Below are 144,179 nucleotides of genomic sequence, written 5' to 3' on the forward strand. Positions count from 1 at the left end.
GGATATCTATTCTCTATTGGAGAAGGATTAATCAGCTGGACAAGCAAGAAGCAGTCTACCGTAGCACTATCTTCTACAGAAGCTGAATATATTGCAGCAGCTCACGCCAGTCAAGAAGTGGTATGGTTAATGCAACTACTATCAGACCTAGGAATGCCTCAAGAAGAACCTATCAAGATATATGAGGATAATCAAGGATGCATTGCATTAGCGCAAACAGAAAGAGTGAACCCAAGAACCAAGCACATTGATGTCAAGCATCACTTCCTGAGGGATCTACAGGAACAAGGTCTTATAGAGTTGAACTATTGCCCAACAGAAGATATGACAGCTGATATCATGACTAAGCCTCTTACCAGAGAGAGACATTGGAGACTTACGTCAAAGATGGGTCTAACTGAAGAAACCCAGTCTGTTGAGAAGGGGTGTTGAAATATGGACAACAGACTATGGTTTCGTTTATATGCATGTAGTTACCGTACAGGGGCAGCAGATGGCGCTGTATAGTTACAGAGATGTAGTGTTTGTCTGTTGCATATGTTATGTACTTGTTTGTTTTACCTCACATGTGTCTTTCTAGAAGAGTCTCTGAGGGAGAAGGAGATAAGCTGATGATACTGAAACCTGTTGTATTGATCCTGCTATTTCAGTACTATATAAAGGAGATATACATCTCAAGTCTCGTTCTGTCTGTATACAAGGTAACTCCTGAGGTAATACTTTATCTAAGGCTCCCCACTGCACACCTATGGTATCGATCCATCGCACTATACCAACATATTTCTCGTAGTCCGTAGTGGATGCTGGGAACTCCGTAAGGACCATGGGGAATAGACGGGCTCCGCAGGAGACTGGGCACTCTAAAAGAAAGATTAGGTACTATCTGGTGTGCACTGGCTCCTCCCTCTATGCCCCTCCTCCAGACCTCAGTTAGGGAAACTGTGCCCGGAAGAGCTGACACAATAAGGAAAGGATTTGGAATCCCGGGTAAGACTCATACCAGCCACACCAATCACACCGTACAACTCGTGATACTATACCCAGTTAACAGTATGAATAACAACTGAGCCTCACGAACAGATGGCTCATAACAATAACCCTTTAGTTAGGCAATAACTATATACAAGTATTGCAGACAATCCGCACTTGGGATGGGCGCCCAGCATCCACTACGGACTACGAGAAATAGAATTACTGGTGAGTAAATTCTTATTTTCTCTGACGTCCTAGTGGATGCTGGGAACTCCGTAAGGACCATGGGGATTATACCAAAGCTCCCAAACGGGCGGGAGAGTGCGGATGACTCTGCAGCACCGAATGAGCAAACTCAAGGTCCTCCTCAGCCAGGGTATCAAACTTGTAGAATTTTGCAAACGTGTTTGATCCCGACCAAGTAGCAGCTCGGCAAAGTTGTAAAGCCGAGACCCCTCGGGCAGCCGCCCAAGAAGAGCCCCCTTCCTCGTGGAATGGGCCTTTACTGATTTAGGATGCGGCAGTCCAGCCGCAGAATGTGCAAGTTGAATCGCGGAGCAGATCCAGCGAGCAATAGTCTGCTTAGAAGCAGGAGCACCCAGCTTGTTGGGTGCATGCAGGATAAACAGCGAGTCAGTTTTTCTGACTCTAGCCGTCCTGGAAACATAGATTTTCAGGGCCCGGACTACGTCCAGCAACTTGGAGGCCTCCAAGTCCCGAGTAGCCGCAGGCACCACAATAGGTTGGTTCAAATGAAACGCTGATACCACCTTAGGGAGGAATTGGGGACGCGTCCTCAATTCTGCTCTGTCCATATGGAAGATCAGATAGGGGCTTTTACAGGACAAAGCCGCCAATTCTGACACCCGCCTAGCCGAAGCCAAGGCCAAAAGCATGACCACTTTCCACATGAGATATTTTAATTCCACTGTCTGAAGTGGCTCAAACCAATGTGATTTTAGGAAATCCAACACAACGTTGAGATCCCTAGGTGCCACTGGGGGCACAAAAGGGGGCTGAATATGCAGCACTCCCTTAACAAACGTCTGAACTTCAGGCAGTGAAGCCAGTTCTTTTTGAAAGAAAATAGACAGGGCCGAAATCTGGACTTTAATGGAACACAATTTTAGGCCCATAGTCACTCCTGACTGTAGGAAGTGCAGAAAACGACCCAGCTGAAATTCTTCTGTGGGGGCCTTCATAGCCTCACACCAAGCAACATATTTTCGCCATATGCGGTGATAATGCTTTGCTGTCACATCTTTCCTAGCTTTTATCAGCGTAGGAATGACTTCAACCGGAATGCCCTTTTCCATCAGGATCCGGCGTTCAACTGCCATGCCGTCAAACGCAGCCGCAGTAAGTCTTGGAACAGACAGGGCCCCTGCTGTAGCAGGTCCTGTCTGAGAGGCAGAGGCCAAGGGTCCTCTGAGATCATTTCTTGCAGTTCCGGGTACCAAGTCCTTCTTGGCCAATCCGGAACGATGAGTATAGTTCTCACTCCTCTCTTTCTTATTATCCTCAGCACCTTTGGTATGAGAGGAAGAGGAGGGAACACATAAACCGACTGGAACACCCACGGTGTCACTAGAGCGTCCACAGCTATCGCCTGAGGGTCCCTTGACCTGGCGCAATATCTTTTTAGCTTTTTGTTTAGGCGGGACGCCATCATGTCCACCTGTGGCCTTTCCCAGCGGTTTACAATCAGTTGGAAGACTTCTGGATGAAGTCCCCACTCTCCCGAGGTCGTGCCTGCTGAAGAAAGGTGCTTCCCAGTTGTCCACTCCCGGAATGAACACTGCTGACAGTGCTATCACGTGATTTTCCGCCCATCTGAGAATCCTTGTGGCTTCTGCCATCGCCATCCTGCTTCTTGTGCCGCCCTGTCGATTTACATGGGCGACCGCCGTGATGTTGTCTGACTGAATCAGCACCGGCTGGTTTTGAAGCAGGGGTCTTGTGTAGGGAAGCCTCCTGACTCGACCATTGTCCCTGGAAGTTTCTTCCCTGAGTGACTGCCCCCCAACCTCGGAGGCTTGCATCCGTGGTCACCAGGACCCAGTCCTGTATGCCGAATCTGCAGCCCTCTAGAAGATGAGCACTCTGCAGCCACCACAGAAGGGACACCCTGGCCCTCGGGGACAGGGTGATCAGCCGATGCATCTGAAGATGCGATCCGGACCACTTGTCTAACAGATCCCACTGAAAGATCCTTGCATGGAACGTGCCGAATGGAATTGCCTCGTAAGAAGCTACCATCTTTCCCAGGACTCGCGTGCAGTGATGCACCGACACCTGTTTTGGTTTCAGGAGGTCTCTGACCAGAGATGACAACTCCTTGGCCTTCTCCTCCGGGAGAAACACCTTCTTCTGTTCTGTGTCCAGAACCATACCCAGGAACAGCAGACGCGTCATAGGAACCAGCTGCGACTTTGGAATATTCAGAATCCAGCCGTGCTGTTGAAGCACTTCCTGAGATAGTGCTACTCCGACCAACAACTGCTCCCTGGACCTCGCCTTTATAAGGAGATCGTCCAAGCATGGATAATTATATCTCCCTTCTTTCGAAGGAGTTTCATCATTTCGGCCATTACCTTGGTAAATACCCTCGGTGCCGTGGACTGACCAAACGGCAACGTCTGGAATTGGTAATGGCAGTCTTGTACCACAAAACGGAGGTACACCTGGTGAGGAGGGTAAATGGGGACATGCAGGTACGCATCCTTGATGTCCAGTGATACCATGTAATCCCCTTCTTCCAGGCTTGCAATAACCGCCCTGAGCGATTCCATTTTGAACTTGAACCTTCTTATATAAGTGTTCAAGGATTTTAAATTTAGAATGGGTCTCACCGAACCGTCTTGTTTCGGTACCACAAACATTGTGGAATAGTAACCCCGTCCCTGTTGAAGGAGGGGAACTTTTATTATCACCTGCTGGAGGAACAGCTTGTGAATTGCCGCCAGCACTACCTCCCTGTCCGGGGGAGTAGCTGGCAAGGCTGATTTGAGGTAACGGCGAGGGGGAGATGTCTCGAATTCCAGCTTGTATCCCTGAGATACCACTTGTAGAACCCAGGGATCCACCCGTGAGCGAACCCACCGGTCGCTGAAGTTCCGGAGACGGGCCCCCACCGCACCTGGCTCCACCAGTGGAGCCCCAGCGTCATGCGGTGGATTTAGTGGGAGCAGGGGAGGATTTCTGTTCATGGGAACTGGCTGTATGGTGCAGCTTTTTCCCTCTACCCCTGCCTCTGGGCGGAAAGGACGCGCCTTTAACCCGCTTGCCTTTCTGGGGCCGAAAGGACTGTACCTGATAATGCGGTGCTTTCTTTGGCTGTGATGGAACCTGGGGTAAAAATGTCGACTTCCCAGCTGTCGCTGTGGAAACGAGGTCTGAGAGACCATCCCCAAACAATTCCTCACCCTTGTAAGGCAAAACCTCCATGTGCCTTTTAGAATCCGCATCACCTGTCCACTGCCGAGTCCATAATACTCTCCTGGCAGAAATGGACATTGCATTTATTCTAGATGCCAGCCGGCAAATATCCCTCTGTGCATCTCTCATGTATAACACTACGTCTTTAATGTGCTCTATGGTTAGCAATATAGTGTCCCTGTCAAGGGAATCAATATTATCAGACAGGGAATCAGACCACGCTGCTGCAGCACTGCACATCCATGCTGAAGCAATAGCAGGTCTTAGTATAGTACCTGAGTGTGTATACACAGACTTCAGGATAGCCTCCTGCATTCTATCCGCAGGCTCCTTTAAGGCGACCGTATCCTGAGACGGTAGTGCCACCTTTTTTGACAAGCGTGTGAGCGCTTTATCCACCCTCGGGGATGTCTCCCAACGTACCCTGTCCTCTGGCGGGAAAGGGTACGCCATTAGTAACTTTTTAGAAATCGCTAATTTTTTATCAGGGGATGCCCACGCTTCTTCACACACTTCATTTAACTCATCTGAAGGGGGAAAAACCACTGGTTGCTTTTTCTCCCCAAACATAATACCCTTTTTAGTGGTACCTGGGTTAATGTCAGAAATGTGCAACACATTTTTCATTGCCGTAATCATGCAACGGATAGCCTTAGTGGAATGTACATTTGTCTCGTCGTCGTCGACACTGGAGTCAGACTCCGTGTCGACATCTGTGTCTGCCATCTGAGGTTGCGGGCGTTTTTGAGCCCCTGATGGCCTTTGAGACGCCTGGGCAGGCACAGGCTGAGAAGCCGGCTGTCCCACAGCTGTTATGTCATCAAACCTTTTATGTAAGGAGTTGACACTGTCGGTTAATACCTTCCACATATCCATCCACACTGGTGTCGACCCCGCAGGGGGTGACATCACATTTATCGGCACCTGCTCCGCCTCCACATAAGCCTCCTCATCAAACATGTCGACACAGCCGTACCGACACACCGCACACACACAGGGAATGCTCTGACTGAGGACAGGACCCCACAAAGTCCTTTGGGGAGACAGAGAGAGAGTATGCCAGCACACACCACAGCGCTATATAATTAGGGATTTACACTATTACAGAAAGTGATTTTTCCCTATAGCTGCTTAACATGTATAGTTTGCACCTAAATTTAGTGCCCCCCCTCTCTTTTTAACCCTTCGAGCCTGGAAACTGCAGGGGAGAGCCTGGGGAGCTGTCTTCCAGCGGAACTGTGAAGAGAAAATGGCGCCAGTGTGCTGAGGGAGATAGCCCTGCCCCCTTCTCGGCGGGCTTATCCCGCTCTTTTATTAATATTATGGCAGGGGATTTTTACACATATATAGTTTATTAGACTATATTATGTGTTTTTTTGCCATGTTAAGGTACACTAATTGCAGCCCAGCACCCCCCCCCCCCCCCAGCGCCCTGCACCCATCAGTGACCGGAGTATGTGGTGTGCATGGGGAGCAATGGCGCACAGCTGCAGTGCTGTGCGCTACCTTAATGAAGACCGGAGTCTTCAGCCGCCAATTTTCTCCTCGGAATCTTCCGTCTTCTGGCTCTGCAAGGGGGACGGCGGCGCGGCTCCGGGACCGGACGACCGAGGCTGGGCCTGTGTTCGATCCCTCTGGAGCTAATGGTGTCCAGTAGCCTAGAAGCCCAAGCTAGCTGCAAGCAGGTAGGTTTGCTTCTATCCCCTAAGTCCCTCGTAGCAGTGAGTCTGTTGCCAGCAGATCTCACTGAAAATAAAAAACCTAATAAATACTTTCTTTACTAGGAGCTCAGGAGAGCCCACTAGGTGCATCCAGCTCGGCCGGGCACAAAATTCTAACTGAGGTCTGGAGGAGGGGCATAGAGGGAGGAGCCAGTGCACACCAGATAGTACCTAATCTTTCTTTTAGAGTGCCCAGTCTCCTGCGGAGCCCGTCTATTCCCCATGGTCCTTACGGAGTTCCCAGCATCCACTAGGACGTCAGAGAAATTAGCTCCAGACAATCAGCTCCCAACTGTCATGTTTTTGAAAAAATGACAGTTGGGAAGTGATTGGCTGGCGCACCATTTATCATACGCAATGAGTTTTATCATCCACTATGAGATTTATCACTCGATAATTGGGCCCCTAAGTGCCCAGAGTACCATAGCTTGTTGTGGAAATATCTCCCATTGTTGCTTTACTCACTGAGATTATGGTACTCTTATTTGCTCTAGTGTCTGGACGTATTGAATTTACTTACACAGGATCCACCTATACTAATACACTGGGGCAGATGTACTAAGCCTTGAAGCGAGATAAAGTACTGACCAATCAGCTCCTAACTGCCATGTTACAGGCTGTGTTTGAAAAATGACAGGAGCTGATTGGCTGGTACTTTATCTCCCTCCATTTTATCTCTCTCCAAGGCTCAGTACATATGCCCATAGTGAGAGTATAGTGAGCGTCATCTTATTCCATAAAAAGGATCAGGTTGGATCACACGATCATAATCTAAGTCCCGACGGGGAACAGTGACGGGTTAGCGTTGCGGCATTGGTGGGGCATGGTAAGGACAACGGAGACGTGTCCGGACCGTTTGTGGGGCAGGCCTTGGTGGCTGTGTGACATCACACTCAGCTGCTGCAACCCAAAACATGGCAGCCCGTCGACTGCTTTTCCATCAAAATCCCGGGGCTGACCCGGTATTTGGAACACGGCAGCTCTGCAAATGCATTCATTAGCAATGCAAATGCAGGAGGAGGTGCATAGCACCTCTTCCTGCATTTGTGATTGCAATAGACTGCAATCGATGTGACCACAGTTTGAGAAGAACATGGCAACCATCAGTCGCGAGGTTCATCTGTGACGGCAGGCTGGGTAAGCCTGAGCTTCCTCAGGCTTGCAGTTGCAGAGCGGCTTGCAAGGTCAAGGAAACTGCATCTTGCGACGCAGTCCTTGGCCCTGCCACTCCCCGAAAATGGGAGTGGCACGTCCCCATTTCTGGCAACGCCAGCCGCTCCCGACCATCAATGCGATCACAGGACCCATTCTGCACATGCGCAGTTTCCCAAACATCGGGAAACTGCAGGTTTGATCGCATAAGCGATCCATCCTGAATAAGACCCAATGTCGACATAATGACTGCATTACAGTATATATTGCCTATTTTTGTTTGTAGCCCACAAAGGGTGGGATGTCTTAAACCTGAAAATGCAAAAACGCAGTTTTCTAAATTTTGGTCGCATTCCCCATGTGTACCCTCTCAGTGTGTCATTCTGCGCTTGCACAGAAGGACTCCCGGGTCATAAACCATAGTACATCCCACCCAAATACTGGATGGGATCCGGACTGAAAGTCGCCAGTAACTAGGTCGACAATGTCTAGGTCGACCACTATTGGTCGACAGTAACTAGGTCGACAGGGTGTCTAGGTCGACAGGGTCTTTAGGTCGACATGTTCTAGGTCGACAGGTCAAAAGGTCGACATGAGTTTTTCACAAATGTTTTCTTTTTTTGAACCTTTCCATACTTAACGATCCACGTGGACTACGATTGGAACGGTAATCTGTGCCGAGCGAAGCGGTAGCGGAGCGAAGGCACCATGCCCGAAGCATGGCGAGCGAAGCGAGCCATGCGAGGGGACGCGGTGCACTAAATGGGGTTCCCGGTCACTCTACGAAGAAAACGACACCAAAATAACATTAAAAACTCATGTCGACCTTTTGACCTGTCGACCTAGAACATGTCGACCTAAAGACCCTGTCGACCTAGACACCCTGTCGACCTAGTTACTGTCGACCAATAGTGGTTGACCTAGACATTGTCGACCTAGTTACTGTCGACTTTCAATGCCACACCCATACTGGCTATGTCCCTCCCAACTTAAAATTCCCTGCACATTTTGAATCTATCCCTGTACAACTGCTACATTTATAATTAACATTATCAGGCGCTATGTGATCAGGTCGTGCACTCATTGGCCAGCCATGCCTCGGCGCTGCGAAGACACTTAGCCATTTTTGCTTAATATTATGTTTTGGGTGAGAAAATCCATCATCTTTAAAAAAAAAAAAAAGTATTAAAATCCTAAGGCATAAACAATCCAGGATTTTTATTTTGTCTTTTCTGGGAATGCATAATAAGCAATTCTTCAGTATAACTTCCTTTATCACCCACACATGCCCCCAGCGGTGTGTTTATACATTATTGTGCTTACAGTTTGTCTCCCCATGAAACGTACGTTTGGCATAATGCTGATTCATTCAATGATGTATCTTTTTAATACAGCCAATGTTCTGTTTTAAAATACATATTAGCCCTCAGGTTGTGATATGACTTAGATGTTAGAGCAGACGTACGTTTCGGTATCGCTGCTGACGAACAGGCAAACACTTCCTTTTGTATCTCTTATCTGGCAACATGACTCATCTAAATTTCTATGGGAAGGAAGAGGCATCCGCTGGGCTTTGTAAATGCTCACCATATCATATCACATATTGTAAACATTTTTTTCCATTGAATTCTTTTAAAAAAGAGTAACGACAGCAAATATATTTTAATCAACGTTGCATCAAAATAAGACAAGTTAAAGCAGAATTCCAGTTAATATTTTGATTGCACTAAGTAACCCCCTCTACTGTCCAAATGTCAGAGCCACAAGGTTCCTATGATTCTGACCTGCACGCGGCGCCCATTTTCTGAGTGATCTGTGCCCGCACAGCAGGGTCTCCATCACGGGACTCCGGAGGGGTAAGTATATTCTATGGGTGCAGGGTGTGCAGTGGGGGCCCCCTTTGGACCAAGGGGCTCGTGTGCACCACACACACACTGCACCCATTATAGAAACACCTATGATATACACAGTGCTATGCGATTAAGTTTATTGGCTAAAGTAAACAAAAAGAAAAAGCAGAGATGATGCAGAGTGAGGATTACACCAGTAGCATAATATGCATAAACTCGCATTGCGCATCCCTAGAAAACAGGTTGCCCATTTACGCGACTATCTACTTTGCTTGAAGGCAGTTACACCCGCTTGCTTCTGAAGAGACGCTAAAAAGCCACACAGCGCAGACGCCCCATGTTGGGTACGCACAGAAGCGATCGAAGAGCACAGCCTCAGAAATAGAAACATGGAATGTGACGGCAGATAAGAACCACTTGGTCCATACAGTCTGCCCACGTACATGCACACACTTACACGCTAGGGTTAATTCTTGTTGGGAGCCAATTAACCTACCAGTATATTTTTGGAGTGTGGGAGGAAACCCACGCAAGCACAGGGAGAATATACAAACTCCACACAGTTAGGCCATGGTGGGAATCGAACCCATGACCTCAGTGCTGTGAGGCAGTAACGCTAACCATTACACCATCCGTACTGCTCTCATGTATTGGAAATGTGCTGGGTGTTCCTGGGCAGTGACTGGGAGGTGGCTATACATACACACGGAAATGAACCACCTTATGGGTGTGTTATGGGAGTGTCGTATGCCATAACTGGCTTCCAACTTAAGGCCGGATTTATAGGTGGAGGCAGTTGCAGCCGCTATTGTGGTTTTTCCAGGATTCGCAGCTGTGGTAATATGCAAACGCAAATGTTACCCTCCCCCCTATCTACTTGTGTGTGACAGAATGTGCAAGCCCTGAGACGCCCATTTTCAGTGGCTATGGGGGTAATTCAGACCTGATCGTAGCAAGAAATTTGTTAGCAGTTGGGCAAACCCATGTGCACTGCAGGTGGGGCAGATATAACATGTGCAGAGAGAGTTAGATTTGGGTGGGTTATTTTGTTTCTGTGCAGGGTAAATACTGGCTGCTTTATTTTAACACTGCAATTTAGATTTCAGTTTGAACACACCCCACCCAAATCTAACTCTCTCTGCACATGTTACATCTGCCACACCTGCAGTGCACATGGGGGGTAATTCCAAGTTGATCGCAGCAGGAATTTTGTTAGCAGTGGGCAAAACCATGTGCACTGCAGGGGAGGCAGATATAACATGTGCAGAAAGAGTTAGATTGGGTGGTTTATTTTGTTTCTGTGCAGGGTAAATACTGGCTGCTTTATTTTTACACTGCAAATTAGATTGCAGATTGAACACACCCCACCCAATCTAACTCTCTCTGCACATGTTAAATCTGCCTCCCCTGCAACTGCTAACAAAATTCCTGCTGCGATCAACTTGGAATTATCCCCATGGTTTTGCCCAACTGCTGACAAATTTGCTGCTGCGATCAACTCTGAATTAGGCCCAATGGTGGTCATTCCGAGTTGTTCGCTCGGTAATTTTCTTTGCATCGCAGCGATTTTCCGCTAATTGCGCATGTGCAATGTTCGCACTGCGCCAAGTAAATTTGCTATGCAGTTAGGAATTTTACTCACGGCATTACAAGGTTTTTTCTTCGTTCTGGTGATCGTAATGTGATTGACAGGAAGTGGGTGTTTCTGGGCGGAAACTGTCCGTTTTATGGGAGTGTGTGAAAAAACGCTACCGTTTCTGGGAAAAACGCGGGAGTGTCTGAAGAAACGGGGGAGTGTCTGGGCGCACGCTGGGTGTGTTTGTGACGTCAAACCAGGAACGAAACTGATTGAACTGATCGCAGATGCCGAGTAAGTGTGGAGCTACTCAGAAACTGCTAAGAAGTGTCTATTCGCAATTCTGCTAATCTTTCGTTCGCAATTTTACTATGCTAAGATTCACTCCAAGTAGGCGGCGGCTTAGCGTGTGCAAAGCTGCTAAAAGCAGCTAGCGAGCGAACAACTCGGAATGAGGGCCAATGTACGGTGTAAATCGAATGGTGGTTGTATGGGCTCCAATGTATAGATAGTGTCTGGGTAGAGAGTCAATAGGTCAATGCCGTACGGTCATCATGGTCGAAAAGTCAACAGGTAAAAGGGAGTCATTGCTTAAGGTCATCAGGTTCAAAATGTCAACATGACAATGGGCGTCACACATAAGGTTGACAGGAGTTTTTGGGGGGTTTTTCCTGTAATTTTCAACTTTTGCTTGACTTACCATCCACGTGGTTTGCGACTGGGAATAGTAGCCAGTAGCGGAGCGAGCCATCTTGCCCGAAGCGTGGCGAGCAAAGCGTAGCAGGTGAAGTGAGCTCACAAGGGTACACGTTTACACTGATTGTGGTTGCAGATGATGAAACATACAAAATGACACTTAAAAAACGTTGTAGCCTATTTCCATGTCAACCTGTGACCCTGTCGACCTTTTGTACTTGTAAATTTTTCCTATTGTCTACCTTTTCCATGTCTCTCTTTTGACCCTGTTGACCTAATGCATGATGACCGTATGGGGCTGACCTAATGACTGTCTATGTAATTAATGTAAACCTTCTGTACCACACCCTGGTTGTATGTGCACCACCATCAGCGCATCCTCACTCTCGCCATCGATATTTGTACCAGCCTACGGCAGGCGTTTAGCCCTAGACATGGCCTCTGTGGCAGCGGGACTGCGCCTGAGAATTCCTGTGCGTTGCCTTCAGGCCACCTCCCAGCCACCACCCAGGAACGCCAATGGCTTTTCCTCTCCGTTCCTAATACCTGCAATTCGTACAGTCAGAGAAATGCACGCGCCATAGGGATTTATATGACTTTTTTGCACTTGCGCAGTAGCAAAAGCAAATGATTGCTCTACGGCACAACCATCGGCGCCGTGTCCAGCCCTGTATCAGGCCCTTAATCGCGTGCTCTAGAGGTGAATATGCACCTAGAATATGGTGCAAGTTTTGATGGTGCATCTGATAGTAGCTCTTACAGACGCACCATGTGGGCTTGTTGCACTAAAGATGCACATAGTTGGGCGCCCCAGTCCTTGCACACTCAGACGCAGGCTTTGTACACCAGGCATCTGGTGTATTGGAGACGTTTTTAAAGGTTGATTGAAACCCAATACACATCCAACTTGTCACTAGTACCCCTTTCACATCGCACAAATAACCCGGTATCGACACGGCATATTGCCGTGTCGACACGGGTCAGTGTGCGATGTGAAAGCTCTTTCCAAGAATTAGCGGGTCGTCTGACCTGGTAATTCAACCCGGTATAAAAGAAGAATTATACCCGGGTTGAATACCGGGTCAGGTGCAGTGTGAATGGGAGCCGTGTCGGTGCGACACGGCTCCCATTCACAGCATAGGGAGAGGCGGCGCAGGAGATGAGCTCATCTCCCAGCGCCGCCTCCACCCCCGCCCCTGCTGCTATGGCAACCAACCCGGTATATTGCCGGGTCGAAAAGCCAGCAAAGGAGCGCAAATGCCGGATCCCACCCGGTAAGGATACATTTATTTTACCGGGTGGGATCCGGCATTTGCGATCTGAATGCGGTATCAGAGTGCTCAGCACAATTGTCAGGTCACACACCTGTCGCCTCTTCCTCACAGTGACTGAGCTACAGACAAATCCATTAGTTAATTAGTAATTATGCATCTATCTACCCCTAGCAGGACGGTCCAAAGTGTCAGAAGATCAGAGATAACAGCTACTGCTTTATTATGTGCTGGCATGATGTATCCCGATAAACCATGAATGTGGTCTTCTGTGCAACATGTTCTTGAAAGAAAACAGGTAACAGTTATATCCTAATTATATGATAAACGACACAGCCCCTCAGAGCCGGCCATAGCAGTGGCGTCATGAGGGGGATGCGTGGGGTGCGGCCCGCACCCGGGTGTAACCCTTCAATGGGGTGACACCAAATAGAGCCGCACACTCGCATCTCACCCCCCTCCATTAATCTGAGAGGCGAGACACATGTCCGCCGCACTGTTTACACCCACTTCTACCCGCTGTCACTGTCAGATAGACCCAGCCGCGGCGGGGATGTGTGACTTTGAATCAGCAGAGGTGCGATCGTAACTGCAGTGCTTGGTTCAGGTCCCTGGCACTGCAGTTATGATCGCACCCCTGCTGATTCAAAGTCACACATCCCCGCCTGCAACACTCCGCCGCGGCTGGGTCCGTCCGTACTGCTTACCAGGCCCGGCGCAAAGCAGGGAAGCGGCGAGCTGGAGAGGTGCTCTCCGGCCCCGCTTTGCTAGGTCCCCCTGACTTCAGTTGATCTGGCGCTGCGGCGCCGCGCAGTAGACGGCAAAGCACAAGTGAGCTTCTGTTCTGGGGGAGGGATAGTGTGTGGGCGGAGCGGGAAGTTTGGGAGCCAATAGCATCAGGGCAGGAGTTAGCACTGGGAGGGGAGCTGTTTGCTAAACATAAAGAGGCAGGCTGACCCAGACATTGCAGAGGGGGATGGGCGGGATACCTGTACCCATGCCTATCAGCATCGATGACGGGAGACCACAGAAGGCCAACTCACCACAGACACTGAAGGGGCACAGCTGCACCTGGTTCATGGGTCAGGTAAGCAGGTCAGATTTGTTGGGACACAACAGGCAGTCATGAATTGGAAGGAGAGGGTTGGATGACACAGCGTTTGGGGTTGATGGGGGGGCATGGGGTGACACATTGGTTTAAAGTGTGCAAGGGTGGGGGAGTGACACAGTGCCCTAGAAATAAGCACAGCGATTGTGGGGTGAAAATGTGCTGCCAGCTAAGTGTGGATAGTTTGATAATAAGTTAGTATTTACAGATCTAAAATATTATACACTGTCAGTTAATTAAATATGTGCTTGAAGTGGGCCAGTATACACTGGTATGGCATACCAGCACTTCGAGCGCTGAAGACCCCCGCCACTGCAGCCGCCATTCCAATTCCACGCTGTTCAAGCGCCTATTGGAGCTCTGGAACCGGCAGTCAATCAGAAGTGGCCGCTTCCTATTGGCTGCCGGTCCGCGGCAGATTTCAAATGGTGGACCTCTGCAGAGCTGCACCAAAGCCCTCCTTGTGATTTATAAGTAAAACTAGTACAAAAACATTACTAAGGGTTCCGTGTGGTGTGATATGGAAGGAGGTCTATGGGGTGACACCATGAGTTACCATACCGGGTGACACCCACCCTAGTGACGCCTCTGGGCCATAGGCATAGGGAAACTAGGCAATTGCCTAGGGCATTTGATATGCCTAGGGGCATCGGCAGCTTCTACTGATTAAAATGATATGCGGCATGCCTAAATTCTGTGTGTAGCATTTCATATGCAGATACAGCCACAGTCTCACACAGTATATAGGGATGCTGCATATCAGTTTAATCAGCAGAAGCTGCTTGTGCATCCTAGCCACATAGCAATGCAAATAAGATGCATTTTCATTAAAAAAAAGGTGTCCGACGTTAGCATTGATGCAAGATTTATGAGAACACATCTGTATCCAAGCAGAGACAGAGGTCACAGTGTTAGTGGCAGTGTGAGTGCTGTGTGCATGTGAGTGGGTTGGTTGTGCAGTAGTGTTCGGAATATGTGTAAGGAGCATTATGTGTGTCATGTAAAAATGCATTAATAATGTGCAACATATGTGTAAAGGGCCACTATGTGTGACATTATGTGTATAAGGGCATTAATAATGTGCGGCATATGTGTAACAGGGTACTACTGTATGTGTGTCATTATGTGTATAGGGGCACTAATAATGTGCAGGAAATGTGTAGGGGGAACTATGTGTGTCATTATATGTATAATAATGGCCCTCATTCCGAGTTGTTCGCTCGGTAAAAATCTTCGCATCGCAGCGATTTTCCGCTTAATGCGCATGCGCAATGTCCGCACTGCGAATGCGCCAAGTAAATTTGCTATGTAGTTAGGAATTTTACTCACGGCTTTTTCATCGTTCTGGCGATCGTAATGTGATTGACAGGAAATGGGTGTTACTGGGCGGAAACAGGCCGTTTTATGGGCGTGTGGGAAAAAACGCTACCGTTTCCGGAAAAAACGCAGGAGTGGCCGGAGAAACGGAGGAGTGTCTGGGCGAACGCTGGGTGTGTTTGTGACGTCAAACCAGGAACGACAAGCGCTGAACTGATCGCATATGCCGAGTAAGTCTGGAACTACTCAGAAACTGCTACGAGGTGTGTAATCGCAATATTGCGAATACATCGTTCGCAATTTTAAGATGCTAAGATTCACTCCCAGTAGGCGGCGGCTTAGCATGAGCAAATCTGCTAAAATCCGCTTGCGAGCGAACAACTCGGAATGAGGGCCAATGTGCGCCATATGTGTAAGGTACATTATGTGTAAAAGGGCATTAATAAAGGCTGTCAAAATGTGTAAGGCGCATTATGTTTATAATGAAATTAATGTGTCTCATATGTGTAAGGGGCATTACTGTGTGGAATTGTGTATAAATGCATTACTAATGTGTGGCATTATGTGTATAAGGTGCTCTACTATGTGGCATTGCATATAGAAAGTGCACTACTGTGTCGTCTAATGTGAATAAAGAGCAATAGGGTGAGGTGTAATGGGAATAAGGAGCAATTCAGTGTGATGTAATGTGAATAAGGGGCTCTACAGTGAGGAGTAACGTTTATAAGGTAAAGTGATATTACTGTGGGATGTAATATGAATTCTGGACACTATCACATGATCAAGTGTGAATAAAGTTGCAGTACTGTGTGGCGTAATTGGAATTGGGGTTACTATTGTGTGGCCATGCCCCTTCCCAGCAAGAAGATGCCCCTTTTTGGGCTGTGCGTCAAATGTGCGAACTGTTCCTATTTAAAATATAGGGGGTACAAGGACTGCTGTGGGTGAGGGGTGATGGTGCTGGGAAAGAGGTGCAAGGTCAGAGGCAGAACCAGCGGTGGTGCTAGGGGGCACCAGCCAAAATCTTGCCTAGGGCATCATATTGGTTAGGGCCGGCTCTGCAGCCCCTGTACCTGAATAGTGGGAGCCCCTCCATTGTGGTTCCTTTCCTATTCTCCATGACCACTAATGTGATCCCAACTTTACAAAGAACCCGGGAAACTGGTAAGACTTCCTAGAGTAAATAGAACAATGTTGGGCTACCCCCCTTACCCCCCCCCCCCCCTACCCCTCCCCCCTTACCCCCACCATGCCAAGCTCCTGCTTCAGTCCACCAACTCAAGCCTACTCTGTGTCTGTACTCTGTGTATGCTGGAACTTCTAGAACCACCACAGCAGACGCCTGTAGCCCATATCCTACAATGGCTGACACCATCAAATGGCTCAGCTTTTCGGAGCTTGGTGGTACATATCATTCCTTAACAGCCCATCCCCTTTTCTCCAATATCTACTGCAGTTACTCCTTCATAGAGGCTTGGACGGGCCCACAGGGGTACAGGGGAAACCACCGGTGGGCCCTACTGCCTGGGGGCCCACCTCCTGCTCTAAGGATCAGGTTCCAGACTGTGCACTTGAATTATACATCATACATATGTTACCTTATACTGGACTGTGGTGTATTTTCTACAGTGCATTGCTGTAATTACTCTGGTACATTATCATGCATGCAGCAGCTGAATTCACTGTATATATTTATGAAGGGGCCCAGACATTGCACTCTCTAATGGTTAGTCAAACCAATGAGGTGAATGAGGGCTTTCGCATTTATCTCCTATATATTAGCCCAGATCTGTGACTTTGTGACTCATTTGCTAACGCTGACTGGAGTCACAACGTTGGGCGGAGTCAAGTCACTGCCCTAATATATAGGAGATATTGGAGAGCAGGATAATACATAGGAGACTAGGATATATCGATAATAGCAGAATCCTAGGATATATAGATAGAATTAGTGAGTGAGTGCAGGAGATTGTGCGGAGACAGCAGCAGCGGCAGTTGAGCAGGTGGAAGCTCCGTCCAAACCCCGTCCCCCAGCCAGCCATTGGACAGTTGGTGGAAGGCCGAGCTGTGATTGGCCACCCGTGCAGCTAGCAGCGAAATGATTGACACCTGCTGGGTCCCCGCTCACACAGCAAGACGCTGCCGGACACTACGATGCCAAGCACCTGGCACAGAACCACTCCCGGTACCCGGCCTCACCCCCCGTCCCCGCTATATGGAGGGAGCTGGGGATGCTCTGTAGCACGCACACCTGCACGGATCCTGTGATGCGGTTAGGAGGGCGGCTGAGCACAGAATGAGGCCGCCTCCCGCCGCCGCGCCCACCGCACCTCCCCAAATCCCCTCTCACTGTCAGCCACCGGAGGCGCGCCAAGTGTCACTGAGCAGCGAGCTCCCTCCCGTCACCTGCTGCAGACTAGCCACAACCCCATCTCTGAGCCCCTTCCGCCATTACCCGGACAGCAGGAGCAGCACCAGCAGCAAGTGTGAGGGAGCACACATCCAGTTCCCTACAGAGCTGCTACTGCTGCTCCAGGAGATTGTGTGTGTGCTGTCTGGGGTATAGTGTGTGCATGGGGTATGTGGACAGTGTATCATGTGAGAATGGTTGGCTGCATATACAGTGCCCCTCCCCCACCCACAGCACCACCAAATGCTTGGCTGCATATACAGTGCCCCTCCCCCACCCACAGCACCACCAAATGCTTGGCTGCATATACAGTGCCCCTCCCCCACCCACAGCACCACCAAATGCTTGGCTGCATATACAGTGCCCCTCCCCCACCCACAGCACCACCAAATGCTTGGCTGCATATACAGTGCCCCTCCCCCACCCACAGCACCACCAAATGCTTGGCTGCATATACAGTGCCCCTCCCCCACCCACAGCACCACCAAATGGTTGGCTGCATATACAGTGCCCCTCCCCCACCCACAGCACCACCAAATGCTTGGCTGCATATACAGTGCCCCTCCCCCACCCACAGCACCACCAAATGCTTGGCTGCATATACAGTGCCCCTCCCCCACCCACAGCACCACCAAATGGTTGGCTGCATATACAGTGCCCCTCCCCCACCCACAGCACCACCAAATGGTTGGCTGCATATACAGTGCCCCTCCCCCACCCACAGCACCACCAAATGGTTGGCTGTATATACAGTGCCCCTCCCCCACCCACAGCACCACCAAATGGTTGGCTGCATATACAGTGCCCCTCCCCCACCCACAGCACCACCGCACCCGCCCCTCCACCTCCCACAGGAACCTCGCACCCGCCCCTCCACCACCCACAGAGCCCCCGGACCCCATCCGCGACCCGCATCGTAGATGGAAAAGGGGTATTACAGTATATTTTGAATGACTCAATAATTGAGTTAAAGGGCTCATGGATCTATTTACTAAGCCTTGGAGAGAGATAAAGTGGATAGAGAAGATATAGAAGACTCCACCTGTCTAGCATTGCACCATATTACTGTACTACAAAACAGACATGACGGTGTCTATTCAGGAAGCAGTGATAAGTGTGGAGAAGTGAGCCAGTGGAGAAGTTGCCCATGGCAACATATCAGCATTGAAGTAACATTTAAAATTTGCATACTATACAATTGTACGGAGCAGCTGATTGGTTGCCATGGGCAACTTCTCCACTCTTCACTGCTTCATGAATAGACCCCGAGGTGTGCTACTTTACACACTAGGGGGGAAATTTACTAAGCTCCCGATTTTGACCGAGATGCCGTTTTTTCATCAAAGTGTCATCTCGGTAATTTACTAAACACTAATCACGGCAGAGATGAGGGCATTCGTAATTTTTTGCAAGTCCAAGTAAAAAATTACGAATGAATACACCATCGGTCAAAAAGCGGCTGTTTAAGTATGAATCTCGGTCATTTACTAAGAAGTGCAAAGCAAAAAAAAAACAAACACTGCCGTGAAAAATTACAACTCGTAAAAAAGTGCTAAAAAAAAACAGACCTTTTTTTTTTATTCGTGATTGGATAGGCATGCACGGATCCATGAGATCCGTGCATGTATATCAGTGGGAAGGGGTGGGAAAGTGCTTATTTTTAAAAAAAAAATTGCGTGGGGTCCCCCCTCCTAAGCATAACCAGCCTCGGGCTCTTTTAGCCGATCCTGGTTGCAGAAATATGGGGAAAAAAATGACAGGGGTTCCCCCATATTTAAGCAACCAGCATCGGGCTCTGCGCCTGGTCCTGGTCCCAAAAATACGGGGGACAAAAAGAGTAGGGGTCCCCCGTATTTTTAAAACCAGCACCGGGCTCCACTAGCTGGACAGATAATGCCACAGCCGGGGGTCACTTTTATATAGTGCCCTGCGGCCGTGGCATCAAAAATCCAACTAGTCACTCCTGGCCGGGGTACCCTGGGGGAGTGGGGACCCCTTCAATCAAGGGGTGTCCCCCCCCAGCCACCCAAGGGCCAGGGGTGAAGCCCGAGGCTGTCCCCCCCCATCCAATGGGCTGCGGATGGGGAGGCTGATAGCCTTTGTTGTAAAAGAAAAGATATTGTTTTTAGTAGCAGTACTACAAGGCCCAGCAAGCCTCCCCCGCATGCTGGTACTTGGAGAACCACAAGTACCAGCATGCGACGGAAAAACGGGCCCGCTGGTACCTGTAGTACTACTACTAAAAAAATACCCAAAAAAAGACAAGACACACACACCGTGAAAGTATAATTTTATTACATACATACACACATACATACATACTTACCTTAAGTTCCCACGCAGGTCGGTCCTCTTCTCCAGTAGAATCCAAGGGGTACCTGTTGAAGAAATTATACTCACGAGATCCAGGGGTCCAGGCTCCTCGGGAAATCCAGGGGTAATCCACGTACTTGAAAAAAATAACAAAACGGTGTCCCGACCACGAACTGAAAGGGGACCCATGTTTGCACATGGGTCACCTTTCCACGAATGCCAGAAACCCACTTTGACTTCTGTCTAAGTGGGTTTCTTCAGCCAATCAGGGAGCGCCACGTTGTAGCACTCTCCTGATCAGCTGTGTGCTCCTGTCCTCACTGACAGGCAACACACGGCAGTGTTACAATGTAGCGCCTATGCGCTACATTGTAACCAATGCTGGGAACTTTCTGCTCAGCGGTGACGTCACTTTAGGTCAACCGCAGGGCAGAAAGTTCCCATCATTGGTTACAATGTAGCGCATAGGCGCTACATTGTAACACTGCCGTGTGCTGCCTGTCAGTGAGGACAGGAGCACACAGCTGATCAGGAGAGTGCTACAACGTGGCGCTCCCTGATTGGCTGAAGAAACCCACTTAGACAGAAGTCAAAGTGGGTTTCTGGCATTCGTGGAAAGGTGACCCATGTGCAAACATGGGTCCCCTTTCAGTTCGTGGTCGGGACACCGTTTTGTTATTTTTTTCAAGTACGTGGATTACCCCTGGATTTCCCGAGGAGCCTGGACCCCTGGATCTCGTGAGTATAATTTCTTCAACAGGTACCCCTTGGATTCTACTGGAGAAGAGGACCGACCTGCGTGGGAACTTAAGGTAAGTATGTATGTATGTGTGTATGTATGTAATAAAATTATACTTTCACGGTGTGTGTGTCTTGTCTTTTTTTGGGTATTTTTTTAGTAGTAGTACTACAGGTACCAGCGGGCCCGTTTTTCCGTCGCATGCTGGTACTTGTGGTTCTCCAAGTACCAGCATGCGGGGGAGGCTTGCTGGGCCTTGTAGTACTGCTACTAAAAACAATATCTTTTCTTTTACAAAAAGGCTATCAGCCTCCCCATCCGCAGCCCATTGGATGGGGGGGGACAGCCTCGGGCTTCACCCCTGGCCCTTGGGTGGCTGGGGGGGGGACCCCTTGATTGAAGGGGTCCCCACTCCCCCAGGGTACCCCGGCCAGGGGTGACTAGATGGATTTTTGATGCCACGGCCGCAGGGCACTATATAAAAGTGACCCCCGGCTGTGGCATTATCTGTCCAGCTAGTGGAGCCCGGTGCTGGTTTTAAAAATACGGGGGACCCCTACTCTTTTTGTCCCCCGTATTTTTGGAACCAGGACCAGGCGCAGAGCCCGATGCTGGTTGCTTAAATATGGGGGAACCCCTGTCATTTTTTTTCCCATATCTCGGCAACCAGGATCGGCTCAAAGAGCCCGAGGCTGGTTATGCTTAGGAGGGGGGACCCCACGCATTTTTTTAAAAATTTTTTACAGTGTTTAATTAAAAAAAAAAAAAAAATAGAACCCCAGCACGGATCACACAGATCCGGCCGAGATTAATTGTAAAAAAGTCGGCAGTGTTTTGCTAATCACTGCCGTAAAAAACACAAAAAAAACACGAATGACATCGACATCGGAAGAAAAGAAAAACCCGAATACGACAGCTTAGTAAATCCATCGTAACAAATTCAAAAAGTTGCAGTTTTACACTTTCGATGTCATTCGTGATTGAACTTTGACCTGAAACGGGAAAATACGAATCTTAGTAAATTTACCCCTAGGCCTAATTCATATTTGTAAGCAATTGCAATTGTGATTTTCTAGGCTATGGAGCTGCTCATGTTAGCAAGTGAAGCTGCTGCCCAGAATTGAAAACAGACACCCACCGAACTCACCGCAAGCTGAATCGCAATTGCGTACACTTTAGCAGACTATACGCAATTACAGGGACATCCCATGCATTTGCACATATGATCACACAGCCATCAGAAGATACATGACCCCAAAACAGCCATGACACCCCTGCATTTTCCCAACCACTCCCCGTAAACTCCCCGTTACCACCTCCAAATGGTCACTTCCTGTCAGTCACTCTGCGGCAAAGTTCTCAGTGCATTGCAAATCGCAACACATGCGCAGTCTGCTGATAATCAGTCCGTTTGCGTACAAACATAAATTATTATTATTATTATTATTATTATTATTATTTTTAGGCCCAGTGTATCTTTCTTCTATTTTGTCATTAGATCAGTACAGGTTATTCAGTTAAATAATAGGATTTTAATACCTACCGGTAAATCCATTTCTCCTAGTCCGTAGAGAATGCTGGGGACTCCAAAAGGACCATGGGGTATAGACGGGATCCGCAGGAGACATGGGCACACTAAAAAGACTTTGACTGGGTGTGAACTGGCTCCTCCCTCTATGCCCCTCCTCTAGACCTCAGTTATAGGAACTGTGCCCAGGAGAGACGGACATTTCGAGGAAAGGATTTTTGTTAAACTATGGGCGAGAGACATACCAGCTCACACCACAAACATACCGTACAACTGGATCAGCAGGAAACCAGATAACAGTATGAACTAACAACAGCAACAAGCTGAACATAACTGATACACAAACTAGTGATGTGCACCGGACATTTTTCGGGTTTTGTGTTTTGGTTTTGGATTCGGTTCCGTGGCCGTGTTTTGGATTCGGACGCGTTTTGGCAAAACCTACCTGAAAATTTTTTGACGGATTCGGGTGTGTTTTGGATTCGTTTTTTTTTTTACAAAAAACCCTCAAAAACAGCTTAAATCATAGAATTTGGGGGTCATTTTGATCCCATAGTATTATTAAGCTCAATAACCATAATTTCCACTAATTTTCAGTCTATTCTGAACACCTCACACCTCACAATATTATTTTTAGACCTAAAATTTGCACCGAGGTCGCTGGATGGCTAAGCTAAGCGACACAAGTGGCCGACACAAACACCTGGCCCATCTAGGAGTGGCACTGCAGTGTCAGGCAGGATGGCACTTCAAAAAAATTGTCCCCAAACAGCACATGATGCAAAGAAAAAAAGAGGCGCACCAAGGTCGCTGGGTGGCTAAGCTAAGCGACCCAAGTGGCCGACACAAACACCTGGCCCATCTAGGAGTGGCACTGCAGTGTCAGGCAGGATGGCACTTCAAAAAAATTGTCCCCAAACAGCACATGATGCAAAGAAAAAAAGAGGCGCACCAAGGTCGCTGTGTGACTAAGCTAAGCGACACAAGTGGCCGACACAAACACCTGGCCCATCTAGGAGTGGCACTGCAAAAAAATTGTCCCCAAACAGCACATGACGCAAAGAAAAATGAAAGAAAAAAGAGGTGCAAGATGGAATTGTCCTTGGGCCCTCCCACCCACCCTTATGTTGTATAAACAGGACATGCACACTTTAACGAACCCATCATTTCAGCGACAGGGTCTGCCACACGACTGTGACTGAAATGACTGGTTGGTTTGGGCCCCCACCAAAAAAAGAAGCAATCAATCTCTCCTTGCACAAACTGGCTCCACAGAGGCAAGATGTCCACCTCATCATCATCCTCCGATTCCTCACCCCTTTCACTGTGTACATCCCCCTCCTCACAGATTATTAATTCGTCCCCACTGGAATCCACCATCTCAGGTCCCTGTGTACTTTCTGGAGGCAATTGCTGCTGGTGAATGTCTCCACGGAGGAATTGATTATAATTAATTTTGATGAACATCATCTTCTCCACATTTTCTGGAAGTAACCTCGTACGCCGATTGCTGACAAGGTGAGCGGCTGCACTAAACACTCTTTCGGAGTACACACTGGAGGGAGGGCAACTTAGGTAGAATAAAGCCAGTTTGTGCAAGGGCCTCCAAATTGCCTCTTTTTCCTGCCAGTATACGTACGGACTGCCTGACGTGCCTACTTGGATGCGTTCACTCATATAATCCTCCACCATTCTTTCAATGGTGAGAGAATCATTTGCAGTGACAGTAGACGACATGTCAGTAATCGATGGCAGGTCCTTCAGTCCGGACAAGATGTCAGCACTCGCTCCAGACTGCCCTGCATCACCGCCAGCGGGTGGGCTCGGAATTCTTAGCCTTTTCCTCGCAACCCCTGTTGCGGGAGAATGTGAAGGAGGAGATGTTGACGGGTCACGTTCCGCTTGACTTGACAATTTTCTCACCAGCAGGTCTTTGAACCTCTGCAGACTTGTGTCTGCCGGAAAGAGAAATACAATGTAGGCTTTAAATCTAGGATCGAGCACGGTGGCCAAAATGTAGTGCTCTGATTTCAACAGACTGACCACCCGTGAATCCTGGTTAAGCGAATTAAGGGCTCCATCCACAAGTCCCACATGCCTAGCGGAATCGCTCTGTTTTAGCTCCTCCTTCAATGTCTCCAGCTTCTTCTGCAAAAGCCTGATGAGGGGAATGACCTGACTCAGGCTGGCAGTGTCTGAACTGACTTCACGTGTGGCAAGTTCAAAGGGTTGCAGAACCTTGCACAACGTTGAAATCATTCTCCACTGCGCTTGAGTCAGGTGCATTCCCCCTCCTTTGCCTATATCGTGGGCAGATGTATAGGCTTGAATGGCCTTTTGCTGCTCCTCCATCCTCTGAAGCATATAGAGGGTTGAATTCCACCTCGTTACCACCTCTTGCTTCAGATGATGGCAGGGCAGGTTCAGGAATGTTTGGTGGTGCTCCAGTCTTCGGCACGCGGTGGCTGAATGCCGAAAGTGGCCCGCAATTCTTCGGGCCACCGACAGCATCTCTTGCACGCCCCTGTCGTTTTTTAAATAATTCTGCACCACCAAATTCAATGTATGTGCAAAACATGGGACGTGCTGGAATTTGCCCAGATGTAATGCACGCACAATATTGCTGGCGTTGTCCGATGTCACAAATCCCCAGGAGAGTCCAATTGGGGTAAGCCATTCTGCGATGATTTTTCTCAGTTTCCGTAAGAGGTTGTCCGCTGTGTGCCTCTTCTGGAAAGCGGTGATACAAAGCGTAGCCTGCCTAGGAAAGAGTTGGCGTTTGCGAGATGCTGCTACTGGTGCCGCCGCTGCTGTTCTGGCTGCGGGAGGCAATACATCTACCCAGTGGGCTGTCACAGTCATATAGTCCTGAGCCTGCCCTGCTCCACTTGTCCACATGTCCGTGGTTAAGTGGACATTGGGTACAACTGCATTTTTTAGGACACTGGTGACTCTTTTTCTGAGGTCTGTGTACATTTTCGGTATCTCCTGCCTAGAGAAATGGAACCTAGATGGTATTTGGTACCGGGGACACAGTACCTCAATCAAGTCTCTAGTTGCCTCTGAATTAACGGTGGATACCGGAACCATGTTTCTCACCGCCCAGGCTGCCAAGGCCTGAGTTATCTGCTTTGCAGCAGGATGACTGCTGTGATATTTCATCTTCCTCGCAAAGAACTGTTGGACAGTCAATTGCTTACTGGAAGTAGTACAAGTGGTCTTCCGACTTCCCCTCTAGGATGACGATCGACTCCCAGCAGCAACAACAGCACCAGCAGCAGTAGGCGTTACACTCAAGGATGCATCGGAGGAATCCCAGGCAGGAGAGGACTCGTCAGACTTGACAGTGACATGGCCTGCAGGACTATTGGCTTTCCTGGGTAAGGAGGAAATTGACACTGAGGGAGTTTGTGGTGTGGTTTGCAGGAGCTTGGTTACAAGAGGAAGGTATTTAGTTGTCAGTGGACTCCTTCCGCTGTCACCCAAACTTTTTGAACTTGTCACTGACTTCTGATGAATGCGGTCCAGGTGACGTATAAGGGAGGATGTTCCTAGGTGGTTAACGTCCTTACCCCTACTTATTACAGCTTGACAAAGGCAACACACGGCTTGACACCTGTTGTCCGCATTTGTGTTGAAATAATTCCACACCGAAGAGCTGATTTTTTTTTGTATTTTGACCAGGCATGTCAATGGCCATATTCGTCCCACGGACAACAGGTGTCTCCCCGGGTGCCTGACTTAAACAAACCACCTCACCATCAGAATCCTCCTTGTCAATTTCCTCCCTAGCGCCAGCAACACCCATATCCTCATCCTGGTGTACTTCAACAGTGACATCTTCAATTTGACTATCAGGAACTGGACTGCGGGTGCTCCTTCCAGCACTTGCAGGGGGCGTGCAAATGGTGGAAGGCGCAAGCTATTCCCGTCCAGTGTTGGGAAGGTCAGGCATCGCAACCGACACAATTGGACTCTCCTTGGGGATTTGTGATTTAGAAGAACGCACAGTTCTTTGCTGTGCTTTTGCCAGCTTAAGTCTTTTCATTTTTAGCGAGAGGATGAGTGCTTCCATCCTCATGTGAATCTGAACCACTAGCCATGAACATAGGCCAGGGCCTCAGCCGTTCCTTGCCACTCCGTGTTGTAAATGGCATATTGGCAAGTTTACGCTTCTCATCAGACGCTTTCAATTTTGATTTTTGGGTCATTTTACTGAACTTTTGTTTTTTGGATTTTACATGCTCTCTACTATGACATTGGGCATCGGCCTTGGCAGACGACGTTGATGGCATTTAATCGTCTCGGCCATGACTAGTGGCAGCAGCTTCAGCACGAGGTGGAAGTGGATCTTGATCTTTCCCTATTTTAACCTCCACATTTTTGTTCTCCATTTTTTAATGTGTGGAATTATATGCCAGTATCAATAGCAATGGCCTACTACTATATATACTGCGCACAACTGAAATGCACCACAGGTATGGATGGATAGTATACTTGACGACACAGAGGTAGGTACAGCAGTGGCCTACTGTACCGTACTGCTATATATTATATACTGGTGGTCAGCAAACTGTGCAAAACTGAAATGCACCACAGGTATGGATGGATAGTATACTTGACGACACAGAGGTAGGTACAGCAGTGGCCTACTGTACCGTACTGCTATATATTATATACTGGTGGTCAGCAAACTGTGAAAAAATTAAATGCACCACAGGTATGGATGGATAGTATACTTGACGACACAGAGGTAGGTACAGCAGTGGCCTACTGTACCGTAATGCTATATATTATATACTGGTGGTCAGCAAACTGTGCAAAACTGAAATGCACCACAGGTATGGATGGATAGTATACTTGACGACACAGAGGTAGGTACAGCAGTGGCCTTCTGTACCGTACTCCTATATATTATATACTGGTGGTCAGCAAAATTATGCACTGTACTCCTACTATATACTGTCTACAATGCAGCACAGATATGGAGTGTTTTTCAGGCAGACAACGTATACTGGTGGTCACTGGTCAGCAAAACTCTGCACTGTACTACTCCTCCTATATAATATTATACTGGTGGTCCCCAGTCCCCACAATAAAGCAGCACACTGAGCACAGATATGGAGTGTCTTTTAAGCAGACAACGTATACTGGTGGTCACTGTCAGCAAAACTCTGCACTGTACTCCTGCTATATATACAGCTGCTCCCCAGTCCCCACAATTAAGCAGTGTGAGCACAGATATATGCAGCACACTGAGCACAGATAAGGAGCGTTTTTTTTCAGGCAGAGAACGGATAAAACTGGTGGTCACTGATCAGCAAAACTCTGCACTGTACTCCTCCTATATTATACAGCTGCTCCCCAGTCCTCCCCACAATTAAGCAATAAAGCACAATCAATCAAGTTCAACAATAAATGGAGAGGACGCCAGCCACGTCCTCTCCCTAACATTTCCAATGCACGAGTGAAAATGGCGGCGACGCGCGGCTGCTTATATAGAATCCGAATCTCGCGAGAATCCGACAGCGGGATGATGACGTTCGGGCGCGCTCGGGTTAACCGAGCCATACGGGAGAATCCGAGTATGCCTCGGACCCGTGTAAAATGGGTGAAGTTCGGGGGGGTTCGGTTTCCGAGGAACCGAACCCGCTCATCACTAACACCAACCTCGTGTAACCAAAAATAACCAGTATCAATACAACTGCAAGGAACAGTCCGCACTGGAATGGGCGCCCAGCATCCTCTACGGACTAGGAGAAAAGGATTTAGCGGTAGGTATTAAAATCCTATTTTCTCTTAAGTCCTAGAGGATGCTGGGGACTCCGAAAGGACCATAGGGTCTATACTAAAGCTCCAGACCGGGCAGGAGAGTGCGGACGACTCTGCAGCACCGATTGAGCAAACATGAGGTCCTCCTCAGCCAGGGTATCAAACTTATAGAACTTAGCAAAAGTGTTTGAACCTGACCAAGTAGCTGCTCGGCAAAGTTGAAGTGCCGAGACCCCTCGGGCAGCCGCCCAAGAAGAGCCCACCTTCCTGGTAGAATGGGCCTTTACTGACTTCGGCAACGGTAGCCCAGCCGAAGAGTGAGCGTGCTGAATCGTATTACAAATCCAGCGTGCAATAGTCTGCTTGGAAGGAGGATTTCCAATCTTGTTGGAAGCATACAGGACAAACAGAGCATCTGTTTTCCTAGTAAGAGCCGTTCTGGCGACATACATTTTTAAAGCTCTTACGACATCAAGAGATTTTGGGACCGCCACAGCCTCCGTAGCCACAGGCACCACAATAGGTTGATTTATGTGAAACGAAGAAACCACCTTCGGCAGAAATTGTTGACGAGTCCTCAATTCCGCTCTATCCACATGAAAAATCAAATATGGGCTTTTGTGAGACAAAGCCGCCAATTCAGACACTCGTCTGGCAGACGCCAAAGCCAAAAGCATGACCACTTTCCAAGTGAGAAACTTCAACTCAACCTTACGCAAAGGTTCAAACCAGTGAGACATAAGAAACTGCAATAGCACTTTGATGGAACCCAATTTCAGGCCTGCATCCACGCCCGCCTGCAAAAAGTGGAGGAAACGACCCAAGTGAAACTCCTCCGCAGGAGCTGCTTTGGTTTACACCACGACACATACTTTCTCCAAATACGGTGATAATGTTTTGCCGTGACCTCCTTCCTAGCCTTAAGGAGAGTGGGGATGACCTCCCTGGGAATACCCTTCCGAGCTAGGATTTGGCGTTCAACTTCCACGCCGTCAAACGCAGCCGCTGTAAGTCCAGAAACACGCAGGGCCCCTGCAGTAACAGGTCCTCTCTCAAAAGAAGCGGCCAAGGATCTTCTACTAGTAATTCCTGAAGATCTGGATACCAGGCCCTCTTGGCCAATCTGGAACGACGAGTATTGCTTGAACCCTTGTTCGTCTTATGATCCTCAACACCTTTGGAATGGGAGGAAGCGGAGGGAACACATACACCGACTGAAACACCCACGGAGTTACCAGGGCGTCCACTGCACAGGCTTGGGGGTCCCTCGACCTGGAACAATACTTCGGAAGCTTCTTGTTGAGGCGAGACGCCATCATGTCTATCTGAGGAATTCCCCAACGCCTTGTCACTTCTGCAAATACCTCTTGATGAAGAGCCCACTTTCCTGGATGGAGATCGTGTCTGCTGAGGAAGTCTGCTTCCCAGTTGTCCACGCCCGGGAGGAAGACTGCTGACAGAGCGCTCACATGCTGTTACGCCCAGCGGAGAATTCTTGTGGCCTCCGCCATTGCCGCCCTGCTCCTTGTTCCGCCTTGGCGGTTTACGTACGCCACCACTGTTATGTTGTCCGACTGGATCAGGACAGGGAGACCCTGAAGAAGGTTCTTCGCTTGCAGGAGGCCGTTGTAAATGGCTCTTAACTCGAGAACATTTATGTGGAGACAAGATTCCTGGCTTGACCATTTTCCCTGGAAATTTCTTCCTTGCGTGACTGCGCCCCAGCCTCGGAGACTTGCATCTGTGGCCAGCAGGACCCAGTGCTGGATTCCAATTCGGCGTCCCTCTAGAAGGTGAGAACCTTGCAGCCACCACAGGAGAGAAATCCTGGCCCTGGAATATAGACTTATTTTCCGGTGCATGTGCAGGTGAGACCCGGACCATTTGTTCAGCAGATTCCACTGAAACACCCGGGCATGAAACCTGCCAAACGGAATGGCTTTGTACGCCGCAACCATCTTCCCTAGCACTCGAGTGCATTGATGAATCGACACTCTTGTCGGCCTCAGAAGCTCCTTGACCATGGTCTGTATTTCCAGAGCTTTGTCCGCCGGAAGAAACACTCTCTGAAGCTCCGTGTCTAAGATCATGCCCAGCAAGGGCAGCCGAGTTGTCGGAATCAACTGAGACTTTGGCAAATTTAGAATCCGACCGTGATATCGCAGAACCGACAGGGAGAGTTCCACATTTTTTAACAACTGTTCCTTTGATCTCGCCTTTATCAGGAGATCGTCCAAGTACGGGATAATTGTGAACCCTTGCTTGCGAAGGAGTACCATCATTTTCACCATTACCTTGGTGAAAACCCTCGGGGCCGTGGAAAGCCCAAACGGCAACGTCTGAAATTGGTAATGACAATCCTGCACCGCGAATCTCAGGAAGGCCTGATGAGGAGGATATATCGGGACGTGTAAGTAAGCATCCTTTATGTCGACTGACGCCATAAAATCCCCCCCTTCTAGGCTGGAGATCACAGCTCGAAGAGATTCCATCTTGAACTTGAAAGTTTTCAAGTATGGATTGATGGATTTTAGGTTCAGAATCGGTCTGACCGAGCCGTCCGGCTTCGGCACGACAAAAAGGCTCCAATAGAACAATTCCCCACGTTGGGACGGGGGAACCGGTACAATGACCCTCTGTTGACACAGCTTTTGTATTGCAGCATTTACTACTACTCTTTCTGAAAGAGAAACTGGTAGGGCCGACTTGAAAAAGCGGCGGGGGGGGGGTAACTCCTGAAACTCCAGTTTGTACCCTTGGGACACTATGTCTAAGACCCAAAGATCCAGGGCCGATTGAAACCAGACCTGACTGAAGAATCGGCCCCCCACCGGCACGGACTCCCGCAGGGTAGCCCCAGCGTCATGCGGCGGACTTGGTAGAGGCGGGGGAGAACTTTTGGTCCTGGGTGCCTGACACGGCAGGCGACCTCTTTCCCCTTCCTCTACCCTTTGAAGCGAGGAAGGACGAGCCCTTACCTCTTTTGTATTTATTAGGCCGAAAGGACTGCATCTGCTGATGGGGCACCTTTTTCTGTTGTGTGGGAACATAAGGAAGAAAAGATGACTTACCCGCAGTAGCGGTAGACACCAGGTCAGCAAGGCCGTCACCAAACAAGACACTACCTTTAAAAGGGAGAGCTTCCATATTCTTCTTGGAGTCGGCATCAGCATTCCATTGATGAATCCACAGCGCCCTCCTGGCCGAGACCGCCATGGCATTGGCTCTTTATCCCAAGAGGCCAACATACCTCGCCGTATCCTTTAGGTAATCTGCAGCATCCTTGATATAAGCAAGAGTCAAAAGAATGTTATCCTTATCAAGGGTATCCATATCAGAAGCCAAATTATCAGCCCACTTAGCAATAGCACTACTTACCCACGCCGACGCCACAGCAGGTCTGAGCAATGCACCAGTATTAACGAAAATGGCCTTCAATGTCGTCTCCAGCTTGCGATCCACCGGATCCTTGAGAGCAGACGTGTCAGGAGACGGAAGCGCCACCTTCTTGGACAATCGGGATAGAGCCTTGTCCACATTGGGAGACGACTCCCATTTCTCCCTGTCGTCAGAGGGGAAAGGATATGCCATAAAAATTCTCTTGGGAATCTGCCACCTTTTGTCAGGCGACTCCCAAGCCTTTCACAAAGAGCGTTCAGTTCATGAGAGGGGGGAAACTTCACCTCAGGCTTTTTCCCTTTAAATAAGCAAATCCTTGTGTCTGGAACAGCAGGTTCCTCAGAGATATGTAAAACATCTTTAATAGCCACAATCATGTACTGAATACTCCTAACTACCCTTGGATGTAAACAGTAGCGGATCTTGCCACGGGCAAGCAGGACTTTTGCCCGGGGCGCCGCCTTCTGGAGGGCGCCGGCGCCATCCGGAGGGCGCCGGCGCTACAGCAAGATCCGCTGCTGATGTGCCCCCCGCTGCCGCTGCCCACTCTGAAGGGAAACTGGAGAGGACCTTTTCTGTAATGATGTGTGGTGCGCGTTGACATAATCGCGCACCGCACAGCAACGGTTCTCTCCACGAAGGGAACTAGACGCGTAGCGTCTAGTTTTCCTTTGTGGAGAGGACATTTGCTGTGCGGTGCGCGATGACGTCATCGCGCACCGCACATCATTTCAGCGGCGCTACTACTGTACAGGGGGCGTAACTGACCACACCCCCTTATGAAGCCACGCCCCTATGGCCACAAAAAGCCCCTGAGCCGGCCCTTAATGTAAAGTAGCCTCATTGAAATCGACATCGGAATCAGAGTCTGTGTCGGTATCTGTATCTGCCATCTGGGTAAATGAACGTTTTTGTGACCCTGAGGGGGTCTGTACCTGAGACAAAGCGTCCTCCACGGATTGTCTCCATGTTTGTGTCTGAGAATCAGATTTATCCAGCCTCTTAGACAATAAAGCCTCATTTGCATTCAGTGTACTCAACATATTCACCCAATCAGCAGTCGGCTGTGCCGACAGAGTCATTCCCAAATCCTTTTCTACGTCCCTGGTAACTTCCTCCGGGGAGGAACACTCAGCCTCAGACGTGTCGACACGAAGTACCGACACACCCACACTCACACCGGCCAAATCAAGGGACAGACCCACAGGGAAGACTGCAGAGAGAAACACAGAGGGAGTATGCCAGCTCACACCTCAGCGCCCATATACTACAAATAAATAATATATGTGATTTGCGCTGTAATATAAAGATAAAAAACACCAAATTGCATGTGCCCCCCCCCCCCCCCCCCCCCCCGTTTTGCTCCCTTGTTACTTGTAAGGAGCTTGGAGGTCCGGGCCAGCGTCTCTGCAGCGGCTGTGGAGAGAGAAAATGGCGCTGGTGAGCTGTGCGGCTAAGCCCCGCCCCTTCCCGGCGCGCTGTAGTCCCGCTCAAATTTGAATTTATTATACTGGCGGGGGTATTGTATACGGTGCCCGGGCACCGAATATGCCTTCTGCCAGTTAAACTGACCCTCAGTAACTGCTGCCCGGCACTCCCCCCCAGCGCCCTGCACCCTGTGAGTGCCGTTGGTGGGAGCATGGAGCGCAGCGCTACCACTGCGCTGTACCGTTACTGAAGTCTTCTGCCGTCTGATGTCTTCTGTTCTTCTAATACTCACCCGGCTTATTTCTTCTGGCTTCTGTGAGGGGGGGTGACGGCGCGGCTCCGGGAACAAGCAGCTAGGCGCACCAAGTGATCAAACCCTCTGGAGCTAATGGTGTCCAGTAGCCTAAGAAGCAGAGCCCTTAACTAAGAAGAAGTAGGTCTGACTACTCTCCCCTCAGTCCCACGATGCAGGGAGCCTGTAGCCAGCAGGTCTCCCTGAAAATAAAAAAGCCTAACATAAGTTTTTTTCCAGAGAAACCCAGTAGAGCTCCCCTAGTGTGTGTCCAGTCACTCCTGGGCACAGAATCTAACTGAGGTCTGGAGGAGGGGCCAGTTCACACCCAGTCAAAGTCTTTTTAGTGTGCCCATGTCTCCTGCGGATACCGTCTATACCCCATGGTCCTTTTGGAGTCCCCAGCATCCTCTAGGACATAAGAGAAATTCATATTGTGATACTTTGTTACAATCATTTTTGCCAGTCGCTGTTGCTATTGCTGTGTATAAGGCCTGGATAGCAGCAGCATGAAACAACCCCTGACGACGAGCAGGTCCAGGTACAGCGCCAATTTTAAAGGTCATTGTGATTATTGCTTAACTAGGTGCTTCATCGTGCCGTACGGGCGCTCTTCACGCCGACGCAAGGGGCTACGCCCCCTTAACCCTTGCATGCCCTTCTGGGGTTCAATATTTGTATTATATGGAGTATTACCTGCATTCCTTTGTTAGTGGTTAAATATTGCACAATGAAAGGGCGTGCGATGGTGAAGGAGGCGCAGCCCCTTGCGACGGCGTGAACAGCACCTGCAGGGCACGATGTACAGAATGTAGCGGGTACGGGGGGGACTGCGGATGGGGGAGGGTGTCTGTAGATGCTGCGGGTGGAGGGGGGGCGGAAGCGGGGGGGCGGGGGGCGGATGGGGAAGGGTCGGAAGGTGCTGCGGGTGGGGGAGGGGCAGAGGAGTGGGGGCTGCAGATGTGGGAGGGGTCCGGAGGCACTGTAGGTGGGGGAGTGGCAGGAATGCCACTGGTGGGAGAGGGGCAGGTGCGGATGGGTGAAGGGTTCCGTAGGTGCTGTGGGACGGGAAGTGGTGGGGGTGCCAGGGGTGGGGTAGGTGGTACGGAGGCACCGTGGGTAGGGGAGGAGCAGGTACGGGTGGTGCGGCGGATGGGGAAGGGGGTCCGGAGGCGCGGCAGGTGCGGGGGTGCCATGGGTGGGGAGGGGTGGGTGTGGGGGGGACTGCAGATGCTGCGGGTGGAGGGGGGCAGGTGTGGGGGGAGACATATATGGGGGGTGGATGGTGGAGGGGGTCTGCAGGTGCTGTGGGTGGTGGAGGGGCGTAGGAGTGGGAGCCACGGGTGGTGTAGGGGGTCTGGAGGCACAGCGTGTGGGGGAGGGGTGGAGTGCCGCATGTGGTGGAGGGGAAGGTGCGGAGGTCTGGTGTATTGAGGAGGGGTCTGGAGGCGCTGCGGGTACTGTACCTGCCAAAAAGGTAGTTGGAGGGCATGCAGTAACAGGGCCAGGACAGGAGTGACAGGGTCAGAACAGGAGTGACGGGGCCAGGACAGGGGTGACAGTGTCAGAACAGGGGTGACGGGGCCAGGACATGGGTGGCGGGGCAAGGACAGGGGTGACGGGGCCAGGACAGGGGCGACGGGGCTAGGACAGAAATGACAGGGACAGGATAGGGGTGACAGGGCCAGGGTAGGGGCGGCAGGACCAGGACAGGGGTGACAGGGCCAGCATAAGGGTGAAAGGGCCAGGATAAGGGTGACAGGGCAAGGCCAGGGGTGACAGACAGATGTGTCTTACCGGAGTCACTGCTGCTGGCTGCTGCTGTTCCACTCCAACCTGTTGGGATCTGCTGCTGATGGAGACTTGGCATGGCTGACTCTCTCAGGCTGGAGTACTGCTTCCTCTGCCCGTCAGCATCCTCAGTGACACACCGCAGACCTCGCGCAGCTGCCGGGCACTGTGGTAAGGGGAGACTGGGAGTGACTGGTTAGCCCCCAGGAGACGCTACGACTGGAGGGAGGAGGGGGTCATAGCATGCACGCGGCGCGGACCTCGGGGCTGCTGGGCACTGTGGTAAGGGGAGACTGGGAGTGACTGGTTAGCTCCCAGGAGACGCTGCGGCTGGAGGGAGGAGGGGGTCGGAGCCTGCAAGCAGCTCGGACTTCTGCAGCGCTACCCGCTGGCTAAAGTGTGTGAAGGAGCTGGGCGCACCTCACTGCGGGCGGCAGCGCTGCAGCTAGCGGTGGGGTTTCCGGGGCTGGAGATTACAGAGGCAGTACGGACACTGCACAGCGGCAGGTGCCCCACAAAACTGCAGCTAAGAAGCGTGGAGTGTGCTAGAAAGTGACGCTCCTCCGCGCCAGAGAGACCCTGCTGAGTATGCTGATGTGGGGGGTCAAGCACACAGTGAGCCGGTGCCCGTCTGTCTGTACGGCATACCCCCTCACACCCCCCCATACCTCCCAACTGCCCCCCCCCCTTAATCCGGCTGTGCTGCCGGAGGGGGTAAAGCACACAGTGAGCCGGTGCCCGTCTGTCTGTACGGCATACCCCCTCACACCCCCCCATACCTCCCAACTGTCTTGGGTTCCGGCAGCAGAGCCGGATTAAGGGGGGGGGGGGGGGGCAGGGGGTATGTACCATGGGCCCCACAGTTTTAGGGGGCCCCCCGGCTGGAGTAGCTCTGTCCCAGCTCAGAAGCTCCCCCGTCCTGCCAGCAACAGCGGCAGCATTGAGCTACAGTCAGCACACGCTGCTGCGTGTTGGCAGGTCTGTGGTGTTGCAGGGAGGCAGCAGTCTCCCTGCTTTCTTCTGCCTCTGCGGGTGTGTAGGGGGCAGCGACCACCCCCTCTGGATTTACCCCTAGCTGAGGGGCCAAAATACCATTAAAAAAAAAATCCCGGAATTTGCCTAAGGGGGCGTGGCCAAGCGGCACGATTAGGCCACACCCCACAGCAGGCACAGCAATGAGATAGGGCTCCCCTGTCTCAAGTGCCCTGGGCCCCCCGGACTCATTATCCGCCCCTGGGGGCATGCCAGCAGCTCACAGAGCACTGGGCATGCCCCCTCACTGACGAAAACGGGGCCCTCCCGTGAAGCCACGCCCCCTTTTCACCACGCGTGTGTCCCTCCTTCTGCCTGAAGAAAGCTGGGAGGTATGCACCCCTGTCTGCCTGAAGAAAGCTGAGAAATATGCACCCCTGTCTGCCTGAAGAAAGCTGAGAAATATGCACCCCTGTCTGCCTGAAGAAAGCTGAGAGATATGCACCCCTGTCTGCCTGAAGAAAAATGGGAGGTATGCACCCCTGTCTGCCTGAAGAAAGCTGGGAGATATGCACCCCTGTCTGCCTGAAGAAAGCTGGGAGGTAAGCACCCCTGTCTGCCTGAAGAAAGCTGGGAGGTATGCACCCCTGTCTGCCTGAAGAAAGCTGGGAGATATGCACCCCTGTCTGCCTGAAGAAAGCTGGGAGATATGCACCCCTGTCTGCCTGAAGAAAGCTGGGAGATATGCACCCCTGTCTGCCTGAAGAAAGCTGGGAGGTAAGCACCCCTGTCTGCCTGAAGAAAGCTGGGAGGTATGCACCCCTGTCTGCCTGAAGAAAGCTGGGAGATATGCACCCCTGCCTGTGCCATGGCCATACTATCTGCTTCTGCTCCTAGTCTCCTATAGATTTGCCCAGATCTGTGACTCATTTGACTATCTCCGCCCAGTGTTGTGACTCCGCCCAGCATTAGCAAATGAGTCACAAAGTCACAGATCTGGGCTATTATATAGGAGATGAGGCATAGTGCAAGGGACATTACTGTGTGGGGCATAACAAGGGGCATTACTGTGTGGGGCATAATATCATACTCTGCAACAATTTACACATAAAAATCGGTACAAATTCGAAAGGGGGGCGTGGCCACAGGTAAAAGGGCTGTGACCACGCCCCTTTTCCTATACTTTCAATGGAGGTTTGGAGAGCCAAAAAATGGTACAAACCATAAAAAAAGGTACAGCTGGAGGGTATGTAATATGGTGCTAGGGGCATTACTGATCGGGTTGGTTCTAAATCGGAGTGGGAGAAGGGATCTTCTGACGTCACTAGGGGAGGAGACACGTCACCGGGGGGGAGGAGCTACACCCGAACAGGGTACCCGAAAAGTACCTTCGAGGGCTCGCTTCGCTCACCACGCTTCGGGCTCGGTGGCTCACCACCTGATTACTAAAGGTAATAGTTGGTGGCGTGGATAGTAGAGGAACTATCCCGCTGGCCTCGCTCCTCCCCCTTTTGCCTTGGCTCCTCCCCCTGACGTAAAAGGTCCCTTAGTCCACTTGAATCTAGCATCTACCTTACTGATTGGGGGCATAATGTGGTTAAGGTAGTATTTTCCTGCAAGACCACACCCATTTAAGCAAGACCACGACTGCTTCAGCAAGGTCACACCCCTTTTTCTGGGGCATGGGGGGAGCTGCGCTATTTATTTATTTTTTTAGTTCGCATTGGGAGCCAAACTGACTAGAAAACAACCCTGCCTACAAAATCCTGTGATCAGGCCTTCTTCATTCCATATAGTTATCCACCGTCTTGGCAAAATAACAAACTACTGGGCCATGACGAACAGCGACGGGGTCACTCGCAGTCACTGTCCGTTGAAATAGCTGAGAGTGGTGCGGCAATGCTCTCAGCCAATCAGCATGCTCCTTTGATTTCAATGGACAGTGACCTTGAGTAAGAGGGTACACACAGCACAATACCAGTTCAATGTGTATAAAATAACATTGACAAGGTGGAGGGGTAAAGGATGCTGTGTAAACTTTTGGGTCTCAAAATTGGGGTGATGGGTGACAGACTGGGAGCACCCCAACATCTCAGGGGACTACAAGTAGAACATTTCCCCATTGCTCTTACTGTGTGGACGACCTAGAGGCACCATTTACAGTTAGCGATGCAGCAAGGGGGGGTTTCCAGTGCCTCTGCCATTAGCCATAATATTGGGGTATTCCTCTCATGGGTAGGCCTAGGTACAGTATATCACTGACACTGGGGTAACATAAAGATTACTGTCCAACAGGGGTCTATGTATTAAGAATTGGAGAGAGATAAAGTGGAGATAAAGTACCAGCTAATCAGCTCCTGTCATTATTCCCACACAGCCTGTAACATTGCAGTTAGGAGCTGATTGGCTGGTACTTTATCTTTCTCCATGGATTGATACATCTCCCCCAGACCCCCATATCACAGATCAGCCAGCCAGGGTCCCACACTCTCCCCGAGTGACCCGTATGTGTGTGCACGCCTTGCCCCTGCCCCGCCCCTCGGCTTGTGACAGTGAGTGAGAGCGGCGATAGCCCCGCCCTCTCTTTTGTCACCTCACGTGAATAACGAGAGCCACCCTCCCACAGTGCCCCGCCCACACTGCCCTGCACCAAAGCCCCGCCCCCTCGTCACCAGCGGCGTAATCGCCGCCACTAGTGCAGTGACCGGATTGGCTTCCGGCGTTGGAGGGGGTGTGGCCTGAGCTGGCCCCTCCTCTCATTCCTCTTACCGGCCGGTGGTGTCGGCGGCGGCGGTGACTGGCAGCGGAGTGATGGCGCCGGCGCTGGACAGGCCCGGGTACTGGGGACCCCCGACCTCCACCCTGGAGTGGTGCGAGGAGAACTACGCAGTGTCCTTCTACATCGCCGAGTTCTGTGAGTACCGGGCGCCGCCTGTCACTGCCCCCTCCCAGCATGAGTTCTGCCCCCGGACTGGCCTCTGACTGTATGGCTGCCCTCACCTGTGCTGAGTCCCCTATCCATTAACTAGTTCCCCGTAGGTGAGGGAGGTCCAGGAGCAGCAGAGCATGGTGTCCACCCAGGGATGGGTCATGTTGAGAGGTATCCGTTACATACCAGGCTGCCAGAGTGCCTCATGCCTCCCACTATACACCATGCCTCCTGCTGCCAGTGTTCCTCATGCCTCCCACTATACACCATGCCTCCTGCTGCCAGTGTACCTCATGCCTCCCACTATACACCATGCCTCCTGCTGCCAGTGTGCCCTATGCCTCACACTATATAGCATGCCTCCTGCTGCCAGTGTGCCCTGTGCCTCACACTATACAGCATGCCTCCTGCTGCCAGTGGAACACCTGTGCCTCACACTATACACGATGCCTCATGTTGCTGCCAGTGCCTCACACTATGCCTCTTGCTGCTAGTGTGCCCTGTCTCTCATTGTACACCATGCCTCCTGCTGCCGCTGCCAGTGGCACACCTGTGCCTCACACTATACCTCCTTCTGTCAGTGTGCCCTGTGCCTCACACTATACACCATGCTTGCTGCTGCCAGTGGCATACCTGTGCCTCACACTATGCCTCCTGCTGCCAGTGTGCCCTGTGCCTCACACTATACACCATGCCTGCTGCCGCCAGTGGCATACCTGTGCCTCACACTATGCCTCCTGCTGCCAGTGTGCCCTGTGCCTCACACTATACACCATGCTGCTGCCAGTGCCCCCCCCCCCCCCCCGTGCCTCCTGCCCTGTGCCTGCTAGTGAAACCATGCCTCCTGCTTACCAGTATGCCCAGTGCCTCCTGCTGCTAGTGTTTCCATAGTGTATTACTATTCTGCACATTGCATAGTGACCTGTGTGGTTCTGTAGCTGGGTGCCAGGCGGTACCCTTGGACTTTTAGCAGGGTGCAGTGCTGCTGCCTGGGCACAGGGTTTCTCCTATTGCTGCACCTCTCCTGCCTGCCTGTACGAGTGCTCAGACCCAGCGCTGCTCCGTCTGGTGCCTCCTGTCCTGCCTGGTGGCCGGAGAGGTCACTTATAGAGGAATGAGCCATGTCCCTTCCTAATGACGACATTACAGCGAGCCTCCTGTAGCCACAGAAACCTCCATTAAGCAGATCTTTCTGCAGGATCTTCCCCAGGCTCATTCCGGCAGCGATAAGAGCCTGTAGTATCAGCGCTGCTCCTGCAAGTCATTCCTGCTGCCTTCTCACGTGCTTACCCAATATCGGCCTCCATTGTCCTGAGCTACTGAGCTGGTGTTTGATCAGGGCTCCCAATCTCTCCGTACTGTCTATCCTGTCCTATAGCTTCTTAAACTCCCGCATGGATAGGATTCAGGTGTTCCTTTATCAGCCATAGCATGTAGTGTAGATAGCCTTTATATTTGTCTTGCTGCTAAGGAAATCTCCCGACGCTGCCCTCTTAAGTTCTCCCGATCGGCATCCCTATTAATTTTAATGTCTGTGTTCCGCCCTTCCTTAGATATGACTTGATTATATATCCGCTTATTACTGCGCTGAGTCATATGCAGGCAAAAACTGGATTGTTTGTACTTAATGTGCTCCCGGTTCATTTCTTTGCACAGGTTGCCTTTATAATAAAGCGTTGCGTCTCCACCTGAGCAGGCGGTGGGGGGATTGGTGGTATTGTAAGCCTGCGCCAAAGAAATGCGCAGTCACTGACCAGGTAGCTGCTGTCGCTGCTTTCTGAACCGGTCCTAAAGATGTGTCGGAGGTCTTGGCTGTCTGTGGATGTGAAAGGAGGTTACACTAACAGTGTTGCAATGGAAAATGTTGTTGTACATCAACGCGTTTTACTTTTGAGTCGTGACAAATGTTTGATCTCTGAGGTTTTGTGGCTCTTTCAGGGATCACTTCGCCCTCAACGCGGTTGTAAATGTAATTACATTTCTGGTGCAGTGTGCCCGTGGCTATGTTTATTTTGACTGATGTGCTGTATGCAGGCCACCGGCTAAACGTAGGGATAGCCTGATGCCAATTTGTCATGGCATTGTTGCCTCGCAACGTTATGGTTAAAGGACTATGAGCTCCTTTCTGACCAGGGCACTAAATTAACTTTTTTTTGTGTGTGTGTTACAGAATTTACACGGTAAGCGCTGCTGGGACAGGGGCTGCTGTAACGGTTTAAACAATATTCTGTGTAAAACACAGTCCGGTATGTTTACACTATATAAATTATCATCCATTATTGATATGGCGCTGCAAGGGTTCATCAGCGCCTTACACAGTACATAAGAGCAACCGAGGCAAGAAAAAAGTATGGAACATAATACTCGCAGAAGCAGCTCCGGCTGAACCCAGAGGTTTGGTGCAGCTGTTGGTGATGGGGAGAAGATGATGCTGTCAGTGAGGGAAGGAAAAGCACACGAGGGAGGAGGGCCCTGCTCGTTACAGTCTAGATGGGAGTGGCAGACAGGGGGGACGCAGCCGTGTGGTAGGATGGGAGCTGGAAGGCATTAATAAAGAAGGGAGATTTGAGAGCCTGTATGAAGCCCATGAAGGGTAATAATAGTTAAGGGCGTTGTACAAAAGACCTAAAAGAATCAGGTGGTGTTATCCGTTATATGTAGCTTGTAGTATAGCGTGGTGTCTTCACTATGTGTTGCGCGGAAATTAGTCGCCGGTTGGCTATTACAGACCCCGTTCCTCTATAGAACAGTCCCTATGTTATCACTGTTTCCTCCACCAGTAATCTCCTTATTCCGATCACCTCATCTTTATCCTGATCAGTCCAGATTCAGCTGATCATTGTTACTATAGGCAGGATGCATCACTTGGCTGTAACGCCTTGTAGGAGTTCTATATAACAGGAATATCCCACCCGTGCAATGCTGTCTTGTACGACCGGAAATAAGAATGCATAGAACGTCTGTCTTATAAACCCCATATTATGCAATGTAGAGCAAATCTTATCCGAAGTACTGGGATTTATTGGCATGTGGAAATGTTTACATCCCGTACCCCTTACACCATCATCACTATCGGACTGTCCGGCTCCCGCTCCTGTAGACTTTTCCTCTAACCAGGTGGTACTATAGTGTTCTAAATGTGGCTGTCAAGTGGCATCTCATGCCCCAACGTAGAGTGTGCGCCAAGCGTCTGAGAATCGCTAGACTGCCCCCTTGCACATAAATCCCTACGTTGCTGCGGTGATGGTAGGCACGGGCACTCAAGCTGCGTGCCGCCTGCCGCCTTTCCCCCATAGGTGTTTGGCCCAAATGGAGTAGGATCTGATTTGCCCCTGCCACATTACATCAAGAGAGCTGCTAGCTTTAAAGCGCCAATTAGTTTTCTCTCCGCATGTGCCTTCCCTTTTCTTACTTACACTATCTTATACTCCATACTCCCTGTCATGGCACCTGACCCCTGGTGTTCTATACCTGTCCTATATTGTCTTGTTCTGCAGTACGGATGGTGTAATGGATTAGCATTACTGCCTCACAGCACTGAGGTCATGGGTTCAACTCCCACCATGGCCCTAACTGTGTGGAGTTTGTATATTCTCCCCTTACTTGCATGGGTTTCCTCCGGGTACTCCGGTTTCCTCCCACATTCCAAAAATATGCTGGTAGGTTAATTGGATCCCAACAAAAATTAACCCTAGTATGAATGTGTGTGCGTGTACATGTGGTAGGGAATATAGAGTGTAAGCTCCACTGGGGCAGGGACTGATGTGAATGGGCAAATAGTCTCTGTAAAGCGCTGCGGAATATGTGTGCGCTATAGAAATAACTGATAATAAATAACTAAGTGCTGTTTTCTTGTTTGCTCATTTGATTATGTACTGTGTAATGGGCGCTGCGGAACCCTTGTTGCGCCATATAAATAAAGGAGGATAATGTGAAATCAGGTTGGTTTTGCATCAAAACTAATTTGTGCTTTAAATATAGCGGCTGTCTCGATGGTAGTGGGTGATTGTAGCACGCTAGACTTGTATAGAAATATATAGTTTTTTACAAACCTGAATCATTTTTTTTTTCCCCCCGAAGTCTGTGAAACTGGTGCACATACAGTATTAAAGGTCCAGCACTTGTTTAACGTTCCACCTTACCCGTGTCTGTTTATAAGGAATGTCTGTGCTCCAGCCGGCGCTGCGCAGGAATGCAGGCTGCCGCCGCGCACTGTATGCAGCCCTGATCCCACACTAAATGACCTTTCTGTAGCTTGGGCTGTCTCAGCATTGGCGAGACATGGAGAGAGAATAGATTTCTGGTTCTGCTACAGAATACCGGTGCTGTAAGTCATTTACAGACTAATGTGGAAGCCAGATACCGGAGAGTAGTAGTGTGGAGCAATTATAGCGCTGGTTCAGCATACATACTGAACTAATAACATGATGGGAATAATGCATCACAGGCGGCAGTACTGTGGCTGTTCCATTTCCAGGATCTAGTGTTCACTCTAGGCTGTTTTAGCAGGGCGCCGCGCCCTGCCCGTTTTTTAGCAGGCAAAACCCGACCTGCCCCTTTTGCGGCGCCCTGCTAGAACAGCCGCCCGCTTCCTGCCCTCCCGGCGTGTATAGATGCCATGCGCGTGGCATCCATTCACGCATTGGGAGAGGGCTGGGGGAAGCCCAGCACCGACGGAGGTGCTGTGCACGCCCCCAACAGTGACGTCGCCGGCCACAGGCGCTCTCTATAGTAGCGTTTGTGGGCCGCCCCTAAAATGACGTAGGCATGGCCACGGCCCCTAATTTGTGTGGCCGTGCCCCCGTTTCGGGCCGCGCGCGCACATGTGCCCCCGGAGTCCGGCACCCTGCCCCTTTTCACTCCTAGAGTGAACACTAAGGATCTCCGACGCTCACGCCAGGTAGACCCTGATTTATTTGGGTATCTGACCTCTGCTGTTCTGCTAGAGTGGCTCTTTATAAGTATATAGTCTCAAATAACAGATTCCCAGAATATGTGGTAAATGCGATGGGGTGTAGTTATGTGACCGGCGGTCACAATTCCTCCCCCTACATCCTGCCGGGACTATTCCCACTCGTATACCCTACTCATAGAATGTAAGCTTTTGAAGCTGCTTATGTATTTACTGTTGTCTCTAAAGTGATTGGATTACTTCCATTGTCCATCAATCCGGATGACCTCTGCAGTGACGCCGGCGTTAGCGCTCCGATTCTGGTAAAAGTCGACATTACAGCTAAAATATAGTTTTAGTATACATCCTACTGGGTCACAGAGAATGTTTTTTCATCTCACCCAGGGTAATACTACGCAGCGCGCCCAAGATGGCTGCCTCTCCTGGTACATGTGATGGTGGAATACACAACCCTTGGATGTTGTTACCCAAAATGCCTACAGCAGTCCTGCAATATGCTTACTGTGTGCTCAAGGTTTTCTTTTTATGTTTGTTTGACTTGTCTATTGCTGTATTACTTACATCCTCTGTATTATGTGCATTGTTTTTGATGACTGTAAAGCGCCTTGAGTCTTGTTGGAGAGAGAGCGCTATGTAAATAAAATTATTATTATTAAAATAAAGGCAAATCTGGATGAGTAGAAGCAACGTTGAGATTCTCATGTGTTTTAGGAGAGTTATCTTTTACGCTGATCAGTGTTCCATGTTTTTCCCAGGTACGGAGACTATGGGGGTTATTCAAAGTTGTTAGCAAACCAAAAAAATTAGCAATTGGGCACAAAACCATGGCCCTCATTCCGAGTTGATCGCTCGCTAGCTATTTTTTGCAGTGCTGCGATGAGATAGTCGCCGCCTATGGGGGAGTGTATTTTCAGTTTCTGAGTAGCTCTGGACTTACTCAGCCGCTGCGATCACTTCAGTCTTTTTGGTCCCGGAATTGAGGTCAGATACCCGCCCTGCAAACGCTTGGACACGCCTGCGTTTTTCCAAACACTCCCAGAAAACGGTCAGTTGCCACCCATAAACGCCCTCTTCCTGTCAATCTCCTTGCGATCAGCTGTGCGAATGGATTCTTTGTTAAATCCGTCGCCCAGCACCGACCCGCTTTGTACTCATACGACGCACCTGCGCATTGCATGCGCAGTTTTGCTGAGTTTTGACCTGATCGCAGTGCTGCAAAAAATAGCTAGCGTGCGATCAGGTCGGAATGAACCCCCCCATGTGCACTGCAGGTGGGGCAGATATAACATGTGCAGAGTTAGATTTGGGTGGGTTACTTTGTTTCTGTGCAGGGTAAATACTGGCTGCATTATTTTTAAACTGCAATTTAGGTTTCAGTTTGAACACACCACACCCAAATCCTAACTCTCTCTGCACATGTTATATCCGCCCCACCTCCAGTGCACATGGTTTTGCCCAATTGCTAACTTTTTTGGTTTCCTTACAACTCTGAATTGACCCCCTATATCTGATGGATTGTGATTGTCATTGATAGCAGTGTGGAGACAGCAGACCGAAACCATGTGTGTTGTAACATCATGCTTATCTGATTACTATGACTTCATATTTGACATACAGACGTGTCCTCATACACCAGCCTCAATACCCCATACAAGACGGCCACGCAGAGCGGCGTAACGTAGCATTTCTTTTGTTAAACGTGCATTTTATTTGCACCGAAGGTGCGGCGATACACCAGGGACGCCGGGCTGCGACTTTAACAGCACAAGAATTTGGTTAAATATATCGATGAAGCACAATGGAACTTGGCTTAAGAAAAAGCCACAGCTGCTGCATCATAGCACTTCTGGAGGAATTCAGTTGTTTCTTCCTGCGGTGGCCACTAGATGGCATCCACTGGCGCCGTTCAATTGTTGTAGTGCAGTTCTTGGTATCTATTCTCATTCCAGATGTGTACGGCTGCAGTGTCGTGTTGTACTATAACTGTTAGGCGCCGGGGTCCGCTCGGCCGTGCGGCCCGGCGCCTAGCAACCAGGGACGCCGGGCGCGTTCAGCCGCCGGCTCCCTGGCAACGCTGAGACGCCGGGCGCACGGAGCCGCCTCTGGCCTTAGCAACGGGGACGCCACGTGCAGCCGCGTTCCCCGTTGCTGGGTCTATCCTCATTGCCCTGATTATGTGCTGGCCGTGCAGCATGCAAGCTGCACGGCATTTCTTTTGATTGTCCTGTCTGGATCTTGATTGGAGGATGCCTGAATAAAGGCATCCTCAGGACTTCCTACAGACGCCGGTGATAGTTTCCTGTTTGCCTTGTCTGCTGCAGAGAGTTCCCAGTCCCGGTCTATTCGGTTGTTCCTGTCCTCAGAGATCCTGTACTCGGAAGTTACCATCTGTTCCTGGAGTCTGACCGAGCACCTTTAACATCTGGTGGTGTTCGTGAGTCGCGGCGCAGCCGTGTGTTGCGGCTTGTCCGCTACTGTTTATTATTTTGTTTATATTGTGTTCTGGAGTTTTGCGGAGGATTCCGCTTCCACAGATCCACTCTGGTGTCCAGCGGTGCCGGATAGGAGTGTCGGATCAGTGGATCTTTGGTTGTCCTTTTCCCTGGCGGCTAGTCCGCACATACCTTTTGGTTTAGTTAGTCAGCTTGTAACCCCTGGCCGTGTTGCTTAGTCAGAGGGCCCCTTGTTATCACCCTGTCTCGGACTTCCCCTTGTCTCCCATTAAGACCTGCGGGGGCATCGGGGTTGGGCAGACATAATCCGCCCTTCGAACGCGGCTGCCATGGGCTCAAGCAACCATAGTCTCGCAGGGGATTTCTGATAACACGGGCGAGACAACGGAGTTAGGGCGCCAGGGGTTACTAGGCCTTCCAGCTCCCACAACCAGCTTATTTTCCTGAACTCGGATCCCTGTCATAAGATCTCCTCCGGTCTGGAGTTCAGGAATCATAACAATAACTAGTGTGACGTGATGCTCCGTATGACATATTACCTGTGTCTGTACATGGGAATGGTGACTTTATGTTGTGTTCTTGTGTAGCTCTCATAGCAGTGTATAACATTCACAATCTCCTTGTGAATACAGAGGGGGCAATTTCATTGTTTTTGGGCACATGTAAGTAACTGGGCACCCGACGGGCGATATTTAATTGTTCTGGTTTAAATGGGTTTAGCCACTTTATGCATCTAAAGTATTGGGCGCACTGGTGAAATGACTGGCCACCTAAAAGTCAGACTTTGGATGGGCTTCTGTTTGCCAACTCAGGAGGGTGTGAGCAGAAATAGTGGGCATCTACAGAACTTGGGCACATCGGCATAGTAATTGAATAGCTACAGTACAGTCGGGCCTCCATTAGTGTTACCATTGGACAGAGGGAAGTTTGCAGATGTGACTGGGAACGCTGAGCCAGCATCGATGGTATTGGCAGATTATTACTGCAGGCAGTCGGTGTTCCAGGTCTCCTCCCAGCACAAGTATTGGAGGAGTGGAAGTGAGTTGTGGTCAGTTATTAATCCGGATGGTCGGGGTGGAGCAGCGTGTCATGCCAGCTGCAGTGGGTGATTAGATACACATCACAAGCCTTACTACCGTCCATGTGTGCTGTCATATCGCAGCCAGCATGGGGTGACTGGTCTGACGAAGACTGACGCCCGGTAATTGGCTGTTGCTGCTTAGATGTGCGCCAATAACGGATGTACTCCTGTAGCACAGCAAGCAAGGCTGTATTCTGCTCACTGACCTCTTTCTCCTCCTTCAGAGCAGAATAATACTTTTATTCTCCTGGTCATTGCAGTCTCTCCGCTTGGCAGTATCAGACCTCAATCCCGGATCCTTGCCTCTGTGTGACAGGGTCTAACAGGTATCAACACTGTTTCACACCAGGAGGTCAGATCTGGGATTTAGGTGGGACGTAGTATAAGATATACAGGATGGAGGCCGATGGCATCCCTATAATAGTCATCACAGTACAGTGTATTATGGTGGTCATTCCGAGTTGATGGCTAGCTGCTTTCTTTCGCTGTGCAGCGATCAGGCAAAAATACGGCACTTCTGCGCATGCGTAAGCGGCGCAATGCGCACGCGCATCGTACTATTACAACGAACATTGTCGTTTCACACAAGGTCTAGCGAAGCTTTTCAGTCGCACTGCTGGCCGCAGAGTGATTGACAGGAAAGGGGCGTTTCTGGGTGTCAACTGACCGGATTCAGGGAGTGTTCGGAAAAACGTAGGCGTGCCAGGAAAAATGCAGGTGTGGCTGGCCGAACGCAGGGCGTGTTCGTGACATCAAAACAGGAACTGAACAGTCTGAAGTGATCACAAGCGCTGAGTAGGTCTGGAGCTACCCTGAAACTGCACAAAAATATTTTGTAGGCGCTCTGCGATCCTTTCATTCTCACTTCTGAAAAGCTAAAATACACTCCCAGTGGGCGGCGGCATAGCGTTTGCACGGCTGCTAAAAACTGCTAGCGAGCGAACAACTCAGAATGACCACCTATATTTTTAAACTGCAAGTTCGGCTGCTGGATCTGTTCCTACACACTGGGGATTGGCTAGATGGAAAGAGGCGATGGAGAACCAGGCGACTGGAGCTTATATTCAGAGTGCTTTTGATCACACCCTTGACTCGCGTACAGTTATATGAAACCATTTCTGACCAGCCCAAGGCATGGCACCCCGGCGGTGATACCTGCAGAATGACTGCGGATTGCGGCAACGTTTTATTTTCATGCACGTTGGTTATAGACCTTAGTAACCGTGTGTCTCATAATCGCAGCCCTGAGACGCACTATCAGCCAGCATATGCAGCTTTTCCTGAAAATCCAGCTTGATATAATTAGCATGATCCAAGCCGAGATATGGTTAGAGTTGTGACCTCCGTCGACCAGTGTATGTATATGTGTAATATTACAGAAAGACAGGGGATCCTCTGCAATCACCTGAGACCTTATCTGTGTCCTCACCAGAAGTACTGTATGGGCGATATTCTATTGGTGTGCGCGCCCAATCTCTCGCCTACAGTGAATTTAATAGTTTTCGCTGTGATCGCGCCCATAGAGGTCTGGTTTAGCTGCATAAAGCCGCTAAACCGGGCCAAAGTGCGGGGTGTGATCGTGAAAAGTGCCGTTTAGGAGCCCAAACTGGTCACTTTTCACGCATTCCAGCTCGCCTCCCTGGGGGGGGGGGGGGGGACGACGACACGCCCCCCTTCCCCGTACAAGTGCGGCCTAGCTATGTGTACGTTGCGCAGCCTAGCTATGTGTACGTTGCGCAGCCGCCGCAGCAATGGTCCGGACACGCCTGCGTTGTCCGAACCGCGCCCCCCCCCCCCCCCCCCCCCCAATGGCGTACTAAGGGGGGGTCTCATCATCATAGACCAGGGATTCGCAGCCTCTGTCCTCAAGGCCTACCAACTGTCCAGGTATTAAGCATAGCCATACTTGAACACAGGTGACTTAATTAGTACATCAGTTATTTCAATTTATCTGTGCTCAAGTATGAATATAATAAAAATGTGGACTGTTAGTGCTATATATATATATATATATATATAATGGGTTTTTTTGCACTACATGACATCACTTTTAATACGACCCAGCCTGCGGCACGGTAATCTTGCTCTACGGCTGCATTGTCATAAATGCATGGAAGGTCTTAAGTGACCTTAAAAGATTAAATTCACCTTTGTGGGCGTATTCTGCAAATGTATACTTTAAGCAAATAGGCATGTAATGAAACAAAGGCTGCGCTTTTCCTACAGGAACAAATCTCGGCTGAAAGGTTGACGCAACAGCCGCTACATAAAGATCTGAGCCACGCCAGGGGAAAATGACTTCATGTGACCAAACCTTAATTGTACCTGTAATTCTGGGATAATTGCAGACAGCACAAGGCCAATGAACCGTCCCGTGTCACTGATTTTTATTTGTGTGCTTTCCCTTTGTGCGGTGTGTGTAAACGACTGGGCGAGGACAGGCACGGCTGCCGCTATAGCAGTAGGAGCCGCCTGCGGTCGTACTGCACGGCAAGTTGCAGTATTGACTTTCCAGGAATATTTGATGATGATCCAAATGAATGCGCTCCGTCTCTTGTGTTGCCCTTGTAAGCCTCGGGCTGTTTGCCTAGGTATACTTCACTTGTCACTTGACTCAAGTGTGAACGCCACAGTTTAAAGTGGAATTGTCGCTGTGGGTATCCGGGTGAAAGAGACATTAAATTGTCGGGTTCACACCAGCTGGTCTACAGGGTCAAAAAGTGGACATGCAAATAGTCGACACATTGATTTCCAGTATTATTAGAGGTTAGGGTTATTGTTAAGCATTTGGGGGAGGATTAGGGTTAGCCTGCCGGAAAAGACGTTTAGGATTAGCGATTTGGCGAGGGTTAGTTTGCAGAAGAGGATGGACCTTTTTACCCCGTCGACCTTAGTCCATGTCGATCAGTAGTATTCCTTCCAACTTCAACTAATTGCATACGCATCCCGCTAGTCTGTCATTTCCAAAATAATATTTTTTTAATCCTTCTTCCTTGGTTCAGTCGCTTTTTATAAAAAGCCAGTCACAGTCCAGACACATGAGAGGAAAGAGACAGACTCATCAGGCGTTCCGGTGGTAGAAAAAGAAAGATGGCCTCTGCTGTGCACTTATGGCGGTTTTATGTGGGGGTGACTAGTGCACTTGAAGTTACGATTTGCAGCCTAAGCGGAACCCGTTTGCCGCTGTGAGTTTTTGCTCTGCAGACTGGTGCGTTTAGGGCCTTTTGGGGGTCAGAACATCAGCTGAATCCATTACTCGCAGCCTGTTACACGTGGACAAGCAGGAGATGAAGTGGGCGGAGCTAGAACAGTCTGTAGCCAATCAAAGCTCACTATACTCTTCTGACCGTTCCTGTCTGACCATCTAGGTCAGGGGTGGGCGATTATTTCATTTGGGGGGGGCCACACAGCACAATTCACAGAACATTTGAGGGCCGCTCGCAGATAATCTGATACATACGGGCAGTGTTGGCGAGTGCATGCACTTTGATCCTTCCTATGATGGACCGTACTGGCTCAGCAATCTTATAAACTGCTATCAAAACATGGCTTAAGCATAAAGTAGAGGGAGACGATCCTCTGAGGAGAGTCCTGCGAAGCCACCGTCTATTGCACCAGTATTGTAGTAGCTTTTGCAGTGTTAGCAGCAGCTGCACCTAAATAACCTTTAATATTTCATTAGTTTACAAAACGCCTTCAGATGCCGATACAAAGAAGTTGAAATATATTGAAATAAATGACAACACACACACACACACACACACACACACACGGCATTATTAAAATGTGAGAATGATCACAGTCACTTCATGTAGTGTAAATAACAATGATGCTGCAAACGCTTGTATGCAATAATTGACTGCCAGCCTGTAATTGCTCTCTGGGCATCCTGCTCGAACTCATTATTATTTAAATGGTTGTGTTGCTCAACCTGCGCCTCAGGCACGGCATAGATTTCTGGCTAAGGCCTCTGCTCTGATGGGGGGGGGGGGTAGACGGCACCACGGAACTGCAGTGCCTGTGAGTGTAGCCGGATATTGACGCTTTGACCTGTTATTGGCCCAATCAGAAATGCCCGCTGTGTACAGCAGCTGCTGCTCTGTGGGACCCTCCTGCCCCTCTGGTCCCCCCCCCCCCCGGCTTTGACTACTGCAGACATTAGTAGTCAAAGCCGTCCTTACCGTCCTTGTGTACACCTGAGGCTGCAGAGAGGAGCAGCCGCAGGAAAATGTAAGTGTGTTTCTCTAACGTCCTAGAGGATGCTGGGGACTCCGTAAGTACCATGGGGAGAGACGGGCTCCGCAGGAGACATGGGCACTTTAAGAAAGAATTTAGTTCCTGGTGTGCACGGGCTCCTCCCTCTCTGCCCCTCCTCCAGACCTCAGTTTGATTCTGTTCCCAGAGGAGCTGGGTGCTTTTCAGTGAGCTCTCCTGAGTTTGCTGATAGAAAGTTTTTTGTTAGGTTTTTTATTTTCAGGGAGCTCTGCTGGCAACAGACTCCCTGCATCGTGGGACTGAGGGGAGAGAAGCAGCCCTACTCTCTGAAGCTAGGTCCTGCTTCTTAGGCTACTGGACACCATTAGCTCCAGAGGGATCGGTACGCAGGATCTCACCCTCGCCGTCCGTCCCAGAGCCGCGCCGCCGTCCCTTTCGCAGAGCCGGAAGACTGAAGCCGGGTGAGTATGAGAAGCAAGAAGACTTCACAGGCGGCAGAAGACTTTGTGATCTTCACTGGAGGTAACGCACAGCACTGCAGCTGTGCGCCATTGCTCCACACACCTACACATACTCCGGTCACTGTTAGGGTGCAGGGCGTAGGGGTGGGCGCCCTGGGCAGCATTTGGGACCTCATTCTGGCAAATAAACACATATATACAGCTGGGCACTGTATATATGTAGGAGCCCCCGCCAAAGAAATAAAATTTAAGCGGGACAGAAGCCCGCCGCCGAGGGGGAGGGGCTTCTCCCTCAGCACTCACCAGCGCCATTTCTCTGACGTCCTAGTGGATGCTGGGTACTCCGTAAGGACCATGGGGAATAGACGGGCTCCGCAGGAGACTGGGCACTTCTTTAAAGAAAAGATTAGGTACTACATCTGGTGTGCACTGGCTCCTCCAGACCTCAGTTAGAATCTGTGCCCGGCCTGAGCTGGATGCACTTAGTGGGCTCTCCTGAGTTCACTATAAAGAAAAGTATTTGTTAGGTTTTTTATTTTCAGTGAGATCTGCTGGCAACAGACTCACTGCTACGTGGGACTTAGGGGAGAGAAGCAAACCTACCTGCTTGCAGCTAGCTTGTGCTTCTAGGCTACTGGACACCATTAGCTCCAGAGGGATCGAACACAGGGCCCGACCTCGATCGTCCGTTCCCAGAGCCGCGCCGCCGTCCCCCTTGCAGAGCCAGAAGACCGAAGAAACCGGAGAAAATCGGCGGCTGAAGACGCCGGTCTTCAATAAGGTAGCGCACAGTACTGCAGCTGTGCGCCATTGCTCCCACAGCACACCACACACTCCGGTCACTGGTGGGTGCAGGGCGCTGGGGGGGGGGGGCGCCCTGGGCTGCAATTAGTATACCTTTTGGCACAAAAAAGCACATAATACAGTGTATAACACTGTATATGTGCAGAAACCCCCGCCATTAACGTTATAAAAAGCGGGAGAAGCCCGCCGCTGAAGGGGCGGGGCTATATTCCTCAGCACAGCCAGCGCCATTTTCTCTTCACAGCTCCGCTGGAAGGACGCTCCCCAGGCTCTCCCCTGCAGTATACACTACAGAAAGGGTAAAAAAAAGAGAGGGGGGGCACATAAATGTAGGCGCAAATTGTGATATAAGCAGCTATAGGGGAAAAATTCACTTTGTGTATAGTGTATTTCTCTGACGTCCTAGTGGATGCTGGGGACTCCGTAAGGACCATGGGGAATAGACGGCTCCGCAGGAGACTGGGCACATCTAAAGAAAGATTTAGGTCTATCTGGTGTGCACTGGCTCCTCCCCCTATGACCCTCCTCCAAGCCTCAGTTAGATTTCTGTGCCCGGCCGAGCTGGATGCACACTAGGGGCTCTCCTGAGCTCCTAGAAAGAAAGTATAGTTTAGGTTTTTTATTTTACAGTGAGACCTGCTGGCAACAGGCTCACTGCAGCGAGGGACTAAGGGGAGAAGAAGCGAACCTACCTAAGTGGTGGTAGCTTGGGCTTCTTAGGCTACTGGACACCATTAGCTCCAGAGGGATCGCACACAGGACCCGACCTCGTCGTCCGTTCCCGGAGCCGCGCCGCCGTCCCCCTTACAGAGCCAGAAGCAAGAAGGTCCGGAAAATCGGCGGCTGAAGACTTCTGTCTTCTCCAAGGTAGCGCACAGCACTGCAGCTGTGCGCCATTGCTCCTCATGCACACCACACACTTCGGTCACTGATGGGTACAGGGCGCTGGGGGGAGGGGGCGTCCTGAGCAGCAATATTAACACCTTGGCTGGCAAAACTGACACCATATATAGCCCCAGAGGCTATATAGGTGTAAATTACCCCTGCCAGAATAACACAAAAAGCGGGAGAAAGCCAGCCGAAAAAGGGGCGGAGCCATCTCCCTCAGCACACTGGCGCCATTTTCCCTCACAGCTCCGCTGGAAGGATCGCTCCCTGGCTCTCCCCTGCAGTCCCGCACTACAGAAAGGGTAAAAAAGAGAGGGGGGGCACAAATTTAGGCACAGTATAATATATATATGCAGCTATAAGGGAAAACACTCTTTATAGGTGATATCCCTGTGGTATATAGCGCTCTGGTGTGTGCTGGCATACTCTCCCTCTGTCTCCCCAAAGGGCTTTGTGGGGTCCTGTCCTCTGTCAGAGCATTCCCTGTGTGTGTGCTGTGTGTCCGTACCACTGTGTCGACATGTATGATGAGGAAAATGATGTGGAGGCAGAGCAAATGCCTGTAAATGTGTTGTCACCCCCTGAGGGGTCGACACCTGTGTGGATGGATTTATGGAAGGAATTACGTGACAGTGTCAGCTCCTTACATAAAAGGTTTGACGACATAGGACAGCCGGCTACTCAGCTTGTGACTGTTCCAGCGTCTCAAATGTCATCAGGGGCTTTAAAACGCCCGCTACCTCAGATGGCAGACACAGATGTCGACACGGATACCGACTCCAGTGTCGACGACTATGAGACTAGTGTACCCTCCAATAGGTCCACCCGTTACATGATTGAGGCAATGAAAAATGTATTACACATTTCTGATAGTACCCCAGGTACCACAAAAAAGGGTGGTATGTTCGGTGAGAAAAAACTACCAGTAGTTTTTCCTGCATCTGAGGAATTAAATGAGGTGTGTGAGGAAGCCTGGACTTCCCCCGATAAGAAATTGTCGTTTTCTAAAATCTGCCTTACCAGCAACTCCCTCTGCCAGGGAGGCAGTGTTGGTGGCTATCCAAAAACTGTATTCACAGCAAGTGATTGTCAGGGTACCCCTCCTTCAGCAAGGGAAGGGTTACTATTCCACAATGTTTGTGGTACCGAAACCGGACGGTTCGGTGAGACCCATCTTAAATTTAAAATCCTTGAACACTTATATCAAAAGGTTCAAGTTCAAGATGGAATCGCTCAGGGCGGTTATTGCGAGCCTGGACGAGGGGGATTACATGGTCTCCCTGGACATCAAGGATGCGTACCTGCATGTCCCCATTTACCCTCCTCACCAGGAGTACCTCAGATTTGTGGTACAGGACTGTCACTATCAGTTCCAGACGCTGCCGTTTGGGTTATCCACGGCACCGAGGGTCTTTACCAAGGTAATGGCCGAAATGATGATACTCCTTCGCAAGAAGGGAATTTTAATTATCCCGTACTTGGACGATCTCCTGATAAAGGCGAGGTCCAAGGAACAGTTGGTAGTGGGGGTAGCACTGTCTCGGGAAGTGCTACAACAGCACGGCTGGATCCTCAATATTCCAAAGTCACAGCTGGTCCCGACGACACGTCTTCTGTTCCTGGGAACGATTCTGGACACAGACCAGAAAAAAGTGTTTCTTCCAGTGGAAAAAGCCGAGGAGTTGTCATCTCTAGTCAGAGACCTCCTAAAACCGGGACAGGTGTCGGTACATCAATGCACACGAGTCCTGGGAAAAATGGTAGCTTCGTACGAAGCAATTCCATTCGGAAGGTTCCACGCAAGGACTTTCCAGTAGGACCTGTTGGACAAATGGTCCGGGTCCCATCTCCAGATGCAACAGCGGATAACCCTGTCAGCAAGAAACAGGGTGTCGCTGCTGTGGTGGCTGCAGAGGGCTCATCTACTAGAGGGCTGCAGATTCGGAATACAGGACTGGGTCCTGGTGACCACGGATGCCAGCCTTCGGGGCTGGGGCGCAGTCACACAGGGAAGAAATTTCCAAGGACTGTGGACAAATCAGGAGATTTCGCTTCACATAAATATTCTAGAGCTAAGGGCCATTTACAATGCCCTAAGCCAAGCAAAGCCCCTGATTCAGAACCAGCCGGTACTGATCCAATCAGACAACATCACGGCGGTCGCCCATGTAAACAGACAGGGCGGCACAAGAAGCAGGAGGGCAATGGCAGAAGCCACAGATATTGCGCCAGGTCAAGGGACCCTCAGGCGATCGCTGTGGACGCTCTGGTAGCACCGTGGGTGTACCAGTCGGTTTATGTGTTTCCTCCTCTGCCTCTCATTCCCAAGGTACTGAGAATAATACGAAGGCGAGGAGTGAAAACTATACTCGTGGTTCCGGATTGGCCAAGAAGAGCTTGGTACCCGGAACTTCAAGAGATGCTTTCAGAGGACCCTTGGCCTCTGCCGCTCAGACAGGACCTGCTGCAGCAGGGGCCCTGTCTGTTCCAAGACTTACCGCGGCTACGTTTGACGGCATGGCGGTTGAACACCGGATCCTGAAGGAAAAGGGCATTCCGGAGGAAGTCATCCCTACCCTGATCAAAGCCAGGAAGGATGTCACCACAAAACATTATCACCGCATTTGGCGGAAATATGTTGCTTGGTGTGAGGCCAGGAAGGCCCCAACGGAGGAATTTCAACTGGGTCGATTCCTGCATTTCCTGCAAGCAGGGGTGACGTTGGGCCTCAAATTGGGGTCCATTAAGGTCCAGATTTCGGCCCTGTCGAATTTCTTCCAGAAAGAACTGGCTTCACTGCCTGAAGTTCAGACTTTTGTCAAAGGAGTTCTGCGTATTCAGCCTCCTTTTGTGCCCCCAGTGGCACCTTGGGATCTCAATGTGGTTTTGGAGTTCCTGAAATCACATTGGTTTGAACCACTTAAGACTGTGGATTTGAAATATCTCACGTGGAAAGTGGTCATGCTGTTGGCCCTGGCTTCGGCCAGGCGTGTGACAGAATTGGCGGCTTTGTCCTATAAAAGCCCTTATCTGATTTTCCATATGGATAGGGCAGAGTTGAGGACTCGTCCTCAGTTTCTCCCGAAGGTGGTATCAGCGTTTCACTTGAACCAGCCTATTGTGGTGCCTGCGGCTACTAGGGACTTGGAAGATTCCAAGTAAATGGACGTAGTCAGGGCCCTGAAAATTTATGTTTCCAGGACGGCTGGAGTCAGGAAAACTGACTCGCTGTTTATCCTGTATGCACCCAACAAACTGGGTGCTCCTGCTTCTAAGCAGACTATCGCGCGCTGGATTTGTAGCACTATTCAGCTGGCGCATTCTGCGGTGGGACTACCGCAGCCTAAATCTGTAAAAGCCCATTCCACAAGGAAGGTGGGCTCATCTTGGGCGGCTGCCCGAGGGGTCTCGGCTTTACAACTTTGCCGAGCTGCTACTTGGTCAGGGGCAAACACGTTTGCAAAATTCTACAAATTTGATGCCCTGGCTGAGGAGGACCTGGAGTTCTCTCATTCGGTGTTGCAGAGTCATCCGCACTCTCCCGCCCGTTTGGGAGCTTTGGTATAATCCCCATGGTCCTTACGGAGTCCCCAGCATCCACTAGGACGTCAGAGAAAATAAGAATTTACTCACCGGTAATTCTATTTCTCGTAGTCCGTAGTGGATGCTGGGCGCCCATCCCAAGTGCGGATTGTCTGCAATACTTGTAAATAGTTATTGTTACACAAATCGGGTTGTTATCATACTGTTAACCGGGGTTCCTATCACGAGTTATACGGTGTGATTAGTGTGGCTGGTATGAGTCTTACCCGGGATTCAAAATCCTTCCTTATTGTGTCAGCTCTTCCGGGCACAGTGTCCTAACTGAGGCTTGGAGGAGGGTCATAGGGGGAGGAGCCAGTGCACACCAGATAGACCTAAATCTTTCTATAGATGTGCCCAGTCTCCTGCGGAGCCGTCTATTCCCCATGGTCCTTACGGAGTCCCCAGCATCCACTACGGACTACGAGAAATAGAATTACCGGTGAGTAAATTCTTATTATCCCTCTGTTATATAGCGCTCTGGTGTGTGCTGGCATACTCTCTCTCTGTCTCCCCAAAGGACTTTGTGGGGTCCTGTTTTCAGTCAGAGCATTCCCTGTGTGTGGTGTGTCGGTACGGCTGTGTCGACATGTTTGATGAGGACGCTTACGTGGAGGCGGAGCAGGTGCCGATAAGTGTGATGTCGCCTGAGTGGATGGATATGTGGAAGGTATTATGTGGAAGGTATTAACCGACAGTGTCAACTCCTTGCATAAAAGGTTCGATGACGCAGCTTTGGGACAGCCGGCATCTCAGCCCGCGCCTGCCCAGGCATCTCAGAGGCCGTCAGGGCCTCAAAAACGCCCGCTACCTCAGATGGCAGACACAGATGTCGACACGGAGTCTGACTCCAGTGTCGACGACGATGAGACAAATGTACAATCCACTAGGGCTATCCGCTGCATGATTACGGCAATGAAAAATGTGTTGCACATTTCTGACATTAACCCGGTTACCACAAAAAAGGGTATTATGTTTGGGGAGAAAAAGCAGCCAGTGACTTTTCCCCGATCTGATGAGTTAAATGAATTGTGTGAAGAAGCGTGGGGTTCCCCAGATAAGAAACTAGTAATTTCTAAGTGGTTACTAATGGCGTACCCTTTCCCGCCAATGGATAGGTTACGCTGGGAGACATCCCCTAAAGTGGACAAGGCGCTCACACGCTTATCAAAAAAGGTGGCACTGCCTTCTCAGGATACGGCCGCCTTAAAGGAGCCTGCAGATAGAAAGCAGGAGGCTATCCTGAAGTCTGTGTATACACACTCAGGTATTATACTGAGACCTGCTATTGCTTCAGCATGGATGTGTAGTGCTGCAGCAGCGTGGTCTGATTCCCTGTCTGATAACATTGATTCCCTTGACAGGGACACTATATTGCTAACCATAGAGCATATTAAAGACGTAGTCTTATATATGAGAGATGCACAGAGGGACATTTGCCGGCTGGCATCTAGAATTAATGCAATGTCCATTTCTGCCCGGAGAGTATTATGGACTCGGCAGTGGACAGGTGATGCTGATTCTATAAGGCACATGGAAATTTTGCCTTATAAGGGTGAGGAATTGTTTGGGGACGGTCTTTCGGACCTCGTATCCACAGCAACAGCTGGGAAGTCGACTTTTTTACCTCAGGTTCCCTCACAGCCTAAGAAAGCATCGTATTATCAAGTACAGTCCTTCGGCCTCAGAAAGGCAAGCAGGTTAGAGGCGCGTCCTTTCTGCCCAGAGGCAGGGGTAGAGGGAAAAAGCTGCACCATACAGCCAGTTCCCAAGAACAAAAATCCTCCCCTGCTTCCACTAAGTCCACCGCATGACGCTGGGGCTCCATATGTGGAGCCAGGTGCGGTGGGGGCCCGTCTCCGGAACTTCAGCGACCAGTGGGTTCGCTCACAGGTGGATCTCTGGGTTCTACAAGTGGTATCTCAGGGATACAAGCTGGAGTTCGAGGCGTCTCCCCCTCGCCGTTACCTCAAATCAGCCTTGCCAGCTACTCCCCAGGATAGGGAGGTAGTACTGGCGGCAATTCACAAGCTGTACCTCCAGCAGGTGATAATCAAAGTTCCCCTCCTTCAACAGGGACGGGGTTACTATTCCACAATGTTTGTGGTACCGAAACCAGACGGTTCGGTGAGACCCATTCTAAATTTGAAATCCTTGAACACTTCTATAAGGAAGTTCAAGTTCAAAATGGAATCGCTCAGGGCGGTTATTGCAAGCCTGGAAGAGGGGGATTACATGGTATCACTGGACATCAAGGATGCTTACCTACATGTCCCCATTTACCCACCTCACCAGGTGTACCTCCGTTTTGTGGTACAGGACTGCCATTACCAATTCCAGACGTTGCCGTTTGGTCTGTCCACGGCACCGAGGGTATTTACCAAAGTAATGGCCAAAATGATGATACTCCTTCGAAAGAAGGGAGTTATAATTATCCCGTACTTGGACGATCTCCTTATAAAGGCGAGGTCCATGGAGCAGTTGTTGGTCGGAGTAGCACTATCTCAGGAAGTGCTACAACAGCACGGCTGGATTCTGAATATCCCAAAGTCGCAGCTGGTTCCTACGACGCGTCTGCTGTTCCTGGGTATGATTCTGGACACAGAACAGAAGTAGGTGTTTCTCCCGGAGGAGAAGGCCAAGGAGTTGTCATCTCTGGTCAGAGACCTCCTGAAACCAAAACAGGTGTCGGCGCATCACTGCACGCGAGTCCTGGGAAAGATGGTAGCTTCTTACGAGGCAATTCCATTCGGCAGGTTCCATGCAAGGATCTTTCAGTGGGATCTGTTAGACAAGTGGTCCGGATCGCATCTTCAGATGCATCGGCTGATCACCCTGTCACCGAGGGCCAGGGTGTCTCTGCTGTGGTGGCTGCAGAGTGCTCATCTACTCGAGGGCCGCAGATTCGGCATACAGGACTGGGTCCTGGTGACCACGGATGCAAGCCTCCGAGGTTGGGGGGCAGTCACTCAGGGAAGAAACTTCCAAGGACAATGGTCGAGTCAGGAGGCTTCCCTACACATAAATATTCTGGAACTAAGGGCCATTTACAATGCCCTAAGTCGGGCAAAACCCCTGCTTCAAAACCAGCCGGTGCTGATTCAGTCAGACAACATCACGGCGGTCGCCCATGTAAACCGACAGGGCGGCACAAGAAGCAGGATGGCGATGGCAGAAGCCACAAGGATTCTCCGATGAGCGGAAAATCACGTGATAGCACTGTCAGCAGTGTTCATTCCGGGAGTGGACAACTGGGAAGCAGGCTTCCTCAGCAGGCACGACCTCCACCCGGGAGAGTGGGGACTTCATCCAGAAGTCTTCCAGCTGATTGTAAATCGTTGGGAAAGGCCACAGGTGGACATGATGGCGTCCCGCCTCAACAAAAAGCTAAAAAAGATATTGCGCCAGGTCAAGGGACCCTCAGGCGATAGCTGTGGACGCTCTAGTGACACCGTGGGTGTACCAGTCGGTTTATGTGTTCCCTCCTCTTCCTCTCATACCAAAGGTACTGAGGATAATAAGAAAGAGAGGAGTAAGAACTATACTCATCGTTCCGGATTGGCCAAGAAGGACTTGGTACCCGGAACTACAAGAAATGATCTCAGAGGACCCTTGGCCTCTGCCGCTCCGACAGGACCTGCTACAGCAGGGGCCCTGTCTGTTCCAAGACTTACCGCGGCTGCGTTTGACGGCATGGCGGTTGAACGCCGGATCCTGATGGAAAAGGGCATTCCGGTTGAAGTCATTCCTACGCTGATAAAAGCTAGGAAGGATGTGACAGCAAAACATTATCACCGCATATGGCGAAAATATGTTGCTTGGTGTGAGGCTATGAAGGCCCCAACAGAAGAATTTCAGCTGGGTCGATTTCTGCACTTCCTACAGTCAGGAGTGACTATGGGCCTAAAATTGGGATCCATTAAAGACCAGATTTCGGCCCTGTCTATTTTCTTTCAAAAAGAACTGGCTTCACTGCCTGAAGTTCAGACGTTTGTTAAGGGAGTGCTGCATATTCAGCCCCCTTTTGTGCCTCCAGTGGCACCTTGGGATCTCAACGTTGTGTTGGATTTCCTAAAATCACATTGGTTTGAGCCACTTCAGACCGTGGAGTTGAAATATCTCACGTGGAAAGTGGTCATGCTTTTGGCCTTGGCTTCGGCTAGGCGTGTGTCAGAATTGGCGGCTTTGTCATGTAAAAGCCCCTATCTGATCTTCCATATGGACAGGGCAGAATTGAGGACTCGTCCCCAATTTCTCCCTAAGGTGGTATCAGCGTTTCATTTGAACCAACCTATTGTGGTGCCTGCGGCTACTCGGGGCTTGGAGGCTTCCAAGTTGCTGGATGTAGTCCGGGCCCTGAAAATCTATGTTTCCAGGACGGCTAGAGTCAGAAAAACTGACTCGCTGTTTATCCTGCATGCACCCAACAAGCTGGGTGCTCCTGCTTCTAAGCAGACTATTGCTCGCTGGATCTGTAGCACGATTCAACTTGCACATTCTGCGGCTAGACTGCCGCATCCTAAATCAGTCAAAGCCCATTCCACGAGGAAGGTGGGCTCTTCTTGGGCGGCTGCCCGAGGGGTCTCGGCTTTACAACTTTGCCGAGCTGCTACCTGGTCGGGATCAAACACGTTTGCAAAATTCTACAAGTTTGATACCCTGGCTTAGGAGGACCTTGAGTTTGCTCATTCGGTGCTGCAGAGTCATCTGCACTCTCCCGCCTGTTTGGGAGCTTTGGTATAATCCCCATGGTCCTTATGGAGTACCCAGCATCCACTAGGACGTCAGAGAAAATAAGATTTTACTCACCGGTAATTCTATTTCTCGTAGTCCGTAGTGGATGCTGGGAGCCCGTCCCAAGTGCGGAATTCTGCAATACTTGTATATAGTTATTGCTTAACTATAGGGTTTTTTTGTTCTGAGCCATCAGTTTAATGAGGCTCAGTTGTTGTTCATACTGTTAACTGGGTATAGTTATCACGAGTTGTACGGTGTGATTGGTGTGGCTGGTATGAGTCTTACCCTGGATTCCAAATCCTTTCCTTGTAATGTCAGCTCTTCCAGCCACAGTTTCCCTAACTGAGGTCTGGAGGAGGGGCATAGATTGAGGAGCCAGTGCACACCAGATGTAGTACCTAATCTTTTCTTTAAAGAAGTGCCCAGTCTCCTGCGGAGCCCGTCTATTCCCCATGGTCCTTACGGAGTACCCAGCATCCACTACGGACTACGAGAAATTTACCGGTGAGTAAAATCTTATTTTTTTTCTCCACAGCACGCTGAGAGGAAGCTCCCCAGGCTCTCCACTGCTGATACACGGTAGAAGAGGGTTGAAAAGAGAGGGGGGGCACATAATTAGGCGCAAAAAAGTATATTAACAGCAGCTACTGGGTTAACATTAAGTTACTGTGTTACTCCTGGGTTATATAGCGCTAGGGTGTGTGCTGGCATACTCTCTCTCTGTCTCTCCAAAGGGCCTTGTGGGGGAACTGTCTTCAGAAAGGACATTCCCTGTGTGTGTGGTGTGTCGGTACGCTTGTGTCGACATGTCTGATGTGGAAGGCTATGTGGGAGAGGAGCGGGATCAAATGAATGTGGTGTCTCCGCCGACGGCGCCGACACCTGATTGGATGGATATGTGGAAGGTTTTAAATGATAATGTTAATTCTTTGCATAAAAGATTAGACAAGGCTGATGCATTGGGACAGTCAGGGTCTCAACCCGTGCCTGATCCTATGTCGCAGGGACCGTCAGGGTCTCATAAGCGCCCACTATCCCAAATTGTTGACACAGATACCGACAGGGATTCTGACTCCAGTGTCGATTACGATGATGCAAAGTTACAGCCAAAGTTGGCTAAATCACTCCGATATATGATTATAGCAATTAAGGAGGTTTTGCACATCACAGAGGAAACCCCTGTCCCTGACACAAGGGTTTATATGTATAAGGGAAAGAAACCTGAGGTAACTTTCCCCTCTCACACGAACTGAATGAGTTATGTGAAAAGGCTTGGGAATCTCCAGATAAAAAACTGCAGATTTCCAAACGGATTCTTATGGTGTATCCTTTCCCGCCAACGGACAGGTTACGATGGGAATCCTCCCCTAGGGTGGACAAAGCTTTAACACGCTTATCCAAAAAGATAGCCCTGCCGTCCCAGGATACGGCTACCCTCAAGGATGCTGCTGATCGCAAACAGGAGGGTACCCTGAAGTCCATTTATACACATTCAGGTACCTTGCTCAGACCAGCAATCGCGTTGGCCTGGGTCTGTAGTGCAGTAGCGGCATGGACTGATACCTTATCAGAGGAGTTTGATACCCTAGATAGGGATACTGTTTTATTGACCCTGGGGCATATTGAAGACGCTGTCCTTTATATATGAGATGCTCAAAGAGACATTAGTCTGCTGGGTTCTAGAATAAACGCTATGTCGATTTCTGCCAGAAGGGTCCTGTGGACTCGGCAATGGACAGGTGATGCCGACTCAAAACGGCATATGGAGGTTTTACCTTACAGGGGTGAGGAATTGTTCGGTGAAGGTCTATCGGACCTGGTCTCCACAGCTACGGCTGGAAAGTCAAATTTTTTGCCTTATGTTCCCTCACAGCCTAAGAGAGCACCGCATTATCAAATGCAGTCCTTTCGTTCACAAAGAAACAAGAAAGTCCGAGGTGCGTCCTTTCTTGCCAGAGGGAGGGGCAGAGGAAAGAAGCTGCACAATACAGCTAGTTCCCAGGAACAGAAGTCCTCCCCGGCCTCTGCAAAATCCACTGCATGACGCTGGGGCTCCACTGGCGGAGTCGGGGCCAGTGGGGGCGCGTCTTCGGAATTTCAGCCACATGTGGGTTCACTCCCAGGTGGATCCCTGGGCAATAGAAATTGTGTCTCAGGGTTACAAGCTGGAATTCGAAGAGGTGCCTCCTCGCCGTTTTTTTTCAAATCGGCCCTACCGTCTTCCCACCTAGAGAGGGAGATGGTGTTAAATGCAATACAAAAATTGTATCTTCAGCAGGTGGTGGTCGAGGTTCCCCTCCTTCAACAGGGAAGGGGGTATTATTCGACAATGTTTGTGGTTCCGAAACCGGACTGTTCGGTCAGACCCATATTGAATTTAAAATCTCTGAACCTATACTTGAAGAGGTTCAAGATGGAATCGCTAAGAGCGGTCATCGCCAGCCTGGAAGGGGGGGATTTTGTGGTGTCACTGGACATAAAGGATGCTTACCTTCATGTCCCCATTTATCCACCTCATCAGGCGTACCTAAGATTTGCGGTACAGGACTGTCATTACCAATTTCAGACGTTGCCGTTTGGTCTCTCAACGGCTCCGAGGATTTTCACCAAAGTAATGGCGGAAATGATGGTGCTCCTGCACAAGCGGGGTGTCACAATTATCCCGTACTTGAACGATCTCCTCATAAAAGCGAGATCAAGAGAGCAGTTGCTGAACAGCGTATCTCTTTCACTGAAAGTGTTACAACAACACGGCTGGATTCTCAATATCCCAAAGTCGCAGTTGGTTCCTACGACTCGTCTGCCCTTCTTGGGCATGATTCTGGACACGACCCAGAAAAGGGTTTATCTTCCGATAGAAAAAGCCCAGGAACTTATGACTCTGGTCAGGAACCTTTTGAAATCAAGACAGGTGTCCGTGCTTCATTGCACTCGAGTCCTGGGAAAGATGGTGGCCTCATACGAGGCCATTCCCTTTGGCAGGTTCCATGCGAGGACTTTCCAATGGGATCTGTTGGACAAGTGGTCCGGATCACATATACAGATGCATCGGTTGATCACCCTGTCCCCCAGGACCAGGGTGTCACTCCTGTGGTGGCTGCAGAGTGCTCACCTTCTCGAGGGCCGCAGATTCGGCATTTAGGATTGGATCCTGGTGACCACGGACGCAAGCCTCCGCGGTTGGGGAGCAGTCACACAGGGAAGAAATTTCCAGTGTCTTTGGTCAAGTCAAGAGACTTGTCTGCACATCAACATCCTGGAACTAAGGGCCATATACAACACCCTACGTCAAGCGGAGGCCTTACTTCGCGACCAACCAGTTCTGATCCAGTCAGACAACATCACCGCAGTGGCTCATGTAAACCACCAAGGCGGCACAAGGAGCAGAGCGGCAATGGCGGAAGCCACCAGGATTCTTCGCTGGGCGGAGAATCATGTAAGTGCACTGTCAGCAGTGTTCATTCCGGGAGTGGACATCTGGGAAGCAGACTTCCTCAGCAGGCAGGACCTCCACCCGGGAGAATGGGGACTTCATCACGAAGTCTTCACTCAGATTACAAATCGATGGGAACTGCCACAGGTAGACATGATGGTGTCCCGCCTCAACAAAAAGCTGCAGAGGTATTGCGCCAGGTCAAGAGACCCTCAGGCAGTAGCGGTAGACGCCCTCGAGACACCGTGGGTGTTACGGTCCGTCTATGTATTTCCTCCTCTTCCTCTCATACCAAAGGTGTTGAGAATAGTAAGAAGAAAAGGAGTGAGAACAATCCTCGTTGTTCCAGATTGGCCACGACGGACCTGGTATCCAGATCTACAGGAAATGCTCACGGAAGATCCGTGGCCTCTTCCTCTAGGGCAGGACCTGTTGCAACAGGGTCCCTGTCTGTTCCAAGACTTAACGCGGCTGCGTTTGACGGCATGGCGGTTGAACGCCGGATCCTAGCGGAAAAAGGTATTCCGGCTGAGGTTATCCCTACGCTGATAAAGGCTAGGAAGGAAGTAACAGCAAAACATTATCACCGTATATTGCGAAGATATGTTTCTTGGTGTGAGGCCAGGAATGCTCCTACGGAAGAATTCCATCTGGGCCGTTTCCTTCACTTCCTACAAACTGGAGTGGATTTGGGCCTTAAATTAGGCTCCATTAAGGTCCAGATTTCGGCCCTATCCATTTTCTTTCAAAAAGAATTGGCTTCTCTCCCAGAAGTTCAGACTTTTGTTAAGGGAGTACTGCATATTCAGCCTCCGTTTGTGCCTCCGGTGGCGCCTTGGGACCTTAATATGGTCTTGGGCTTCCTAAAGTCACACTGGTTTGAACCACTGAAAACGGTAGAGTTGAAATATCTCACTTGGAAGGTGGTCATGTTATTAGCCCTGGCTTCGGCTAGGCGAGAGTCGGAATTAGCGGCTTTATCACATAAAAGCCCCTATCTGGTTTTCCATATGGATAGAGCGGAATTGCGGACACGTCCTCAGTTCCTGCCAAAAGTGGTTTCATCCTTTCATATGAACCAACCTATTGTGGTGCCTGTGGCTACACGGGACTTAGAGGATTCAGAGTCCCTTGATGTGGTCAGGGCTTTGAAAATTTATGTAGCCAGGACGACTAGAGTCCGAAAAACAGAAGCACTGTTTGTTCTGTATGCAGCCAACAAGCTTGGCGGCCCTGCTTCAAAGCAGACTATTGCTCGCTGGATCTGTAACACAATTCAGCAGGCTTATTCTACGGCAGGATTGCCGTTACCTAAATCGATCAAGGCCCATTCCACTAGGAAAGTGGGCTCATCTTGGGCGGCTGCCGAGGGGTCTCGGCACTACAGCTGTGTCGAGCTGCTACTTGGTCGGGTACAAACACCTTTGCAAAGTTCTATAAGTTTGATACCCTGGCTGAGGAGGACCGCATGTTTGCTCAATCGGTGCTGCAGAATCATACACACTCTCCCGCCCGTTTGGGAGCTTTGGTATAATCCCCATGGTCCTTACGGAGTCCCCAGCATCCTCTAGGACGTTAGAGAAAATAAGATTTTAATTACCGGTAAATCTATTTCTCGTAGTCCGTAGAGGATGCTGGGCGCCCGTCCCAAGTGCGGACTTCTTCTGCAATACTTGTATATAGTTATTGCTTTAATAAGGGTTACGTTATTGTTGTATCGGGCGTGAACTGATGCTATGTTGTTGTCATACTGTTTACTGGATTGTTATCACAAGTTATACGGTGTGGCTGGTATGAATCTTGCCCTTGGATTAACAAAAATCCTTTCCTCGTACTGTCCATCTCCTCTGGGCACAGTACTCTAACTGAGGTCTGGAGGAGGGGCAGAGAGGGAGGAGCCAGTGCACACCAGGAACTAAATTCTTTCTTAAAGTGCCCATGTCTCCTGCGGAGCCCGTCTCTCCCCATGGTCCTTACGGAGTCCCCAGCATCCTCTACGGACTACGAGAAATAGATTTACCGGTAAGTAAAATCTTATTTTACTAATTTTTATTAAAAAAAATAGTATTTGTTTGATATGATTAAATAGATGTTCTTAACTTAATTCAGTCATTAAGAAAAAATTGTTAATTTTTTGGAAAAAAATATTAACCAGTTAAGGGTGTCCGTGCTTCAGCCCAGATGGATAAATCAAATTGACTGAGGTACTAATTAACCTCTGCTCAGGCATGGATATCATTAAAACTTGAGCTGTAATGGTGGAGTTTGGGAATCATTAATTCTAGAAGTAATACAGACGCACATACTGTACAGAACTGCCGTCGGCGTGATCAGGCGCAGATGAAACGCGTCATGACCTGTTCTAGGTGCGCAGGCTGTAAATGTGTGTTCTCATAGAGTGGGTTTGGTATGGGATTCCGGCAGTCAGAGTACCAACCCTGGCATATCGACTGCAAAATTCCCAACAGGTGGCCACAACTAAACTACCCCTTCCCAGCATACTTCCTTTTGGGATTCCGACTCCAGTCTTCTGCCTGCCGGAATCCTGTGCGTTGGAATGCCATCTACATCCCCATAAAACAATGTATTTTTTAATGCATGTTTAAAGACCACAAAGCAACTACCAGTCCGTAATCAGGCTCCAGTCCATCCGCCTTGCGCTATTTATTTTTCCAGGTAGTCCGTGTCGTTCTGCGTTTTTAATACTTTTAATTCTTTCACTTTATTCAACTTTAAAAAAAAAAAAAAAGTTTTATTTAAAACTGAGAGCTTGACCTCTACGGCCCAAGCTCACACTTTAAAAAAAAAAAACAAACGTTTTTTCGTTGTAAATTAATTTTTTTACATTTTTATTTGTTTATTTTGTTATGTGAAAGGGTTTGAATGATGGAAAGTTGGCCCTTGGCGTGGGAACGGCTGACATGGCAGTAATGGGCAGAGACTGTCACGCCTCCAGCTGCCACGTACATACATTACAGGACGTGGCAGAGCTGGGCAGCTGGGTACCTCGGATAGTCTCTGCCGGAGGCTGGAATTGTGTGAAACGTGACGTTTTGATGAATGACACCACATGTCTCAGACAGCTGTAGTCTCAGCCCAGCACGTACAGTACATGGGATAATCAGTCAGATTCCCTGTTTATGCAGGATAACCTTGTTGAGCAAGTTAATTTTACAAGGTGGATCCATGATACCATAGTCCTGTAAGGATGCATTTATATCCAGGCTAAGCCAGTACAGTCCAGCAGGAGTATACAAGGAGACATGGGATAAGTATTTATTAGCAGTTTCTTATATAGCGCAGCATATTCCGTTGCGCTTTACAATTAGAACAACAGTAATAGAACAAAACTGGGCAAAAACAGACAGACATAGAGGTAGGAAGGCCCTGCTCGCAAGCTTACAATCTATAGGGAAATAGGTATTGATACACAAGGATAGATGCTACCTATTACATAATGGGGGTCATTCCCAGTTGATCGCTCGCTGCCGTTTTTTGCAGCATAGAGATCAGGCTAAAAATCGGCTGTTCTGCGTATGGGCAGCAGGGCGCACGCGCCAAGTAATTTCACACAAAACTAAGCAATTTTACACAGGGGCGAACGACTCTTTTTAATCGCTCTGCTGATCGGTGAGTGATTGACAGGTAGTGGGTGTTTATGGGCGGAAACTGACCGTTTTCCGGGAGTGTGCTAAAAAACGCAGGCGTGTCAGGCTAAAACGCAGGAGTGGCTGGAGAAACGGGGGAGTGGCTGGCCGAACGCAGGGCGTGTTTGTGACGTCAAACCAGGATCTAAACAGTCTGCAGTGATCGCAGTCTAGGAGTAGGTCTGGAGCTACTCAGAAACTGCAGGAAAAGATTTTCGAGCAATTCTGCTAACCTTTCGTTCGCACTTCTGTTAAGATACACTCCCAGAGGGTGGCGGCCTAGCGTGTGCAATGCTGCTAAAAGCAGCTAGTGAGCGAACAACTCTGAATGACCCCCAATGTTCCACCAGATTGCTAGGTTCTCAATGGGTTGTATATGATCACCCCGCAATGTTGGTAGACAATATATGTGAAGTTATGTGGACTGTACGGAGAGGATGTAATTAGATTGGGAAGCATTGAAGGTTATGTGGGTGGGTCTGGATAACTACATTGTTTGGGTAAGCAGGTTGGTAGGATATGTGCAACAGTGGGATAACAAGTCATTGCAGACATATGCCAAGCACGGCAGGATACATGATTTAGGGTTCCTGTAACATAAATACATTATGGTTCTCCAAGCAGATAAGGTAATGTGGATGCTACATACTGTAGACTGTTTATAAGGTACCTCAGTGTATCATGGGGGACGAAGACGAAGGCATTGGGAAAGATGGAAGCTGGAACTTGGATAATACCAGGGAGGTGCTGTAAGTGAGGCAGGGCGAGGGTTCGGTGGTTACTCATTGCTGTCACTTGTGTATTAAATGCTGATATTACTGAACCTCTTGTACAAGGGTTGGTCGGTTGAAACAGAAACCTTATTACATGCTACACTTACAAAGTTGAATCAAGTTAAATTCAGTTTCAAGCTGAGTGATTCTCTGTCTCAACGCTCGAGTACCCCCAACACGTCATGTTTTCAGGATTTCTGCCTGTGGAAGCCGGTGTCATGATTTACAGAAACCCAGAAAACATGACCTGTTGGTGGCACTTGGGGACTGGAACGGAGAACCACTGCTTTAAATACAGTGTTGAGGTGAGCGTGACATGTACAGCCCACATGCAGGCCAGGCAGCCGTTTGGTGGGCTGCACCACTGTGTAGCCAGTCCGCGCACTAGGAACTAGTGATAACAGAGACCGGAGGCACACCGTGTCTCGTGCCAAAGTAATCACTAGTGACTTGTAGATTGTATTCTCATAGATATGGGTTCAGCTGACAAAATAGCTGCTTTCATTGTATGAGGAGGCGATTGTGCTCATACAAGGTGGGATGTTTTGTGTGCTCTCTGCTTCCCGGTACTGTGGCTTTGTCTTTTATACTGCTACAGGTGTGTGGGCCAGATCATGTCATTTTGCACATACTCTGTTGCTTTAGGGTATTTTGTCATTGATATGTATTGCGTGAGAGTAAAGGTAATGAGAGAGTCTTGCAAGAAGTCACTGGTGATGACACAAGGCCAGGAGAGACTAAGGAGGACATTTACTAAGCAGTGATAAGAGCGGAGAAGTGAGCCAGTGGAGAAGTTGCCCATGGCAACCAATCTGCACTGAAGTAACATCTATAATTTTGCATATTCTAAAATGATACAGAGCTGCCGATTGGTTGATGGCGCCACTTCTCCAATGGTTCACTTCTCCGCTCTTATCACTGCTTCGTAAATGGCCCCCTATATACCATTCAGAAAGGATTACACAATATGTGCAGTGGATCCCTGCTCAGTACCATTGTGTAGTCTCTTAATTCTAGACTATGACCATTCAGTGTTATCCCAGAAACCATTCAGCTGATGTTGAAACGTATAACTGCAGGAGTTGCGCTTGGCCAGTAGTACCAGCGGTATCTGTGTCTGTTTTACATGTTTTCCCTTTTGTGATCTTGGTATGTACACATCCTAGATTTGTGTAATTATCATATTCTTGCAGGACAGTAAAGTTACGGCAATGTTATCTCCATAGCAACAGAAGAAACTTGTTGCTACACTACTAAACTCATTCTTTTGTTACTATACTATACCTGGAGTCCTTTCTCCCTGTTCTTATGAGAAGATGTTTCTGTTGTGTTGAGTGTCAGGCTTCTGGAGCGCTGTTTCCCCTGACCCCTTAATAGACCTGTTTCTGGATAGAACGCTTGTGTAACCGTGACATCCCAGCACAACACACCCACAGCAGAGCGAGTTCTGTGAATAATGGCTCGGTCAGCAGCACGGAGAGGCGTGCTCAGGGTTAGTGATACGCAGTAATGGCATCAACACGAGCATTGTCTAAATGAGAGTGCACTGGCGTGTGTAATTGCTGCTGGGAACTAGCGCCGGGTAGGACCTGCTCTGCCGCTGGCTGCCGCAGCGGGGACCAGCCTGATATCCTGCTGAACCTGGCATTTTATAAGACCTTAGTAGTGTTGCTGGCTTGGATCGGCTATGTGGTCGTTTTCCCTCTGTCTGTAACTATGGGCCTAATTCAGACCTGATCGCAGCAGCAAATTTTGTTCGCTAGTGGGCAAAACCATGTGCACTGCAGGGGGGGGGGGGGGGGGGGCAGATGTAACATGTGCAGAGAGAGTTAGATTTGGGTGGGGGTGTGTTCAAATTGAAATCTAAATTGCAGTGTAAAAATAAAGCAGCCAGTATTTACCCTGCACAGAAACAGTATAACCCACCCAAATCTAACTCTCTGCACGTTACATCTGCCCCAACTGCAGTGCGCATGGTTTTGTCCCTTAACTAACATTTGCTGCTACGATCAGATCAGAATTACCCCCAATGTGCACCGTACGGTGCAGAAATCACTTGACCTCCTATTCTGAGAACACTGGCCTGGATGAGCCCTATATAGTGCTGCAAAACTATGTAAGCCAGATTCCCTGTACAATCTGTCATTTTTTTATTTTATTTTTTTTAAAGTCCAAGCCATTTCTTTTAAATGTCTCTTTAAATCTAACTGCTGAATCGCCAACATCTCACAGCTGCCTGCAACTCACAGGCTGTTACCCCATAGTCCGTTCTCTTCTCGCTCCTCATCCCGCCCTGCGTGTCTGATTCTGAGTCGGTGTACGCACAATCACAGACTGGGTTTGCTGGTGCGTACGGAATGAACCGTCCGTTGTTGGAGCGCAGTATCCGTACAATGGGCGGTGACCGTGCGGACGTTCAGAACTCTCCTCTGTCACGTGAGTGTCGTGGGTGTTTGTGCCGGATTCCGCAGGCGGAAATTAGACGCCTGTGGATCGTTGCATTAGCATAAGCAGGCAGCTGCAGCCAAATAGGACAGTTGCAGCAGATGTGCCCGACTGAAGCAGGCCCTAGCGCTTCATGTACTATTTATGTATCTTCGCTCTGTTAGCTGCACCTTTCTTTGTCCCTGTTCTGTGTGTGTCTTCTGTGGCTCTGTTGCAGCTTGCTGTGGGTGTCCTAACTTTATGCCTCTTTCCAGTCTAACACCGTCCACTTCACCGCCATCTGCATATCCTTCAGGCACCTAATTAGCACAATGCAACAGATATATTGTATGCAGCCCTGCGCTACAAATTAAGCTGCTAGTTTTAAATCGGTGGAATTCACCCTTCAGAATTCCCAAGTGTAAGATAATACAGAAAAAAACGATATAAAAACTATCGCTGCTGGTGTTTTACAAAATATTAAAACATTAAAAACTTTAACAATAAAACATTTGCCGGAAGAACTTTGGGAACTTCATCCAAATCTGTCCTCAGATTCCACGTAATTAGAAAGACACATTAAAATTCTACCTCGCGTTCCTATAAAGGTATCTTTATATCAATGGCAGGTGTGCACTGAAAGGTTTCTTTTTAATCCCCCACACGCTGCAGACAGGAGGCAGGCAAACCACAAGCATAGGAACTGGATTCGGTTCACGGAATCCACAGATCCTACACTTGTGGTTTGCCTGCCTCCTGTCTGTAGCGTGTGGGCGATTAAAAAGAAACCTTTCAGTGCACACCTGCCATTGATATAAAGATACCTTTATAGGAACGCGAGGTTTAATTTTAATGTGAGTGTCTTTCTAATTACGTGGAATCTGAGGACAGATTTGGATGAAGTTCCCAAAGTTCTTCCGGCAGATGTTTTATTGTTTGTTTTAATATTTTGTAAAACACCAGCAGTGCTAGTTTTTATATAGTTTTTTTCTGTATCACCTAATTGGCACAGCCTTCAGGATTTCATAAACCGTAATTACAGTTGTAAAACCGATTAGAAAGGTAGAGGTAATGATTTTCAGTGGCGCGTGACCTCCGGTTATGTGGCGTGCAGCCCGGCACTGGTGCAGTCTGGGGGGTGGGCTGAGCCCCACCTGTCATACTCCATTACACTTCAGAGGATTGGCTATTACAATGATTAGAATAATACAAAAGATGTTAATAACTTACTGGGGTTTCTGGGGTTCAATATTTGTATTATATGGAGTATTACCTGCATGCCTTTGTCAGTGGTTAAATATTGCACAATGAAAGGGCGTGCGATGGTGAAGGAGGCGCAGCCCCTTGCGACGGCGTGAACAGCACCTGCAGGGCACGATGTACAGAATGTAGCGGGTGCGGGGGGGACTGCGGATGGTGGAGGGTGTCTGTAGATGCTGCGGGTGGAGGGGGGGGCGGATGTGGGGGGGGGGCTGGATGGGGAAGGGTCGGGAGGTGCTTCTGGTGGGGGAGGGGCAGAGGAGTGGGGACTGCAGATGGGGGAGGGGTCTGAAGGCACTGCAGGTGGGGTAGAAGCAGGGGTGCCACGGGTGGGGGAGGGGCAGGTGCGGGGATGTTGCGGATGGGTGAAGGGTTACGGAGGTGCTGTGGGATGGAAAGGGGCTGGGGTGCCGGGGGTGGGGTAGGAGGTCCGGAGGCGCCGCAGGTGGGGAAGGGGCAGGTGCGGGAGGTGCGGCGGATGGGGAAGTGGGTCCGGAGGCGCTGCAGGTGGTGGAGGGGCGGGTGCGGGGGTGCCGTGGGGTAGGGGGTGACCACGGATGGAGGAGGGTGTCTGCAGATGCTGCGGGTGGAGGGGGGCAGGTGTGGGGGGAGAGACATATATGGGGAGTGGATGGGGTTTGGAGGTGGTGGAGGGGCGGGGGAGTGGGAGCCGCGGGTGGTGTAGGGGGTCTGGAGGCACAGCGTGTGGGGGAGGGGTGGAGTGCCGCATGTGGTGGAGGGGAAGGTGCGGAGGTGTGGTGCATTGGGGAGGGGTCTGGAGGCGCTGCAGGTACTGTACCTGCCAAAAAGGTAGTTGGAGGGTATGCAGTAACAGGGCCAGGACAGGGGTGACGGGTGACAGGGCCAGGATAAGGGTGACATGGACATCACAGAACACAGGGCCAGCACAGGGGCGGCAGGACCAGGACAGGGGTGACAGGGCCAGCATAAGGGTGAAAGGGCCAGGATAAGGGTGACAGGGCAAGGCCAGGGGTGACAGACAGATGTGTCTTACCGGAGTCACTGCTGCTGGCTGCTGCTGTTCCACTCCGACCTGTTGGGATCTGCTGCTGCTGGAGACTTGGCATGGCTGACTCTCTCAGGCTGGAGTCCTGCTTCCTCTGCCCGTCCGCATCCCTCCCCCCCTCCTCAGTCACACACCGCGGACCTTGCGCGGCTGCCGGGCACTGTGGTAAGGGGAGACTGGAAATGACTGGTTAGCCCCCAGGAGATGCTGCGGCTGGAGGGAGGAGGGGGTTGGAGCCTGCAAGCAGCTCTGACTTCTGCAGCGCTATCCGCCAGCTAAAGTGTGAGAAGGAGCTGGACGCACCTCACTGCGGGCGGCAGCGCTGCAGCTAGCGGTGGGGTTTCCGGGGCTGGAGATAACAGAGGCAGTACGGACACTGCACAGCGGCAGGTGCCCCACAAAACTGCAGCTAAGAAGCGTGGAGTGTGCCAGAAAGTGACGCTCCTCCGCGCCAGAGAGACCCTGCTGAGTATGCTGATGTGGGGGGTCAAGCACACAGTGAGCCGGTGCCCCTCTGTCTATACGGCATAACCCCTCACACAACCCCATACCTCCCCACTGTCCCGATTTTCGCGGGACAGTCCCATTTTCGCAGTGTCCCGTGGTGGTGGTGGGGGGGGGGGAGGGGTAGTTGGGAAGCTCCTGTACTCGCTGTTCTGCTTAACAGCATCTATTTAGTGGAGACAGAGGGAGAGGGGGCATGAGGGGGTACGGATTAAGGGGGGGTCCGGCAGCAAAGCCAGATTAAGGGGGGGGCCCATACCGCAGGCCCCACAGTTTTAGGAGGCCCCCCCGGCTGGAGTAGCTCTGTCCCAGCTCAGAATCTCCCCTGTCCTGCCAGCAACAGCAGCAGCATTGTCCTACAGTCAGCACACGCTGCTGCGTGTTGTCAGGTCTGTGGTGTTGCAGGGAGGCAGCAGCCTCCCTGCTTTCTTCTGCCTGTGCGGGTGTGTAGGGGGGAGCAACCTCCCCCTCTGGATTTACCCCTAGCTGAGGGGCCAAAATCCCATTTTAAAAAAACAAAACAATTCCCAGAATTTGCATGAGGGGGCGTGGCCAAACATCCCACGATTAGGCCACGCCCCCAAACATGCAGCAGTCTCAGCAATCAGATAGGGCCCCCCTGTCTCAAGTACCCTGACATGGACTCCTTGTGCACGGTTTTAGCATGCCCATTTTTAACATGTAGCACTTGGAAAGAAATTAGAGGTGAGTTCACCTCAACTCCCGGTGCAAATGGTAGGAATAATTGCTTCATTTAATCAAGTAGACTTTAGCTGCATATAATGGGGAATTCACAAGATCCCCATAAACAGCCTAAAAGAAGATAATTAATGCGCTTGATGTACTGGATGAATAAATTTGTGTTAAGTGGTGTTTGCATCCACTAAATATAATCACACACAGACCTTGCTTCAAATGTATGTTTTACTAAGTTTAAATGCATAAATAAAATGACAACAGTTAAATCACAAGTTAAAATTCCGTATGGACTCAGAGGTAACAGTGTAATAACCAGCCACATTAATTAATAAGACTGAGGTTCACTCGCACTGTTAAACATGGGGTAAATTCTATTCACCAACAGTTGAATAGCGCCGGGAATTATCTCCCAACGTTATTCAATTCAGCTCCATTTAAGTCGGCGATGGCCCGTTCTCGCTGACTAAACGGGTTGTTTTGTCGGGAGAACGGGCATTCTCCGACTTAACTCCCCGCCGCGATGCTGATTCCCGACAGAATCAGCCTCGCGCCGGTTGCGTGGCAGCACTTTTGTCGGGTTTCTTCTCTCATCCCCCGGGGATGAGAGAAGAATTCCCGACAATTGAGGGTCGCTGTATTGAATAGCCCCGGCGCTATTCAACTGTCAGTGAATTCAATTGACCCCAATGTGTGTCTAATAGTGAGACAGGTCCGATCTGCTTTGGTTAGCGGTTTATACTGCAACAATAGTACTGATTATATTCTAGCTGTATGTCTCTCCGATCCTCCCAGTGCAGAGGATGAAGCCTTGTTATAATTACCCGAACCAGCGGGAATGTCCAGTGGTAACGGCACAGGCACCCGGAGAGAGATCCTTGTAACGCTCAGCCAGAGCGTGAGCCTGAAATCCCACCGCCGGCACTAGTGTGGTGCAGATCTCTGTCCTGGCGGGCGGGGGGGATGGCGCTCCAATTTCCACTCGAGTTGCAGCTGCTACCAGTAACCGCTACGGTACTCTGATCCGTCCGTGTGTAGTCCCAAATGGGGCACTTGGAATCCTAATTAGTGCACTGCGTCCCCCTCACGTGGCTGGCTTCACTCGCCAGATTACCATTCCCAGTCGTAGTCCACGTGGATGGTAAAGTATAAAAAAGTATCGCCCGTCGACCCATATGCTGCATCGGTCATTGCCATGTCGACTTTTTGACCTTGTTGACCTAAAGACTGGATACCCTCAGGATGAGCCCAATGTAAGGCTTTATCCCTGGTGGATGTTACTGTTCTCTGACACCTCCTGTGTGCTAAATGCTGAACGCAGTTCTCAGCGCCCGGTTCCCGTCTGCAGCTCTCCAGTCCGCGCAGCAGAGCACAGCGCAGCTTCTCGTTCTGGGGTCCGTTCCCTGCTCTTGCTAAAGGGATTGAAGGATAGAAGCAACAATGGATTGAAAGTCTCTATTGATGGAATCCGTCGTTGCCATGTCATGCCTTTCATCATGCGGCCCTTATTCTGGTCTCTCCCCGGCTGGTTTCTCCTGCTGTCTGTCACATCTGTCAGAGGCCGTTAGATGTGTTCCTACGGTTCTTGGCGATTGAATGTAGTTGGTTTGTAAATCTATTTTATGCAACGTCCCAGCAATGGGACGGTCACCAATGACGTAGCCCAACATCAAGAAGTACTTGTTAATTATTATTTTTTTTCACTGCTTTTTGTTTAAAAATAGACCCGTTTGGGTGTTTCTTTTTTGTTCTTTAGATTTCAATGGGGACCAGTTGTTATACAGGCACTGCTGAAAAGCACGGAACGTGTCTACATGTAAAAAGCTTGTTAGAAAAAAACAGTTATTGTGGCAATCCCTTCTCCATTTCTGTTAGGGAACCTGTCACCAGTGTTTCGTTGGGCTTTTAGTGTTTTAATTAGGTGCACGTTGGTAGGAAGAATCCTAGGAGACTGTCCTGGTAAGTAGAGCGAATGGGATGCTAATTATACATGACCTAGACAGGTCTCTGACGCTCTGTCTCCTCCGTATCTATACGTTCTATAGGCTCGCTCTCAGTGGATTATTAGTAAGTGTATATTTTGTGTGATAAAAAAACATGCAGACCTTCCATAGACTCCAGCGTCCCTAACTAGAGTTATCTAGCATTATACTGTCTGCGTTCTCATGGTTCAGAACGCATATGAGTTTTACACTCATTTACTGGGGACAAAAGCTCATTAGAAATGCCGCAAGCTGGTTACGTGAAATACGTATTCCTTGTGTGCGTCCGCAGAAAGCCCACCCCAGTCCGTCATGGTGAAATGATTGGATAGACCTAGTCGTTTTGCACGGAGGAACAGCTCCAATAGTGCCTGGCTTCTCTCCCCGCCAGCTCGTTTAAATAATCTAATGCAGAAGAACTCGGTTTAGATTTGTTGGGCGGGAGCTGCATTTAGCAAATAAAACCTTTTAATCCTCCCATCTTCACCTTCCACAGATGCTGCCATTTTGGCCTGCAAACCCATGGGCGTGTTTGCGCAAATTTTGGCGTGCTGTCACGCAGGGGGGGCGCTTTTACAAATTACCCTTTTTGAATGATCGGCAAATCCTTTTTGGAGAGCGGGTGGTTTTCATAATCTGTGCACTGGTGGAAGGGATCACCGATCCCTATGAAATGTACATGCAGGTATTTGCAGTGAATGCTGCACATTACTTTTGCAGATATAAAGTGTCCTGTGTGTGTGAGGCCCTAACTCTTTAGAGGCAGAAGTGCCATAATCCTTTTCCACAGATCTCGCAAACCCAAGGTGAATCCTGTTATGGAACACGCTGGATTCATAGGAAGGTCGTAGGAGGGGAAAGGAGGGCCGCATGACCCTGTGTTGCGCTATGGCTGCATTATTAGTTATCCAGGAGCTCTTGCAGCTTTCACACTGCATTCAGCCAACTTTCAATTTCACATTGATAAATAGCAGAACTGGCATATGGTGTATGATGTGATTGCTCAGCCCTTATCTCTGCATGGGAACAGCCTACTAAGTTCTAGATGTGAGAAGCCGTGATGGAGTGTGCAGTAAATACTGTGCAGGGGTTCCGGCCATGATTCTGCAGCCCCAGTTCCTGCAGGAGGCACCCACAGCTGCCAAGTCAAATTCTGTACTGGAACTTGTTAGAGTTATGGAAATATGTCCCAGTACCATGGTAGCACAGTCTGCATTCATCTTCACAGGTCAGCTACATTCCAGACTTTCATATGCAAACCAAGAAGCCACATTACACTGGCCGGTGCTACCCGAACCACCTCCCACTGCGCTATATTAAAAAAAAAAGCAAAGGTCATGGAGTATGTTGACCTCAAAATCCTTTTGTGGTGGTAAGCCTCCCATTACTGCAGTATGATGCTTCCACTGGGTCCATCAATGGCTTTCCAACCCCCCCCCCCTCAAAATATAGCACAGGTCCTGCATCCCACAAGAGCTGCACCTTTCATCTGATTGGCTACCGATGTTTAAACCGCCCATCCACCCACATCATTTTTAAAGTTGATGCCTTCAATATCTGTCGTAACCATTCATTCTGCCTGGCCCGGCTGCCGCGTGTCCAGCTCTAGGGCCTGGAGAACGCTTTTCAAGCTAGGAATCTAGAACACGAACGCTGGGTGTGCACTGCAAGATCGAAAGTCACACGACAGCCTGACATGCAGCAGATATTGCGATCATACACTGTGAGATATCTCCCGTTTATGGTCCATGCTACCTGCTTTCATTTCCTGGGAAGTAGACCTTTCCTTGTTCTCCGCTTTGAAGGAACGGGGGAAACGTCGGTCGATTGGCCAGTAGAAGCGCATGCACTGCCCCGTTGCGGCCGACTTGCAGCTCACAAATGATCCAATCTGTTGCTCGGCCTGACGATTCGGCCATGTTCGAGAGGCTAATCCTTTCTGAGCAGAAAGGGAATGTATTTAGAAGTTATTTGCTGCTGAAGGACCTGTGAAGGCCAATGAAGTCATCTAAAGGTGGAGAAACCACTTAAAATTCTACAAATTTCTTGAATAAACATTAAGTGTTATCTGCATTGCTTAGTAACCTGTGCCAGAGATCCGAATAACCCCTCGTATTTGTGCATTGCATAGCAAACCTGTGCCAGAAATCCCAAATTAACCCCTCGTGTTTCTTTTACAGGGAACACGGTGAGCAACCTGATCATGATACTACCTCCAATATACGGAGCTATCCAGACTGTAAAAGATGGCCTGGAAACCAGATACCTCGTGGCCTATCTTGGTATAGCCGGTAAGTGCTCCTGTCTGCATTTTAGGAGGGGTTGCAAGGTGTGTACCCGAAACCCTGATAATACTGTAACATACACATATCCAACCGCCAGTATTCCTACCAGCTGCTGCTCCGCGCTCTGACTGTTCTGTTTGGCGCTGGGGTGTGGGTCACGTCCTACGGCTTTAGCTGCATCAAATGTAACGCTGGCTGTAAATCTCTTGCAGTAAAACGATGGATGTTACGTTATTTGGAGATGGCTTTATAACCCTTTCCAGGCAGCAGTTGCTCTTATGACACCACAGCAGATGTCCTTTCTCCTTTAGCCTGGTGGTAACAGAAACCTGACCTCCCCACACTGTGCCACTATAGGCCCTGCTTTACATGTTTTTCTATAGGTGTGTGTGTGTATACGCACACACAATCTTCAAAGGGTGGTTACGGGTAGTCTGCATAGTCTTATTGTGCAGGGGTCAATCGCTTACTAATAGATCATTTATCAATGAGTATCTTATGAATAGGTTGGCTAATTCTGGGCCATTTTTTTTTTTTTTTTTAAACCCGGGATACCCAGGATTGGCGATTTTTCAGTCTGTCCCACCCCCATCCCTCCCTGACCAGCCCAGATAACTTGCCCTAATCTGGACGGGAGGGAGGGAGGGTGGGCCACTTGCTGTGAGGTCCGGTGGGCAGGGCGGCGGTGAAGGCGGGCGGCTGGCTGTGCAGCGCGCCCTCTGACTTCACGTCACATTGTGCAGTGCGCACAGCCGGGATGAGGGGGAGCCGGGCAGCGTCTGATTCTCCGGAGAACGCTCAACGCTGCCCGACACAGAAAAAACTAAAGTGGTTGCCAATCCCAAAATCCCCAGGATTGGAAACTCCAATCCAGGGATTGAATCCCGGCCAATTTTAGGCTGGGATCCAGCCGATCCTGGGATTGGCCACACTACTTATGAATAAGGGATCTCTGTTGCCTTTGATGTGGGAGTGCGGTATATATGTCCCGATATCACATGAGAGTCGACAAACAAAACCCATATTTTCATGTAAGAATGATGCCTTCCCATGACAATTACGCACCGTGTAGCTATACTGTGCGCTGTCAGCCTGTTAGATAAGTGAGCGATGTAGCTTTGCTGTGCAGTACAGCAATATCTGGTGCTATGGATACACTTCACATTTATATCTCTAGATATGATCATTGTTGGTGCACATCTTCATTACTAAATTCATTGAGACGATCAACAGTTTGTGACATAATGATGTGAGAACGAATAACAGACTGAGCCCATAGACTATCATTACCAATATTATAGTAGCTGAATGAGATCAACCTATTTAAGGCCGGCTGTGACCTGTCCATACGTGTAATATAGAAAGGGAACTTTGAAGCGTGAATACCTTAGGGTTTTACAGATCATAATCTAGGCTAGTGAAAGGTGCTATATGTATATAGAAACATAGAACGCGGAATTGGACAGCAGATAAGAATCACTTACACACTAGGGTTAATTCTTGTTGGAAGCCAGTTAACCTACCAGTATATTTTTGTATTGTGGGAGGAAACCGGAGTACCCGGACGAAGCCCACGCAAGCACGGAGAGAATATACAAACTCCACACAGTTAGGGCCATGGTGGGAATAGAACCCATGACCTCAGTGCTGTGAGGCAGTAATGCTAACCATTACACCGCCTGTGCTGCCCTAATCAGGCTCAATGGTAAGCGATTATACAGTATGCCTGCAAGCAACTGCAAGGGTAATATTACCTTCAGGCTGCGTGTATAAGGTGTGTATAAAATGTAAAAACATTCTGTGCTTAGACTTGCGTCCCATCCCCAAGATATCTCATTATAGTATGCAAATATTCCAAACTACGGAATAATCCGCTATCCAGAATATCTCGGGTCCCCAAGCATTCTGCATATGGGAGACGGCACCTGTACTAAACGATTACACTGTATGTATCACCGAGAGGAGACAATGATACAAACAATCAAACTGTTTAATATTGCTCATCTGCAAAGTAGACCTACTAGGGGGTAGGTTTACTAAAACGTGTAAGGAGGACAAGATGGCAGCCAGTCAGAGTGTAGCTAGCCTCTTATGTGCTAGATAATGACAGCTGCAATCCCATTGGCTCCTAAGGGGCATGCAGTGACAACACTGGTGTGTATTTCTCTGGCTGGGTCCACAGGATTATCCACAGGATAACATTGGGATATGGTTGAGCGACAGCGGAAATGGCACCAACACGGTCACGAGCTTTCTGACCTCCCAGGATGCATCGGGGCTTCCCCATATAGTCCCGCCCACTGACTCAGTCAAATCAGTTTTTTGCTTGGTGCGGTAGGAAGCCGGGCCATAGTCACAGGGCTGCTGTGAATAAAGCAGCCTGAAGCTTTTATTATGTTATTTTTATAGACTTACTATGTTTTGAGCGACTTTTCTTAACAGCGTCTTAAACGCATACTGGAAAGAGTCGCTCCAACAACTCCCCACCGGTTCTTAACAACGCTTACCTTCGCGATACAGTGCAGTCTCGACAGGTGTCTGTGTTGGATGTTCTAGCAGGTCCAGCAGACGTAACCAGGCTGTGGCCGGAGCATGGGGGGAAGGTAAGTCTATGGATTCCCTCTTACTAGAGGGGTCAGGACACAGCTACACTGTATTGGTGGAGACTACAATCAGTGTGTTGATGCGCCGAACATCTCGAGTGCGACAGCGCTACGCTCTAGGGATCATAGGCTCCAGGACTAGGCAGAGGTCGCGATCCTTAGGGTTTAAGTCAACAGGGGTATTCAGACGCTCTCCTGGCCGCCGCTCCTCTGAGTTCATGACCAGTTTCCGCGCGTCTCCCGTCCATAAACTAAATGACCTCACTTCCGTCTCAGACGCTACCACGAGGGTACTCGGTCGCAGCTTAGACGCTGCGGTTGTGTACACTAGAGATCCCGCCTAGACCGAGTCGCAGGCCTTTAGCGTTTGCATACACGTGGAAGTCGCTGAGCGTCCGTGTCCGTCAGTGAGCGACTGTGTCCGTTATCAGTTATCCGGTGCGTTAGTGTACATCAGTAGCGTCTGAATCCACTCAGCGTCTTACGAGCGAATTTGCTTGGATATGGAAGTGTGGTGAGTCTCCCTGTATCCCGCTCTATGGAGGAAGGGTATACAGTGCTAAAAATTCTCTCTACTTGTTAGTTTGAATTGTTAATTTTTAGTACATATTGCATATGAGATCTGTATAATTACTGTGGTTTCTGCATGTGATGTTTGAAAAAAACCAGTGAAAAACAGAAGTACAATTTTCCTACTTACTTGTAAGTTGTCTAGGGGGTTGTATTCTCATATGACAATGTCTAATGCCTTAACATGTGACTGACTGCTAGTATGTGTGCTGACTTTACTATGTTGTCAGTCCCGTTCTGACCCTCAATTCAGGTGCACGGCTGTGGTCAGATTGATCTCACTTCTATATATCCATATATACCGTAGGTGATTTTCAGTCACAAATTGTGTAGTCATTAACAGATTATTACCATGTCTGTAAGCGGCAAAAGTGACGAGGAGAATTTTTCAGGCACTCCTACATCCCTAACATGCTTATCTGGTAAGACAGGGTTAATTGGTATGGACCAGTTGGTCACTTATGAGGGGTTGTGTGCGAACTGTTTTGCTTTTCAGCAAAGTAAAAAACAGGAGTTGGTTCAACCACCAACAGAGCCACCATGGAATATGTTCGCAAAGACTCTATCTTCGATAGCGGACAGGGTAACTCCGGTAGCACCACCTCAAGGGTTAGGTTACACTATTAACCCATACATGCAGCTCCCTTGCTACGGCTTGGTTCCAGTAGCCTCTACAAGTAACCAAGGGACAGGTAAGACTAAGACAGATGCGTCTATGTGGCAGACTACACAAGATGATACGACAGATGATGATACAGTATATTCAAATACTCCGTATGATGATCAGTCGCAGAGTTTTAGTTCAGAGGATATAGCTGAACTTATTGATGCTGTGAAGGCTGTTCTCTCTTTGGAAGAGCCAGCCAAGACGGTGTCAAAGTCTAAAGCACCTGTGTTTAAACGAGCAAAATCAGTTAAAGCTGAATTCCCAGCGTCAGATGAGCTGACGGAAATGATGGAAGAATCTTGGGCGACGCCCAGTAAAAAGTATAAGATTCCAAAAAGATGGAATTCTTATTTTCTCTAACGTCCTAGAGGATGCTGGGGACTCCGTAAGGACCATGGGGATAGACGGGCTCCGCAGGAGACATGGGCACTTTAAGAAAGAATTTAGTTCCTGGTGTGCACTGGCTCCTCCCTCTATGCCCCTCCTCCAGACCTCAGTTTGATTCTGTGCCCAGAGGAGCTGGGTGCTTTTCAGTGAGCTCTCCTGAGTTTGCTGATAGAAAGTTTTTTGTTAGGTTTTTTATTTTCAGGGAGCTCTGCTGGCAACAGACTACCTACATTGTGGGACTGAGGGGAGAGAAGCAGCCCTACTCTCTGCAGATAGGTCCTGCTTCTTAGGCTACTGGACACCATTAGCTCCAGAGGGATTGGTACGCAGGATCTCACCCTTGCCGTCCGTCCCAGAGCCGCGCCGCCGTCCCCCTCGCAGAGCCGGAAGATATAAGTCGGGTGAGTATGAGAAGAAAAGACTTCAGAGGCGGCAGAAGACTCCTTGATCTCCACTGAGGTAACGCACAGCACTGCAGCTGTGCGCCATTGCTCCCATACACCTCACACACGGCAGTCACTGTAAGGGCGCAGGGGGGGCTCCCTGGGCAGCATGTAAACCTCTTATTTGGCAATAAAGGACATATATACAGCTGGACACTGTATATATGTAAGAGCCCCCGCCAATTTTACACTATTTGAGCGGGACAGAAGCCCGCCGCCGAGGGGGCGGGGCTTCTCCCTCTGTACTCACCAGCACCATTTTTTCTCCACAGCACCGCTGAGAGGACGCTCCCCGGACTCTCGCCTGCTTATACCACGGTAGACAAGAGGGTTTGAAAAGAGAGGGGGGGGCACATAATTTGGCGCAGATAATATACAACAGCGCTACTGGGTAAACATTAAATTACTGTGTTTCTTCCTGGGTCATATAGCGCTGGGGTGTGTGCTGGCATACTCTCTCTCTCTGTCTCTCCAAAGGGCCTTTTGGGGGAACTGTCCTCAGATAAGAGGATTCCCTGTGTGTGTGGGTGTCTGTACACGTGTGTCGACATGTCTGAGGTAAAAGGCTTTCAGGAGGAGGAAGAGATAAAAATAAATGAGGTGTCGCCGTCGGCAGCGCCGACACCTGACTGGATGGATATGTGGAATGTTTTAAGTGCTAATGTAAACTTATTGCACAAGAGATTAGACAAAGCTGAAGCTAGAGTACAGCCAGGGACTCAACCCATGCCTGTCCCTATGTCGCAGGGACCTTCGGGGTCTCAAAAGCGCCCACTATCCCAAATAGTTGACACAGATACCGACACTGATTCTAACTCCAGTGTCGACTACGATGATGCAAAGCTACAGCCAAAAGTGGCTAAATGTATTCGATATACGATGCTGTCCTATATATGAGAGATGCTCAAAGAGACATTAGTCTACTGGGTTCTAGAATAAACTCTGTCGATTTCTGCTAGACGAGTCCTATGGACCCGGCAATGGACAGGTGATGCCGACTTAAAAAGGCATATGGAGGTTTTACCTTACAGGGGTGAGGAATTGTTTGGGGAAGGTCTCTCAGACCTGGGGGTAAATTTACTAAGGTGGGAGATTTTTAGAACTGGTGATGTTGCCCATAGCAACCAATCAGATTATATCTATCTGCTAGAAGCAGCTAGATAAATGGTAAGTAGAATCTGATTGGTTGCCTTGGGCAACATCACCAGTTCTAAAAATCTCCCACCTTCGTAAATTTACCCCCTGGTCTCCACAGCGACAGGTGGTAAATCAAATTTTTTGCCTTATATTCCCTCACAGCCTAAGAAAGCACCACATTATCAAATGCAGTCCTTTCGATCACAGACCAACAAGAAAGTACGAGGTGCGTCCTTTCTTGCCAGAGGTAAGGGCAGAGGGAAAAAGCTGCACAACACAGCTAGTTCCCAGGAACAGAAGTCCTCCCCGGCCTCTACAAAATCCACCGCATGACGCTGGGGCTCCGCTAAAGGAGTCCGCCCCAGTGGGGGCACGTCTTCGAGTTTTCAGCCACATCTGGGTTCACTCGCAGGTGGATCCCTGGGCAATAGAAAATTGTTTCTCAGGGTTACAAGCTGGAATTCGAAGAGGTGCCTCCTCGCCGGTTTTTCAAATCGGCCTTACCATCTTCTCCCCAGGAAAGGGAGATAGTCTTAACTGCAATTCACAAATTGTATCTTCAACAGGTGGTGGTCAAGGTTCCCCTGCTTCAACAAGGAAGGGGATATTATTCGACCCTGTTTGTAGTCCCGAAACCGGACGGTTCGGTCAGACCCATATTAAATTTAAAATCCTTGAACCTATACTTGAAAAGGTTCAAGTTCAAGATGGAATCGCTAAGAGCGGTCATCGCCAGCCTGGATCTCTGGACATAAAGGATGCATACCTTCATGTTCCCATTTATCCACCTCATCAGGCGTACCTAAGATTTGCGGTACAGGATTGTCATTACCAAGGTAATGGCGGAAATGATGGTGCTCTTGCGAAGGCAAGGTGTCACAATTATCCCGTACTTGGACGATCTTGTCATAAAAGCGAGATCAAGAGAGCAGTTGCTGAACAGCGTATCACTTTCTCTGAAGGTGTTACAGCAACTCGGCTGGATTCTCAATATCCCAAAGTCGCAGTTGGTTCCTACGACTCGTCTAACCTTCTTGGGCATGATTCTGGATTCAGACCAGAAAAAGGTTTATCTTCCAATAGAAAAAGCTCAGGAACTCATGACTCAGGTCAGGAACCTATTGAAACCAAAACAGGTGTCAGTGCATCACTGCACTCGAGTCCTGGGAAAGATGGTGGCATCATGCGAGGCCATTCCCTTCGGCAGGTTCCATGCAAGGACCTTCCAATGGGACCTATTGGACAAGTGGTCCGGGTCACATCTACAGATTCGTCAGTTGATCACCCTATCCCCCAGGGCCAGGGTATCTCTCCTGTGGTGGCTGCAGAGTGCTCACCTTCTAGAGGGCCGCAGGTTTGGAATTCAGGACTGGATCCTGGTGACCACGGACGCGAGCCTCCGAGGTTGGGGAGCAGTCACACAGGGAAGAAATTTCCAAGGTCTTTGGTCAAGTCAGGAGACTTGTCTTCACATCAACATCCTGGAACTAAGGGCCATATACAACGCCCTACGGCAAGCGGAGACCTTACTTCGCGACCAACCAGTTCTGATCCAGTCAGACAACGTCACCGCAGTAGCTCATGTAAACCGCCAAGGCGGCACAAGGAGCAGAGCGGCGATGGCGGAAGCCACCAGAATTCTTAGCTGGGCGGAGAATCATGTAAGCGCACTGTCAGCAGTGTTCATTCCGGGAGTGGACAACTAGGAAGCAGACTTCCTCAGCAGGCACGACCTGCATCCAGGAGAGTGGGGACTTCATCAGGAAGTCTTCGCACAGATTGCAAGTCGGTGGGGACTGCCCCAGATAGACATGATGGCGTCCGTCTCAACAAAAAGCTACAGAGGTATTGCGCCAGGTCAAGAGACCATCGGGCAGTAGCTGTAGACGCCCTAGTGACACCGTGGGTGTTCCGGTCGGTCTATGTATTTCTTCCTCTTCCTCTCATACCCAAGGTGTTGAGAATAGTAAGAAAAAGAGGAGTGAGAACAATCCTCATTGTTCCAGATTGGCCACAAAGGACCTGGTATCCAGATCTGCAGGAAATGCTCACAGAAGATCCGTGGCCTCTTACTCTAAGACAGGACCTGTTGCAACAGGGGCCCTGTCTGTTTAAAGACTTACCGCGGCTGCGTTTGACGGCATGGCGGTTGAACGCGGATCCTAGCTGAAAAGGTTATTCCGGATGAGGTCATTCCTACGCTGATAAAGGCTAGGAAGGACGTGACCTCTAAACATTATCACCGTATATGGCGAAAATATGTTTCTTGGTGTGAGGCCAGGAATGCTCCTACGGAAGAATTCCACCTGGGCCGCTTCCTTCACTTCCTACAAACTGGAGTGAATTTGGGCCTAAAATTAGGCTCTATTAAGGTTCAGATTTCGGCCTTATCCATTTTCTTTCAAAAAGAATTGGCTTCTCTCCCAGAAGTACAGACTTTTGTCAAGGGAGTGCTGCATATTCAGCCTCCTTTGGTACCTCCGGTGGCGCCTTGGGACCTTAACGTGGTGTTAAGTTTCCGTAAGTCACACTGGTTTGAACCACTTAAAACGGTTGCGTTGAAATATCTCACTTGGAAGGTGGTCATGTTATTAGCCTTGGCTTCGGCTAGGCGAGTGTCGGAATTAGCGGCTTTATCACATAAAAGCCCCTATCTGGTTTTCCATATGGATAGAGCGGAATTGCGGACCCGTCCTCAATTCCTGCCAAAAGTGGTCTCTTCCTTTTATATGAACCAACCTATTGTGGTGCCTGTGGCTACACGGGACTTGGAGGATTCCGAGTCCCTTGATGTGGTCAGGGTTTTGAAAATTTACGTGTCCGGAACGGCTAGAATCAGAAAAACAGAAGCACTGTTTGTCCTGTATGCAGCCAACAAGATTGGCGCCCCTGCTTCAAAGCAGACTATTGCTCGCTGGATCTGTAACACGATTCAGCAGGCGCATTCTACGGCGGGATTGCCGTTGCCTAAATCGATTAAGGCCCATTCCACTAGTAAGGTGGGCTCTTCTTGGGCGGCTGCCCGAGGGGTCTCGGCACTACAGCTGTGCCGAGCTGCTACTTGGTCGGGTTCAAACACCTTTGCAAAGTTCTATAAGTTTGATACCCTGGCTGAGGAGGACCTCCTGTTTGCTCAATCGGTGCTGCAGAGTCATCCGCACTCTCCCGCCCGTTTGGGAGCTTTGGTATAATCCCCATGGTCCTTACGGAGTCCCCAGCATCCTCTAGGACGTTGGAGAAAATAAGATTTTAAACCTACCGGTAAATCTTTTTCTCGTAGTCCGTAGAGGATGCTGGGCGCCCGTCCCAAGTGCGGACTAATTCTGCAAGACTTGTATATAGTTTTGCTTACATAAGGGTTATGTTATAGTTTCATCGGTTTTGGACCGGTGCTATGTTGTTTTTCATACTGTTAATTAGATAGTATATCACAAGTTATACGGTGTGATTGGTGTGGCTGGTATGAATCTTGCCCTTGGATTAACAAAAATCCTTTCCTCGTACTGTCCGTCTCCTCTGAGGTCTGGAGGAGGGGCATAGAGGGAGGAGCCAGTGCACACCCAGATCTAAAGTCTTTCTTATAGTGCCCATGTCTCCTGCGGAGCCCGACTATCCCCATGGTCCTTATGGAGTCCCCAGCATCCTCTACGGACTACGAGAAAAAGTTTTACCGGTAAGTTTAAAATCTTATTATCCATTTCCAGCTGTGGATTGTTCGAAAAGAGAAGTTCCTCCAAAAGTAGATGCACATGTACTGCGACTTGTGCATAAATCTGCCTTACCACTGTCCTCTACCTCACTAAATGATGTTACAGACAGAAGGGTAGATAGCTTCTTGAAAAATATATTTTCTCTCGCAGGAGCAGTGGTAAGACCTGCTATGGCTTCGGCTTGGATAGCAAAGGCAATGGGCGAATGGATAGAGGAACTAGGGAATGACCTCTCTCTTCTAATAGGGAGCAAGAGTATAATTTAAGCCGTTTAAGACAATCTGCCCAATACTTGGAAGAAGCGGCAATTGACATGGGTACAATCGCTTGTAGAGCATCAGCCTTGACGGTAGCCGCTTGTAGAGTAGTTTGGCTGCGTACTTGGAAAGCAGATGCAGAATCCAAGAAGGAATTGGAAGCATTACCTTTCATTGGTAATATATTGTTTGGGAAACGATTGTCAGACATTCTAGAATCGGAAGCTGAGTCGAAGGTCAGATTTCCGACTAGTTATAACACTAAGTCTAGGGGTTCAAAGCTTCGGCCATTTCGATGGCAAAGCTAAGGCTAAACAGGAGTCTATGCAACCCCAGTTTAAAACCAGGGGTAGGAAGCAGTGGGCTACCAAAAAGCCAGCTTCCAAGCCTGAACAGAAACCATCAGCCTGAGAAGACGGGCCTCCGCCTGGAGGATTCCAGGGTTGGGGGCCGACTCCTTCGTTTTGCACACATATGGCAACAGTCGACAACAGATGCTTGGGTGCAGAAGGTGGTATCTCAGGGGTATGGGTTCCCATTCAGGAGGCAGCCTCCTCCAAAGATTTTTTTGCACCAGCCCGTCTCGTATAGAGTCGAAGGCCAATGCCCTGCAAGAAACAGTCCAAAAATTACTGCAGTCAGGTGTGATTGTCCCAGTACCGCCATCACAAAGGGGACAGGGGTTTTACTCCAATCTATTTCTGATCCGGAAGCCAAATGGGTCATTTCGACCAATTCTCAATTTGAAAATGTTGAACAAATACATTTGGATTCCAAGGTTCCACATGGAGACGTTACGCTCCATAATGTTGGCTATGGAACTGGGAGATTACATGGTATCTCTGGATGTACGGGATGCTTACCTACATGTGCCTATAGCACTGTCACATCAGTGTTACCTCAGGTTTGCCATCCTCCAGGAACACTTTCAGTTCCAAGCTTTGCCCTTTGGGCTAGCAACAGCACCCATGGTGTTTACCAAAATTATGGTGGTTATGGCAGCTTGTCTGCGCAAACAGGGGATAAGAATATTCCCATACCTCGACGACCTGTTAATCCTAGCACAATCGCAGGAGTTACTTTTTGAGCCATCTTCAACAGACAATAGTTTGTTTGCAGAGACAAGGGTGGCTCATAAATTGGGAAAAGTCGTCTCTGACTCCGTCACAGCGGATTGTTCATTTGGGGGCCATATTGGATTCAGACCTACAGAAAGTTCTCTTGCCAGAGAAAGATAGTCATGGTGCAGGTCATGGCTCAGGAAGCGTTGCACGCCCAGACGTCAGTCCATGCAGCAATGCGACTGTTGGGTCTGATGGTATCAACCTTCGATATGGTGGAATATGCGCAATTTCACTCCAGACCATTGTAGCACCTTATTCTGACCAAATGGAACGGAAATCATCAGACGATAAAAAAGCAGATGATAAAGTTTCCAGTAAACGTAAAAAGGTCTCTAGCGTGGTGGCTACAGACAGACCATTTAAACAAGGGGAGACCCTTTTGGATAAAAGAATGGCAAGTCCTGACAACAGATGCCAGTCTGCAAGGCTGGGGGGCGGTACTCTAAAGCCTTTGGTTCCAGGGAAAATGGACCGCAAGGGAAAGTCGCCTGCCAATAAATCTGTTGGAGATAAGGGCCATATATAGTTCAGGCAAAGGACAGTCTGTAAGCAAGACCGGTCCAGATTCGCTCAGACAATGCGACAGCAGTAGCATACCTCAATCATCAAGGAGGAACTCACAGCAAAAGATTGATGGAAGAAGTAACTCCCATTCTAAGATGGGCAGAACTTCATCTCCCAGCATTGTCGGCAGTGTTTGTCCCAGGTGTACTGAACTGGGGAGCGGATTTTCTCAGTCGACACACCATTCAGGAAACCGAATGGGCATTACACCCAGAAGTGTTTCAGACAATAGTGAACAGATGGGGTCTACCAGAGATGGCTCTTATGGCGTCTCGTTTGAACAACAAAGTTCCGAGGTACGGATCGAGAACAAAGGATCCAGGAGCGGTCCTTTCATCTGGCGTATCTGTTCCCTCCAATATCTCTGTTTACCCAGAGTAGTGAGAAAAATAAAGCAAGCAAAGGGAGCAATAATTCTAATAGCCCCAGCTTGGCCAAGAAGGCATTGGTACACAGATCTACTGAGAATGTCCGTGGAAGCACCGATACTGCTCCCTCAATGTCCAGATCTGCTCATAAAGGGTCCTTGTCAGTCATCTGGATCTTCTGTCTTTGACGGTGTGGCTGTTGAAACCTCTATCTTAGAAGCTAGAGGATTTTCAAAACAAGTGATCCAAACTATGCTCAGAGCAAGAAAGCCTTCTTCAGCTCATGTGCATCATAGAATATGGCAAGCCTATATTCATTGGTGTACTGAAAAAAGTTTAAATCCAAGATCTTTTAAAGTATCCAGGGTTTTGGATTTTCTTCAAGCAGGATTGGATAAAGGTTTGAAAGTAGCTTCCTTGAGAGTTAAAGTATCAGCGTTAACTGTGTGGTTTCAGCCAAAGATTGCTGATTTACAGGATGTACGTACTTACTTTCAGGGAGTTGTACATATTCAACCTCCATTTGTTCCTCCTGCAGCTCCCTGGGATTTGACTCTAGTTCTTAGATTCCTTCAGGGACCTCCGTTCGAACCACTTAAGAGAGCAGATCTTAAATGGTTAACGGCTAAAGTACTTTTTCTACTGGCAATGGCGTCAGCCAGAAGAGTGTCAGATTTAGGAGCGTTATCGTGTAAGTCTCCTTTCCTAAGTTTTTTTCCAGACAGAGCAGTTCTCAGAACTAGATCTGGTTATCTTCCGAAGGTGGTTTCAAAGTTTCACCTGAATGAAGAGATTGTAGTCCCAGCTTTTCAGGTATCGGGACTATCTGCGGGAGAAGCGTCGCTGGACGTAGTCCGAGCTTTAAGAATCTACATAGATCGTACTAGTGCCATCAGGAAAACATTCTCTCTTCATCCTCTACGGATTTCATAGAAGAGGATGGCCTGCTAGTAAACAGACGCTCGCAAGATGGCTCCGAATGGTAATATCAGAAGCTTATTCTCATGCAGATCTCCCTACTCCGGCTAATGTCTCTGCACACTCTCTACACGTAAGGTAGGTCCTTCATGGGCAGCACAACAGGGTGCTTCAGCAGAACAGATTTGTAAGGCAGCCACATGGTCTTCGTAAACACATTCATTAGACATTATGCCTTGGATACTTTTGCCTTTCATGATGCAGACTTCGGGCGAAAGGTCCTCCTGTGTAATCAGAAACGTCCCCACCACTAAAATTGACTTTGGGAATCTTAATTGTATCCTGTGGATAATCCTGTAGACCCAGCCAGAGAAATAGACGTTATGGTAAGAACTTACCGTTGATAACGTTATTTCTCTTATGTCCACAGGGATCCCACCCTGACGCACCTGATTTGAGGATCTTGACAATCACTAAACCTCTTCCCTCTTGTATGGAAGGGTGTGCATGTGTGTTCTTATCGCCTGAATAGGTTTCTACCTGATGCTCCTGCCTAAATCGCTGTGGAAAGAACTGATTTGACGGAGTCAGTGGGCGGGACTATATGGGGAAGCCCCGATGCATCCTGGGAGGCCAGAAAGCTTGTGACCGTGTTGGTGCCATTTCCGCTGTCGCTCAACCATATCCCAATGTTATCCTGTGGACATAAGAGAAATCACGTTATCAACGGTAAGTTCTTACCATAACGTCTGTTTTTAGTTGCGGTCTACTAAATATTTGTATGTATTTTTCTGTTGTGAACGTCAGGAGCGCTGAGATGTCAGACCTTTATCGATATAACCACACCGATGACCAAATTAGTTGTATCTTCTTGTGTTTGCAGCTGTCGGGATGGGGTCCTGGTGGTTTCACATGACGCTACAGTATGAAATGCAGGTAACGCATTGCAGTGCAAGCTGTGCCCACTCCTTACCCCCATGCGCCCTACTCAGTGCTGGCTGCGGTGTGGAATAGTGGGAGAGGGCAGGGTGCCCAGTTCTGCGCTGCCTGACAACGCTGTAATTTGTGTTTTAGTTACCGTTTACCCTTTAAGGAGAAAGTATTACAGGAAGGAGTCTTGCGTGGCTGTCTTATTTTTGGTATTCAATGGGGGTGATTTCTTGGTGCCTGCCACCAGGTTGCGTACAACGTCAGCAATTTGGACATTTTTGCTCGCCTCCTCGTTTGGAATCGAGCAGAAATGTGCAAAAAGAGTCTTCAGTTTGTGCGCCCAAACAGGACTTTTAACGCTGTGCGCATGATCTTAGTCTGGTTCATCTGCTTTGCACAGCTAAACCCGGGGCTTTTGGATGCTTTAAAAGTAATGGGGGCCCGATCAGAGCATCAGTTTAATTGCTCTGATGGGCACGCATTCCTTTGCGGTACTTGAAAAAAACGAACAAACATTTGATTGGCCTCCGTAATGTCTGAACAAGTGGAGAATGACGGACTGAAATTCCAGACCTAGGCCAAGAAGGTTTGACAGGAAATTGAGGAGTCGCCCTTAGAACAAGCAGCGCGGAGAGTAATTCATCATTTCCCTGCACAATCTTCAGTGGAATCATAATTAGAAAGAGATGGAATGTATATCTTGCATCACAATGTGTTTTCCCAGTGAAAGACTAAGAGACGTGAAACATGACTGCCACGTTTGAGAATTATTTCACCGGTTTATAAATCTGTGCATCGGTCAGGAAAATAGTCTCCGTTTCCCATTGGTTAAAGGTCCCCTCTGTTATTGGCGGCTGCTAGAAGATTATCTCCCTGCAGCCGGCCACTCTGTGTATCGAGCTCCCTCGCTGCCTATTGCATTTTGGTGCTGCGCTTTGCAGCGTGGGGGGATGTTACTGCAATCACTCTGCATTGGGACAGTTCAGTGCTGCTTGTGCTGTAGATGCAGTGTGCTGGCTGCTGTATATTATCGCCTCTTTATGTTCCTCTCTGCAGCTATTGGACGAACTGCCCATGATCTACAGCTGCAGTGTCTTTGTTTACTGTCTGTAAGTACTTCTCTGTCGCTGCCACTTGCTAGACTGTCGTCATGATTCTATTATAGCATTTTACAGTATCGTACCATTCTAATACACATGCATATTTATATTATGTTTTACTGAAAATTGCAGTACACATGACATTGTGGATTGCACCGGGGATTCTTTATTTAATGGTAGTGTAACGTAGACCCAATTCAGACTAGAGCTCATTCTGAATCAAACGCAGCGGTGTTTTTGCCGGGCACACGTCTGCGACTTCTGTCCCTGCACTAGAACGTCCAATACATGAGAGCCTATGCGTCTTAATCGAAACTACAACGCTTTGTGCATGAACTCCACTGAGTCTGGCGTCGGCAGTGCGGCCGTTCTGAACCCAGGCCCTTAGCTTCTCGTGCTTCATGATATTAATAGCCTGCAGCGTCATGGATGGCGGCTGCTTCTGGGTCTGTTTATGGTTCTGTGTTCATAAAGGTGGAAGCGGCAGCCGAGCGTTTGTCGGACTGATGCGTAACGCATGCATGGCGGTCAGTAATGAAGGTGGCCCCTGCTCTGCGTAGAACTGTTACATAAATGGAATGTAGTTCTATTTGGGTGTTCTGTTGTGGGTGAATTAAATCGTATTGATTGACATCAGTGAGTAATTACCTCCACTAGAAATGTCAGGTTAGTAATCCGCACTCCTGTATGCGATAGGGTTCAGCCAGGGAGCGGCAGTAGCGCCATACAGTTCCTGTTACTGGGAAACCTTTTATATATATATATATATATATATATATATATATATATATATATATATATATATATATATATATATATATTGTGACCGTCTTCTACTATTGCATCCTGTAACGTCACCTTTTCCGTCTCTTCTTTCAGATTTGAATGTTTCAAGAACAAAAATTCCTACAATTATTTGCTGCTTGTTCTATTAATTCTCTTCAGTTTAATAGTAACCACAGTAAGTGCTCATCTTTGTCCCTTTTATCCCTCGCTAATTGGTTTGCTGTAAGAAAATGTTTTGCTATAGTTGTTGTTCTCCTTCGGAAGAGAGGAGCGACAAACTGGGACCACAAGGCTGTAAAGTACACAGTATAAAGCAGGGGTGGGCAATTATTTCAGCTGGGGGGCCGCTTAACACTTCCAGCGAATATTCGAGGGCCACACACAAAATACTCAAAAAGAGATCCCTTTTTACACATTACGGCAGACGGCGTCCCCCTTTTTACACATTACGACAGACTGCGTGGCCTTTTTACACATTACGGCAGACGGAGTCCCCCTTTTTACACATTACGATAGACTGCGTCCCCTTTTTACACCTTACGGCAGACGGCGCTCCCGTTTTTACACCTTACGGCAGACGGCGCCCCCGTTTTTACACATTACGGCAGACGGCGCCCCCGTTTTTACACATTACGGCAGACGGCGCCCCCGTTTTTACACATTACGGCAGACGGCGCCCCCGTTTTTACACATTACGGCAGACGGCGCCCCCGTTTTTACACATTACGGCAGACGGCGCCCCCGTTTTTACACATTACGGCAGACGGCGCCCCCGTTTTTACACATTACGGCAGACGGCGCCCCCGTTTTTACACATTACGGCAGACGGCGCCCCCGTTTTTACACATTACGGCAGACGGCGCCCCCGTTTTTACACATTACGGCAGACAGTCCCTATCCCCCTTCCCCCCCCCCCCCCCCCCCTAAACCCATATTGCAGTTAACTCCCCTCCCTCCCCACCCCTAAACCTATATGGCAGCTTAAGCAGTGATCCAGGGGCTGGCTGGACAGGGGGTTTACCAGTTTGTCACAGTGGCAGAAGATCCCCGCTGTCCGATCTGCGCTGCTGCCGGCCGGAGTCACTGCTGATGTGGCCTCTCCTGCTCCCGCTCGCTGCCCGCCGCTTCCTCTCCTCACTGGCTGGCACTTCTCGGCCGCCGCTCCTGCTCACTGCAGTGCCCGCCCCCCGTGCCGCCCAGCGCATGATAACATAGGAAATCCCGGTCAGCTGACCCTGTGACGTGACCGGGATTTGCTCAGCGACGATGCGTCTGAGAGCAGTGCAATGACGAGCGGCATGTCGGGCCGCTTGTCATTGCACTCTGGTGGGGCACAGCGGGCCAGGCAGGATCGGTCTGCGGGCCGCATCCGGCCCGCGGGCCGCCTGTTGCCCACCCCTAGTATAAAGGGTGATGGGTTTAGAGACACATTAAGGTGACTTTTCTGTTCTGACTCTATCTATAGAGAGTCCTTCCAGTGCAGTTGGGTCACTGGCAGTGGGGGTTTAGTAACAGTGACCGGTTCATTCCTATGGGAGAAAAAGCGCCATATTAAAATTAGCTGTCAGTCACCTGCTGCCCTCCGTTATACGGGTGTGTGTTCTGCCACGCTGATAACATTAGGATGGAATGCGAAGGCAGTCATTCTATCTACAAAGGCCACTACACATACACTGCATACTCTTCATTCATCTGACATGCCTAGCACGCATTCACAAGGTGCCACCTGGTGGCAGAAAAATGTACTGCAGGGAATTTCAGTATTACACACCGCAAAACTTACTGGATGTCATGCGTTTCCTTAACGTGACATTGCACACAGTTCCGTAGATGCTGCCCCCACCAAAATACACATTTACTTTGTGCAGCTCTCTAACACTGTCACCTACTCTGTAACTCTCCTCCCATCGTCCTGCGCAAACACCACGATTTTACTCCATATATTGGCGCTGCAACAGAAATCCGGGACACCTCTGTTATAAAGAGTGTTTTGCGCTTTGCCTCAACCATTCTGCGCTTTTTGGAAATGAGGCATAAAATGTTTAAGGTGCAGATAAAGCCATATATGGATGCACTATATTCATAGAAACTACATGAGGCCATATAGCAAGATTATTTGTACATATGTATAAAATACAGGTTTACGGACTACGTGAAGCCGTCTGGTTCATCTGCATTGTATGTAGAGATCTGAATTCTGGAGTCTGCAATCAAGTAGTCATTGTGTTCTCCCCAGTCCTTAGCTAGAGTCAGTGCTGCGATGTCTCTGCCTGTATCGTGCGTAATGCTGGCAGGGGTAATACTCCCTCTAGTGGCAGAATATGTTACATACAGCAATATAAACCGTACAGTGCACCAAGTCACAAAGACAAGATGTAGATGGTAATCCATGCTAGGTTCCTGATGCTGACAGCGTGGGGTTAATGTGTAACAGTTCTGCTGTTCTCCTGGGATGACGGTCGTTAGGTCGACATACATTGGGTCGACCATGTTTGATCGAGATGCATCAGGCCGACACGGTCATTAGGTCGACATGGAAACAGGTCGACATGAGTATTTCACAAATAATTTTTTGTTTTTTTGGACCTTTTTCATACTTAATGATCCACGTGGACTACAATTGGGAACGGTAACCTGTGCCGAGCGCAGCATGGCGAGCGTGCTCTAATTGGGGTTCCCCCTCACTTTTTCGAAGTAAACTACACCAAAAAAGTATAAAAAGCATGTCGGCCCTTTTCCATGCCGGCCCTTTTCCATGTCGATCTCAATGATCATGTCGGCCTGATGAACCACACCCGTTCTCCTGCTACACCAACCTTCTTTCTTTATCTGTAAGTAATAGGTTTTGCAGTAGATGTATAAATATTGTCTGTATATATAGTCGCCAGCGCTCTCCCAGACTGTTTGTTTCTTCCGGAGCACAGCAGAACATTAGTCGCTTTCACCGTGTCTCTTTCTGGTGTAATATATATAAGTGATGCGGTTCCGTGTAATGCAGACGGGTGGGAGATGGTTACAGGCTGATCCGTATTGTGAGCCTCACAGGGACGATTTGCATTGGTTAATGGAAGAGATACAGAGACGATCTCTTATAAACAATAACACGTCTGTTCCTATTACAGGTTTACTTACGCTGGAAGGAGCCAGTATTTCACCAGGTAACGTTACTGCATGTATATTAGAATTGTATTAATGTATTGTGTAACGGGGAGGAGTCTGGGTAGTTTAGGACCAATCACAGAAGAGCTACTTGTGGGTGATGTCACTGGTTTTGTTTAGATCCTCCTAGAGTTTCAGTATCCTAATGGAGTCGAAGCATCACAGCGGATGGGGAATATTCCCAGGGCAGGATTCTGAGACGTGCGCAAATTCCAATGCGGCGACATCTAGTTTTTGTTGTTTTTTTTTTAGCAGCGCGCTCATACAGTACAAGCCTACAACCAGTATGCGTCATTGCGCAACTATTCTGTGTCGGGCGTATCTTGATCGTATGTGCGCCATAGTACCGTTTCTTGGGTGTGTCACCATAGTAACACCATATCCCGGGGGTAAGCCTGTGTCAGACTCGGAATCTCTTGGACATGGCATGGGCTAGGTGATACGTAAACAGATGGAGGGCTGGTGGTGCAGTGCTGATCGGGGAGGGGGGGGGGGGGGGGGGGTTACTAATGTCCTACACCTTAATATTTCTGCGATGATACAGTTGCTATAAATCAGGTACATGGAGGTGATGAGGTTCTGGACTGCATGTTAAATCTAGTTCTGATTGTTCTGAGAGAAGAAACCTGCGAGAGGCCGTGCAATATCTAAATCCCACCAGTGGGACTGGGAGGGAGCTGCTAGTACTGGGAGGTTCTGTCACATTTGATTGAATACAGGGGAGTTAGATAAGAATCCGGGGACCGGAGAGGGGTTTGGGAGAAGCAGTGTTACGCACATGGAGCAGCTGGTGGTGATCACAGAACAATGGATCTGTCTTACAGCTGTGCAGAGCGACCTCTGACTGTGCGTCGTCTCTGTGTAATGTGCCGAGAGAGCTCCGCTGGCTGCATGCTGGGGCACGTGACGGGTGGGGGACCATCTCTTACCTCACAGTGTCCACATCTGCTTCCCATTCCACGAGTCTGCATGGAAATCACTTATGTTCTTAACCTTTGAACTCTGCCAACACTTCAGCTATAACCATGACAGCGAAAACAAAATAAAGCTAAAATGTGTGTTAAAGAGCAACACCCCCTCCCCACCATAAGAAGCCGATTGCTGGGGTTCAGGTGTCAGATAAAGGGGGACAATAATCATAGAACTCTCCCCCAGCCATGTCTGCTGGGGCGGAATCAGGTAGGCGAGTTCTGCAAGTCAGCTGAGTAAATGGAGGTCCATGGCTTCTCCTGCTGGGTAGGGGCTTACCACTCCTGCGTCCCAGTGGGTGATCATTTGGGATCCCGGCCGTGGGGATTCTATCGCCCGGATGGTGACCCTATTCACCGGCATTCCAATTAGTGTCGGGATTGCGGCATCTGTATTCTGACTGACCGGATCCCACCCAGATGAGCCCTTGGAGAATGTTTTGTCAGATTACAGCATAGATATAGGGGGTTATAATATAATCTCTATAGTATTGGGGATCGCTAACTCCCATTTCTCTGACGTCCTAGTGGATGCTGGGAACTCCGTAAGGACCATGGGGATTAGCGGCTCCGCAGGAGACTGGGCACATCTAAAGAAAGCTTTAGGACTATCTGGTGTGCACTGGCTCCTCCCCCTATGACCCTCCTCCAAGCCTCCGTTAGATTTTTGTGCCCGACCGAGCAGGGTGCAATCTAGGAGGCTCTCCTGAGCTTCTTAGAAAAAGTTAGTTTTAGGTTTTTATTTTCAGTGAGACCTGCTGGCAACAGGCTCACTGCATCGAGGGACTAAGGGGAGAAGAAGCGAACCTGCCTGCTTGCAGCCAGCTTGGGCTTCTTAGGCTACTGGACACCATTAGCTCCAGAGGGACCGAACACAGGCCCAGCCTCGGAGTCCGGTCCCAGAGCCGCGCCGCCGGCCCCCTTACAGAGCCAGAAGCAAGAAGAGGTCCGGAAAATCGGCGGCAGAAGACATCAGTCTTCACCAAGGTAGCGCACAGCACTGCAGCTGTGCGCCATTGCTCCTCATGCACACCACACACTCCGGTCACTGAGGGTGCAGGGCGCTGGGGGGGGGCGCCCTGAGCAGCAATATAAACACCTTGGCTGGCAAAAATACATCACATATAACCCCCAGGGCTATATGGATGTATATTAACCCCTGCCAGATTCCATAAAAATGCGGGAGAAAAGTCAGCGAAAAAGGGGCGGAACTATCTCCTTCAGCACACTGGCACCATTTTTCCCTCACAGCTCCGTTGGAGGGAAGCTCCCTAGCTCTCCCCTGCAGTTAATACACTACAGAAAGGGTTAAAAAGAAAGGGGGGGGGCACAATTTAGGCGCAGTATACAATATATATGCAGCTATAAGGGAAAACACTTTTTTATAGGTGCTATCCCTGTGATATATAGCGCCCTGGTGTGTGCTGGCATACTCTCCCTCTGTCTCCCCAAAGGGCTTTGTGGGGTCCTGTCCTCTATCAGAGCATTCCCTGTGTGTGTGCTGTGTGTCGGTACGGCTGTGTCGACAGGTATGTGGAGGATAATGAGGTGGAGGCGGAGCGAATGCCTGTAAATATGTTGTCACCCCCTGCGGGGTCGACACCGGTGTGGTTGAACTTATGGAAGGATTACGTGAAAGTGTCAACTCCTTACATAAAAGGTCGACGAAACGGAACAGCCGGCTACTCAGCTTGTGCCTGTTCCAGCGTCTCAAATGTCATGGGGGGCTCTAAAATCGCCCGCTACCTCAGATAACAGACACAGATGTCGACACGGATACTGACTCCAGTGTCGACATCGATGAGACTGGTGTACCCTCCAAATAGGTCCACCCGTTACAGGATTGAGACAATGAAAAATGTATTACACATTTATGATTATACCCCAGGTACCACATAAAAGGGTATTGTGTTTGGTGAGAGAAAACTATTAGTAGTTTTTCCTGCATCTGAGAAATTAAATAAGGTGTGTGAGGAAGAGTGGTCTTCCCCCGGTAAGAAATTGATAATTTCTACAACGGTTATTGGCAGCGTACCCTTTCCCGCCAGAGGATAGGTCACGGGGGGAAACACCCCATAGGGTAGATACAGCGCTTACACGCTTATCCGAAAAGGTGGCACTACCGTCTCCGGGTACGGCCGCCCTGAAAGAACCTGCTGATAGAAAGCAGGAGGTTACCCTATAAGATATGGTCACACACTAGGGCATTATATTGCGACCAGCCGTTGCTTCGGCATGGATGTGCAGTGCTCCCGCTGCGTGGTCAGATTCCCTGTCGGAAAATAACTATGGATAGGGACAATATTTTGCTGACAATAGAGCATATAAAAGACGTGGTCTTATACATGCGTGATGCACAGAGGGATATTTGCCGGCTGGCATCAAAAATAAGCGCTAGGTCCGTTGCCGCCAGACGGGGGTTATGGACTTGGCAATGGTCAGGCGATGCGACTCGAATCGGCACATGGAAGTTGCCCTATAAGGGGGTAAAACTGTTTGGGGATAGTTTTTCAGACCTCGTTTCCACAGCTACTGCTGGGAAATTAATTTTTTTGCCACAGGCTACCCCACAACAAAAGAAAGCACCGTATCATCAAGTACAGTCCTTTCGGCCCCAGGAAAGCAAGAGGGCTAGAGGCTCATCCTTTCTGCCGAGAGGCAAAGGTAGAGGAAAAAGCTGCAACACACAGCTAGTTCCCAAGAGCAGAAGTCCTCCCTGCGTCCGGTAGGTCCACAGCATGGTGCTGGGGCTGCTCAGGCGGACCCGGGTACGGTGGGGGCCCGTCTCAGATATTTCAGCGGACAGTGGGCTCTCTCACATGGATCCCTGGGTCCTTCAAGTAGTATCTCAGGGGTACAGGCTGGAGTTCGAGAAGTTCTTCCCCCCGCCGTTTCCTAAAATCTGCCTTACCGGCACCTCCCTCTGCCAGGGAGACGGTGTTGGTGGATATTCAACACTATAATCACAACAAGTGATTGTCAAGGTGCCCCTCCTTCAGCAAGGAAGGGGTTACTATTCCACAGTGGTTGTGGTACCGCAACGGTTCGGTGAGACCCATCTTGAAATTAAAATACTTGAACTTTTATATCAGAAGATTCAAGTTCAAGATGGAATCGCTCAGGGCGGTTATTACGAGCCTGGACGAGGGGGATTACAGGGTCTCCCTGGACATCAAGGATGCGTACCTGCATGTCCCCATTTACCCCCCTCACCAGGAGTACCTCAGATATGTGGTACAGGACTGTCACTATCAGTTCCAGAGGCGGCCGTTGGAGTTGTCCACGGCACCGAAGGTCTTTACCTAGGTAATGGCCGAAGTGATGATACTCCTTCGCAAGAAGGAAGTTTTTATTATCCCGTACTTGGACGATCTCCTGATAAAGGCGAGGTCCAAAGAACAGTTGGTAGTGGGGGTAGCACTCTCTCGGGAAGTGCTACAACAGCACGACTGGATTCTCAATATTCCAAAGTCACAGCTTTTCCCGACGACACGTCTTCTGTTCCTGGGAATGTTTCTGAACGCAGACCAGAAAAGAGTGTTTCTTCCAGTGGAAAAAGCCGAGGAGTTGTCATCTCTAGTCAGAGACATCCTAAAACCAGGACAGGTGTCGGTACATCAATGCACACGAGTCCTGGGAAAAATGGTAGCTTCGTACGAAGCATAATTCCATTCGGAAGACTCCACGCAAGGACGTTCCAGTGGGACTAATGGTCCGGGTCCCATGTACAGATACAACAGCGGATAACCCTGTCGGCAAGAAACAGGGTGTCGCTGCTGTGGTGGCTGCAGAGGGCTCATCTACTAGTGGGCCGCAGATTCGGAATACAGGACTGGGTCCTGGTGACCACGGATGCCAGCCTTCGGGGCTGGGGTGTAGTCACACAGGGAAGAAATTTCCAAGGAGATTTCGCTTCACATAAATATTCTGCAGCTAAGGGCCATTTACAATGCCCTAAGCCAAGCAAGGCCCCTGCTTCAGAACCAGCCGGTACTGATCCAATCAGACGACATCACGGCGGTCGCCCATGTAAACAGACAGGGCGGCACAAGAAGCAGGATGGCGATGGCAGAAGCCACAAGGATTCTCCGATGGGCGACCTACACCCAGGAGAATGGGGACTTCATCCAGAAGTTTTCCAAATGCGGGTAAACCGTTGGGAATGACCACGGGTGGACATGATGGCGTCCCGCCTCAACAAGAAGTTGAAAAGATATTGCGCCAGGTCAAGGGACCCTCAGGCGATCGCTGGGGACGCTCTAGTGACACCGTGGGTGTACCAGTCGGTTTATGTGTCTCCTCCTCTACCTCTCATACCCAAGGTACTGAGAATAATAAGAAGGCGAGGAGTGAAAACCATACTCTGGGTTCCGGATTGGCCATGAAGAGCTTGGTACCCGGAACTTCAAGAGATGCTGGCAGAGGACCCTTGGCCTCTGCCGCTCAGACAAGACCTGCTGCAGCAGGGACCCTGTCTGTTCCAAGACTTACCGCGGCTGCGTTTGACGGCATGGCGGTAGAACACCGGATCCTAAAGGAAAAGGGTATTCTGAAGGAAGTCATCCCTACCCTGATCATAGCCAGGAAGGATGTCACCGCAAGACATTATCGCCGCGTTTGGCGAAAATTTGTTGCTTGGTGGGAGGCCATGAAGGCCCCGACGGAGGAATTTCAACTGGGTCGATTCCTGCACTTCCTGCAAGCAGGGGTGACGTTTGGGCCTCAAATTGGGGTCCATCAAGGTCCAGATTTCGGCTCTGTCGATTTTCTTCCAGAAAGAACTGGCTTCACTGCCTGAAGTTCAGACTTTGGTTAAAGGAGTACTACATATTCAGCCTCCTTTTGTGCCTCCTGTGGCACTTTTTGGATCTCAACGTGGTGTTGGATTTCCTAAAGTCGCATTGGTTGAGCCACTTAAAACCATGGAGCTAAAGTATCTCGCGTGGAAAGTGGTCATGCTGTTGGCCTTGGCCAGGCGTGTGTCAGAATTGGCGGCTTTGTCATGTAAAAGGCCTTATCTGATTTTCTGTATGGATAGGGCAGAGTTGAGGACTCGTCCTCAGTTTCTCCCGAAGGTGGTCTCAGGTTTTCACTTGAACCAACCTATTGTGGTGCCTGCGGCTACTGGGGACTTGGAGGATTCCAAGTTGCTGGACGTAGTCAGGGCCCTGAAAATTTTATTTTTCCAGGACGGCTGGAGTCAGGAAAACTGACTCGCTGTTTATCCTGATGGCACCCAACAAGCTGGGTGCTCCTGCTTCTAAGCAGACTATTGCGCGCTGGATTTGTAGCACTATTCAGCTGGCGCATTCTGCGGTAGGATTACCGCAGCCTAAATCAATAAAAGCCCATTCCACAAGGACGGTGGGCTCATCTTGGGCGGCTGCCCGAGGGGTCTCGGCTTTACAACTTTGCCGAGCAGCTACTTGGTCAGGGGCAAACACGTTTGCAAAATTCTACGAATTTGATACCCTGGCTGAGGAGGACCTGGAGTTCTCTCATTCGGTGCTGCAGAGTCATCCGCACTCTCCCGCCCGTTTGGGAGCTTTGGTATAATCCCCATGGTCCTTACGGAGTTCCCAGCATCCACTAGAACGTCAGAGAAAATAAGAATTTACTTACCGATAATTCTATTTCTCGTAGTCCGTAGTGGATGCTGGGCGCCCATCCCAAGTGCGGATTGTCTGCAATACTTGTACATAGTTATTGTTAACTAATCGGGTTCTTGTTGTGAGCCATCTATTCAGAGGCTCCTCTGTTATGATGCTGTTAACTGGGTTTCATATCACAAGTTGTACGGTGTGATTGGTGTGGCTGGTATGAGTCTTACCCGGGATTCAAAATCCTTCCTTATTGTGTACGCTCGTCCAGGCACAGTATCCTAACTGAGGCTTGGAGGAGGGTCATAGGGGGAGGAGCCAGTGCACACCAGATAGTCCTAAAGCTTTCTTTAGATGTGCCCAGTCTCCTGCGGAGCCGCTAATCCCCATGGTCCTTACGGAGTTCCCAGCATCCACTACGGACTACGAGAAATAGAATTATCGGTAAGTAAATTCTTATTTTCATTTCTTCCACCCTCAGGTTATGTACGGCCTGCTGGTTATGTTTCTCGTGCTCAGATCTGTGTATATAGTTACCTGGTGAGTATCATCACATCGGCACCCATTTTGCAGTTGTCCCATTCCTTACAGAGTGGGGGAAACCATTTTGTTTATGGGCATGACCTCACGCCTCAGTGATTTCAGTCGGTAATAGTGAATTATTAGGCTGTATTCTCATGAGTGTTGGTAGAGGCCTCGCAGTGTCTGCCCTCCAATGCTTGCCGGCAACCAGGACGCCTTTTATATCTTATTTTGAACTAGTAGTAACATTTCTTAATCCAACTAAATCTCGCTTTGCAATCTGTTTTCCCACAGGGTGTACCCGTGGCTGAGGGGTCTTGCTTACACCTCCTTAGGGGTCTTCTTAATTGGATTTTTACTCTGGAATGTTGACAACATTTTCTGTGATACCTGGAGGTACGTTTTGGCTTAGGAGTTCTATCTGGATGCGTGGGGAGCGTGTGTGCATCTTTTGAGCTGGATGCATGGGTGCATCTTTTGAGCGGGGTGCGTGGGGAGCGCGCGCGCGTGCATCTTTTGAGCGGGATGCGTGGTGAGCATCTTTTGAGCGGGATGCGTGGTGAGCATCTTTTGAGCGGGATGCGTGGTGAGCATCTTTTGAGCGGGATGCGAGGGGAGCGCGCGCTCATCTTTTGAGCGGGATGCGAGGGGAGCGCGCGCGCATCTCTTTTGAGCGGGATGCGAGGGGAGCGCGCGCTTTTTTTGACCAGGATGCGTGGGGAGCGCGCGCATCTTTTGAGCTGGATGCGTGGGAGTGTGTTTGTACAGTATGGTGGTCAGACAGAAGCAATCAGGTTACAATCGTGACACATTTACTTTCAAATAGGGATCCGATGTCTGCTGATACAGTAGTCATTGGTGAGCTCCTGGTGAATCTGCCTACTGTTATAAAAGGGCAATCATTTAAAATGCAAAACAAGCCTGGTTTTGCCTCACTAAATGATTGCCACTTTAAAACATCAGGCAGACTCTGGAATCTCCCCGATGCCTGCACATCGCAGCCTCATACATTTCACCCTCAGTCATATGTGATGTGATAGATGCAGCGTTTTAATTAAGAGTAAATCTGCTTTTATATCCCATCTCGTGGTCACTTATTCCCAGTATCATGACTTTTGCTTTGTACGTCTTTTCCATAAATGTCCGTTATCTTTTGGACTGTCTGCAATGAGACATAGCAGAAAGGGACTTTTTGGGTGTTTTTTTTTTAAACGCTCCATCGTACATGAAATTTGTATTGATGAAATAGTTACTGGCGCCCTTAGTAGAGCCCCAGGTATCTACGATGTGAGAGCTTTGTGATGCCCAGTATCTACATAGACACACAGTGCCTGCCAGCTGCATTATGTCACGGGTAATATTACTGTAGTGTCACTGGAAATACCGGCACATCTTAACTTTATGTCGTATCGTCCAGGGGTCTGCGGCAGAAGATGCCCCCGGTACTCGGGGCCGTGACACAGTTTCATGCCTGGTGGCACATACTGACCGGATTAGGGTCCTACCTGCACATATTATTCAGGTAAGTACACTGAACAGATATGTCACATTCCCGCATCGTAGATTAACCCCCTGCCTACCCCAGTCCCTCAGTACCCTGTCACGGCCTGTTATTGAGGGTCAGTTGCCCTAATCATCTACGCTGATGGCTTTGTGAGAGCTGGCGTAGGGCTTCGCCGAGGGTTCCTCTTCCATATAAACGGTAAACGTGTGAGTACACTAAATGTGCTGGTCAGGCCGCAGTTGAAACCTATAGGAATCCACTAATCTTTATCCGGGGGTAAATATTAAGTGTACATCATTTTCTGAATAGCTCTGTTGCACCCAGGTTGCAAAATCCATCTGAGTAGAAAAACATGAAATTATAGTTTTTTTAATTCTTTATAGCAGTCACCCAAATCATTGTCTCCGAGTTCCTGCGCGAGATTTGTATTTAATAAAATAATAAACTGAAACCCCTTATATGAAACCTGGTATGACACCGAGGTCTGGTGAATAGTGAAGTAATGTACATTTCAATGACGTATAGATAATCTCCCTCACATTGCCAGAGAACCGTCCTGACTGTGTGTTTTCTGTGTCTGTTTTAGTTTATACACACGGACCCTGTACCTTAGATATCGGCCAAAGGTGAAGGTACGTAGCTCTGCTCCCCGGCTAACACTGGGGTTTGAGGTCTGTAACATTCAACATTGGTAATTTGCCAATTGAACAGGGCTACAAATGGAACTCCCTCCGGATGGGTAGCACCCCATGTGTGTCTTAAGGTGCATACACACGGTGCGATGTGTGCTTGCGATTTTTACTGTATAGTCAAAATCGTAAGAAAAGTTAGCACATATCGCACCGTGTGTACACAGCTTGCGATACCGAAGCGCGCTCCCGCTGGGAAAAAGACTCTGCAGGCAAGGCAATTTTGACTATATTGGCCCTCATTCCGAGTTGCTCGCTAGCTACTGTTAGCAGCCGTGCAAACGCATAGTAGCCGCCCACAGGGGAGTGTATTTTCGCTTTGCAAGAGTGCGAACGCCTGTGCAGCCGAGCAGTACAAAAACATTTTGTGCAAAACAAGACCAGCCCTGTAGTTACTTATTCTGTGCGATGATTGCAGCGACGAAGGTCCCGAAATTGACGTCTGATACCCGCCCTGCAAACGCATGGACACGCCTGCGTTTTTCCAAACACTTCTTGAAAACGGACAGTTGACAACCATAAACGCCCTCTTCCTGTCAATCTCCTTGCGATTGGCTGTGCGAATGGAATCGTCGCTAGAAGCAGTGCAAAACAACGATGCTCTTTGTACCCGTACGCCGCGTGTGCGCATTGCGCCCCTTACGCATGCGTAGTTTTGGCATTTTTTTTTAAAATGATCGCTACGCAGCGAACATTGGCAGCTAGCAATGAACTCCGAATGACCCCCTATATTGTGTACAATCTAGTTTCTATTATAGTCAAAATTGTACATAGCCAGAATCACACCGTGTGCACAGTCAATATCAGTGGTTCTGGGCTCCTGGGCATTCAAGGGAAATCGCAAAGTCAAAATCTGCCTTTAGCCAGAATCGCACTGTGTGTATGCACCTCTAGGGTCATATTCAGGGGATCCGGATTGAAAGTCGACAGTAACTAGGTCGACCACTATTGGTCGACAGTAACTAGGTCGACAGGGTGTCTAGGTCGACAGGGTCTTTAGGTCGACATGTTCTAGGTCGACAGGTCAAAAGGTCGACATGAGTTTTTCACAATTTTTTTCTTTTTTTGAACCTTTTCATACTTAATGATCCACGTGGACTACGATTGGAACGGTAATCTGTGCCGAGCGAAGCGGTAGCGGAGCGAAGGCAGCATGCCCTGCGAGGAGGGGACGCGGTGCACTAATTGGGGTTCCCAGTCACTCTACGAAGAAAACTACACCAAAATAACATTAAAAACTCATGTCGACCTTTTGACCTATCGACCTAGAACATGTCGACCTAGTTACTGTCGACCAATAGTGGTCGACCTAGACATTGTCGACCTAGTTACTGTCGACTTTCAATACCACACCCCATATTCAGATCATAAACTGCAGGCTGTGTGTTTTTTTTTTTTTTTTTTTTGTCCCTTATTGTGGTCTGAGAAATATGGTCTGATGTTATAGATATAGTGGGGTCTGTTCAATATCCGACACTTCACTATTCAATTTGCGGGCATTTCTGACAGGTTTTTGACAATGCTGATGTGATTTTTTTTTTTTTTAAAGTCTGATCGGCATTGTCAAAAACGGGCCAAAATCCTGTGTGAAACACCGCAAATCTGACAAAAACGTAGATCCGCTGCTAATCCGAGTCGGAAAAACAGCTCTGGACTTGAATAGATCGAATCCAGATTTGACCTAAAAAAGTCGGAAAGTGCCGTTTTTCCGTCTTGTCTGAAATTCCGACAATAACTGAATAGACCCCAATGTGTGTATGTATTGTGGCGGTATGAGGGTAAATTGCATTAGTGATACATGGATTCTGTATGGGGCAGAATCCATGGGAATACACAGGGAAGAAAAGGGAGGTGTGAGCACACCGTATTGCTGCAGAGTGCAAGCTGCTGCCTCTGCCCAGCCCAGGTGGGGTTGTAAAAGCCAGTCAGGCTGCAGTGGCCGTCAAAGAGCTCAGTCCAGGAGGCCAGTGTCTAAACCTGTAGGAGACACAGGGTAGGCCACCAAAGTCTTGTGACTGAGCTTATGTTACTGAGAAGAAGCCAGGCCAGTGAGCCTTGAATGTGAGCAGGCTAGGAAGCCGGAGTTCATACCTACAGGAGGCAGGGAGAACCAAAAGAATGAGACAGTGTGTGAGTAACTGTGGCAGCCACGCCAGGTTGAGGCCTGGGATATACCTGCAAGAAGCAGCCAAGACTTTGAGACTTTGGGGGTCATTCCGAGTTGATCGTAGCTGTGCTAAATTTAGTGCAGCTACGATCATGTTCCCAGACATGCGGGGGGACGCCCGGCACAGGACTAGTCCGACCCGCATGTCTGTCCGCCCTTCCCCCGCACAAGTACAAAAGCATAGTAACTCCCGGCCAGCGCAGTTCCTGCTGCTGACCGGGTGTGGCTCGTCGCTGCCCCTGGTCGCAGCGGCTGCGTGTGACGCCACGCAGCCGCTGCGGCCCGACCACCGCACGGTCTGGCTGGACCGCGCCCTTAAAACGGCAGCCAAACGCCGCCGTGCCGCCCAGCAACCGCCTCTGCCTGTCAATCAGGCAGAGGCGATCGCTAGGGAACGACGGCATGCGCCGGCAGCATGTGCAGTTCCGACCCGATTGCTGCGATAAACTGCAGCGAGTAATCGGGTCGGAATGACCCCCTTTGTGCGAGACTTTGTTTGCAGACTAGCTGCCCAAGTATAGTGAGGGGTGAAGAAGTGAGTGGGGCCCAAATGTATTAAGCCGTAAAAAGTGATAAAGTACCAGCTCCTACTGTCATTTTTCAAACACAGCCTGTAACTTGGCAGTTAGGAAGCTGATTGGCTGCTACTTTATCTCTCTTTATCCGGGGCCTAGGCTGTTTGTTGTTTTCATTTTATTTATGCTGTCAGTGTAGTATTACTTTCAGTTATTTACCTGGAACGCTGCGTTTGAATCATATACACTATATTTTGCAGATTATAGAAAACCGTTACACACTAGTGAATCGGGATGAGGTATGGGGTACAGGAACACTGTCTGGCTTATGTATTAGCGTGTGACATAATTCCCTGTGGTGTTTCCCCGCACAGTTCATCTTCGGGATGTGGCCGGTGATCATAGTGGAGTCTCCTAAGAAACGCTGACAGGTTGAGGCCTCAGAACCACACACAGACATTCCTCGATGGTCCCGACAAGCCGGTAACACTGGGACTCGCTAACTCCGACGTTCTATGCAGCGAAAACGGACTACAGATACAAGCATTGCTGTATTTACAGTACACCTGTGTCCGTGTTCCTGTGCGTGTAGGGCGCACACTAATATACAGAGGTATTATAAACCATTGCACTGGTACTGCCAACTAGACGGACACTGCCCCTTCATGGAATCGTCTGTCGTCGCCAGAACTCTGAGGCGTTACTGCTGGTGTATCGCGCACCCAATCTTTTCTCCTTTTTAGTTTTTTTGTTATTTTAATAGGACCTCTACGCAGTTCTGTAATACCATTGCTTTGTCTCTGGGCCATATTAAAAATGCACGTGTAATAGCCTGCAGTGTTACACACTCCTGAGCACGTTAACGCACAATCTTTATTATCTCATTGGTTGTTCTCGGTGGAGGTGAAACCGGGCACCAGAGAGACGTTCGGTTATTAAGGTTGATTTGAACTTCTTAACTGGGGGCCAGATACACTGTTATTATGGTGCGTTGGACGTGCCGAGTGCGGCTTGTTCTGAAAAGGAGATTACAGCACATGTATTCACGTCTGCGGGTGTAACGCTGAGATAATAGCATTCTGTGGTCACTGGCTATTTCACCTGGCATTAAAGTAACAGAAACTGAAGGTGTTCTCGCCTAATATGGGACGTTTTGATGGATACATACGATGTGTGCTTAGCAACAGTGCCTAACTTATTTTCTTAATAAATTTTGTGCCTATCCTTTTATGTTGTGTTTTTTTTTGTTTGTTTTTTTTTTAAATCTAAAAATGTCTGAATTTTTTTTTTGTGAGCATGTGTTTTCTTGGAAGGGTTTTTGTTTTTTGGGGGCCAGTCTTGATGACCGTACAGTTAGATGTAGTGTTATCATTTACCACTAGAGGGCAGCATATCATCTAGTTTTAATAAAAACTCGCATGCTTGCATTATTCAAGTTCAAGTCTTTCGAACATTATAGGATTGTACATACCCATTAATGTATGTTCCTGCAGTTATCACCCACCAACTGAATGGGGAACTTCACATTGCGGATAAATCATGCGTGGGAAACCTTGTTTGTTGTATAATCAGGTTTTGTATCAAGAATTGCAGCTTACGCCCTTTAATATACTGTGAATTATTACAAATACTTGGTGCTGCTGTTGAACATTATTATAATGCGGCTATAGAACACTGCAAAATTGGGGACCTTATGAACATGCTGGAAATTAAGGAGGAGATTAATCAAAGCTTGGATGAAGATAAAGTATTACCAAACTGTCATTTTTCAAACAACCGGTAACATGGCAGTTCAGAGCTGATTGGCTCGTCCTTTATTGCTCTCCACTTTATATCTTTCCTAGCTTTGATAAATATCCCCTTAAGTTTGATAAAAACAGACCCCTGTAAAATGCACCTTTAAAAATAAAGATTTTCCCTACCTCACCCCCTGATAGGTTGGTGGAGGGGGTGCACCCAAAACGGGACCTTGGTAGGAAAAGGAAATGCGAGTTAGGGACTGAATTTCAAATGCTACTCTCTGTAGAATTCAGCGACAACGGCTTGCAGGAACCATCTTGCTCCTAATGGAAATGACCCCAACGAATGTGCGGCATGTTGGATCACCTGCAACAGATAACCAGCCTGAACGCAAGAACAATTAACACTAAGCAAAGTTCAAGTGCCTCAAACTACAAATAAACTTTTATAGAAAGAGGTGGAGCTGGCTATATTGGTCATGATGTCCGCATTACACATTTAGGCATAGGCCTATAACTATAGTTGCCACCCTCCTGCATCCTGCAGGAGACTCTCGCTTTACTCTGAAGTCTCCCTCTGCTGTTACAAGCTGGTTTTCTCATGTACTTGTTTGGGGTACTGTTGCGGGCCGCCTTTGGCGGGTTTGTGTAACTGCAGCCTGTATGTGTGGCCTAGGTGCAGTCTCACCTGTCAGATAATTAGGCCATTACCTTGTGTCTGGTTTTCCAGCTGCAGTTAATCTGTGTTTCAGGAGGCTTGTCCTTTTCCAGCCATCCTGATTGAGGCTGGCCCCCTTTATTACCCAGCCTGCCCTTTTACCAGAGGCCGATTTTATAGGTTCTTGTTCCTGTTTGTACCTGGTTCCGGTCCCTGTCCTATGGTGGTATCTTGAACCTGTGGAGTTAGTGCTATTATATTACTTGTGATACCCAGTCCTGTTTGAATCCTGTGTACCCTGTCCTGCCAGAATCCTGAGTACATTACCTGCGTCACCTGAGCTCCTGTCTGTGAGACCTAGTCTGGAAGTCCATTCAGACAGCTCCAGCCCCTTGCCTTGCCTGGAATCCAGAGGACTCCTGCAGCTTAAGATATCTGTACCTTGCTTTGCTCTGCCAAGTTCCTTAAGGGACTCACAGCTAAGTTATTCATTGTGTGTACTTAGTTGCTTATACCACCCTATGCATTGTTGCATTCACATACAGTTTGTGTTTGGTTGCTAATACTATCTTGTGCAATGTTGCATTCATATACAGTCTATACTTAGTTGCTAATACCATCCTGTGCATTGTTGCACTTACATACATTTTGTTACTTATCCCAGCCTGTGAATTGGTCAGCTAAATCAAGTTTGAATCCAGTGAGCTTTCCTCTGCACATGTATTTTACTCTTGCCCAGCCTCCTATAGTCGCCTTGTCCATCCATAAGTCCTGGTGGCATCTGAGTACCTTGTTACCATCTGGTGGCCTTTGTAACATTAACTACACTAACCCTGAATCATTACAGTTGTTCCACGTGTTAAGCCAATCCACTACATCCGTCTCATACCCAGACTATTGCGTTACTTAGTTCAGGTATCTACTCTGGAATGGATAAAATCCCCTGGATTCTCCACTGCCAGTGAACTCTGCGTTGATCCCCCTGCGTTAGCTGTAATTGTATGTAAGAAATGCCTGCAGCAGCATGTATCGGGCGCTGTCTCTCTAACCCCGTGCTGTCAGCATGGTTACCCACAGGTGGGGAGGCAGATGGGACAGAATGGCCACAGTGTATTTTAAAGTGTCTGCTACCCAGTCAGTTCCCCAGTGCTGCAACTCTGAGCTAGCTACCGTCAGCGCCATCATAAACAGTCACCTTATACATTTATCACCTAATAAAGGAAACCATATATGTATGTCGTGGAAAAGATATACAGTGTAGCTCAGTCTGCATGGCCCTCTAAGGCTCTCCAGCCAATCACAATTATGTATTGCCCAGCGTGAAGGCTACGTGAAGTTGCACAACACACTCCTGAGTGGCAATAGCTATGTCCATAGGTGGCGCTACACACACCCCTTGTCCAGAACATGGCATGCCCCCTCAACGACTAACCGTGCTAAGTGCGGCCCATTCTACTACCAATTAAAATGTCCCTGAAACTAGTTTTCGAAAATAGAAAAGTATGCCTATAACAGTAGAATTGTTATGTCGACGTGCCATATGTCCGCATTCTGGATGTCGACATGTAGTACCATACCCATTTGCCACATATATAACATCATTTTTGGTACAGACTTCTGACTGTTGTCTGTTTTAGAAGCGATGAAATTATGATTTCAGCATTTTTATCTTATTTGTGGTGTATTGTTACCGAAATTAAAACTGCAAGTTCCTTTAGTCTCTACTGTCATAGATTGTAAGGGAGAAAGTAATAAAGAATTTACCAGTAAGTAACCAAAATCCTATTTTTACTGATTGTATTTGTGTATCCAGTTTCCTATGCACATGTAATCAGCAGGACCCTCAGTAGTAACTAATTTAATCATTGCACTGAGAGCTTATTACTTTCTCCCTTACAATCTATGACAGTAGAGACTAAAGGAACTTGCAGTTTTAATTTCGGTAACAATACACCACAGTTTATGGACGGAGTCTGGTAGGAGGGGCATAGAGGGAGAAGCCAGCCCACACTCTCAAACTCTTAAAGTGCCAATGGCTCTTGGTGGACCCGTCTATACCCCATGGTACTAATGTGGACCCCAGCATCCTCTACGGAACACGAGAAAATAATTTACCAGTAAGTAACCAAAATCCTATTTTTACTGATTGTATTTGTGTATCCAGTTTCCTATGCACATGTAATCAGCAGGACCCTCAGTAGTAACTAATTTAATCATTGCACTGAGAGCTTTCTCGTGTTCCGTAGAGGATGCTGGGGTCCACATTAGTACCATGGGGTATAGACGGGTCCACCAAGAGCCATTGGCACTTTAAGAGTTTGAGAGTGTGGGCTGGCTTCTCCCTCTATGCCCCTTCTACCAGACTCAGTCCATAAACTGTGCCCGAGGAGACAAACATCTTCGAGAGAAGGATTATACACAGATAGTGGTGAGATTCATACCAGCTCACACATACAAGGCATGCCAAGCCAACGTAGCTTGAACATTCAGCAACTGCTGAAACATTACTTACCAAGTAACAATGCAGTACTTAACTAAAATGAAGTGGTACTGAACCAAATAACATTTGCAGGAAAACGAAGCGCTGGGCGGGCGCCCAGCATCCTCTATGGATTATGAGAAAAGGATTTACCAGTAGGTAACCAAAATCCTATTTTCTCTGACGTCCTAGTAGATGCTGGGAACTCTGTAAGGACCATGGGGAATAGACGGGCTCCGCAGGAGACTGGGCACTCTAAAAGAAAGATTAGGTACTATCTGGTGTGCACTGGCTCCTCCCTCTATGCCCCTCCTCCAGACCTCAGTTAGAATCTGTGCCCGGCCAGAGCTGGATGCACCTAGTGGGCTCTCCTGAGCTTGCTAGAAAAGAAAGTATTTGTTAGGTTTTTTATTTTCAGTGAGATCTGCTGGCAACAGACTCACTGCTACATGGGACTGAGGGGAGAGAAGCAAACCTACCTGCGTGCAGCTAGCTTGTGCTTCTTAGGCTACTGGACACCATTTAGCTCCAGAGGGTTTGAACACGGGGCCTGACCTCGATCGTCTGTTCCCGGAGCCGCGCCGCCATCCCCCTTGCAGAGCCAGAAGACAGAAGAGAAGGAGATGAAATCGGCGGCAGAAGACTCCGGTCTTCATTAAGGTAGCGCACAGCACTGCAGCTGTGCGCCATTGCTCCCACTGCACACCACACACTCCGGTCACTGTAGGGTGCAGGGCGCTGGGGGGGGGGGGCGCCCTGGGCAGCAATAAAATACCTTTTGGCATAAAAATACACATAATACAGTCTGTGACTGTATATGTGTAAAACCCCCGCCATTTTTCAGTCAGAAACTGCAGGGAGAAGCCCGCCGCTGAGGGGGCGGGGCCTTCTTCCTCAGCACACCAGCGCCATTTTTCCTTCACAGTTCCGCTGGAAGCAGCTCCCCAGGCTCTCCCCTGCAGTATTCCTGATACAAGAAGGGTAAAAAAAGAGAGGGGGGGCACATAAATTTAGGCGCAAATAATATATATTAAGCAGCTATTTGGAAAAATCACTCATTATAGTGAAAATCCCTGTTATATAGCGCTGTGGTGTGTGCTGGCATACGCTCTCTCTGTCTCCCCAAAGGACTTTGTGGGGTCCTGTCCTCAGTCAGAGCATTCCCTGTGTGTGTGCGGTGTGTCGGTACGGCTGTGTCGACATGTTTGATGAGGAGGGTTACGTGGAGGCGGAGCAAGGGCAGATAAGTGTGGTGTCGCCCCCGACGGGGCCGACACCGGATTGGATGGATATGTGGAAGGTCTTAACAGACAGTGTCAACTCCTTACATAAAAGGTTCGATGACGCAGCAGCCTTGGGACAGCCGGGATCTCAACCCGCGCCTGCCCAGGCGTCTCAGAGGCCATCAGGGGCTCATAAACGCCCGCTAGCTCAGATGATAGACACAGATGTCGACACGGAGTCTGACTCCAGTGTAGATGAGGATGAGACAAATGCACAGTCTACTAAAGCCATCCGATGCATGATTACTGCAATGAAAAATTTATTGCACATTTCTGATATTAACCCGGTTACTACCAAGAAAGGTATTTTATGTTTGGGGAGAAAAAGCGGCCAGTGACTTTTCCCCCATCCGATGAATTAAATGAATTGTGTGAGGAAGCGTGGAGTTCCCCCGATAAGAAACTAGTGATTTCTAAGAGGTTACTGATGTCGTACCCTTTCCCGCCAACGGATAGGTTACGTTGGGAAACATCCCCTAGGGTGGACAAAGCGCTCACACGCTTATCAAAAAAGGTGGTACTGCCGTCTCAGGATACGGCCGCCTTAAAGGAGCCTGTGGATAGAAAGCAGGAAGCTATCCTGAAGTCTGTGTATACACACTCAGGTACTATACTGAGACCTGCTATTGCTTCAGCATGGATGTGTAGTGCTGCAGCCGCATGGTCTGATACCCTGTCAGACAACATTGATTCCCTCGACAGGGATACTATTTTGCTAACCATAGAACATATAAAAGACGTCGTCTTATATATGCGGGATGCACAGAGGGACATTTGCCTGCTGGCATCTAGAATTAATGCAATGTCCATTTCTGCCAGGAGAGTATTATGGACTCGGCAGTGGACAGGTGATGCTGATTCTAAAAGACACATGGAGGTTTTGCCTTATAAGGGTGAGGAATTGTTTGGGAACGGTCTCTCGGACCTCGTATCCACGGCAACAGCCGGGAAGTCAACTTTTTTTTACCTCGGGTTCCCTCACAGCCTAAGAAAGCACCGTATTATCATGTACAGTCCTTTCGGCCTCAGAAAGGCAAGCGGATCAGAGGCGCATCCTTTCTGCCCAGAGGCAGGGGTAGAGGAAAGAAGCTGCACCAGGCAGCCAGTTCCCAGGAACAAAAATCCTCCCCCGCTTCCTCTAAGTCCACCGCATGACGCTGGGGCTCCACAGGCGGAGCCGGGTGCGGTGGGGGCGCGTCTCCGAAACTTCAGCAACCAGTGGGTTCGCTCACAAGTGGATCTCTGGGCTGTTCAAATTGTATCTCAGGGATACAAGCTGGAGTTCGAGGCGACTCCCCCTCGCCGTTACCTCAAATCAGCCTTGCCAGCTGCTCCCAGGGAAAGGGAGGTAGTACTGGCGGCAATTCACAAGCTGTACCTCCAGCAGGTGATAATCAAGGTTCCCCTCCTTCAACAGGGACGGGGTTACTATTCCACAATGTTTGTGGTACCGAAACCAGACGGTTCGGTGAGACCCATTCTAAATTTAAAATCCTTGAACACTTATATAAAGAAGTTCAAGTTCAAAATGGAATCGCTCAGGGCGGTTATCGCAAGCCTGGAAGAGGGGGATTTTATGGTGTCGCTGGACATCAAGGATGCTTACTTGCATGTCCCCGTTTACCCACCTCACCAAGAGTACCTCAGGTTTGTGGTACAGGATTGTCATTACCAATTCCAGACGTTGCCGTTTGGTCTGTCCACGGCACCGAGAATATTTACCAAGGTAATGGCCGAAATGATGATACTCCTTCGGAAGAAGGGAGTTATAATTATCCTGTACTTCGACGATCTCCTTATAAAGGCGAGGTCCAGAGAGCAGTTGTTAGTCAGCATAGCACTTTCTCGGGAAGTGTTGCTACAGCACGGCTGGATTCTGAATATCCCAAAGTCGCAGCTGATTCCTGCGACGCGTCTGCTCTTCCTGGGCATGATTCTGGACACAGAACAGAAGAAGGTGTTTCTCCCGGTGGAGAAGGCCCAGGAATTGTCATCGCTGGTCAGGGACCTCCTGAAACCAAAACAGGTGTCGGTGCATCACTGCACGCGAGTCCTGGGAAAGATGGTGGCTTCTTACGAAGCAATTCCCTTCGGCAGGTTCCATGCAAGGATCTTTCAGTGGGATCTGTTAGACAAATGGTCTGGAACGCATCTTCAGATGCATCGGTTGATCACCCTGTCCCCAAGGGCCAGGGTGTCTCTGCTGTGGTGGCTGCAGAGTGCTCATCTTCTCGAGGGCCGCAGATTCGGCATACAGGACTGGGTCCTGGTGACCACGGATGCAAGCCTCCGAGGATGGGGGGCAGTCACTCAGGGAAGGAACTTCCAGGGACTGTGGTCAAGTCAGGAGACTTCACTACACATAAATATACTGGAACTAAGGGCCATTTACAACGCCCTGAGTCAAGCAGAGCCCCTGCTTCAGAACCAACCAGTGCTGATTCAATCAGACAACATCACGGCGGTCGCCCATGTAAACCGACAGGGCGGCACAAGAAGCAGGATGGCGATGGCAGAAGCCACAAGGATTCTCCGATGGGCGGAAAATCACGTGCTAGCACTGTCAGCAGTGTTCATTCCGGGAGTGGACAACTGGGAAGCAGACTTCCTCAGCAGGCACGACCTACACCCGGGAGAGTGGGGACTTCATCCAGAAGTCTTCACGCAGATTGTAAACCGTTGGGAACGGCCACAGGTGGACATGATGGCGTCCCGCCTCAACAAAAAGCTAAAAAAATATTGCGCCAGGTCAAGGGACCCTCAGGCGATAGCTGTGGACACACTAGTGACACCGTGGGTGTACCAGTCGGTTTATGTGTTCCCTCCTCTTCCTCTCATACCCAAGGTACTGAGGAAAATAAGAAAGAGAGGAGTAAGAACTATACTCATCGTTCCGGATTGGCCAAGAAGAACTTGGTACCCAGAACTACAATAAATGATCTCAGAGGACCCATGGCCTCTGCCTCTCAGACAGGACCTGTTACAGCAGGGGCCCTGTCTGTTCCAAGACTTACCGCGGCTGCGTTTGACGGCATGGCGGTTGAACGCCGGATCCTAACGGAAAAGGGCATTCCAGATGAAGTGATTCCTACGCTGATAAAGGCTAGGAAAGACGTGACAGCACAACATTATCACCGTATATGGCGAAAATATGTTGCTTGGTGTGAGGCCAGGAAGGCCCCTACAGAGGAATTCCAGCTGGGTCGATTCCTGCACTTCCTACAGTCAGGAGTGACTATGGGCCTAAAATTAGGGCCGAAATCTGGACCTTTATGGATCCTATCTATTTTCTTTCAAAAAGAACTGGCGTCACTGCCTGAAGTTCAGACGTTTGTTAAGGGAGTGCTGCATATTCAGCCCCCTTTTGTGCCTCCAGTGGCACCTTGGGATCTTAACGTTGTGTTGGGTTTCCTGAAATCCCACTGGTTTCAGCCACTTAAGACCGTGGAGCTAAAATATCTCACGTGGAAAGTGGTCATGCTATTGGCCTTAGCTTCGGCTAGGCGTGTGTCAGAATTGGCGGCTTTGTCTTGTAAAAGCCCTTATCTGATCTTCCATATGGACAGGGCAGAATTGAGGACCCGTCCCCAATTTCTCCTTAAGGTGGTATCAGCGTTTCATTTGAACCAACCTATTGTGGTGCCTGCGGCTACTCGGGACTTGGAGGACTCCAAGTTACTAGATGTAGTCAGGGCTTTGAAAATCTATGTAGCCAGGACGGCTGGAGTCAGGAAAACTGACTCGCTGTTTATCCTGCATGCACCCAACAAGCTGGGTGCTCCTGCTTTAAAGCAAACTATTGCGCGCTGGATCTGTAACACGATTCAGCAATCTCATTCTGCGGCAGGATTGCCGCATCCAAAATCAGTGAAAGCCCATTCCACAAGGAAGGTGGGCTCTTCTTGGGCGGCTGCCCGAGGGGTCTCGGCTTTACAGCTTTGCCGAGCTGCTACTTGGTCGGGTTCAAACACATTTGCTAAGTTCTACAAGTTTGATACCCTGGCTGCGGAGGACCTTGCCTTTGCTCATTCGGTGCTGCAGAGTCATCCGCACTCTCCCGCCCGTTTGGGAGCTTTGGTATAATCCCCATGGTCCTTACGGAGTTCCCAGCATCCACTAGGACGTCAGAGAAAATAAGAATTTACTCACCGGTAATTCTATTTCTCGTAGTCCGTAGTGGATGCTGGGCGCCCGTCCCAAGTGCGGACTCTCTGCAATACATGTATATAGTTATTGCTTAACTAAAGGGTTATTGTTATGAGCCATCTGTTACTGAGGCTCAGTTGTTGTTCATACTGTTAACTGGGTATGGTTATCACGAGTTGTACGGTGTGATTGGTGTGGCTGGTATGAGTCTTACCCTGGATTCCAAATCCTTTCCTTGTTGTGTCAGCTCTTCCGGGCACAGTTTCCTTAACTGAGCTCTGGAGGAGGGGCATAGAGGGAGGAGCCAGTGCACACCAGATAGTACCTAATCTTTCTTTTAGAGTGCCCAGTCTCCTGCGGAGCCCGTCTATTCCCCATGGTCCTTACGAAGTTCCCAGCATCCACTACGGACTACGAGAAATGGAATTACCGGTGAGTAAATTCTTATTTTCTCTTGCGTCCTAGAGGATGCTGGGGTCCACAGTAGTATCATGGGGATGTACCAAAGCTCCCAGAACGGGAGGGAGAGTGCAGAGGCTCCTGCAGGACTGATTGAACTTCAGATCATCAGAGGCCAAAGTATCGAACTTGTAAAACTTTGCAAACGTGTTCGATCCAGACCAAGTTGCAGCTCGGCAAAGTTGCACTGCCAAGACACCCCTGGCAGCCGCCCAGGAAGACCCCACCTTACGAGTAGAGTGGGCCTTACAGATTTTGGACACGGCAGTCCTGCCGTAGAATAAGTGTGCTGGATAGTGAACCTGATCCAGCGAGAGATCGACTGCTTAGAAGCAGGACATCCAATTTTCTTGGGATCATATAGGACAAACAGAAGTTCTCTTCACCTATATCTTCAGAGCCCTTACGACATCCAAGGGCTTTGATGCAATTGAGAAGTCAGTAGCTACTGGCAACACAATAGGTTGGTTGATATGAAATGCCGACACAACCTTCAGAAGAAACTGCTGACTTTTCCTGAGCTCAGCTCTATCTTCGTGGAAGATCAAGTAAGGGCTTTTACAGGATAAAGCCCCCAGCTCGGACACACGTCTAGCAGAAGCTAAGGCCAACAACGTGGCCGCCTTCCATGTAAGAAACTTGACCTCTACCTCCTGTAGGGGCTCAAACCAATCCGACTAGAGGAGTTGCAACACCTTGTTAAGGTCCCAGGACGCCATAGGCGGTACAAAGGGAGGTTGGATATGCAGAACTCCCTTCAAAAAGGTCTGAATCTCGGGGAGAGAAGCCAATTGTTTCTGATAGAAAATGGATAGGGCCGAAATCTGGACCTTTACAGAACCCAACCTCAGGCCCATATCCACTCCTGCTTGCAGGAATAGGAGGAAACGTCCCAGTTGAAACTCCACCGTAGGAAACTTTTTGGATTCACACCAAGAGACATATTTCTTCTAAATATGATGGTAATGTTTAGACGTTACCCCTTTCCTAGCCTGTATGAGGGTAGGAATAACCTTCGGAATACCCTTCCTAGCAAGAATCAGGCGCTCAACTTCCATGCCGTCAAACGTAGCCGCGGTAAGTCTTGATAGGCGAACGGCCCCTGCTGCAGCAGGTCCTCCCGAAGAGGAAGAGGCCTCAGCTCTTCTTGCAGTAGATTCAGAAGGTCCGCGTACCAAGCCCTTCTTGACCAGTCTGGGGCAATGAGGATTGCTTGAACCCTTGTTCTCCTTATGAGCTTTAGGATTCTTGGGATGAGTGGGAGTGGTGGAAACACGTACACTGACTGGAACACCCACGGAGACACCAGGGCGTCCACTACCACTGCCTGTGGGTTCTTCGACCTGGAACAATAACGTCGAAGCTTCTTGTTGAGACGAGAGGCCATCATATCTATTTGGGGCATACCCCATAGGTCTGTTATTTCCGTGAACACCTCCGGATGGAGACCCCACTCCCCTGGATGGAGATCGTGTCTGCTGAGGAAATCTGCTTCCCAGTTGTCTACTCCCGGAATGTAGATGGCTGACAGCGCCAACGCGTGCTTTTCTGTCCAGAGGAGTATTCTTGTCACCTCTGAGTTTGCCGCACTGTTCTTCACTCCGCCCTGTCGATTTATGTAAGCCACTGTTACGTTGTCCGACTGCACTTGAATGGCCTGATTTCTTAGAAGAGTGGCCGCTTGAAGAAGCCCGTTGTAGACGGCTCTTAGTTCCAGGATGTTGATGGGCAGGCTGGCTTCCAGGCTTGACCACCGTCCTTGGAAGGTTACTCCTCGAGTGACTGCTCCCCAGCCCCGAAGGCTTGTATGCGTGGTTAGAAGGACCCAGTCCGGAATCCCGAACCTGCAGCCTTCCAAGTGGTGAGGCAATTGGAGCCACCAGAAGAGTGAAATCCTTGCCTTTGGCGACAGACTAATTCTCTGGTGCATGTGGAGATGAGATCCCGACCACTTGTCCAGAAGATCCAGTTGGAAGGTCCGAGCGTGGCACCTCCCGTACTGGAGAGCCTCGTAGGAGGCCACTATCTTTCCTAATAGGCAAATGCATTGATGAACCAACACCCAGGCTGGCTTCAGGACATCCCGGACCATAGTTTGTATCACCAACGCCTTTTTTCTGCGGAAGAAACACCCTTTGCACTTCCGTGTCCAGGATTATTCCCAGAAAGGACAACCTCTGGGTTGGTTCCAAATGTGACTTTGGAAGGTTCAGAATCCAACCATGACTCCTGAGGAGGCGTGTTGTGAGAACAATGGATGTTGTGAGAACAATGGATTGCAGTAGCTTCTCCTTGGACGATGCCTTTATCAGCAGATCATCCAGATATGGAATGATGATCACACCCTGTTTGCGGAGGAGAATCATCATTTCTGCCATCACCCTGGTAAACACCCTTGGTGCTGTGGAAAGGCCAAATGGCAGAGCCTGGAACTGGAAATGACAGTCCAGCAATGCGAAACGGAGATAAGCCTGATGCGGCAGCCATATCGGAATGTGGAGGTACGCATCCTTGATATCCAGGGATACCAGGAATTCCCCCTCTTCCAGACCTGATATCACTGCCCTGAGAGACTCCATCTTGAACTTGAACTCCTTTAGAAAGGGGTTCAATTATTTTAGGTTCAGAATGGGCCTGACTGAAACATCCGGTTTCGGTACCACGAAAAGGTTTGAATAATAACATTTGTTCTGCATGTGAGGTGGTACAGGTACAATGATCTGTGCCTCCACCAGTTTTTGGACAGAGTCCTGTAGCACAGTGCTGTCTGCCAACAGAGTCGGCAAGCCTGATTTGAAAAAGCGATGAGGAGGGAGACTTTGAAACTCCAGCCTGTATCCCTGGGATACAATATCTATCACCCAGGGATCCAGGCCGGACGATACCCAGACGTGACTGAAGTGTCTGAGTCTGGCTCCCACTGGCCTCATCTCCAGGCTGCGCGGTCCACCGTCATGCAGAGGACTTCGGCGTACCTGAAGCAGGCTTTTGTTCCTGGGAACCTGCAGCGGCAGGTTTCTTGGACTTAACTTGACCTCCCCTAAAGAAGGTATTGGACGCTCTGGCCTTTCTAGGCCTGTTAGGCTGAAAGGACTACGTTGCAGGTGAAGAGAAGGACTTCTTCAGAGCAGGTGCTGCTGAGGGAAGAAACGGACACTTACCCGCTGTAGCCGTGTATATCCACGCATCTAGAGCTTCCCCAAAGAGAGCCTGACCTGTATAGGGTAGGGCCTCCACACTTTTCCTGGATTCCGAGTCGGCCGACCACTGGCGAAGCCACAGTCCCCGACGAACTGAAACAGACATGGAAGATATTCCCGCAGTCATGGAACCCAGGTCTTTTATAGATTCTACCATAAAACCTGCTGAATCATGTATGTTGCGTAAATATAAAGCAACGTCATCCCTTTCCATCGTATCCAAATCCTCAGTAAGGTAGCCGACCACTTTACTATAGCCTTAGCAATCCATGCAGTAGCAATAGTGGGACATAATATGGCCCCTGGAGCAGTCTACATTGATTTAAGTGTGTTATCAACATTTCTAGCAGCCGGCTCCTTTATGGCAGTAGATCCCGGAACAGGCAAAACCACCTTCTTTGAGAGTCTGGACACAGATGCGTCAACAATCGGCGGGTTTTCCCATTTTTACCTACCTCATATGAAGACTGGAGTCTTCTGCCGCCGATTTCGAAGTCTTCTTGCTTCTGTCACCGGCTTCTGTCTTCCGGCCCTGCGAGGGGGACGGCGGAGCGGCTCCGGGATCGGACGACCAAGGGTGCGATCCTGTGTACGATCCCTCTGGAGCTAATGGTGTCCAGTAGCCTAAGAAGCAGGACCTATCTTCAGTGAGTAGGGCTGCTTCTCTCCCCTCAGTCCCACGTAGCAGAGAGTCTGTTGCCAGCAGATCTCTCTGAAAATAAAAAAACCTAACAAAATACTTTCTTTTTAGCAAGCTCAGGAGAGCTCACTAAGTAGCACCCAGCTCGTCCGGGCACAGATTCAAACTGAGGTCTGGAGGAGGGACATAGAGGGAGGAGCCAGAGCAAACCAGTATCCAAATTCTTTCTTAAAGTGCCCTGTCTCCTGCGGAGCCCGTCTATTCCCCATGGTCCTTACGGAGTCCCCAGCATCCACTACGGACTACGAGAAATAGATTTACCGGTAAGTAAAATCTTATTTTTTCCTATCCTCAGGGAAACGCCACCAGCACCCTTTTAGGGACCTGGAATTTTTTCTCAGGGTTTACCCATGTCTTTTCAAATATAGCATTCAATTCCTTTGATGCAGGGAAGGTTAGCGAGGCTTTTTTTTTATTTTCAGTGAAAAAAGCCTCCTCAACCTGCTCAGGTGTGGTATCAATAACATTCAACACATTCCTGATAGCCTCTATCAACAACTGCACCCCCTTTGCAAGAGATGCGGATCCCAGCAACACATCCCCATCACCGTCTGTGGTGTCAGAATCGGTATCCGTGTCGTCTTGTGTGACATGCACAAGCGCACGTTTGTGGGGGTATACAGCGGGGCATCCTGAGGTACCAGAAAACCGACCATACTGCCATAGAGCTCTGTAATACCTGGGTTGCAGATTCCGTACTTGCAACCCTGTCAGAAATATGAGAAATCCAAGATTTGATAGAGGAAAACCACTCTGGTTCCCTTGCAGGTATCTGTGCTAAACCAGTGCTATCCTGATTACATGGAATGGGCTCATCCTGGGAGGATAAATCCTCTGCAGCATATGACACAGTGTCCCTGGACATAGCTAAAGGAGACCAACACACACACACACACACACGCACGCGCACGCACGCACACACACGCACACACACGCAGACACACGCAGACGGTTCCCCCCCAAGAATGGCAAGAGAGACAGAGATTGGAGCCAACCCACACACAGCACTTTTTAGCAAAGGGAGACCCCTTGTCAGCGCTGACTGTGCACCTTAATAGGATACACAGTTGTTTTACAGCCTCCCCTCCCTTCTACATACCTCCCAACATTGTCTTCGTGGGAAGAGGGACATCCACGCGGCAAAGCCGCGCCTGATTTCTGAAAGGGGCGTGGCTTATTGGAAAGGGGGGTGGCTTCACCGGATTGCCGCAATCACGCACCCTGCCCCCCACTTTTGTCACTGAGGGGGCATGCCCAGCGCTCTCTGAGCTGCTGGCATGCCCCCTCTCCCTCTGTCATCTGTGAATAGACGCTGTGCGCATGCGCACAGCGTCTATTCACTGCTGCTCTGTTAAGCAGGGCAGTGAGAGACAGAGCCTCCCAACTGCCCCCCTCAACCACGGGACACTGTGGTCCACGGGTGGGAAAGTCCACAAAAAACGGGACTGTCCCGTGAAAATTGGGACAGTTGGGAGGTATGCTTCTACAACCCCCTGGTTACCGTGTACAGATAGCTGGAGTTGCTTTGGAGGGACCTGTTCTTCCTCTCAGTGCTGTGCAGGCAGGAAAATGCTGGGGGGCATTTTGCTGCCCTCTTGGCTTCAGCATCTTGCCAGATTGTTGCCTCTTGTTTCAGGAGTGTTGTTTCTTGCCTGTGCTTGGATCTTCATCATTGCAACTTTTTTGTGGCCCTTGCAGAGCTCTGAACAGGTGTTTGATCGGTGAAGCATGTTGTATGTCTTCGCCACTTGCCTTCTTGAAGCCTCTGCTTTTCCATATCTGGCCCACAATCCTGTGCTGGGATGGTAAGGATCCTGAGTCCACAACTTCATGTTCAGTGGTTACTGCATATCCTGTATAAGGAATCCCATCCTCATAGTATCTTGAACCATCCACATATAGCTCATGGTGAGCATTGAGTACGGCTGTATCTGTAACATGTGGCAAAAGTTGAGTTTCTTGTTCCATTAAGCCACACAATCATGAAAGAAAAATTTTGATTATTAGAATTGTTCTCTTCCTCTTCTGGACCATCCCTCTGGTCCTGCGTCCATGATGATCTGTCTCTATCTTTTCTTCTTCTGGACCACCTTCCTGGTCCTTATCATCATCATCATCATCATCATGCTGATCCATCAATAGGGAAGATAATCTGTTTCTCCCTCCTTTTGAATCTTGAGATTCAACACCTTTATTTGTCTGACGTCCTAGTGGATGCTGGGAACTCCGTAAGGACCATGGGGAATAGACGGGCTCCGCAGGAGACTGGGCACTCTTAAAAGAAAGATTAGGTACTATCTGGTGTGCACTGGCTCCTCCCTCTATGCCCCTCCTCCAGACCTCAGTTAGAATCTGTGCCCGGCCAGAGCTGGATGCACCTAGTGGGCTCTCCTGAGCTCACTAGAAAAGAAAGTATTTGTTAGATTTTTTATTTTCAGTGAGATCTGCTGGCAACAGACTCACTGCTACGTGGGACTGAGGGGAGAGAAGCAAACCTACCTGCTTGCACCTAGCTTGTGCTTCTAAGGCTACTGGACAGCAATTAGTTTACCTTTTTGGCACAAATAGCACATAATACAGTGTATAACACTGTATATGTGCAAAACCCCCCGCCATTAACATTATAAAAAGCGGGAGAAGCCCGCCGCTGAGGGGGCGGGGCTATCTTCCTCCGCACAGCCAGCGCCATTTTCTCTTCACAGCTCCGCTGGAAGGACGCTCCCCAGGCTCTCCCCTGCAGTATCCAATACAACAAGGGTAAAAAAAGAGAGGGGGGCACATAAATTTAGGCGCAACTTGTGTTAATAAGCAGCTATTGGGAAAAATCACTCAGTATAGTGAAATTCCCTGTGTTATATAGCGCTGTGGTGTGTGCTGGCATATTCTCTCTCGGTCTCCCCAAAGGACTTTGTGGGGTCCTGTCCTCAGTCAGGGCATTCCCTGTGTGTGTGCGGTGTGTCGGTACGGCTGTGTCGACATGTTTGATGAGGAGGGCTACGTGGAGGCGGAGCAGGAGCCGATAAGTGTGATGTCGCCCCCTACGGGGCCGACACCGGAGTGGATGGATATGTGGAAGGTATTAACCGACAGTGTCAACTCTTTACATAAAAGGTTCGATGACGTAACAGCCTTGGGACAGCCGGCATCTCAGCCCGCGCCTGCCCAGGCGTCTCAGAGGCCATCAGGGGCTCAAAAACGCCCGCTAGCTCAGATGGCAGACACAGATGTCGACACGGAGTCTGACTCCAGTGTAGACGAGGATGAGACAAATGTACAGTCCACAAGGGCCATCCGATGCATGATTACGGCAATGAAAAATGTGTTGCACATTTCTGACATTAACCCGGTTACCACTAAAAAGGGTATTATGTTTGGGGAGAAAAAGCAGCCAGTGACTTTTCCCCCATCTGATGAATTAAATGAATTGTGTGAAGAAGCGTGGTGTTCCCCTGATAAGAAACTTGTGATTTCTAAGAGGTTACTGATGGCGTACCCTTTCCCGCCAACGGATAGGTTACGCTGGGAGACATCCCCTAGGGTGGACAAGGCGCTCACACGATTATCTAAAAGGGTGGCACTGCCGTCTCAGGATACGGCCGCCCTAAAGGAGCCTGCAGATAGAAAGCAGGAGGCTATCCTGAAGTCTGTATATACACACTCAGGTACTATACTGAGACCTGCTATTGCTTCAGCATGGATGTGTAGTGCTGCAGCAGCATGGTCTGATACCCTGTCAGACAACATTGATACCCTCGACAGGGATGCTATTTTGCTAACCATAGAGCATATAAAGGACGTCGTCTTGTATATGAGGGATGCAGAGAGGGACATTTGCCGGCTGGCATCTAGAATTAATGCAATGTCCATTTCTGCCAGGAGAGTATTATGGACTCGGCTGTGGACAGGTGATGCTGATTCTAAAAGGCACATGGAGGTTTTGCCTTATAAGGGTGAGGAATTGTTTGGGGACGGTCTCTCGGACCTCGTATCCACAGCAACAGCTGGGAAGTCGACTTTTTTACCTCAGGTTCCCTCACAGCCCAAGAAAGCACCGTATTATCAAGTACAGTCCTTTCGGCCTCAGAAAGGCAAGCGGGTCAGAGGCGCATCCTTTCTGCCCAGAGGCAGGGGTAGAGAAAAAAAGCTGCACCAGACAGTCAGTTCCCAGGAACAAAAATCCTCCCCTGCTTCCACTAAGTCCACCGCATGACGCTGGGGCTCCACAGGTGGAGCCAGGTGCGGTGGGGGCGCGTCTCCGGAACTTCAGCGACCAGTGGGTTCGCTCACAGGTGGATCTCTGGGTTCTACAAGTGGTATCTCAGGGATACATGCTGGAGTTCGAGGCAACTCCCCCTCGCCGTTACCTCAAATCAGCCTTGCCAGCGGCTCCCAGGGAAAGGGAGGTAGTGCTGGCGGCTATTCACAAGCTGTACCTTCAGCAGGTGATAATCAAGATTCCCCTCCTTCAACAGGGACGGGGTTACTATTCCACAATGTTTGTGGTACCGAAACCAGACGGTTCGGTGAGACCCATTCTAAATTTAAAATCCTTGAACACTTATGTAAGGAAGTTCAAGTTCAAAATGGAATCGCTCAGGGCGGTTATTGCAAGCCTGGAAGAGGGGGATTTTATGGTGTCGCTGGACATCAAGGACGCTTATCTGCATGTCCCCATTTACCCACCTCACCAGGAGTACCTCAGGTTTGTGGTACAGGACTGTCATTACCAATTTCAGACGTTGCCGTTTGGTCTGTCCACGGCACCGAGGGTATTTACCAAGGTAATGGCCGAAATGATGATACTCCTTCGGAAGAAGGGAGTTATAATTATCCCGTACTTGGACGATCTCCTTATAAAGGCGAGGTCCAAGGAGCAGTTGTTAGTCAACCTAGCACTATCTCGGGAAGTGCTGCAACAGCACGGCTGGATTCTGAATATCCCAAAGTCGCAGCTGATTCCTGCGACGCGTCTGCTGTTCTTGGGCATGATTCTGGACACAGAACAGAAGAAGGTGTTTCTCCCGGTGGAGAAGGCCCAGGAATTGTCATCTCTGGTTAGGTACCTCCTGAAACCAAAACAGGTGTCGGTGCATCACTGCACGCGAGTCCTGGGAAAGATGGTAGCTTCTTACGAAGCAATTCCCTTCGGCAGGTTCCATGCAAGGATCTTTCAGTGGGATCTGTTAGACAAGTGGTCCGGATCGCATCTTCAGATGCATCGGCTGATCACCCTGTCCCCGAGGGCCAGGGTGTCTCTGCTGTGGTGGCTACAGAGTGCTCATCTTCTCGAGGGCCGCAGATTCGGCATACAGGACTGGGTCCTGGTTACCACGGATGCAAGCCTCCGAGGTTGGGGGGCAGTCACTCAGGGAAGGAACTTCCAAGGACAGTTGTCAAGTCAGGAGACTTCCCTTCACATAAATATTCTGGAACTAAGGGCCATTTACAACGCCCTGAGTCAAGCAGAACCCCTACTTCAAAACCAACCGGTGCTGATTCAGTCAGACAACATCACGGCGGTCGCCCATGTAAACCGACAGGGCGGCACAAGAAGCAGGATGGCGATGGCAGAAGCCACAAGGATTCTTCGATGGGCGGAGAATCACGTGCTAGCACTGTCAGCAGTGTTCATTCCGGGAGTGGATAACTGGGAAGCAGACTTCCTCAGCAGGCACGACCTCCACCCGGGAGAGTGGGGACTTCATCCAGAAGTCTTCACGCTGATTGTAAATCGTTGGGAACGGCCACAGGTAGACATGATGGCGTCCCGCCTCAACAAAAAGCTAAAAAAATATTGCGCTAGGTCAAGAGACCCTCAGGCGATAGCTGTGGACACACTAGTGACACCGTGGGTGTACCAGTCGGTTTATGTGTTCCCTCCTCTTCCTCTCATACCCAAGGTACTGAGGATTGTAAGAAAGAGAGGAGTAAGAACTATACTCATCGTTCCGGATTGGCCAAGAAGAACTTGGTACCCAGAACTACAAGAAATGATCTCAGAGGACCCATGGCCTCTGCCTCTCAGACAGGACCTGTTACAGCAGGGGCCCTGTCTGTTCCAAGACTTACCGCAGCTGCGTTTGACGGCATGGCGGTTGAACGCCGGATCCTAACGGAAAAGGGCATTCCAGATGAAGTGATTCCTACGCTGATAAAGGCTAGGAAAGACGTGACAGCACAACATTATCACCGTATATGGCGAAAATATGTTGCTTGGTGTGAGGCCAGGAAGGCCCCTACAGAGGAATTCCAGCTGGGTCGATTCCTGCACTTCCTACAGTCAGGAGTGACTATGGGCCTAAAATTAGGATCCATAAAGGTCCAGATTTCGGCCCTATCTATTTTCTTTCAAAAAGAACTGGCTACACTGCCTGAAGTTCAGACGTTTGTTAAGGGAGTGCTGCATATTCAGCCCCCTTTTGTGCCTCCAGTGGCACCTTGGGATCTTAACGTTGTGTTGGATTTCCTGAAATCCCACTGGTTTGAGCCACTTAAGACCGTGGAGCTAAAATATCTCACGTGGAAAGTGGTCATGCTATTGGCCTTAGCTTCGGCTAGGCGTGTGTCAGAATTGGCGGCTTTGTCGTGTAAAAGCCCTTATCTGATCTTCCATATGGACAGGGCAGAATTGAGGACTCGTCCCCAATTTCTCCCTAAGGTGGTATCAGCGTTTCATTTGAACCAACCTATTGTGGTGCCTGCGGCTACTAGGGACTTGGAGGACTCCAAGTTACTAGATGTAGTCAGGGCTTTGAAAATCTATGTAGCCAGGACAACTGACTCGCTGTTTATCCTGCATGCGCCCAACAAGCTGGGTGCTCCTGCTTCAAAGCAAACTATTGCGCGCTGGATCTGTAACACGATTCAGCAAGCTCATTCTGCGGCAGGATTGCCGCATCCTAAATCAGTAAAAGCCCATTCCGCAAGGAAGGTGGGCTCTTCTTGGGCGCTGCCCGAGGGGTCTCGGCTTTACAGCTTTGCCGAGCTGCTATTTGGTCGGGTTCAAACACATTTGCTAAGTTCTACAAGTTTGATACCCTGGCTGAGGAGGACCTTGCCTTTGCTCATTCGGTGCTACAGAGTCATCCGCAGTCTCCCGCCCGTTTGGGAGCTTTGGTATAATCCCCATGGTCCTTACGGAGTTCCCAGCATCCACTAGGACGTCAGAGAAAATAAGAATTTACTCACCGGTAATTCTATTTCTCGTAGTCCGTAGTGGATGCTGGGCGCCCGTCCCAAGTGCGGACTCTCTGCAATACATGTATATAGTTATTGCTTAACTAAAGGGTTATTGTTTTGAGCCATCTGTTACTGAGGCTCAGTTGTTGTTCATACTGTTAACTGGGTATGGTTATCACGAGTTGTACAGTGTGATTGGTGTGGCTGGTATGAGTCTTACCCTGGATTCCAAATCCTTTCCTAGTAATGTCAGCTCTTCCGGGCACAGTTTCCCTAACTGAGGTCTGGAGGAGGGGCATAGAGGGAGGAGCCAGTGCACACCAGATATAGTACCTAATCTTTCTTTTAAGAGTGCCCAGTCTCCTGCGGAGCCCGTCTATTCCCCATGGTCCTTACGGAGTTCCCAGCATCCACTACGGACTACGAGAAATAGAATTACCGGTGAGTAAATTCTTATTTTATTAATGCTGGTAAAAGGGTTGCTGGGTTGAGGGTAATACATCTTCTGACGGTCACATTTGTTGCACTTAGCAGTGCTACTTCATACTTGGTCAGCCTCGCTGCTGACAGGTGTTTTGGTTCTTGCTTGTTGAAGCTTCTCTGTACCTGCATGCGGTACCTGGATAAGCTCATGATTCAGCACTATGCCTGTGCTCTTGTCCTCTTCTAGGACTGCTGATTCAGCACTGTGTCTGTGCTGTTGTCCTCTTCTAGGACTGTTGCTGCTGCCACTGCTCTGATGCCGGTAGGTGCTCCTTGAGTACTGCTGTCAAGCTTGCTTGAGTGGTAGGCCACTGGTCTTCGCCTCAGTCCATAATTTTGCGTAAGGACTCCTATGTATGGCCTCCTTCAATAGTCAGGTAGTTCTAGGGCTTGAGATGAGGCAACTGCTGTTTCCAATTGTTCAATTGCTTCATCCATCTGTTGCTGTGTGTAGGATGCGGACCCTCCCTTTCAGTGTTGTCATACAATGCTTGCATGTAGACTGATGCTAGAGGTATCCATTCTCTGCAGTATCCTATTAGGCCCAGGAATGATCATCTGACTTGCTTGACACTAGGTGGCATCTTAGCTTGCAGTATGATTTTTTTCCTTCTCACTTTTGTTAGATGTCGGGTACCTTGAGTGTCCTAGGAAGATTACCTCTTGCTTGGCTAGCTGCAATTTCTCCTTTTGAGGCTCTGCACTCTTACCCTTCCAGAAACTTCAATAAGGACACCGTCTCTTCTTGGTACTTCTTTAGGTAGTGGTGGCAATCAGCAGTTCATTCACATCCTGTATTTGGCTGCGTGTCTTGTGGATAAATCACTTTGTGATGGAGCCCCTCCCTGGGTGTACTCTGGACCTAGTAGTATTGCTTACTTTCTTCCAGAACTGGTACTGTGGAAATGAGCCAATACTGAACTTCTATTCTAACTTGCTTCTTAAATTTTCTTTCTTCAATCACCTCTTCTTATGATCCATCCGTTATTCTTCATAATTTGTCCTTTCTTCACTTGCATATTTTTTCCTTCTGCTGCTGGCAGGTTATCTCCTTAGTCCAGGTCCACTCAGGCTGGTGTTCAACACAATCATGTTCATACTGGGAGTTGTTGTTCCTCTTTGTCTTACTTTTTCCTGTGAGAGGTAGACTGGTATAACAGCTTGTATTTCAGGTTACATTCTTACTGGAATATTGCTGGTATACTTAATGTCTTTTGGTGCGTACTTGATTGTTGCTTGCATTAGGACTAGGATGTCCACTTCCAAAAGGTTGACTGGACAGGTGGGCGAGGTCAGGAATGACACTGGGACTGGTGTGGCTTCATCATTGATGAGTAACGGCATCACTTTGCTTTCTTGCAGGGGTAGGGCTTGACCTCCCAATCAAGTTGCTTCGATGGCCTGATCTGTAAGTAAATGTGGAAGAATCTGGTTATACACAAAAACAGTTCTTGAGGCCCCTGTGTCTATTAAACAATCAAGTTCTTGTCCTGTGGGTAAAGTCACTGAAATGGTACCTTTTGTTGAAATGTCAGTTGCCGCAGGATACACAGATACTGTCGCTGACACAGGGGTTGCGCACCTTCATGCTCTGTCTTGTGCATGTTGGCTTACATATGGCTGGTCAGAAGTATGCTGCTGTCTTTGCGTGAAACTAAGATATTTTCTGCAATCCTTCTGATGTCCTGGGAGCTTACACCAAAAACATTTGCCAGTCATGTCATCCATTTGTTTCCTTGCTTGGTGTGGCTTTCCTTCTTGTTCACTCCTGGGTCTTGGGGTCCATGTCTTTTGAGGACCCTGTATCAGGTGAACAGTCACTGCAAGAGTTGTAGACATGCGTTTGTCCTTCTTTTTCTTTTCCATATCCTCAATGCCTTTCAGCACCTGTATCTGGAAAAGCTGAGATCTTAATTCATTCTTTAAACCATTTAAAAATGTTGTCTTTAACATTCCTGCTCCTGCAGCGTCACATACTGGATATCCTTCATCCTCTTGTCTAACCACAAGTTTATCATAGTACTGGCGTACATTGTCTGTTTTCTGTACAATATCTGGTGTCGTGGGTGCGGTTTCCTGTATTTGGAAACATCTCCATTGTAATCTTGCTAAGAGATTTGTTCCACTTGCTCTAGTATATCTTTGTCCGCTGCTGGCCTGTCTGCAATTTTCTTTTTCTACCGCCTGCAGCATCTCGGGCAGCCATTTGTTCCATAAGGGAATATTTTTCAGAGCCTACTGCTGTTCTAATAATTTGCTCTAAATCTATCCAGCAAGTTCTGTATATACCACATACATGTGACAATTGCTTTAAAAAAAAAAAAAATCAGCAGGATATTTCCTTATCTGGTAATTCATTTACAATTCTTAACATAGACTGAAACCATGGTGTGTAATGTTCCTTATCAATATGTCTGGGGTTGTAATTTCTGATTCATTTTCCCCTGCATTAAAACTTCATTACAGAAACTTCTAGTATTTCAGATAATAACAAAGTACAGTAGTAATGAGTCACTATACTACTGTCTCCAAATACCTAACAGCTGAGAACTTTTTTTTTTCTTAAACCAAAACTAAAATACACATTGCTTATTTGTAGAACGATCTATGGGAAAATAAATATATCTATCTATCTATCTATATAAGTATGCGTGACTACCCATTAATATAATTTGCAGTCATAAACATTTTACATCCGTATGTGTGTACATATTACAGTATGTTCGTTCACACAGAAGCATTATTTATACATACTGTTTATTTAACACTTTCCTGAGCCACATTAAAACCTTTGAGCTTATAAACGAGGGCGCAGCAAAACTGCAATTCCCACTACATGTACACATTGCTGTTTCCCTGTAATCTACAGTGGTGTGCATGTAATATAAAAATGATAACAGAGGGTTAGACATTTTTCTCTAATAAATCAATGCATGTGCAAAGTCTGTTTTCTAGGGGCATTATTATTTATCATATATACAGGTGATGTATTGAACCTCAATTTCCTGAGACAGTTTGCCAAATTTTTCCAGTGTCAGAAAAACCCTTGTTTATCAATTCAGTGTTTGTTGTTTGCTTCAAATGTCCCTCATTAGTAAACACTTCCCTTCCTCTAGGAAGTTTTCCCCTTACACAAATTGCACCAATAAGTGCCTATTTTTCCTTCCCTAGTACTGACAATCCCCAGGGGAGACCTCTCCCTGGTTATCCTACCATGTGCACCCATTGCGTGAATGATCAGTTCACCTTGCGATATCCTTATGGGCTGCAACCGTTGCTTGCACTGCGTAGTACTCAAAAACAAAAGTCCGTTTATACCTCAGCTTAAAAGATTTACTCTTTAAAGCATCACACTTACGGTAATAAGTGTCTTCTATGGAACTCTTAGTTTAGAAAACTTAGAATTCTAAACATCACACTTGGATTAAGTGTTTTCTTAGGAAAATACCTGTTTAAGAGACTTGCTTCTCTTAAACATCACACTTATGTTATTTAAGTGTTTTCTATATTCATAAACAAAAAAGGATCAATGAAGCAAACCACTTGAATCTTATAATAAAACCCTGATATTACTGACTGGACTTTACCTAGGCCACAAAGACTTCCTCAACCACTGAGTTATATGTCTCTTATATCTGTCTCTAATTGCATATATATATTGTCCAGTAGGGGACTCAGAATAAACCCCTGTATCCTTGTGGCCAAAGAGTTTCTTAAATCCGTCTGTGGACAGATGACTGGTGTTGTGGCATTGCCTGTTCCTCCTTGTGGTGGTGGAAAATCAATCACCAATGCTCCCCAAGTGAGCCCTGTATCATAGACTACTTCTGGACTGCTGAGGTGTGTCCCTATGATTATTGTTAAATTACTCCAGGGATCTGTACCTCATCCTTCATAAATTCCTCCCTGTATCATGTATTCTGTTGCCCCTGGTATTCTTGGAATACCCCCCACTATTCTTGGAATACGATCTCCTTGAGTTTGAAATATGTGTCCTGTACAACCTGGGCAATCATACCTGAGCCCCCTCTCTAATGACTCCAGCATGCACTTAGGGCAATGATACCCAAACTCCCTTTCTATTGAGTCCATCTTCCCCTTAAGTCTGAATTATAATATACTATATATGTATTATAATGTGTGTACGACAATCTAGACAGTGGTTCCCTACAAAACTGAAATTACTTTGTGGTAATATTCCCTTAACTTTTCAATATTCTGGTTCAAGTTTAAGATTATACCATAATAATAAACCTTTACAATACTGATATGTCATTTGAGAAAGAGAAAAACATTTTTTTTTTTGTAAATGTAAAAACTGAAATTTATGTACGTACTTTATCAGATAACACAGAAAAACAACAAATTGTGCACTTTTTAAACAGACAAATGGGTTCTATATCACGTAAAATTACCTGCACATAGATGAACAGACTGGTAGATAGTATACAAACCCTGAGAGAGTAATCAAGTTGAAAATCAATCTTTAGATTACTCACCCGGGGTTTTGTCAGTGGTTGTATACGAGCATCAGCTGCGTTGTCATCTGCTGGCAGGAGCATTAGTGATCCTGGACGAGCGCCCATGTAACTGTTGGAGATAGACTCCGTATATCAACGTCCTTCGATCAGTCAATGGTTCTGTACTTAGCAGCCGGCTGGAGACCAGAAATAATGAGACAACACACAGGAGATATGTAGAAGCTCAGCAAGTCATTTCTGATCTGACTCGTTATTTTAGGAGCCTTTATTTATACACAAATGAACAAAGGAATAAAGGTATGACAGTGTGCAAAGATATGGCAGTGTGTTAACCAATCAAAGTACACCATGTGCAAAGATAAACAATGATTCAATTAAACCAATTATAGCATTCCTGTATGTATATTCTTATCAGTATTTGCTAATTAATTTAATGAGAAGGCCTTTTCCTTATCGCCATCTGGACATTAATCTTGAAAGCTATCTTTTTATTGTCACCTGGACATTCCAAAACATATTTCTTTAATGTTCTTATACGCAATTAAAGTTTTCTCTCAGCCTGGGAGTTAACTAGATGTCCTTGTGACTGCAGCTGGAGAATTCATATTGCTTTCAACAAAATAGTTTCTCACGGAAACATCTATGTAATTCATTTAAGGAAATTATATGTACTAGCTGGCTATGTTCATTGATTATTGCAATGAACATTCTAATCAATACCAAATTATGAAACATTGAATCACATAACTGCATATTGGGTTTATAACGTTATTATATAACATTATACATGCTTTTAGTTCTTAAATACAAAGCTTACAACAGTTATAAAGATGATTTTATATTTAAAACTGTTTTCATTCCTTCAGAAACTCTTAGGGCTGTAACACACACTCCGGTTTCTCCCGGATGGCAAAAAGCCGGACAAACTTTGTCCGGCTTTTTGTCATCCGGGAGAAACCGGCAGTGTCTGTCACACAGGACGGCTTTGAGCCGTGTGTGATGCTGTGCGCATGCGCAGCATCAGACACGGCTTCAGAAAAAACCGTTGTGTGTGAAAGCTCCCCTTCACACACATGGTTTACTGGCTCCAAAGACGGCCCGGCGGCCGCCCGGCCGCCGGACCTTCCAGTGGTGAGACCCGGCTGCAACCCGGCAGCCGGGCCGGGGCCGTGCAGTGTGAAGGGACCCTAGCCCTTACACTGTTAACTACAATGCCGGCACGGGAAAAAGCCGTCCGGCTTTTTCCCGGCCGGCAAAAGCCGGGTAGTGTGTTTCAGCACTTAAGGTCATTTTTCTGGGCGTCTTGCCAATATCTGGGAATCTTGCCAAAAAACTCCTATCTAGCAATTATAAATCTGCAGGTGTAAATTCCTTTGCATATACATTTAGGGAGTCTCTTCCCTATCATGTCATTATTTCTAACAAGCTACTGACGTCTTATATAATAAGCTTCATTTATGTAGTACAAAAATTCACTTAAAACTCTTAAAGGGGTAGGTAGGATTAATAACCCATATATGCATCTGAGCTGATCCTCGGCCATTATCAATATGTTGGAGTGCATATTTCTTATACAGGTTGCTAGGGCTAAGGGTTTCATGCATATATCATATACATGTCAGCATTACTTATAAACCTATAAAAAAAAATAGCTTGAAGACTTCACGCCACCGGGATCCACACCCGCAACCCCTACAGACGCCGCTGCGGTGCATGGACCGCTTCCTCCTCCCTCCGATGCCCCGCAATAAGGGCAAGGGAGCTAAGGAGGCCCCCTCCAAGATGGCGCCCGGAGCTGACTGGACGGACTCCCCAGCTCATGTGCCCGCAGCTACAAGCACAGAGCTGCATAGTAGAGGTGAGCTACCTCCCCTAACCCCCCCATGGCACACTTTTAATGCTGAGGCTGCACTATTAGACTCCCCTGTGACATACAGGGACATGGTGTCTGCAATTAGGGATGCCATAGGCCCCCTTATCACTGCACAAACAGCCAGCATCACACAGCAGCTGGACAAACTCACAGAGTCCAGGACACGGAATAGAGGCTGGGGGCTATATTCTCTGATGTGGCAGATCTTCAAACCTCTTCTACTAAACAGGAAACTTCAACACTCGATAATCAATAAACTGCAAGATTTGGAGAACAGATCGCGCAGAAATAATTTACGAGTTGTTGGGGTCCCTGAAGACGTAAAAGATCCAGCCCTTTATGACTTTATAAAAATCACTCTCCCAGAATTGCTTAAAATTTCGGATCAGTGCCAAGATATGGTAATCGACTGGGACCGGTGCGCAACCGAACAGGTGCTCACCCCCGTGTGGTCATCTTTTGTATTCTTAATAACGCACACAAACACTTGCTATGGCTGGCCTCCCGCAAGCTTGGTTCCTTACAATGGAATGGAAATAGATAGCTCTGCCGAATAGTCCTGAAATAGGAGCAAACAGCTGCTAGAAAAGAGTTTTCGCCAGTATGTTCTTATTTGATCAAGAAAGGGAAAAAATTTGCCTTGTTATACCAGGCATGGCTTCGCATTTACGATGGGTCCTCGCACGTGGACTTTACCTCAGTAGCCGACGCACAACAATACTTAGAAGGACTGCATACTGATACAGATGCCCAATCTGGGCACGACGATGATTGATATGTCTGTCGACTAGCTTATTTCCTGGTATTCCCTCGCACAGTTGCGCAGCATCGTTCATGCATATCTGTTTTTTACTCCATTTATATGTGATATTATGTGAGCTTCCTATCATAGAATCTCTGCAGCGGCTCGACCCACGTCAATATCACACCCGCTCCCCCCTCATTTTGCCCCCTTCCCCCCCCCCCCCCTCTTCTCCGACTCTTTCGCCTTCCTCCCTCCCCCTTCACCCGGTGGCAACATAATTCTGTATTTTCAGACACCCCTTTCTCAACGCCTAGGCGGTGTCACGGAGCTATTCTTGAGCTCCTTATGTCACTTTTCCTTTTACCATACATTGGAAGTCCAACTTCCCAAGTTTGTGCATCACAGAGGCGGTCACTTTGGACTCGGAAAGATACGAGTCAGAGACCCATCTTCTGCTTGATGCTTTTGGTATTGTTCTGTGTTTTAATGTTTTGTATGTTTACATTTTGTTATTTTCAGGAACAGGACTGCTCCGGACTTGTTCCCCCCTACTTACCTATTTACACTCAGGCTCATGTTAGCGAGGCTGTATTTTCTCATACGTCCTAGAGGATACTGGGGACTCCGTAAGGACCATGGGGAATAGACGGGCTCCGCAGGAGACATGGGCATCAAAAAGAACTTTAGATATGGGTGTGCACTGGCTCCTCCCTCTATGCCCCTCCTCCAGACCTCAGTTTGATACTGTGCCCAGAGGAGACTGGGTGCATCACAGGGAGCTCTCCTGAGTTTCCAGAAAGAAAGAATTTTTGTTAGGTTTTTTTAATTTCAGGGAGCACTGCTGGCAACAGACTCCCTGTATCGAGGGACTGAGGAGAGAGAAGCAGACCTACTTAAATGCTAGGCTCTGCTTCTTAGGCTACTGGACACCATTAGCTCCATAGGGAGTCGGAACGCAGGTCTCTCCTAGCTGTTCGTCCCGGAGCCGTGCCGCCGTCCTCCTCACAGAGCCGGAAGAAAGAAGCCGGGTGAGTATAAGAAGATAAGAAGACTTCAGAGGCGGCAGAAGACTTCAGATCTTCACTGAGGTAACGCGCCATTGCTCCCACACAAAACACACACGGCAGGCACTGTATGGGTGCAGGGGGGGTGCCCTGGGCAGCAATTTACACCTCTGGGACTGGTAAAACCAGATATATTGGCTCTGCGGGCTGTATATGAGTATCCCCTGCCAGTTTTGAATGGATTCGAGCGGGACCGAAGCCCGCCGCTGAGGGGGCGGAGCTTGATCCTCAGCACTCACCAGCGCCATTTTTCTCCACAGCACACGCTGAGAAGCTGGCTCCCCGGACTCTCCTCTGCTGAACACGGTGACAGAGGGGTTTAAAGAGGGGGAGGGGGCACATAATTTGGCGCAATCAAGATATATATATATATATATATATATATATATATATATATATATATATATAAAAGGCGCTATCTGGGAATTTTGTTTTCCAAAGTTATTAGCGCTGGGTGTGTGCTGGCATACTCTCTCTCTGTCTCTCCTATGGGCCTTGTGGGGGAACTGTCTCCAGATTAGAGATTTCCCTGAGTGTGTGGGGTGTCGGTATGCGCGTGTCGGCATGTCTGAAGCGGAAGGCTCTTCTAGGGAGGAGGTGGAGCAAATGAGTGTGGTGTCTCCGTCGGCAACGCCGACACCTGACTGGATGGATATGTGGAATGTTTTAAATATGATTATTGCAATAAAAGAGGTGTTGCATATCACAGATGACCCCTCTGTCCCGGACACGTGGGTGCGCATGTATAAGGAAAAGAAACCTGAGGTAACCTTTCCCCCATCTCATGAGCTGAACGAGTTATTTGAAAAGGCTTGGGATTCTCCAGACAAAAAACTGCAGATTCCCAAAAGGATTCTTATGGCGTATCCTTTCCCGGCTAAGGACAGGATACGGTGGGAATCCTCCACAAGGGTGGACAAAGCGTTGACACGCTTATCCAAAAAGGTAGCGCTGCCATCTCAAGATACGTCAACCCTCAAGGATCCTGCTGATCGCAGGCAGGAGACTACCTTGAAGTCAATTTACACACATACTGGTACCTTGCTCAGACCGGCGATAGCGTCGGCTTGGGTTTGTAGCGCTGTAGCAGTGTGGACAGATACCTTAGCTGCTGATATAGATACGCTGGATAAGGAAAGCATTTTATTGACCCTGGGTCATATTAAAGATGCTGTCCTATATATGAGAGATGCTCAGAGAGACGTTGGCCTACTGGGTTCCAGAGCCAACGCTTTGGCGATTTCTGCAAGACGAGCCCTATGGACCCGACAATGGACGGTGATGCCGACTCGAAGAGGCATATGGAGGTTTTACCTTACAAGGGTGAGGAATTGTTTGGGGAAGGTCTCACGGACCTAGTTTCCACAGCTACAGCAGGTAAATCAACTTTTTTGCCTTATGTTTCCTCACAGCCTAAGAAAACGCCACATTATCAGATGCAGTCCTTTCGGTCGCATAAACCCAAGAGGGTACGGGGATCTTCCTTTCTTGCCAGAGGTAAGGGCAGGGGGAAAAAGCTGTCAACCACAGCTAGTTCCCAGGAGCAGAAGTCCTACCCGGCCTCTACAAAATCCACCGCATGACGCTGGGGCTCCGCTGAGGGAGTCCGCCCCAGTGGGGGCACGTCTTCGACTTTTCAGCCATGTCTGGGTTCACTCACAGGTGGATCCCTGGGCAATAGAAATTGTTTCCCAGGGTTACAAGCTGGAATTCGAAGAGGTGCCTCCTCGCCGGTTTTTCAAATCGGCCCTACCGGCTTCTCCCCCAGAGAGGGAGTTAGTTTTAAATGCAATTCAAAACTTGTGTCTTCAACAAGTGGTGGTCAAAGTTCCCCTGCTTCAGCAGGGGCTGGGGTATTACTCAACCCTGTTTGTAGTCCCGAAACCGGACGGTTCGGTCAGACCCATTTTAAATTTGAAATCCTTAAACCTATACTTAAAAAGGTTCAAGTTCAAGATGGAATCGCTCAGAGCGGTCATCGCCAGCCTGGAAGGTGGGGATTATATGGTGTCCCTGGACATAAAGGATGCATACCTTCATGTCCCCATATATCCGCCTCATCAGGCGTTCCTGAGATTTGCTATACAGGATTGTCATTACCAATTTCAGACGTTGCCGTTTGGGCTTTCCACGGCCCCAAGGATTTTCACCAAGGTAATGGCGGAAATGATGGTGCTCCTGCGCAAGCAGGGGGTCACAATTATCCTGTACTTGGACGATCTCCTAATAAAAGCGAGATCAAGAGAGCAGTTGCTGAACAGAGAATCACTTTCCCTGAAGGTGTTGCAACAGCACGGCTGGATTCTCAATATCCCGAAGTCACAGTTGGTTCCAACGACCCGTTTGCATTTCTTAGGCATGATTCTGGATACAGACCAGAAAAGGGTTTATCTTCCGATGGAAAAGGCCCAAGAACTCATGAATTTGGTCAGGGACCTCTTGAAGCCAAAAAGGGTGTCGGTGCATCACTGCACTCGAGTTCTGGGAAAGATGGTGGCATCTTACGAGGCCATTCCATTCGGCAGGTTCCATGCGAGGACTTTTCAATGGGACCTTCTGGACAAGTGGTCCGGGTCACATCTACAGATTCATCAGATGATCACCCTGTCCCCCAGGGCCAGGGTATCTCTCCTGTGGTGGCTGCAGAGTGCTCACCTTCTAGAGGGTCGCAGGTTCGGCATTCAGGACTGGGTTCTGGTAACCACGGACGCGAGCCTCCGAGGATGGGGAGCAGTCACACAGGGAAGAAACTTCCAAGGTCTATGGTCAAGCCAGGAGGCTTATTTACACATCAACGTACTGGAATTAAAGGCCATATACAACGGCCTTCGTCAAGCGGAGAATTTGCTTCGCGGCCTACCGGTTCTGATTCATTAGACAACATCACCGCAGTGGCTCATGTAAACTGTCAAGGTGGAACAAAGAGCAGAGTGGCAATGGCGGAAGCCACCAGGATTTTTCGTTGGGCGGAAAATCATGTAAGCGCTCTGACAGCTGTCTTCATTCCGGGAGTGGACAACTGGGAAGCGGACTGCCTCAGCAGACACAATCTACATCCAGGAGAGTGGGGACTTCATCAGGAAGTCTTTGCAGAGATTGCAAGTCAGTGGGGACTGCCTCAAATAGACATGATGGCGTCACGCCTCAACAAGAAACTTCTGAGG

The 144,179-nt window shown here is 49.0% G+C and overlaps 1 protein-coding gene across 2 annotated transcripts; it reads left to right on the forward strand.

The window, feature by feature from the left end:
- The first annotated feature begins 13,651 nt into the window (after positions 1-13,651).
- ACER3 (alkaline ceramidase 3) lies at positions 13,652-111,756 on the forward strand. 2 transcript variants are annotated; one of them, XM_063951268.1, is made up of 11 exons: positions 13,652-13,763; positions 79,734-79,844; positions 93,470-93,522; positions 94,573-94,625; positions 95,496-95,577; positions 98,525-98,560; positions 105,611-105,669; positions 105,946-106,047; positions 107,069-107,173; positions 107,742-107,787; positions 110,901-111,756. In XM_063951268.1, exons 2-11 carry the CDS (start codon positions 79,757-79,759, stop codon positions 110,952-110,954), a joined length of 678 nt encoding a protein of 225 aa, XP_063807338.1. In that variant the 5' UTR covers positions 13,652-13,763; positions 79,734-79,756; the 3' UTR covers positions 110,955-111,756. The 2 variants fall into 2 exon arrangements, with proteins under 2 accessions (XP_063807338.1, XP_063807337.1); XM_063951267.1 differs by lacking the exon at positions 13,652-13,763 and adding an exon at positions 38,446-38,659.
- The last annotated feature ends 32,423 nt before the right edge of the window (positions 111,757-144,179 follow it).

Source organism: Pseudophryne corroboree, chromosome 2 (assembly GCF_028390025.1).
Source record: "Pseudophryne corroboree isolate aPseCor3 chromosome 2, aPseCor3.hap2, whole genome shotgun sequence".
NCBI classification, from domain to species: Eukaryota; Metazoa; Chordata; class Amphibia; order Anura; family Myobatrachidae; genus Pseudophryne; species Pseudophryne corroboree.

What these genes read in the sequence shown, in the direction of transcription:
- ACER3 (XM_063951267.1), top strand. Translation starts at nt 38,557, where the DNA reads ATGGCGCCGGCGCTGGACAGGCCCGGGTACTGGGGACCCCCGACCTCC. An exon ending in CTTCTACATCGCCGAGTTCT is followed by an intron (nt 38,660 to 79,733) that starts GTGAGTACCGGG and finishes TTTCTTTTACAG; the next exon opens with GGAACACGGTGAGCAACCTG. An exon ending in AGTGTCTTTGTTTACTGTCT is followed by an intron (nt 94,626 to 95,495) that starts GTAAGTACTTCT and finishes CTCTTCTTTCAG; the next exon opens with ATTTGAATGTTTCAAGAACA.